At 40.7% G+C, this 144,179-nt stretch overlaps 1 protein-coding gene across 9 annotated transcripts; it reads right to left on the minus strand.

Moving 5' to 3' along the window:
- Nucleotides 1-2,382: 2,382 nt before the first annotated feature.
- On the minus strand, nucleotides 2,383-111,834 carry FBXL4 (F-box and leucine rich repeat protein 4). Of its 9 annotated transcripts, XM_043510683.1 has the most exons (11): nucleotides 111,652-111,793; nucleotides 109,683-109,861; nucleotides 90,765-91,817; nucleotides 75,833-76,178; nucleotides 66,597-66,841; nucleotides 47,987-48,200; nucleotides 18,673-18,720; nucleotides 14,925-14,996; nucleotides 13,149-13,461; nucleotides 4,517-4,527; nucleotides 2,383-3,846 (listed from the first exon to the last, which is right to left on the minus strand). In XM_043510683.1, the coding sequence occupies exons 3-11, from the start codon at nucleotides 91,274-91,276 to the stop codon at nucleotides 3,844-3,846; spliced, it is 1,764 nt and encodes a 587-aa protein (XP_043366618.1). In that variant the 5' UTR covers nucleotides 91,277-91,817; nucleotides 109,683-109,861; nucleotides 111,652-111,793; the 3' UTR covers nucleotides 2,383-3,843. The 9 variants fall into 9 exon arrangements, with proteins under 9 accessions (XP_043366618.1, XP_043366612.1, XP_043366611.1 ...); XM_043510677.1 differs by having other exon boundaries at nucleotides 2,383-4,527; nucleotides 109,754-109,861; XM_043510676.1 differs by having other exon boundaries at nucleotides 2,383-4,527.
- Nucleotides 111,835-144,179: the final 32,345 nt, after the last annotated feature.

Here is a 144,179-nt window from a genome sequence, read left to right on the forward strand (position 1 = left end):
TAACCACAAAATTTCTTCCCATTTGGTCTTCCACAGCCTTTTCCATGATCAGACCCCACGGTAACAATTATTACAATTTAATAAGATCATACAGCTAACAACTGTGGCTAGCTTTAGAAGTAATTACTGAAATCGTTAAGCTCTTAGGATTCTGATTAAAAAAACACAATGAGGCAAGATTTTATGTAGCTGTTCTCCCTCTCTACACTCCATCTATAAAGAGAAATATCAATTCTGGCAAATAGAAATTTAGACACAAACAAAGATGGGCAAATTAATAGGCTCCCTCTTCACCCTTAGTGACACAATCAATGGGATTTAAATTATTTAAATACAAATTAAAAGCTTAAATTTTATATTTTTCACAGTAGAACAAGATGTCAGCATTTCAGATAAGATATATATTTAAAGAAAAACTAAGTAGCTCAAAACCCTAAGTGTGTTTCAATTAACTTAAGAACCTTAAAAAGGTCAAATGGGTATAACATTTCTTAAAAATTGTAAAATGTATGGCAGAGTTGAGGTGTATCTTTAATGATTTCCACCTCATAAAAGAACATATGATGCACATGCTCTCATGACAACTACCGCAAGTACATAGATGGCTTCAACATATTCAACTCAGTGGTAAAGTTACTGAGGTCCTAAAATCAATCACCTTCCTTATGAAAATGTTTAAAGTATTTAATATGGTATTTGCATGTGCATTAAAATATGAACACTTTTGCATGCTAATATGGAGCTGGATTATATCTGAAACCAAAATTCTCTTAATATCTGGAAAAGAGTAGCAATGAATACACATACCAAAACGACAAACCTTATGTATTAGCAGCAAGCGCTACATTTTATCTTACTTTAGTAGATTTAATATCCTGCAGAAGTGATCAGAATGGTTACCCTTTAAGAGGTGTATACACAGAGTTATTTATGTACTAAAACCCAATAGTCCTGGGGGTCATGGGATCACACATTGTTTTATGCAACTTTACAACTGTTAATGTTTGATTGTAGGGACACACAATTTAAATATTACATCTCTGCTATTGTTATAGTAATCATACGTGTCAAACTGACAGACTAGAAGACAAATATAGTCTTTTCTATGTTTTCCAGTTTGTTTATTTTGAGTATTTTACAGAAGTTTACATCATCACTTGATTGCATGGGTCTTTAACACAGCTGTAAGGTTGGAAATACGTTCTGGAATAGCTATTCATCTTTAAATTAAAACCCTAATTCATTCCAGAGTAGCAGTCATGTAGACAGGCCCTGAAGCACATTGGCACCGTAGCATGGGAAAGTCTGCAAAACTGTTGCCCAGGTTGATCCCGAATTGTGGATAAAGGGGAATTCCAGGTGTTTTCCAGGCCCCAGGTGCAGTGAAATAATGTTTTACAATGGAAATGCTGACAGTGTTAACTATTATGATGCAAGTGTGACAATATAATAGCAATTCCTAGATTGTTCTCAGTAGCTAGCTGGTTGAAAAGCTTTACCAGGCTCTATTCCCAATTTCAATGTTTCAGAAATACTCTAAAATAAAAATCTGCTGAACAACTTTGAATAAGATGATCAGTAATAAAATCCTAAAAGGTAACATCAATTAAAATTGAGATTGTAGCCTATTTTTGCTTCTTTATGGTGTATAAGGAAAGCCTGAAAATGTTTTTTTCACTTTTTACCTTAGAAATATCAGAAATGCCAAGACTGGTATTCCTTCTTTTTGCTGGAAGACTTCTTGGAGATATACAAATTGTGGTTCAGACAGTACCTGAAGAGTAAAGGTATCAAACTGTAAACAAAGATGTCATTTTCCCCAGGTATTTCTCAATTATTTAAGTTAAATACATGTTAGCAAACCCAAAAAGTTTTAAACAAACAGTCTGAAAAAAATCACTTCCCTTTAATTAATTAGGTTCCACTTCATCAGAAAGTATAACATAATCCAATGAGATTGCCAGTCACCGCAGTGTTCCAGACAAACTAAAATTTGAATGTAAGGGACAAGCAGAAATAGGTCCTTTAGACAGAACAGAAACAAAACAAAAATCATACCTTATAGTTCATAATGAAGCAAAAAAGACTGACAACTTCCCCTGAGCCTTTACACGTTATCCTTTAAATGATTCCTATGTGCAGAAGTAAGACTAGACTAATCACCTACTTTAGTACTTTGGAAGGCATAAAATATACTACTACATCTATGCTAAACAAATCTAATTCTATTTACAATTATAAATATAATCCAAGAAGCATTTTTTTTAAATAAAGATAAAAATTCGTATGCACCCTGAGGAGTGAAATTTCACAACAAAAACAATACTTATTTTAAAACATCAATACCTGTCAACACCCATAATTTGAACTTGAGTTCTCCTGTAAATGGGACATAAATGTTTAATTCTCATTTACAATGAATACACTGTAAATACATTACATTAAAATAGGTTTACATTATACATTGGACATTATTCAATACATTGTAAATACATTATATTAAAATAAGTTTAAAGTAAAAAATTTGTTTAAAGAAGGAAGCACTCCCAAAATAAAATGAGATCTTGCACAGAGTGACTCTAGGGCAGACATCTGTCAGTTGAAGAGATGTCTAGACTGAAACATGTCTAAATAGCTTCAGTACCCGAAAGACAAACAGAATGGAGGCACCTAGCTAAAAATCACATGGTGACATCTGTGTGTGAATGACAGACATCTGTGCACTTTTCTTTGGATTTGGGATTTTCTACAAGATTGTGTACAATTTAAATCAGAATGGAGGTTTATAAAAGCAGAAAAATGGTCTTTAGTTGTTTCACGAAATGATTTATAAAACATTGGCATTGGTATGGAGAGTTCAGAAATACTAATTTAGGTCCATAGAGGTCACTGGTTCATTGATGCTTTGAGGCACTTCTCTTCCAGTGGACAGGTATTTACTGCATCAGTTTAAATTTTCTTTGCTGATGATCTTCTGTATAGTGATGGCCTTCTTCCACACAAAATGTTATGCCTATTTTTCCAATGGACAAGAAGAAACATTGTATAGCATCTGCTATAAAGGTGACAATAACGGAGCTGATCCCAAATGAGAGATCATGTCTGGTGGTCTGTGTTCACTAATAGTGTCTAAAGAGACAGGAGTTTTTCATATATGAGTACATAATGTAAATACCAATTCAGAATAGCACTGGTGCCATTATGGAGGAAAGAATGTCTCATTCAGAGAAGTGCAAAAAGTAGAAGAAAACCATTCATCCAATAACATCATCATCTCTCTCCTCTAAAGACTTAACAGCAGCTAAGGGAGTTTAGATTATCAAAGATATTATCTCTTGTGGTGAAAAAAATGCAACCCATCTCAGAATAAATTAGTACATAGCCAAATCACATTGCCTTTGGTTTACAAACTCAACATTTTCATCATGATTTTACTGAACACCAAATATTTGTTTTTAAACCTGATAGTAGGTATGTATCCAACTAAGGAAGAGTTTCTAATACATTATCCTGAGTAACACTATTATTACTTCACATGAAAGGCAGATGTACCACAAGTCAACACACTTTGACATAAAAGAAATTTGAAAAGAAAATTGCTTTTGGGTTTTGTGTGTGTTATCAACTATGACAATAAGTACCTGACACAAATTTTATATCCAGTACAGGAGGAAGCAGGTAATTTTCTTTCTTTTTAGTTTCTGCTATAAACTCATGTGGTCAGTTTTTGTATTTATCTGTTTTGTCATTTAAGCTGGACTGTAAAACATTGCCGCATTTCATCCATTTGAAGGGAAAAAACACCTCTTAGCAGACACATCAGAGTTTTAAAATAGATACCAGTCACTGTCAACAAAAGGAGAGGAAAAAGTGGCTTTTCAGTCTAGTCTGATCTTACACTAGCTTAAACAATTTTCAAACAGCACATTACAGGCCAGATCACAAGGTCTTATGTCACAAACCAAAACTAAAACACTACAACCTATAAGACAGAGACACTCCCATCATTCCTCTATTGCTAAATGTTAAAACTTCACTTTCACCTGGATTTTAATGCATCTTATTGTACACATTTTTTTTAAAAGGGCATCAAGAATATTTTTTTCATCTTCTCTAATTTAGACCACATATGTGGCTATTTAAACACAAAGTGCCATCAGTTAACAAAGGGAAAACAATTACTAGATACAGGAGAATAAGAGCTCCCCACCAAATACATAATATGTACTCATTTCATGAATATAGTTAACATTTTCCCTCTATTTTAAGGACGATTTTTATTTCTTTTTTGAAGAAAAATGTAATCACAAATTCACAGGAAACAACACTATCAAATGAATTCCATACCAGCATACGTAGTGAGTCACTGAGTGAAACTCTTTTTTATGAACACATTAGGAAAGCTGGCATTCAGTTCGAGGACAACTCTATTATCAATTTGTGAACAGAAGGACACATCAAGTAAAGACAGATCCTTACAAGACTCCAGCAATTTTCTTAAAGATGCAGGGCTTACCATCCTTGTCCCTGTTTAAAAACAAAAAAGAAAAGATCACTTAAAAAAGTTAATGCGCATTGAACCTTTGTTAAAACTGCCAGTTTATGTTGTAGCAAGAAATCTTCTACACCTTACTCCTCATTTAAAGTTTATTCACTACATTTATTTTGACTACTTTTCAAATGAAGGGCTCTTTTCAGGGAGTTTTTGCACACTTTTGACCACAGAAAGTCTGTGGGACTGCCATGGCTTAACTTGTGTAGAAAAAAAAATCTACAGTTTTCTTCTTGTTCTGGAAAAACTCCAAGATTTCAATGGCTCTTTTTCTGAGTACTGACGGGAGATTCTGAACCTACATTGCAAAAGCAAGATGGCTTCCCCCCCCCCACAATCTGGATGCCTGGATTCTGTACTCTGACACTACCACTTTCCAATGAGTTCGAAGCAAAAGGTCATGCCAAATCCATGTCTTTACATCATGGCCCCCTTTCACTGACTGTAATATAATGCTGCAACAAATGCATGCTATTAAGAGCCAATCTAATGCTAACTGAAATTAATGGAATTTATTGGCTTTAGTTGGAGCTGGATTCGGATAATAGAGAATATAGATATTAACACACATCAGAATTCTTAAAGAACTGTGAACTTTTCCTACAGACAATGAACTGTAATAGAAATACATTTCTTATGGCTAAAAAAGTAATTTTCGTGAACAAGCTCCAACAGATCACTATTGGATAAAAGATATGACATCTTCTATGTTTTTAACATTACCTGTGCTGTGTACAATTAGGAATGTTTCTCAAAAAATGAAAAATGTTAAAAGGATATGTACAGCACACCTTTTCTCCTCTGTCTCTCATAGAAGGGATATCTTATCATGATATTTACCTTTACAGGTTGGTACAAGATTTTGAGTGGAGGAGGGATTTGAACATGGGATTTTAGTTTGGGCCCTTCTCTATTTACTAGTTTTGTTACTTCGATTAAGTGTCCATTGCTTTGTACAAATGCACAGCAGGTGTCTTAAAAATCTGTCATTTTACTCTGTTGTTCAATTTGTTCCTTGGCAAAATTCTTTGGCACTGGCTCAATAAGATGCCTGAGAGCAATAACTGTTCAGTGGGACAATTTTGTTCCTCAGCTGTAAAATCAGCATTCCCATATATCCGATCCACCTAGCCTGGCACTGTTGGGAAGACCCATGCAGGGTAGTTATCAAGGAGGCAATTCAGGAAAATTCTTGAAGCGCAAAATTCTATGGCAGGGGACACATCAACACACTTCACAAAATGTTTTAAAAGTTTAACTGAAAACATCTGCCTCTATTTAATACATAAAACAACAAAGATACATTAGCAATAATTTTAGAGAGCACATAAGTGAGAAGACAGTTAATGTACAAAGAGCCCTGTGTCCTAAGCAACATATTAGACTTAAGTCATGTAGCAGAGACCCTGGAATTATCTGGCACTGCTCCCACAAATGCTCTCACCTCACTCCCCAGACCACTCCAATTTGCACAGTATTCTGTTATTTATTTTACATTCAATTCAATTTATTCTACACTGCTCTCAAATTTAAATTTGCTGCAAATTTTTGTATTTCAAGTGATCAACTATATGTTGAAGCTGCCTGGGGAAAGCTGAAGCTGAAGAAAGCTGGGTAGGGGACAGTTGGGGCTTCTGGCACACAGGAAGGCATGGGAGGTGTTTTGGTAACTAGGAGGGAGTTGATTATTTTGGCACTAAAGAGGGTATTCAGCTTTTCTTTATCACCCCTTTTTAGTGCAGGGCAAAGTGGCTGTAAATTTTTGGGGAGCAGGGTTTGCCAGGAACCTTTGGTAGTAAATAGTTGCCCCATTGCATCCTGTGTTAGTATCTGACAATACCTACAACAATGAAAAATGAACATACTAATTTGAGGCTTCTGTTAGAACAATTAGCAATGTTGACATTCAAACTGTTGACTGACTTCAGAGTTAACGATGAGATGAAGGAGAGCAGTTCCCATCTCTCAGAGTTATCATTTCAGGTTGCTGGCAGATTCAGGCAGACAACATTGCATTGCTGCGACCGAATGTACCCCTGTATTCACACCCTACACACTACTGTAATAATCTTTATACAAAATTTGCCTTGTGAGGCATCTGAAAACTAATAACTCACTGGTCAAAAATATCATGGTGAAATGTGTGTAGCACCATTTATATGTAAAGTTATGAAATCCTCCCCTATGATGTTCTTATCACGTGTTCAAAACCACACAACCCTGCCAGAGCAGAAGTATCCTGAATAAAGAAATGTGTGTTTACCTAAATTTTCATATAAGTAGTAAACATGGTCCTCGAGATAGCAGGGAGAAGAGATGACAAGAGACAAAGCAAATTTGCATTTCAGCAAACACAGGTGAGAAGAAACAACATGGAGCCTCGGTCTCCACCTCGTTCTCCATGTTGCCTTCTTTACTGTTTGAATAAACTTTGCTTTGACCCTCAGAAGAATCTACTTCAAAGTTAACTGGACTATAAAAGAAAAGGAGAGAAAATCCCTAGCACTCTCTCTCTCTTTCATCTAAGATGACAAAGGAACCAGCCTTTTGACTTTGGGGGAAGATTCTGACCTGAGATTTGGCTAGCCACACACCTGGGAACATGCAGTAAGGATTTTTACCTTGAACCACGTCTAGCTTGTTAAGTTTTAGCTACTAGAAAGCATTTTAACATTTTTTTTGGCAATGATTTATGACCCTATACTTGTGCTCACTTGAAACCTATATCTTTGTAGTTAAATAAACTTGTTTTTTTTAAATCTGAACTAATCCAGTGTTGTGTTTCAGCTGAACTGTTTGGTAACACCAGTGAAAGTAGCAAACTGTTGAATATTGATCCTTTATAGGGGCAACAGACTTTTAATATCTGAACTGCCTAGGAAAGGGCTGGACAGTGCAGAACACACATTTTTGGGAAAATCTGGGACAGGGAGCGTGTTGGGGTCATACTGCAAGTAGTTACCCAAGTCGGTAGAAGCCAGAGCGTGACTGGAGTGTTTCTGATAGGTTACTGGGGTCAGAGTAGCTGGACTAGGGCTGCAGCTATTCACTGACACTCAGGGTGTGACCAGCATGCTGTCTGGCTGTTTGTGAGTGGTCCAGGTTGGGAGCTATAACAGAAAAGCATTGTGATGCACTCAAGGTTGTGGGGCAGGTGCTGCCACAACCCCTCACTGGTCTGCATTGCACGCCAGAATATGACAATTGCTCAGCATATGGTTCACATTCTGGAGGCTATCTTCATAACTAAAAGGCCTAGAGCAGGAATTGGCAACCTTTGGCACGCGGCACACCAGAGACAGCTCCTGGCAGGCCGGGCCGGTTTGTTTACCTGCCGTGTCCGCAGGTTTGGCCCATAGTAGCTCCCTCTGGCTGTGGTTCACCGTCCCAGGCCAATGGGGGTTGCAGGAAGGGCGGCCAGCACATCCCTCAGCCTGTGCCACTTCCCGCAGCCCCCATTGGCCTAGAGCGGCGAACCGCGGCCAGTGGGAGCTGTGATCAGCTGAACATGCGGGCACGGCAGGTAAACAAACCGGTTCGGCCCGCCAGAGGATTTCCCTGACGGACCGCGTGCCAAAGGTTGCTGATCCCTGGACTAGTGGCTTCAGGCTAGAACCTAGCTGCACTAAGACAAGAACATTTTAGCTCAAATGCTTACATAGCCAATCATAGTAGGATCATCCTTGTACAGGGGGATCCTCCAGTGGCGTAAAGCTGGTGCGATGGTTCCTACACCATCTATCCCCTGCAGCTGGTAGGGAAAGGGGATGTGTCTCAGGCTTTCCTGTGTCCCTGTGATCTCTGTCTCCCATAATGGTCCCTTTGTGCTGCTCTTATACTGGGGAAACAGCCCCAGCACACAGCTTGCTGAGGAAGCACAATGGTGGCTAAAACTTAACTTTATACCACCACCTCCTCCCAAGTTGCACTGAGAATTACTAGACCACAGATAAGGATCATGGCCTTAATATTGTTTTTAATGGGAATTTATTTTCTGGAGCACATTATGCACCGATTTAAAACATAATCTGCAGTTAAGCAGCAATTTACATGGTCACATAATTGCATGATACATGTGGCCCTGCATGTAAAGAACAAAACTGCAGGACCCAGCAACTGAAAACAGCATCCAATTTGGACAAGATATTAATTTTATAATACTTAGTAAATGAATGAATCAAACTGGTTGCAGCCAGCAAATCTTCTCAAAAGAGGCTTCATTTTTGTCTGTCCATAAAGCCACCATGGAGTTAATGCTCTAATTGGAACAGGAGGAGTTTTTCCTGCTGAGTTTACAGGCTTTAACAATATCAGAATGAAACCAAGTCAATGCTGCCAACTCTTGTGAACCTATTGAGAAATGTCGTTTTGGTCTCTGCTTAGACAGTCTCACAATAATGTGAAAGCTGCAGCTTCCCACAATTGTGGGGGAGTGAGTGAGATATTTTCCTTACACAATGCCCAGATTTCCACTGCTGTCTCACAAATACCTGTGTAATTCACTGGCAATGTGTGTGCTGTGACTCTTTGTATTAGCTAGTCCACAGAAGACAACCACATGCTTTCTACTATCAGCTACTCTTATAGATGAAATAGAAGAGGTCTGTGGTGTGGATCTGAAGGTTTTGGATACAAAACTTGCAGATGATCCGGATAAGAATGAAAAAAAAACTACACATAGATATATAAAAGTTAGTGTAAAGACCCTGAAGTAATTGTTGGAATGATTTTATATTGCAAAACATTGAATTTAGAAGTTAATTTGGATGTTGTGCTATTATGTGTTTTAATGTTGCATTTTGATTATTTGGTTTTGCTTAATGGGAGGTTTTCCCTTTAAAAATAAGGTCTGTGGTTGAGACTAAGAGCAATGTGTGGGAGATCTTGCTTGTGTGTCAGAGAGGAGGACTCTACTTTAGGTAAGCACCCAAAAGCTCAGAACTGGACTTAAACATATCTTTCCAGAAAACAAGCTTCATTCATGAAGGTGTTAACTTTAGCACTTACGAGCATTGCTAGTGTGCTGTGGAGCCTTCACTTGTAAGTCATCAGCGTGAACCCAACCCAGTTCAGCAGAGAATAAAAATTTTCCCATCTAATGGTAGCCATATATGAGATAAATTTAATGAGTCTCAGTTTTGTTTCCCATGTCACAAATTCACCACTATGGTTTACATTAGAATGTAAACTCTTCAGTGCAGAAACTGTTGTTTACTATGTGTATGTATAGTGTCTAGCACAATGAAGTCCCAATCTCAGTTGGGGGTCTCCAGTGAGATCTCCCGTAGTGAGACAAAAACTACCTTACTATATGTTCATTAGAGTTGGTAACACTGTTAAATTGCCACACACATTGGGAGTGTGCAAGGAAATTTCAGAAATTAGGCCCCAAAACACAGTCTGATCATAAAAAAGAAAACTCATTAAAAAAAAAGTCTGACTCATTATTTTTGAGCTGCCATCGTGTTATATGATTTAAGGTCCTTGCTGCTGCTGGGAGTGGGAGTACTGGACCAAGGAAACAACCAGATTTTCAGTAATGCCTACAACAGAAGGGACTTGTTCACTGGTTTGACACAGAGAGCTGATGCAGTGTACTTGGGAAGTGTTGAGGCATCTCCTGCCAGGTTAGGTAACTAGGCTCCAAGACTCTCCTAGCAAGTTGTCTCCATAACAACTGCCATGAATAGGCTACCATAATAGTTTCAGGATAGGTAGATTGGATATAGTAGTAACTCCACATGTGGTCTCACCATGAAAGGTCTTCTATAATATATGCTATAATATAATCTGATTTGTTAACAGCAGTAAGTGCTCAGGAGCTTAGTTCCTTTCTGTTCACTGTTCAGATATTATTTTGCATGTAAGCGTCAACAAGTGAATTCAAATATTAAGAGAGAATGTGGCAACAAACCTTCATTGCTGGCAAAGAGGAGAAACAGCCTGCAGACATTATACATGGTAAATAACCAAAGTATTCTTTGCTCGGCCTTTCTGTTCTAGTGAAAAGGTCAGATCGATTTGTGGGCAGAAACAATGCCATCATAATAGATAAGCTTGAGAGTGGGTGGCCAAAAGAACGTATATTTTTATAAAATGCTTTATTCAGTAAGCCTCTTGGAAATCTGGTTTGTATGACCAGGAAAAATGCCTTCTTTAATCTAGCTGCAAAACAGATTAATTTAAAACAGACTGACATTTCACTCCATATTCTTTATGGAAATATGCTTATAATATGGATTTGAGATATACTCTATGCAAGGTAGGTTATACTTTATGCAAGGTGGGTTTTGTATGGTATCATTGGAAAGGTTATAATTACTGAATGTGATTATCCAATTTGTATGCCTGTATAATTTCTGTATCTGAAGTTAGGAATATTGACTATGTATCTGTATTTCAGCTATGCTACTTTGGGTAATGCCCACTGCTAACACTTCAGGTACAACAATGGAAAAGCCAGACAGGGCGCATGGCCCATCAGCAAGGACAATGGACTGTGAAAACACTCCTGTGGACACTCCACTGACCTGTCGATGCTGTGATACTACAGAGTCAGGTGGTCTTGTCACCCGATACTAAATATTACCTGGGAATTCTTGCAACTTTCCACTGGAAGGGGAGGGTGTGTGTGTCAAGTTTGGGAAACAAAGGATTCCCGCCTTATGTAAATTCTATTTAAGGATGTGGAGGAAGGCAAAGCGGGTTCCTCTTCTCCATGGTCTGTCTGCCCAAGAAGAAAGACTGCTAAAGCCACCTGAAGGGAAGGTGGGTGTGGAGGGGAGCTGGGGAGTCCAGACTGAGACAGGGGTGCAGTCTGAAAAGAAATATAACTAACTCTGAACCACAGAAACCTTTCAACCTGCCTAAAACAACATTTAGGGTAAGAAATTACATTTTGTTTCTTAAGTATATTGATCTTAGCTTGTGGACTTTGGTTTATTTGCTCAGTGATCTGCTTTGTTCTGTCTGTTATCTCTTATATTCCCTTAAAATTCATCTTTTGTAGTTAAAAAGCTTATTTCTTGTTTATAATGTAATCCAGTTTATGTAATATCTAACTGGGGGGGAGAGGCAAGAAGTTGTGCATATCTCCCTCCACATGAAGGGAGGGGGTGAATTTCATAAAACGTTTGGGTTTGTATCCCTAAAAAGGAGTGGGCACCAGAGTCTTGGAGCAAGCTCCTAAGGCTGAATCTTTTCAGAGCGGATCTCTGTCTCTTTGTGCAGCTGGGTGTGGCCCTGCCTATGTGTTTGGCTGGAAGAGGCTTGTACGCCTAACCCAGCAAGGCCAGGTAAAGAGGATCCAGACTGGCAGAATAAGCTGACTCAGTAGCATCCTAAGGGAAGCAACCCGTCACACAGACTACAAAGCACATACAAGTTTAGGTTTTGATCAATTTGTTCTGGGAAGAGTGAACTTTCACCTGTTTTCCTTTCATCCTAATGCTGGTTGGATGTTGGCCATAGGTCAACAGCATGAAATCATGTTATATGGTATTTATGTATGAGCTATAAAGGGGTGTTTAACAATTAGAAGCCACGTTGTAAATTTTCTTGCACACGCGAAGCCCAATCCTGTGAGATTATGATAGCTCACCATTATGATAGCTAACCACCTACTGAAGGCAATGTGAATGGAGGATTCTCAGCCTCTTGCACAATCAATTTTAAAACTTGTTCTTCTCATGACTCATATTGAATTAATTTAATTGCTTCCTTTTAGGCTTCTATCTTCCTCTTTCAACTAAACCCATGAAAATATTCATCAAATGTACAAGAACCGAAAGAAAATCTTGGCTCATGACCTTGTGTGCAGTCTTTCACCATTTTAAATAATGAAACCACGTGTTGCAGTCTAACAGGATTAATGTAACGTTTTGTAGAGATTGTTTTCCCTTCACAAATTCCTCATTCAAGAGTCTAAAGCATATTTTACTTCAGATTTCAAAAGGTACTACCATCTGTAAGAGCTAGAAAGGGCTAGAAATTTAAGCTTTGCAAAAAGTTCTTTTTTTTTCCTTTCTGCATCAGTGGAAAACACAAGTAAATTACATTGTAAAGTACTTTTTAACTTTAAAAGAGATATTATCTTCTAGTAAAAGTGACAAAATGGAGAATATTATTCTATTCTGCCTGATGTGTATTCTGCAAGAAAAGTCTGCTTATTTGATCAAAAGACTCACACTTTATAAATACAGTATATCATACTCCATACAAATACCATAAAAGGAAAAAAAAGTGTAGGAAAACCAGCAACGGTAACCAAAAGGATTTTTTCAGCCAAACAAGCTTTAAGAATTTGTAACTCTTAAAAGCCCTAATAAAAAAGACCAACTTATTAGAATACTAAATTATTCTATTACTACCTTTATGAAACTGCTTGCCAAACTAAGTTAGACATATGGCTGAGTAAGTCAAAATGGGACCTTAGAGCAATTTAATAATTTTTAATTTTATTGTATTGGGACTTATTTTTTTAAAGAATATCTAAGATCTGGAACTAAGTCTTATTTTATGCAATATCTAGTCCTCGCTTCCTACCAGGATACCACATATGAAAAAACAATAATGCAATTATCATGTGTTTCCTTACCCAGTATGTCCAACTGCCGAAGATGAGTACAGTTAGCAGCAAGTTCTTCAATGTCCGTGTCACACACAGACCTGTTGGCTGTAAGAAAGAGCTTTTGCAAGTTTGGGAGCTTATGCGCAAGGTTTGTGAAGCAGCCAGTACTGCTTTGTAGTGTAGGGCACCAACCAAGATCAAGCTCCTCCAAGAGGGGACATCCCGAAGCCAGTTCTGCTATTCCATTTTCAGTAATGTTTTTACATCTCCACAAATCCAGAGTACGCAGTTTTTTGCACTTTGCTCCCATCATACTTGCTATCAGGTCATAGTCTTCAATCTGTGAAGAAAACAAACACCATTTCTTATATATTGTTATTCCCAGTTATACCCAAGCAGCTTTGTTTGCTAATACATCTATTGATCTATCTTCAGTGTTTTTCATTTCTAAGGAATTTGGAGAGGAATTCATCCCCACATTGGACAGGTCTCATTCTGCTTTTTAAAAAAAGACAATGGCAAGGTAAATTTTCCATCAGTTTTTAAACTTTTTTTGTTTTTAAATTTACACACTGAATAAGAAAGACCAATTAAAATCTATAACTAAAACTGATTTTCTTCCCAACATTTTTTTTTGCATTGCTAGCGCAATTTTTGTAAGAGCTGTTTTTCCCCCTAAAGGGTAATTAAGTTTCATTGACAGTGGTCTGTCCTGCTTATATAAAGGGGCAATTGAAGGAATAACAACAGCGCTATTGGTGGTTTAACAACACTTAATAAAATAAACAGTGCTCATACATCTGCATATGGACAGAAGAATAAGTCTCATCCCTTTTCAAGGTTGAACAAAGGCTGAACCTGGATCTAGCCTTCAGGGAAGCACTGCCAGTCCCCACTATAAGAAAAGCAGTACTTGTGGCACCTTAGAGACTAACAAATTTATTAGAGCATAAGCTTTCGTGAGCTACAGCTCACTTCATCGGATGCACGGCTGCTACTCTGAAACCAGTCCCCACTATGGAAGTTAAGGGGAATGAAGAAGTGAGCCATTGTATGGCCAGTATAACCCACTATCAAAGGAGTGATAGGAAGTCTAGACTGTTGGAAGAGCTAGTTGGTAATGCTCCCTCCAGTTTCTCCTAAGCCAACTGGGGGAAGTCTATCCAGCTCTTCCTTTGTCTTTTGCTTCCTGATTGGGTGGAGAAGCCCATCAAGTCGCATATTAAGTACTCTGCTGTATTTATAGCCACAGAGAGCTGTAAAATAAGGCCCCCTCTATGTCTGCCTCTGGCATTCAGGTACAACATTGTTTAGGAAGGAACTCTCCATCAGCAATTCCTTTTTTTTTTTTTTTTTTTTTAAATAAAGTTACAAAAAACCCATAGCCCTGGGAAGCCTGTGACTAAAAATATCTCCATTCAAACTAACTCATTCTGTATACACAGAGATTTATTACTGTAGGGTTGTTCATGAGTGTCAGGCTTCCAAGAATGTATATTTGTTTTAAATAAAAATGAACATTAAACATTAATTTTGGAAACATACGAAGAACTGCATTCACTTTACAAACAGTCAGGGGTGGGGAGATGGTGAGCTAAATTTTAGGCCTACAAAACTGGCCAGTGTCCCTATAAACACACACACACATTCACTTTTGCCCTATAGGAATAGAGGCTAATGTTAGATAAGCAAATGAAGTAAACTATCTTTTAATACTTTTGTAAACAAAGAAAAGTAAGTTCAGTCTCAGTCATCTCTCTCTCTCTCACACACACACACACACACACGACTTCAATTACTTACCATGACACAGCTACCAAGGCTGAGGTGCTGAAGCTCTGAACAGAAGTTCAGAATGCTGAGCAGTGCTGTTTGCTGCCATTGGGGACAACATCAGTGGCAAATATGGAAAGTGAATCAAAGAGAAGAGGTCAATTAGACATTAAAGGCTGTCACCACTTTCCCTGAAATACAGCTCAAAACCTAGGTTACAGACACTACAAATGCCATTTAATGAGTCCCTAAGCACTCTAACCATTGATTGACTCTAAGCCAAGGTAATCATTACAAACCTTTATGTAAGTCACTTTGGATGAAATTTTGCATGCCCTAAAGATACCTATATTCCCATGACCTATCAGTTCATTTCCCACAGGAGAGCTGTTGGAAAGTGTGCTAAGTTCAAACAACAAGCAAGGCCAAACCAAAAACACTAGGGACAGGTGACATTGTAGAAGAACAGCAGCAGCTCTGACATTCTCTGATCAGCTACAGCCTGATGGACCTGCCAATAGTCACACAAGATCAGGATTGAACTGCGGACTTTAATGTCAAAGGATTCTCTGTGCTGACAAGGGTACTGACAACCATTGAGCACCTGTCACTAGCAACACGCAGACTGAAATGAATATAAGGTTTACTTTACAGTCATGTTTCTGCCATTTTAACATGGCCATTCTGTTCAGAATACTGCCACACAATTAAAAGAATCTGAAATTATATTAGAATCAGGTGCACCTTGTAGAATGTTTATATGCTTAAATATTCAGTTTTATTTCCATAAGACAAGGTGAGGTTACGTGTTTTCATGAAAATCTGTGCTACTAAAAAAATAAAACCACTCTGCTATAATGAAAAGGCAAAAGAAAGCAAAATTATCATCCATTTGTGGATAAACAGAACTACAAATAAATGTGAGCTACATTTAAAACATTTTAATCACCCTTTAAAGATATGATAATTTGTATTCTGTAATCTCTGAAATCTATGAGAGTTCATAAACAGGAATAAATATCACAACATACTGACAACATAATATTTGGAAATCTACAGTATTTGTAATAGTTCTTCACTGAGGAAAATAAAAAGCTGAATATAAAAGACAAAACAACTTGTTAATTAGAAGTGCTAAAGGAGAACTAGTCTACTATCTGTGTATGTATACTAGTAATTTATATAAAATTAGTCTAATTTATTTTCTGCACTAAACTTTTAGAAGAAAAATGTCTGTATTCTTGTCCATCTTTCCTCCCAGTTAAGTGTTAGGGCTTAGGAAGGGACATGTGCATCCTGGAGATGAATGCATGGCTGCACAGATGGTGTTGATGGGAAAGCATTAGAAGCCTCAATTATGAGATACTGTTCTGGGAAGATGGTCTGCTGGGAAGAGATGGGGCCCACCTGACCAAGAAGGGGAAGAGCATCTTCACACACCGACTCACCAACCTAGTGAGGACAGCTTTAAACTAGGTTCAGTGGGGGCAGGTGAGTAAGTAAAAACAAAAGACAACTTTAAAAGAGGGTTAGATGTTGGGGAGGGGCAGGAGGTACAGAAAATTAAAATAGGGTCATAGGAGCAACAAGATGGAAATCAGTGAGGGAATCTGCTCAACATCTTAGATGTCTACACCCAAATGCAAGCAGTATGGGTAATAAACAGGAAGAACTGGAAGTATTTGTCATAATTTAGTTTATGTACTAAGGCATCACTGAGACTTGGTATGTGTATAAACACACACACACACACACTCGTTCTGAGGTCCAGAAGGAGCTGACCAGTTGAGAGTCTCTGGGTAAAGATAAAAGGAATAAAAAAATATGGGTAACCTCATTGTAGGGGTCTACTATTGACTACTAAATCAGATTAATGAAAATAACTATTTAAAAAAGGACCTCTGAGCAGATGTAATAGCATGAAAGCTTATGCTCAAATAAATTTGTTAGTCTCTAAGGTGCCACAAGTACTCTCCTGTTCTTTTTGAGCATCTAAAAGGCAATCTTCGTAGAAAGACTGTATAAAGAACAAGTTGATAGGGGCTCAAAAGGAAGTCCTTTTAACCTAGTTACTACTATGTTGATGTCTCAAGGAGGGAGTTCCCAGAGAGGGGAAAAACACATGAATGAAGCCTTTAAAAGATCTAGCAACTTCAGAAAGGGAAAATATGATATGATTCTGAATAGGAGGAGGATGTACTGATACTGCTGCTAAATATACCCTTAGGGATCTGATGGATAATCCCAAATGTTTTAGTGCTAGCAAATAATCCAAAATAGCAGTAACAGGGGACTCCAAGGTGATGTCATGCTGCACAAGCAGAAAACCTCTTCCATTTTGCTGTATAGATCAGTCTAGTAGAGTTTTTTCTGCTATACTAAGATGTTCTGGACTTTAGCTGAACAATTTCTTTCACTGGCAGTCAGAAAGCCAGCATCCAAGCTGTCAGATGTAAAGATGCAGGATATTGGTTTAAGATCTGATCTTCATTTTGCAAAATCACATAGGGAAGTAGAGGTAATGTAATTGGAGAACCATCTGACCCAAATTGGGGCTTCCATAATCATTAAAGCTGAATCTTGCCTGAGTTCCCTCAGAAACCTTGATATTAATAGAAAGGGTGGGAAGATATATACGATCCCTGGTGTCCATAAGATGAGGAAGGCATCTGACAGACCGCCTAGGCTCAAACCACTTCTAGAACAGAACACTTGGCATTTCTTATTCTGGTTTGTGGCAAATAAGTCTATTTCTACACATCCTTACCTGTGAAGATGTTTTTCAGAATTGAGTCTTTGACAGTCCATTCATGGCTGTCTGGAAATTGTCTGCTGAGGTTATCTGCTAGGGCATTTTGTAAGTCTGGAAGATGCAGAGCCATGGGTGTGATTTGATGATGAATGCACAAGACCCACAGGTGAATGACTTCTTGGCAGAGAGGGGGTAACCCTGCTCCTCTCTGTTTGCTGACCTACTACACTGCAGTTGTATTGTCCATCACCACTGGGATCATGGATCCCTGTAGCAAGGACAGAAATGCCTTACCATGTAGATAGCTCTGAGCTCTAGGGTTTTAGTGGAGATGAACTTCCTGAGAGGACCATAGGCCCTGAGTATGAAGGTGACCTGAATGAGCGCCACATCCCTGAGCGGAGGCATCTATCACCAGTATTTTGTTAGGCGGAGGTGCAGCAAAAGGTATTCTGTTGCACACATAAAATGGGTTCTTCCACTACTGTAATGAAGAGAGGACTTCTTGTTGGACCTTTACCCCCATGTACATCTGGTGCTTGTTTAGTAGGTATACTAATTGCAACCATTCTTGAATCGAGTGTTGCATGCTGTGTGACAGTTGCAGAAGGCCATGTGTCAAGGTTCCTTCCCCACTCTGAACTCTAGGGTACAGATGTGGGGATCTGCATGAAAGACCCCCTAAACTTATTCTTACCAGCTTATTCTTAGGTTAAAAACTTCCCCAAAGTACAAACTTTGCCTTGTCCTTGAACCCTATGCTGCCACCACCAAGCATGTTAAGCAAGGAACAGGGAAAGAGCCCACTTGGAGACGTCTTCCGCCAAAATATCCTCCCAAGCCCTAAATCTCCTTTCCTAGGGAAGGCTTGATAAAAATCCTCACCAATTTGTACAGGTGAACACAGACCCAAACCCTTGGATCTTAAGAACAATGAAAAAGCAATCAGGTTCTTAAAAAAAGAATTTTAATTAAAGAAAAGATAAAAGAATCACCTCTGTAAAATCAGGATGGTAAATATCTTACAGGGTAATCAGATTCAAAACATAGAGAATCAATCCCTCTAGGCAAAACCTTAAATTACAAAAAGACACAAAAACAGGAATATACATTCCATTCAGCCCAGCATATTTTACCAGCCATTAAACAAAAGGAAATCTAACGCATTTCTAGCTAGATTACTTACTAACTTAGACAGGTTTCAGAGTAGCAGCCGTGTTAGTCTGTATTCGCAAAAAGAAAAGGAGGACTTGTGGCACCTTAGAGACTAACAAATTTATTAGAGCATAAGCTTTCGTGAGCTACAGCTCACTTTTTTCCGATGAAGTGAGCTGTAGCTCACGAAAGCTTATGCTCTAATAAATTTGCTAGTCTCTAAGGTGCCACAAGTACTCCTTTTCTTTTTACTAACTTAGAGTTTCTGAGACTGCATTCCTGATCTGTTCCCAGCAAAAGCATCACACAGATAGACAGACCTTTGTTCCCCCGCTCCAGCTTTGAAAGTACCTTGTGTCCTCATTGGTCATTTTGGTCAGGTGCCAGCACGGTTATCTTAGCTTATTAACCCTTTACAGGTGAAAGGGTTTTGCCTCTGGCCAGGAGGGATTTTATAGCACTGTATACAGAAAGGTGGTTACCTTCCCTTTATTTTTATGACACCATGTGACCCAGGAGTCTAAGACATGTTCATATACATAGCTTTGGGTGAGCTTGCAGAAAATCATGGAGGCTCACTATGGAGCAGACCCTCTCCTGTGGTAGGTAAGCTCTTGTTGAGATTGACTAACACAGCTCCTTTGAATTCTATACTTGGAGTCAGCAACAGTTGGATTTTCCTTTGCTGATCTTGAGTCCCAGTGTGGTAAAAAGCTCCCTGATCAAGTTGAAGTTGGTTGCCTGTTTGGGTGATCTTCCTCAGATAAGCCAATTGTTGAGGTATCAGTATACCTGGGCCCCTTGATTCCTAATATGAGCTGCCACAACTGCCAAGCATTTGGGAAATACCCTTGGTGCTGTGGAAAAAACAAAAGGGCAGGACTGGTCATGAGGCATCCCTATTCAGAATGTGAAGCATTTCCTGTGGGCCAGATGAACAAATGTGAAAGTAGACATTTTGCTGGTTAAGAGCTGCAAACCAGTCTTGTGGATCCAGTAAGGGACTTATGGATGACCAGATTTACCATCGGGAATTTGAAGTGACAGTTAGTCTGTTAGGATGTCTCCAATGTATAGATTCTGAAATGGATCTGATTAGCATACAACCTGCTGCCGTGAGATAGCCACAGAATTAGCAACAGAAGAGGCAGAGGACCTTCTGTGCTGGAACCTCTGTTTCTTCCACGGTTCTGATGTTCTCTGAGGGTTGTAATAATAAGAGGTAGAGAGCATCCGTCTGCTGGAGCTTTGAGGGCTGGCCTAAATCCTTGTTGAGGCTGATATGTATATGCTCAGTGATTGGAGGGTGGCTCTCGGGTCCTTGAATGAATTAAAGGCTTTGTCAGTTGGTACATTAAACAGTTTGTAACTTTCAAATGGGAGGTCCTCGATGGTTAGTTGGACTTCCCAAAGTATTCCAGAAGATTGGAGCCATTGCAATGGAAGTGGTCATATCAGAAGATATGATAAATGAAGGGGAGGTAGCTACCTTTTATGGACACCCAGCCAGCCAGTTAGTTATAAACTCCCTGTTAATAGTTGTTCTCTACTTGCTTTACCTGCAAAGGGTTAAAAAGTCCATAGGTAAAAAGAAGGGAGTGGACACCTGACCAAAAGAGCCAGTGGGAAGGCTAGAACTTTTTAAAATTGAAACAAGACTCCCCTTTTGTCTGTCTGTGTTGTTCTCCCGGAGAGCAGGGTGAAGGACATAAATTTACACCGTGTAGACGTTAAGCACAGGAATTTATTACGTACAGCGCTGATGGAGTGTTACTTGCTTATTAGGCTTAGACACACTGTTAATTAATTGATTACAATGGAATATATGGATTTTCCATGGGCGGGGCAAAGTGATGGGGTAGGCAGTTTTACTTTCCTGGATAGGTTTAGCTGCAAGACATGATAGCACAGTAGCCAATGGTCAAAGGTTACATAATGTTTTTGCCCATGGTTTTAAGTTAACAAATTAACATTTAACTAGTACTTTTATAAATGTATTAGTATAAAATATGTTGAATTTTGATTTGGGGTTCATAGGAATGAAGTAGCTTCTTTGATTGTTTAACGGATACATATTTAGGGGTAAAAGCAAAGAATCAGTGTAAGTATATGGCAATAAAAATTGTTTTTTAAGTTATTTGTGTTTTAGGGTAAACATTGGTTTAAAAAAAAAAAGTTAAAAAAAGCCATGTCTTATACTAACATGCTTAAACCTTTTATAAACTCAAAATTAAATGTGCAAAAAACCCACATTTTCCACCCCCCAAAAAAATAAAACCTAACAAAAACAAGGCTTTTTTGTTTTATTTGCAACTTTAAATAAAACACAATTATTGCCCCCAACATTTGGCATTTTGCTAACCTGGCATATTTTAGCAAAAGCAAGGTTATTTTTGGTTATTTTGCTTTCTCTTAGCTAGTTGTTATTTGCTAGGCCTTTAACCTTTTAACCAAACTCTAAACTTTGGGCCTATACACAAATCCATATACCAGGTTATTACATTAACAATAAATTTTAACCCTTCACAGGGACAGGGCTGGAACTATGCTGTAAAAAGCTTTGAGTCAGGTATGAAAAATCATCAGATCATACCTAGAAACTACTTATTTGAAACCCCAGATATGTAAGTAGATCAGGAAATGTCTAGGAAGACATGATTAGGTTTATCTCTTTTTATTTCTTTATGGCTTGTGGACTCCCCTGTGCTAACCCCCAAATGCTTTTGTTTTGCTTGTAACCATTAAGCTGAACCTCAAGAAAACCATTCTTGATGGTTAATAATAAATTTTACTCTTTTTAAATCTAGTAATAGCCTAAGTTCCAATATATTTTCTTTTTGTTTTTAATAAAATTTACCTTTTTTAAGAACAAGATTGGATTTTTGTGTCCTCAGAGGTTTGTGCACATGTTGTTTAATTAGCTGGTGGCAACAGCTGATTTCCTTTGCTTTTCTTTCTCAGCTCTTCCCAGGCTAGGGGAGGGGGGAAAGAGGGGTAAGGGTTTGAGGGTACCCCACAGGAAGGAATTCCCAAGTGCCCTTCCTGGATTCCCAAAGGGGTTTTTTACACTTGGGTGGTGGCAGAATCTACCCATCCAAGGTCAGAGAAAAGTTGTAACCTTGGGAGTTTAATACCAGCCTGGAGTGGCCAATATTAATTTTTAGAATCCTTGCAGGCCCCCACATTCTACACTCGGAGTGACAGAGTGGGGAATCAGCCTTGACAGAAGTGTTAAAAGCAACCAGCCAAGATGTTGCCACTAACTGCCCTTCAGACACTAAGGAATCTCAGCTGCTCTCTTTCATTCTGAAGCTTCTCTATGATTTGTGATTCCAGTCACATTTCAACACAAGCGTCTGAAAATTTGAAATGCACATCTGGAGGCAAGCTGAATTGTGGACCTTCCTGACAAATAAAATTTCTTCTCTTTGGTATCAGAATTGGAGGCCCTTGACGTTTAGATGTTTCACGCACTGCTGCAACAACCACCAGGGATCCAGGGACTGGGTGGGTATAAAAATACTCAGAGTGCTTGATAACACTTACTGGCTCAGGTCCTTGGGCAGTTCCATTAACTCATTGTTGATAGGCCAACAACCCTACCAGGCATGCAGAATGTCCTGTCATTTGTGGGACTTTTCTTGTGTCACCTCCACTGGAATTTGTGAGGTGTATGTCATGCATTTTAAATCTTAAAATCACCCAGCTGGCTAGAAGAAGCAGGGATCAGTGCCTCAGCAGGAGAGGAGTAAGATATTGTTGCTGTAATCAACTAATCTCATCTCCTGTTGCTGTTTCTCCTCATTGTTATGTTCCTGTTGGTGCTATCTATGGGACTGGGCTAACAGATCCTCTTGAGTAGATTTACGATGTCTTAAAGAAGAGGGAGATCTAACTTGGGTGGGGTTGCAGGGGAGGAAGTTGTCTTAGATTTTTGCATACCCCAAGGAGCCCAAAATGGACAAGATTATATACTATAAGGGTATAGGACTGGATACAAAGAATATTCTGCATGAGATCCTTCAGGTCTGTGTTTGTATGGGCAATCCCTGGATTTTATCACACCAGTAAGGCTCACAAAAGGGAGAGCAAAGGGTATAAATGGGGGACATATCTCCCCTCTATATCAGGAACAGTAGAATAAAAAATATTCTTCCTCTAAGCTGGAGGAAACTACACTGTCTGGTGTCTGAAGGTGCTTTCAAATGCCGTTCACAACTTGAACAGAAAAAGTCATCCATGACAGGAGAAATGCGTGGGAAAGCGAGCTGCTGTTGAGACCTTGTAGGGAGCAGAATCGGTGATATTTCCTGCTCTGCCTGGTGGCAAACAGGCCCACTTGGGGAATCCCCCACTTCTGGAAGATCATCCTGATGATCTCTGAGTGAAGGGAACACTTCTGATGAGAAAAGCATGACCTCCTGAGGTGATCCACTAGCATGTTTCAGACTCCGGGGAGATGCAGAGCTTCTAGGTGGATGGCATGCTGGATACAGAAGTACCACAGATGGAGGGCTTCCTGACAGAGGGCTGTTGACCTTGTTCCCCCTGTTGACACAGAATACGGAGGTTGTGTTGTCCGTCAACAACTGTACCACTTAACCAAACAGCTGAGGAAGGAACACTTCAAAAGCCAAACTGATGTTCCTGAGTTCCCTGATGTTGAAGTGTAATGATAGTTCCTCCTGGGACCACAAACCCTGAGTTCCTAGTGCTCTGAGGTGGCCTCCCCAACCCAGGTCGGACATATCTGATACTAGTGATATAGCTGTTAGATAAGTAACTCACAATGTACACAATGGGTAGAGAAGAAAAAAAAACACTGGAAGAAACACTTGCCAAGGTAAGAAGACATTCCAGCACCATCACTGGCAGTAAGAAGGAACTGAAGGGGATAGGTGGGGGCGTCGTCGTTCCTTATACCAATGCATAGGCATGCCACTCCAGAGGGCACCAGAGCCAGTCCCCTACAGATACCACTGAGGGGAAAACTTTCAGCACTGGTGCATGTGGCGAGCACACACACCTAACATGGTATGGAGATGAGCAAGCACTCAAAGAAGAACAAATGTTTCTCTAAAAGAGATTAAATCTGTTTCTCCTTTGTTGGCAGAACTCTATTGGAGATTTTTGTATCTAATCAGATGCTTAAGTGTCTATCGTTTATTATATTTAACTGGAGTTCCAGGTAAAGTACTCTGCTTTATGACATGGGCGCCCCTCTGCATGGCCTATATTTATTTATGCCAAACGCAGATTGATATTAATCACATGAACTTTACATTGTTATAAATGGGACATGCAAGTGCCCAGGACCTCTACAAGGTTTGGCCAGTCTGCTCAGTAGAGTACAAAATTATGTTTTTTCTTCAAGCTTGGCCAAGATGGAGACTTCTCTGCACTGGACATGAAACCACTACAGCCTAGAGATAGGCTAAAGAGACCATGGTTTTGCAAAGGCTTGTCATTCAAGTTTTGATTTGGCAATTCTAAAACTAAAGTTAAGGCTGACTCCAATCCAAGCCTTTTTTTAAATTCCAGGTGCAAATGTTTTCAGATTTGTATTTAGCAGTTCTGTTTTTTTGACCGCCAGTAGTGCAGATTTACTGCTTGGAAACACTACCAATCATAATTTCTTGCAAGGATCAGTGAAGGATTCAAGCGATAATAATTAGATCAGGATGACAATATACAGATCCCAACATTCAGGACAACTGAAGGTGGGGATTTGGTTCAGTTTGTTATATAGATACATATATGGGCCATTTGCAAAATTTGGACCCAGATCTGGATTCAGGTTTCAACCATTACCCGAGTTCAGGGGAGTTTGGATCAGGGGCTTAGTTCAGGCTCATAGTTGGTAAGGATATTAAATTACATCACTAGAACAAACTCTTAATAATGGGTCATTGCCCTGTAGGGCTGAGGACTTACCCACCCATAGCAACTGCTGAGAGCTGATTAACCCTTTTCTGGATGTCACAGGTATTATCTAGTACTTTAAAACTTTCTATAGATCCATAGGATTATAGGAAATATATGATTGGTCAACACTTGCAATGAATTAAATTCAACCTGTACACAGGGCCAGCTCATAGCTAGGGCCCTACCAAATTCTCTGTCCATTTTGGTCAATTTCACAGTCATAGGATTATAAAAAATCATAAATGTCATGATTTCATATATATAAAATCTGAAATTTCTCAGTTTGTAATTGTAGGAGCCCTGACCCAAAAAGGAGTTATGGGAGGGCGTTCACAAGGTTTTTGTAGTGGGGGGAGTTGCGGTACTGCTACCCTCACATCTATGCTGCTGTCGCTGGTGGCACTGTCTTCAGAGCTGGGAAGCTAGAGAACAGTGACTGCTGGTCAGAAGCTCAGCTCTGAAGGCAGAGACAGCAGCAGCAGCAGCGCAGAAGTAAGTATGGCATGGTATGGTATTGCCTCCCTTACTTCTGTGCTGCTGCCTGCAGAGCTGGGCCCTCATTCAGCAGCCACCATGCTCCAGCCACCTAGCTCTGAAGGCAGCAGCGCAGAAGTAAGGATGGCATGGTATGGTGTTGTCACCCTTATTTCTATACAGTTGCTAGTGGGGTGCTGCCTTCAGGGCTGGGCATCCGGCCAACAGCCACCGCTCTCAAGCTGCCCAGCACTGAAGGCAGAGCAGAAGTAAGGATGGCAATACCGTGACCACTAAAATAACCTTGTGACCCCCTGCAATTCCCTTTTGTGTCAGGACCCCCAGTTTGAGAAATGCTGGTCTCCGCCGTGAAATCTGTGTCGTATAGGGTAAAAACACACAAAAGACCATATATCATGGCGGGGGAGACCAGATTTCATAGTCCGTGACACATTTTTCATGCCCGTGAATTTGGTAGGGCCCTATATGCACCATTCAGTCCCACTGAAACCCTATTTTGAGAGCTTAAGTAATGCAAGTAGTGCATGAAACTTATACTGCAGCTGTGCACAAGGGTGTATGTCACTTAGTGTACACAGAGACCTGAACAGATAAAGGAAAAATATGAAGTCTTTGTGGAGTAGTGTTAAAAAGCAATCTCTATCTCCCATTGACGAAACAGATTTGGTACTAAGGCTGCGGCCAGTCCACCCAGATTGGCAGACCAACCCTAGCCAATGCAATCCTTGGTTGTGTAAATGGGAATAATAAGGAGGAGAAGGCAAGTGATTTTACTTCTGCATTTGGCATACAGTTCTTGTGTCCACATTTTAAAAAATATGTTGAAAGATTGGAATGGGTGCAGAAAAGAGCCAAAAAATTATTTGAGGGTTGAGGAAAATGCCTCACAGTGAGAGACTTAAAGAGCTCCATCTGTTTCCAAAAGACTGAGGTTACTTGATTAAAGTATATAAATACCTTCACAGTGAGAAATACTAGGTACTAAAGAGCTCTTTTATCTAGTGGAGAAAAGTATAACAAGAACCAATGGCTAGACTCTAAAGCCAGAAAAATTCAAACTGGAAATTAAGCACAGATCTTTAACTGTGAAAATGATTAACCATTGGAACAAACTGCTTAGAGAAGTGATGGATTCTCCATCTCTTGATGTCTTGGGGCAAGTTTTAATTTTCAAGGATTTAGTCTCACCCATCACAGCTAAGGTCCTGGTACTGGGAATCCCCTAAACTGATATAAAAATCTTAATTTATATATACTTGCTAACAGGCATAAAACTAATATTAAATGTGATACTACTATAACTAGCTTGACAAGCAATCGCACAGTGTGCAGAGTAAGCAAATCCTGCTGGGGTTCCATCTCATTGCCACAGGTATCAAGGAGTGATTGGACCCACTCCATCCTCAGTGCCTGTCAAGCTGTCTGGAGTGGCTCAGGAGCATGAGTACCAACCCCAGGGCAGACTGTTAAAAGCCAGGTTGTGAATTCTGTACTTAGATTTCACCAAGTATCAAGTGTGAACTCCTCAGGCAATACAGCAGACTTAACATGGAGTCACAGACAGTCCCCTTGGGTACTCCAATCTATCTTGCCTCCTAGGTGAGCTTGCATTTGAAATAAGGAACCCCTTACACAAAAAATCACAACAATTCAGGACCTGTGACTTACCCCGGTCAATTGTACCTTAGATCTTAAACCAAAGACAACATTTGTAGCCAATCTATAATAAATCAACAGAAGATTTATTAACTAAGAAAAATAAGAGTTCTTTATAAAGTTAAAGTAGGTCAACATATACACACAAATGAATTACAGTCTTAGGTTTCAAAAAGGTAATAGAAGCTTCTACAATAAGCAAACTCTATATGTCCTTTAGAGCAAATCCTGGCCAAATATTGTGTATCTTTTATTTATGCTTAGTAATCCTTGACCCTCAGTCTAAGCAGCATAGAAGTGCAGTTTCTTCCTGTCAGGGATTTTTATTCCCTTCCCCCAGAGTCCAAGCTGAAGGGACAAGTCTCTGTGCACATCTCCTTTTCATGTGTGGTGGAAAGCAATCAACAAAGTCTTTGTTCTTTGATGTTGCACAATGGCTCATTTGGTTTCAGTGGCCCTTCTTGGTGGACAGGGCCTAATGTCTTCCATAGGAAGCCAGCATTTTACATTAATTAATGCTCCTTTCCTGTTTGATGACTTACATAATTACAGAGGATTACAATGTAAACAATTAATATAATGTTATAACATGGTGTACAGATGTTATAAGTGAGATTAATACATGCAGCATCCTATAAGCATTACATGAAGTCTGATCATTAACCACATTCTTAAAAATTTAAGATCTATTTTGACAATACTAATCACAGGTGAGCCAGACAGGTTTCCAGCTATATATTTGTCTGTGTTCAGTTAAGGCCTACAGGATGTATGAGGACATCAGAGACGCAGGTGTGTCCCCAATGGACACTGCTACCAAAAAGATCTGATCTCACGTGCATGGGGCACGTACACCAGAATTCGAATCCGTGAGGACAATAATTCAAAGAACTATACTGCTATAAGGATGCTCCTTTTTGAAATCTTCATGAATTCAGTGTAATAGGCAAGCTTGGTGGTCACTCATGATCCCCCCTCAAAGTCTGAACAAGATGGCCTGGAAGAAATGAAGGTTCTCAAAACTGAATTAACGTGTACTTCCTATATATTTATTCAATCTCAGTGGAACATTTACACTTAAAAACCCATAGATGTGAAAAGATTCATCCTCCCAGTAAAGTACATAGTATTAATCTTCACCATACATTGTTACTAAATAAGGCCCTTAAAAGTGTAAGTTACATCCACCAAAACAAGTATACTCAAAGGATACGTCTGATACAATCAGAGACATAACATACAGCTCACGTAGGTGTACCCACGCTAGTAAAAACGTACAGCCGGCCCTGGGCATGTGCTTCAGCACAGGCTGTACAAACCTACCTAAACTTTGGGTACTTGCATTGCTAGCCCATGCTGAAGCTTGTATGGCTGCATCGTCAATGTTATTTTTAACAAGCTAGCAAGATTAAAGCTAGTGTGAGTATGCCTATACGAGATGCAAATCACCCCTCTGATTACAGTGGAGACATATTCAAGGTTACTACTAAAGTTGTTTCCCTTAATTTTCCTCCACAGTTGCCTATGTATTATACATTTTATATTATTTACTTGTACTGTAATTACTTAATGATATAATGTATGATATATACTTGTCTGTCTTCATCTCATGTGCCTCCAGAAATCACTACCTCCTCCTTCTCTCCCCGACACCAAGGCTGGGTACAACTGAGGTTATAAGCAGATTCCACCCATGTCTGTTTTGAGATTGGGGTTGCCAGGATGGTTTTATAGACTGTGTTATACCACTGTCTCCTTAAACATCCACAGCCCCTCTCACCATGCACTCTTTCATAGAGAACAATTTTAGGCGATCAGTATGGGGATCATTCTAGCAACATGGCCAAACCATTGTAGTTGGTGCCTTTTGATGACTGTAGTCACGCACTGCAGTTTCAGTCTTCTACAGATGTCATAATATCTTAAGCCTACCTAGCCTTGTCTCATCTAGGATCCAATGCCGTTTTCTCATTTTTAGGGCCCTACCAAATTCACGGCCATGAAAACATGTCACGGACCGTGAAATCTGGTCTTTTGTGTACTTTTTACCCTATACTATGCAGATTTCACCGGGGAGACCAGCGTTTCTCAAATTGGGGGTCCTGTCCAAAAGGGAGTTGCAGGGGGATCTAAAGATTATTTTAGAGGAGTCGTGATATTGCCACCCTTACTTCTGTGCTGCCTTCAGAGCCAGGCGGCCAGAGTGCAGCAGCTGTTGGCCAGGCACCCAGCTCTGAAGGCAGTGCCCCTTCAGCTGCAGCGCAGAATTAAGAGTGGCAATACCATACCATGCCACCCTTACTTCTGCACTGCTGCCTTCAGAGCTGGGTGGCGGAGAGTGGTGGCTGCTGACTGATGACACAGCTCTGCAGGCAGCAGCACATAAGTAAAAGTGCCAATACCATATTATGCCATCCTTACTTCTGTGCTGCTGCCGGCAACAGCTCTGAATTCAGAGCTGGGCTCCAGGCCAGCAACCACAGCTTCCCAGTTCTGAAGGCAGCACTGCCAGCAGCATCCGTGCAGAAGTAAGGGTAGCAGTACCACAACCGCCACTACAATAACCTTGCAACCCTACCGCCAACTCCTTTTTGGGTCAGGACCCCTACAATGCAACACCGTAAAATTTCAGATTTAAATAACTGAAATTGTGAAATTTACTATTTTTAAAATCCTATGACCATGAAATTGACCAAAATGGACTGTGAATTTGACAGGGCCCTACTCATTTCAAATGTTGGCAGCTTTTACTCCAGACACTTTATCAGTACCCATATTTCGTAACCATAATATGGATCCAATCAGCATTGTATATAATCTGGTTTAAGATATGATGGACAGTGACTTAAGTTTCCAAACATTTTTAGTCAGGCACGTGAACAACCTGCTAGCAGTAGATATCCACTTCTTGATGTCATCTTCATTGTGGGTATCTTTATAGGGGAACCTAAGTAGAAGAAGCTGTCTACTTGTTCAATGTCTATACTGTTAAATGACTAGATTAGACTATTTCTTGATGTTACCGTTAGTTTGGTCTTTTGTTCATTCAGCCAACCTAAAATACTGATATTTCAAAAACTCAGTGTTCTGTAGATTCTAGACAATAATTGAAGTCAAATGAAGAGTATATAAAATAGATTTTTCTATTTTCTATAAAGCCAAAAGTTATACAAAGGATGTCCATACCTGGTTCATGAAAAAATCAGTTGAAAAACAAAAATATTTGTGAAGTATAAAAGTGATCTGAAGATCTTAAGAGAAAAACACTGAGTTAGTTGTTGTTTTCTTGGGGGGACGGGATTGCTTCTTTACAATTTATGGAAGCGGCCTGTAAGTTGCTTTTTAAACATTTTTTCTGTTACCCTTTTGCCATAGGAATATCAGGAATGATCTGATCTCCTCCTGAAGGTCGAAACAACAGACTGGACTTCTACATAGAGTGCTTCCGCCGACATGCATGGGCTGAAATTGTGGAAAAGCAGCATCATTTGCCCCATAACCTCAACTGTGCAGAACACAACACCATCCACAGCCTCAGAAACAACTCTGACATCATAATCAAAAAGGCTGACAAAGGAGGTGCTGTCATCATCATGAACAGGTCAGAATATGAACGAGAGGCTGCTAGGCAGCTCTCTAACACCACATTCTACAAGCCATTACCCTCTGATCCCACTGAGATTACCAAAAGAAACTACACCATCTGTTCACGAAACTCCCAGAAAAAGCACAAGAACAAATCGGCACAGACACACACCTAGAACCCTGACCAGGGGTATTCTATCTGCTACCCAAGATCCATAAACTGGAAATCCTGGATGCCCTATCATCTCAGGCTTTGGCACCCTGACAGAAAGGATTGTCTGGCTATGTAGACTCCCTCCTCAGGCCCTACGCTACTAGCACTCCTAGCATCTTCGAGACACCACTGACTTCCTGAGGAAACTACAATCCATTGGTGATCTTCCAGAAAACGCCATCCTGGCCACTATGAATGTAGAAGCCCTCTACACCAACATTCCACAAAAAGATGGACTACAAGTTGTCAGGAACAGTATCTCCAATAACATCACAGCAAACGTGGTGGCTGAACTTTGTGACTTTGTCCTCACCCATAACTATTTCACATTTGGGGACAATGTATACCTTCAAGTCAGGCATTGCTATGGGTACTTGCATGGCCCCACAGTATGTCAACATTTTTATGGATGACTTAGAACAACGCTTCCTCAGCTCGTTCCCTAATGCCCCTACTCTACTTGCGCTACATTGATGACATCTTCATCATCCGGACCCATGGAAAAGAAGCCCTTGAGGAATTCCATCATGATTTCAACAATTTCCATCCCATCATCAACCTCAGCTTGGACCAGTCCACACAAGAGATCCACTTCCTGGACACTACAGTGCTAATAAGCGATGGTCACATAAACACCACCCTTTACCAGAAACCTACTGACTGCTATACTTACCTACACGCCTCTAGCTTTCATCCAGATCACACCACACAATCCATTGTCTACAGCCAAGCTCTAGATATAACCGCATTTGCTCCAAGCCCTCAGACAGAGACAAACACCTACAAGATCTCTATCATGCATTCTTACAACTACAAGGCCACCTGCTGAAGTGAAGAAACAGATTGACAGAGCCAGAAGAGTACCTAGAAGCCACCTACTACAGGACAGGCCCAACAAAGAAAATAACAGAATGCCACTAGCCACCACCTTCAGCTCCCAACTAAAACCTCTCCAATGCATCATCAAGGATCTACAACCTATCCTGAAGGATGACCCATCACTCTCACAGATCTTGGGAGACAGGCCAGTCCTTGCTTACAGACAGCCCCCCAACCTGAAGCAAATACTCACCAGCAACCACACCCCACACAACAGAACCACTAACCCAGGAACCTATCCTTGCAACAAAGCCCATTGTCAACTCTGTCCACATATCTATTCAGGGGACACCATCATAGGGCCTAATCACATCAGCCATACTATCAGAGGCTCGTTCACCTGCGCATCTACCAATGTGATATATGCCATCATGTGCCAGCAATGCCCCTCTGCCATGTACATTGGTCAAACTGGACAGTCTCTACATAAAAGAATGAATGGACACAAATCAGATGTCAAGAATTATAACATTCAAAAACCAGTCGGAGAACACTTCAATCTCTCCGGTCACTCCATTACAGACCTGAGAGTGGCTATCCTTCAACAAAAAAACTTCAAAAACAGACTCCAACGAGAGATTGCTGAATTGGAATTAATTTGCAAACTGGATACAATTAACTTAGGCTTGAATAGAGACTGGGAGTGGATGGGTCATTACATAAAGTAAAACTATTTCCCCATGTTATTTCTCCCCCCACTCCATCCCCACTGTTCCTCAGACGTTCTTGTTAACTGCTGGAAATGGCCCACCTTGATTATCACCACAAAAGGTTTTCCTCCTCCCCCCCTCCCTTCGTGCTGGTAATAGCTCATCTTAAGTGATCACTCTCCTTACAGTGTGCATGATAAAACCCATTGTTTCATGTTCTCAGTGTGTGTATATAAGTCTCCCCACTGTATTTTCCACCAAATGCAACCAATGAAGTGAGCTGTAGCTCACAAAAGCTTATGCTCAAATAAATTTGTTAGTCTCTAAGGTGCCACAAGTACTCCTTTTCTTTTTGCGAATACAGACTAACACGGCTGCTACTCTGAAACCTGTCATTATGCAAGCCGAAAAAAACTTACAGACTAACGAGAAACTGCTGAATTGGAATTAATTTGCAAACTGGACACCATTAAATTAGGCTTGAATAAAGACTGGGAGTGGATGGGTCATTACAAAAAGTAAAACTATTTCCCCATGATTATTTTTCTCCCAACTGTTACTCACACCTTCTTGTCAACTGTTGGAAATGGGCCACCCTGATTATCACTACAAAAGATTTCTTTTTTTCTCCTGCTGATAATGGCTCACCTTAAATGATCACTCTCGTTATCGTGGGTGTGGTAACACCATTTTTTCATGTTCTCTGTGTGTGTATATATATATATATATCTATATATCTCTATACATCTATATCTCTATATAGCTATCTTCCTACTGTATTTTCCACTGCATGCATCCAATGAAGTGGGTTTTAGCCCACGAAACCTTATGCTCAAATAAATTTCTTAGTCTCTAAGAAATCTCCTAGGAAAATCTAGTGTAAGGTAGGTTTGATGTAGTAGGGTTTTTGTGGGTGGTTTTGTTTTTTTTGGTGTGTATGCGTGAACTTGTATGCTCACAATGGCCTCCCAGTTGAGCATAGATATGCACAGAGAGTGCAGCCAATAGTCTCAGGGCTAAAGATGGTTTCAGAGTAGCAGCCGTGTTAGTCTGTATTCGCAAAAAGAAAAGGAGTACTTGTGGCACCTTAGAGACTAACAAATTTATTAGAGCATAAGCTTTCGTGAGCTACAGCTCAGCTCAGCTGTAGCTCACGAAAGCTTATGCTCTAATAAATTTGTTAGTCTCTAGGGCTAAAGATGCTGAATCCAAATTCAGTCTTAGTGAAAATCTTATTCTCCTGTATGGGAATCAGGCAGGAAATCCTCCCTCAACTGGTACGACTATGCCCTCTACTAAGGAGGCTGCAGCAGGCTTAGCCTTATGCAGATTAATGACGGCCTTTTAGTCCTACCTTAAGTATAAGTAAACCTTGATAGAAAATTCCCACTCCACCTTAATCACACTGTCATTAACTACCTGAGGAATTACTCAGCATTTTTTCAACTCTTTAGGTAGGGAAGGGGTTTGTGTTTTGTTTTTTAGCGATTCATTTTGTAAAATCATAAGCACCTGTGAAGTAAGACCCTCCCCCATTAAGTTTACATCTGGAAAGCTTGGTTTAACAGTGTCAGAAGTCCAGCTTTAGAGACGACTTCTTTTTAGATTCTCATGAGGGATTTTAAAATTTGCACTGTCTCTTTAAGAGCTCATTGTGAGCAACAGCCCTCACAGGTATCTGGGCCAAACCCTGAGAGAAGTGGGGAGGGGACCTGTGTGAGGGAGAGTTGAAAGGACAATCTGCAGACACATTTCCTGAATGTCTTCCTGAGGAAAACAGTAACCACTCTATGAGCTGCTGTGGAGACCACTGGAAACTGGAAAGGGAGAGGAGGCAGAGGTTTAGGTTGCACATTAGGAAAAACTGCTTAACTGTCAGAGTGGTTAAACACTGGAATAAACTGCCTAGGGAGGTTGTGGGGTCTGCATCATTGGAGATTTTAAAGAGCAGGTTAGACAAACACAGGCCAGAAATGGTCTAGATAACACTTAGTTCTGCCACAAGTGCAGGGGACTGGACTAGATGACCTTTCAAGGTTCCTTCCAGTCCTATGATTCTCCCAGGGAAGGTGATCCCTGCTGCTCGGTCTGAGCTGCATAGGGACTGACTACTGAGAACAAGGACAGAGCTGGAGCAACTGAAGACAAAATAACTCACTAGTATAAGAAAGGTCATAAGTGCTGGCACCTTTCATGGCATCTGAAATATTTCAGGTAAAATAGCTTGTGGGAGGAGGGATGCCTCTTAGCCATCTCAGCATGTACCATGCCTGTGTGCTGGCTGGGAGCAGGAATTTCATCCTCTGGGTTGCTATGGGGCTCTGTGACAATCTGCACCCCATATTCACCACAGTAATATGATTATGATATAATTATATTACATCTTGATTATGTGTCATCTTGTACAAGATGTGTCACATGAGGTGTCTATGGAAAAGTTATGATTTGCCGAATATGAATATGCTATTTGTATGCATGAATCATTTTGTATCTGAAGTTATGAATATTGACTATTTATCTGTATTTCAAATGTGCTTGCTCTGAGTAACACCCACAACTAGCGTTTCAGGTACAACAAAGCTAGACAGTGCTAAAGGCTCATCATCACAAACAATGGGCCATGAAAAAGGCTTGTTCTCACTTGGAAATGCTTCAGACCGCCTATGGATAATGGCTGCTATGATTCAGTGAGGCATGCAAGGGCATGTGACCAGACCACATGGTACTGAACTCCATTTTGGCAACTGTATTTTTCCCACAAACTGGGCTGGGAACTTGGCTTGGAACAAAGGGATTCCCGCCTTATGGAAGTAACTATAAAAGGGGAAAGTAGCATCACCAAGGTACCTCACTCCCTCTATAAGAATACCTGGAAACACCTTAGGAACAAAGACTGACCTGGGGAAAGTGCTGGAAGTGCTGGTCCCAGGCTGGAAGAGAGAATTCCTGCCTGTGTATAAAACATCTATAAACTGCTCGTACTATCTAATGGGGTGAGACACTGTTTAATTCAAAATAATCCTGTGTAGTGTATTTAGATTGGATTTTGTTTATTTCTTAAGTAATCTTCTTTGATCTGTTTGCTATCTCTTATAATCGCTTAAAATCTATCATTCTGTAGTTAATAAACCTGTTTTATGTTTTCTCTTAACCAATGTGTTTTTGAGTAAAGCGTTTGGGGAAAAATCTCAGCTCAGTTAAAGGTTTTGTGCATATTTCTCTCCACGTCGCGCAGGGGGTGGGGGTGGAGGCGGAGACTGGGTGACTAATAATCTTTACTGGTCAGGCTTTTGACCAGGGCAGGATGGTACAGCTCCGGGGTCCATAGCTAGGGGGTATTTTGGTTGAAGTCTCTCTATTGTTGGTTCATGCAGTGGCTGGCCAGAGCATTCATAAAACACAGCTGGGTGTGGTCCCTTCCCGTGCGTGTTGGTTAAGTGTAAGCTTGCAGGACTTTGCAGCTTGTCACAATATCACAGTGTGAGGGGGAACTCAGATCGTTAAGACAGAGGGCTCAACTGTACCCTAGTTCCAGGTTGCACCCTATGCGGGGGAGGGAAGAGGACAGTCACAGGCTCTTTCCCCGAGATTCTCTCCCAAGATTCAGGAGACTCCAGTGAAATTTTCCTTCCTGGTTTTACAAGCAGTGAGAATAGGAGTCCCATAACTATGGGGTGGGAGTTTAAAAAAAAAAAAACAACCCTTACCTTCAGTTGAATGCCCCTGATTCTGGCCTGATCTCAGTGAAGGGAGCTTCTATGCAAGCTGCTCAACTAGCTCAGCATGCATCTCACCCACACACCAGCACAAGCCAGGCTTTCCTGTAGCCTGCTCCAGTTTCTCAACATTGACTCTGCCCATATGCGGGTTGGCAGCTGGCTTGCTGTCTGTCTACCATTTCTGAAGGTGGTGAGGAAAAGAGGTGCCTTCCTTCAGATCCTCCTCAGAAAGCCAAAAGATGATTTTTTTTTTTTAGTTTATCAGTTTTGAGGAGATAAACTTCAACGGCAATGAAGAAACGAAGACATTTAGTTGAGCATTTTGTGAAAGCTCTGCTACAAGGGAAGACTTGGAGTTTGCCATGCATGGTGCTTAAAGGCACAGAATACTGAAGTATTCTTTCTGAGTGGTGATCCTAAACCGAGGCTCAGAGCAAAGATCTTATCTGCCCCATTTGCTATAGAGATAGGGAATGCCCCTACTGTGAAACTGTGACATGGAGGGGACTGAGAAAATTCTGTTCAAGAGAGAAGCAGTGGCCTGTCTTATAAGGCATTCTAACCTCTACTCCTAATTTCAAATTTATGCAACTTCTGCCATACTACTGCAGAGAAGCAATAAATCAAATTCCAGCAAGGCTCACCAAATCACACTGTTAAGAGCATTAATTCAGCTTTTTAGACATTTAGAAGTATCTTGCTGAATAGCGAAAGCTTTCCTTTTCTTATGTCAAGTTCAGCTCTCAGATGAGCAGTCTGTGATGGCAGCAAGCTTCTGGCTTCATTTTTAAAAAATATAATTCCACACTAAATCAATATAAATCTGAAACAGCTCATTTCAATAGGTAAGACTGGACATAAGGAGTTTTCAATAAAATCTCATGCAAATACCCCTTTCATACACTATCCCACAATATTTTAAAAAAAATTCTCTTATTCTCCTACTTTGGATCTCAGTTGCAAAAATATTAAAACAAGTATTTCTGGGGAAAGCAGCTAGCAAAATACAATCTGAAAGCAGACAATCATAATCTGTGATGCTTTTACTGGGCTTTATCTAAGGTAAGTGAATCTTTATTTCCTAGATTTAGCAAAGAATGTATTCAACCACACTGCAAATGCCAATGTGCAGGAAATCAGGTCAGACAGCAGACAATTCTACTACAAGATGAAAGGTGCTATTACCACCATCATGAAGACACAATTATACCGCCTATGATTTTAAACATGCAAACAGTTTTAGACAAAAAGAACCTAGACAATTATTCTAAAAAATAATCTTGTTGGGATTATCTGAAGCCATCCAGAATCTATTAATTTAAATAATTTTAGTAATTCGGAACTAAATTTCTTCCCACTCTTTGGCATTGTGTAGCAATAAGTAGACAGCCAAAATTGGGACAGGGGAAGGGAGTTGGCAGAATTTATTAAACAACTTGTATGTTGAGAGATGATTTAGAAAGAATTATGGTTTTTGTCTGTATTTTTTTAGTTACTAAACCAGAGTAGCAGATGCTGTGTAGTTTCTCTTAAATGCCTCTTTTATTTTAAAGTCACAATGGATAAATCTATATAGTTATATCACATTATATCACTTTTGTTATATACCATAGGTATTTCTAAGCAACTATCACCATTGTATCTTAGCTTCTAAAAGAACAATTTTGGTAGCACTAACAATATTCTCAAAAGTAAATTCCACTCTTATTGAAAGAAGAATACAATATATTAACAACAGACATACAAAGGTGAAATAAGGGTCTAGTTTAAAACCACTCAAGCAAGGAAATTAGGATTTCCAGTCTAATCTTAATTTATCGTACTGAGTTCAAGATACTGTAGAAGGCAAAGATCAGTTTGAAGTTACATATTTGTATGTATTACAATACTCAGAAACAAGTAGGCTAGTTAAAGATTGAATGGTAGTGTTTTATAAAGGAAACATTCAGAATCTTAATGATACTAGAATCACTAGGTTCCATTTTTGTTTTTAAAGCAAGCTAGTAATTCAGCATGTTTTTTGAATTTCGGATAAATTTACATAGTGTTTGGCTGCCTAATAAATAGTAGAGCATCATTCCATTATAAACTATTTTCAATACCATGTGTCCCCTGGGTAGAACACTTGAGTAATTCTGACAGAAAAAGCAGGTCTTAGGTACTACAGGAATATTCAAGGATGAAAACTAGATAGGTTTACAGGAACAAGGCCATAAGGCTAATTTGGATCTAGATTGCTGCATGACTATCAATGTTGCCGTCCCTTTTTCAGCACTATACTTTGGTGAGGAATACATGTACTAGAAAGGATTAATTTGAAATATATTTTAGTCTGTTTTTACTTTTCTGTGTGCTGTTTCAGTACCCATGTTGTAAGCAGTGAACCACATGGAACTGCATGCCAACTAAGAACTAAGAGGGGGCCAGGCCAGCTTTACATTTAAGCTATTATATTCTCTGATCTAATGTGAAGGGGGCTTTAGTTGGGTGGGGGGAGGGAGGGTGGAAATCAAAGCTATATATATAGTGCATATAGCAAAAATGCTTTAGACACATGCTACAGAGCTACCTGGTATTGTGACACCACACTTTTTTTTGTTCTTTGTTAAAAAATCCTCATTTTTACATTCTGACATCCTTGTGGTTAACTTCACTTCAGTGGGAAGTAAAGCATTCACAACTATGGATGGCACTACTGATCTACTTTTAGATCTCAACAAGACAGCTGCCTATATCAATAAGTGTATTAAAGCACCAGCTAGGATAACACTTCTCTTGGGATTGACTTGTTATGCATATATTGTGCAGCATTTCTTCTACAAAATGATTATTCTTGCCTTGCTGTGACTTGTGATATGGTGCTCCATATATCTTAATTACACTCCTTAATCACCCCTATTTGCTGCTGCTTGATGAGGGAGGAGGTTGTCCTCTTGGAGACTGATTGGCCTTCTGGCAACCCAGAAGCGCTTGCATCAAGAGGGTAGCAGAAGTTCCAAGTACGTATCCATGCATTTATCTATCTATGGTACTTATGTGTCTCCATTATTATAGCATCTAAGTGCACCAGTCTTCAATGTTTTTATCTTCACAACACTGCTGTGAGGCAGGGAAGTGCTATTATCCCCATTTTACAGATGGAGAAATGAGGCTCAGAAAGACTAAGGGACCTGCTCAAGGCCACAAAGGAAGTCTGTGGTAGAGCAGGTAATAGAACACGTCTTGTAAGCCCCAAGCTAGCGCCTTCGCCACTGGATCATCCTTCTTCCCAGACGCAGGAGGCCTCTCCCAATGCAGGTGGAACTACTCTTATTCCCTTGCTATACACCCTAGAGTTTGTGAAGGGTTACTTTCCCTGGGCTAACATATACAAAATTATACTTTAGGTTGCGTGTTGTTAGTTTCTGGACCTAGAGATCATTATGGACAATTCTCAATCATTTGCTCAGGCTGAATACAGTAGCCATACTTTTTCCTTTACAGAAAATTGATTAAGTTAGTATTGGGAAGGGAGGTTTGCCTTTCCCTGGAGCATCCCTTTGGGACCATACTGGTGTGCCTAGGATTAAAGGGAAGATGTTTGAGACACGATAGTGGGGAGACACTGGTGAAAGATGGGCTTGTGGCAGCCCTAGTTAAAAGTTGCATGTGGGCAATCTCCCATTTTAAGTAACTTGCCTTTTATGGTGCACTTTGGCTATGACATTATTTGTTATTAATGTTATATTTTTGACAGAAAGGAGTATCTTTTGGTAGAAGTTAGTTTTGTGGCCTTCCTTCCCATATCTTTGGTCACAGATTTAGGAACAGATCAGCGAAGGACATTACTGGGGAGGACAGAGAACATGGAAGAGGGTCTTATCACTGTACACAGTTTCAGGGCCCTAAAACCAAACATGTGCCTGCCTGCTATTGGTATGATCTGAATCTTAATATTTGGGATATGTAATAGGTGCCTTTGTGCTCTGTAATTACTTAGCACCACAAGTGCCAGGTAACACTTGAGTTATTTCAACAGCCGTTGTAACCTCTCTATATAATCCAGGTATCAATGTTTTGGTTTTTTTCTGCTGGTCAAATTATATCTTTATTTACACCTGTGTAACCCCCATCCATCCTCTTCAGGAGTAGGGAATCAGTGACATTAGCTGTCAGTAGGGTCATATGGGTGGCACCAAGGGCATGATTCAGGCCCTATGAATTCCATGATTGATTTATTTGCCATGGAATCCACCTCGTTATGAAACTGTGCTGCAGCTTTCATTAATTTTTGTTTGTCTACAATCCTTTTGACTGTAAAGATAACCTTGAAAACATGAATATAAACTATTTAATTAGGTCTGACTGAATCTGAAGACAGCCTGAAACAATAACTAAGAGGTATTAATTGATCCATTCAGGTAAACGGGTTAACTCTGAAATACAAGTAGAAAAACTTTAATGTCAATATTACCTATTTAACTGCTCACCATTTAAGAAAAAAACAAGAGAAAACATGTTTCTCATGTCTTATGCCAGTGGCGTAAGCCCAAACTGCCCCCTCCACAAGCTACTGAAACTTCCAAGTTGCACCAGACCTTTCTACCAACTGAGAACCATTCATAAGTATTATACTCATATTAAATGTAAAACAAAAAAAAGTTTGTGTGTGTTGTACAGGCATTTTAATTTAGCGAATTCATATATTTCAACTATTATAAAATTGCATTTTTAGTAAAAATGAAAACTTTTGTTGTCTCACCACTCATAAGTTAGGAATGTTTAGAGTATCCTGTAACATGAAATATATACTCTCATATTACACCCTAGAAATATTTAATTAACAAGGATGCTGTCACAATTTTTTTCTAATTTGTAATTGTGGATTTTGTATCTAACTAAAATATAATTTTGGCTACAGTATATATGCACAAAGAATACTTCCAGATATGCACTAGATCAATATAATGTCCATGCCCAAATCATAATGATGTGCATTGTCAAATTATTGTACACAATACTACTTTCATTGTTCATTGTGCACTTGAAATGCATCAGTGCCAGCAAGCGCTGAAATTATGCTGTGAATGAGTATTCAATGAACAAACATTAAAGAGACACGTATTAGCAAATATCAAGACCACCAGCACAAAAATCCCAGAATCATAACTGTGGTCTTAAGTTAGCAGAATAGAATTTTTTTTAAATGTGACTGTTAGCCTTCTTTGGGCAAAATTACGAATTGACTCAAGCACTTTCAGAATTTAACAGGCTTTAGAACAAATAACTTACAATAAGTTTAAAGGGCATTTTGGAAATATATTTTTCATTAGATGGGAAGAATGATAGTCTTGTACTCAAGGCACAGGATGGAGAATATCTTCCTGTATGATCTTGGGCAAAAATCACTGAACCTCACTGTGCAGTACTTTCCCTAGTGTAATGTGGAGAATAGGAATGCCTACACACACACAAGGGTGTTGTGAACTTCACGTTGTAAGCTTTGAGACTACTTATGTAATGAGACTACTTATGTTTAAGTATTTGCAGGATCAAGGCCATAGATTATAAACTTCTCTGGACCTGAACCTTTTTTTCTAATATGTTTGCATAGCAACTGATCAAATACAAATAATGAGAAACAAATAATAAACTCCGAATGCTAACCATTTCTCCACTACACTGAAATTGATGAGATATCCTTAGAAACAAAATCTTTAATTCAGAAACAGTGGGAAAAGATTTTAAACACAAAGACACATTATCCATTCAAGGAAAAACATGAACACTGAGAACAACAAGTAACTGTAAGAAACATTTTGAGATTCATGTTCATACTGTATAATATATTGTTAGTCTTATTACAGGTTATCCCCAAACTCTATACTTTTACATTAGGAACAAATCATGAACCATCACCCATAGCTTCGCACAAAAATTATTCACTATTATGATAACCATTATTATAAATGTGTAATATTGACTAAAACCTAGAATAGCAAACAGAGTACAAATATTCTAATTGTAAAGGAACAGAAATTAAATAAATAAATAAATAAATAAATAAAAGCTATAAAAGACAACCCAAGAAAGGTACCACTAGAGAACTAGTTGCACTGCATTTATGCCCAGACAGAGCTAAATGACCATGTCCAGACCCATGAAATGACATGCAAAATCCATAAACTTAAGTATAGTGCGGACAATGAATCCTTTGGTATATTGTGCTATTTACGCATATTTACAAGTTCTCCGTTACTAACACAGAAATTGTCATTCTGCACCTTTCGATTGATCTCTCTAGTATAGTATTCTGCTTTCAACAGTGGCAAATACCTGACGCTTCAGTGGAAAATGACCACTCTTCTCATTATGCACTATGTTCTTAGCCACTTACACAAAGCCATATGTAAGAAGAGATTTCTTTCTGATTCCAGCAGATTAATTTACGGCTTGAATTCTGAAATATTTTTATTCATTGTTGCTTGCATAGTCAAAGTGTTATTCATATAATATTCAATGCTCACTACATTTAAAACATCCAGCCACAGTATTTACCTTGCTGATTTTCTGTGACAGTAAATTATGTAGGTTGCCTATATATATGACAGGATATTTCCTTTCATTTGATTTAATGTTACTGCTCTTTAATTTTACAGACTGTCCCACAGTATACAATGAGGTAAGAGAGGGAATGATCATCTCTCATTACCTCTTCCTGATTTTGAATAATTCAGTCAAGTTCCTTTTTTTTAAACATGTTCTAATAATTTATTCTAGTTTTTACAATCTTGTCATATTGTTTCACTCGTTCCATTAACCATTTTAGTCACCATTCTCTGACATACATTTCCTAGGCAAAGAGGGTCTCAGGAAGCTGGCTGGGGCTTGGATAAGAGAGTCTCCAATGAAAACATTGGGTGTTTTAGTTAACATTTAGATATACAAATATCTACTCTTCCTTAACAAGTCTCTCTGAACAGTTCTTTGCCCACTCAGCATTTTGGATTTTTTCACATTTTTAGTTGCAGTTCTTTATCATTTCTAGGGATGCTGCTTCTTAAGTCACTGGTTTAGGGGTTCCATGCCAGACATCAAAACTTATTTTTTCCCTTCTCTAGGTAAAGTGGGGCTTCCTGCTGGAGGGTGAGAAGTTGGAAGGGGTTAATCCAGATGCTGGTAGGACAAATATCTAGTTTAACAACTTCCTTTTCTGTTACATGGATATAAAGCGGGACTTTTGGTAACATCGTCATTGTTATCTCAACATCAAGCTTCCTGACAAACTACGAGCAACATACTACTGATATCTTCCTGTCTGCCTCAGTCTCAACAGTTATCTCAGAGTAAGTCTAGATGACTCAGTGGTAAAAATGCCAGCATTCAATCACGCCTAGGACTAGTGGAGCTGCACCACTGCTAGGGTGTCAGTAAGAGAATTGCAGAAAACCTTGAATGTAAATACCTTACCCTTTTGTTCACTAAGCTTTTCAGAGCAGAAACCATGTCTTCTTGTGTATTTGTACAGCAGTTGGTATAATGAGACACCAATTCAAACTGGAGAAATACTGAAGGAAAATTTACTTATGGTAAATGCAGTGGAAGATTTGTTTAAAAGGAGGCCATTTTTGTAAAAAGACAGCACTGTACTTCTGCCACACTCAGAAGCATTTTTATTTTTATTGGACACACAAGTGCTAGTCATAAAAGGTTCCTGAAGATTAATACGTAAATTGATATTCTCTGCACACTGGTGCCAGTGCTATATCTTCATCCTCATTGTCTTTACCCCTTGAAAGTATTTTTTGTGCAAGCTAAGAAATTTGAGTTGATAAATGACTTCCTATACCACAAGCAACACACATGTTTCCTGCCTGATTAGTTCATGTAATTTATTAGAAAATTTACCTTGTGTGATGTAAATAATTTGTGACCAGCGTCTACATACAACTCACAATAGGACAGTCTACATAAGTAGGTTTGCCTCTAAATTAAATTGCTTTTCAACTACATATACAGTCTATAGAAAAAGACAGTCATGAAAATTAATCTTAACAATTCTAGTGATCTTTTAGCATATACTTGTTCAGACAATTCTACACTTAATCTTAACAATTTATCTGGAATTACATTCCACAAAACTGTAGCCAGGAACAATACAATTCCCTGTTGTTTTCAGATCATACCGTAGCTTTTTACAATTCCTTGTTAGGTAACTTTTAAAATCTGAGATCAGTTGCTGTGGAACAAGAGAGTCAGTAAGACTATATAAAGCAGTAATTAACCACTTCAACACAGCTCTCATTCCATAAATTAACAAAGATCTACTTAAGTATCTAAGATTTGATTACTGTACCACCTGATGTTGACTGATAACAGGGATGTAACAATATTCAGATGGACCTCCAAAACACAAATTATGGCTCCCTCCCTACGCAACTTCAATTGTATGCCCCTTTCTGGCGCCAAACCAAAACGTTAATTTTAAACTACAACACTTTTTGTCATACCCTGACAAAATTTCTTATCTACACTTATTCACCATTTATTAAAGAGCACCTATCCAAAACTTAATGCACCTTGCTAACTGTTAAGAATGCAAGTACACTAATCTAAACAAAAGCAAAGCCATCAGCTTACCAAAATTAAGAAAAGAACAAACCCACCCCAGCCCAAAATATTAGCTTCCAGGCACACAGATCCCAGTCCCCAGATCACCACTTTCTTCCCAAAAGCCTGTGAGAAAAAAAAGACCTTTGAAGTATGCCCCAAAGATCAACAGCTTTGGGCTATTTTGGAATGGAAGATGAGAGAGTGGTGCATGAATTCCAAAGCTAAGGGCTTCTTACAGAGAACTCTCTAACAGTAGCGGCTCCATCTCTTCTAAATAAAAGAGATTCTGGCTTATGCACATCCACTAATCATAATTGTGGCAATATGGTCTGGAGAGAGAGAGATGGTGTCTCAGACAGACAGTCCCAAGCCCGTTAGAACTTTATAAATCAAAAATACCACTTTAAACTCCACCCATAAACCAGCAGGCAGCCAGTGTAGATCATGAGCTCAGAGCAAGAAATTTCACATAACAAGTGAGCAACCGCTTTCTGCGCTACCTTCAGTTCCTGAGTTGATATATGGTGTAGTCCCACATACAGTAAAATTATATTACTTCAGTACATTGTAACAAAGGTATGGATCATGCAAGTGGTCAGCATTCAAAATAAATTATTGCAATCTCAGAGAGGCAGTGAGGCCTAGCGGACAGAGCACTGAACTGGGATTCAGAAGACCTGGATTCTATTCTCAGCTCTGCCACTGGCCTCCTGGTGACCAAGAAGCAAGTCAATTTACTTCCGTGCCTCTGTTTCCACCTATGTAAAATGGGGATTTAAAGCACTGAGATCTCTATGGCTGAAAAGTGCTATATATGAGTTAGGTATTAGTATCTCCTCATCAGACATACAAGAGTCTTAAATGATCATCTAACAGCAGCTAGGGGTCCAACACTACTCTCAGACTGTAGTAATAAATAGTGGGAACACACCTTTCTTTAAAGTGGCAGATATAACCCCTGCCATATCTTGTAAGTCCTTCTCCCAATTTACCAACATCTCTCATTTTATCTAGACGGAATTTAAGCCACTGAACCCTCATCCATGTTCCAATCTCCACTGAAAATACTAGGTAGAACATTTGAAAACACTGGCTGGGTCAGATGAAAGATCTATAGAACTAGATGTTGTCAGTATTCTGTAGACATCCCAATCCATAACTCTTCCTGGGTACATTAAATAAGGGAGTGGGGTGGGGACAAATCTTAGAGGGTGACAGTGTTTAAGGGGCATTTCATCAATGGTTGAGGACAAAAGATCAATATATTGTCCAAGTAAGCCATCAAAAGATTGAGTTTGCTGGTAAAATATCTCCCCTCACAGCCATCCAGAAACACTCAGAGTTCAACTAACCTCCAAGAATGGACCATCAAAATAAGTCCTAAATGAAGAGGAGGACTGCAACCTGAAACTGCAGAATACCACACCTGGCCAAAATTTTCACTTGTCCCACTTCCACTGCCAAACGCATACACCAGTCAAGAATGTGACCAGATAAATGAGTTGAGCCAGAAACTACCTGGGATAGTGGCTACGAAATCCTGAACTATCTCAGAAGAGATGTCCTCAATGAAGATATTAGAGTCACTGAGTATTATTAGCCTCAGTGTCTCCAACACCACCTTAATGGAAAATTAATAGCTCATGCAGAGACTTTGCAGTGGACACTAACACAAGCCGCATGGTTCCTGGGACACACACGCAAGATAAATATGCTGTATTTAGGCTTGGCAAAATTTGGGGTTTTTTAATATAATTTTGAAGGATAACATCGATGTTTATTCTTAAGCATTTTTCTTATTTTTATCTATTTAAATTCACAGTTGCATAAAATTATGCATTTAAAGCATTTTTTATTTGTATTAATTCATATTTTTACAGTTGTGGGAAATTATGGGGATGTCAGGCAACAAGGGGTGTCAGTCAATTATTCATTGACAATAAATGCTGAGATTCAAAAAATTAAAGCCTTATAACCATTAAAACTCAAATTGCCAATATCATGTCAAAATATACAAAGTAAATATCCTTAAATCCAGCTCTAATAAATTCTCAAACAGCATTTTTCTTTCTTTGCCTATCTGCAATTTTTGATTATCATCAATATAAATATTTTTGTCAGTTTGTGTTTATGGTGAAATCAACGTTTAACAACATTTACCAATGAAAATCTAATCCTTCCCAGCCTAGCTGTATTTGATACAGTTTAGAGGTGAGAAACTTGCACTTCTGGCTGGATGCAAATAGCACAGCCACAATAGTACCTCACCCTTTGCTAGCTCATTCCCTTCTTCTCCTCCGTTTTGGTGGCCCTTTCCTTATCACCTCTCCTCAAACTGAGTAATGCAAGTGCAATATTTAAAAAACAATTGAAGCTACAAACTTCAAGCATGGCTTGCTTTATAGTTCTCGTAGAAGAAAATCAAGTTTGAACAAATTCAAATGGTGTCAAATGTAGTTCTGCCATAAACTGGTACCACTACTACTGACTTCAGGGGGAGTTCCACTGTCTAATGCCAAGGATGAATTTGATCAAGTTGGAACAAATACATGTGTGTTCAAATTCTCTCCCCCGCACACCTTCCTTCTCTCTCATTTGTTCATTACAATGCTCAAAACATAGCGCAACTTGGAATGCTGTGCATGCTTAGCTGCTTAAACTGGTCTCTTGGGTTAAGGTCACACTGTTTTAAGGGGTATTGCTAAAGAGCTAGATTATAACCTTACAATGTGGTGTGAATAAGAAGCAGCACAGCGTCACAGTGTCAGAATCAGACTAGAAAATGAGTTCTGACTTAGAGAATCTCAAACATAAAAAGACAGTGATATAGGCCCTAAAAAATGTGACACTACCTTTGTTTTGGGAAATAACACAAATTAGGCGATGTTGGTACTGCACTGTTTACTTTACAGAACTACTCAACTGCAATAGGAATAATTATATGTGAAAACTCTGTCTAAAAATATTTCAGGTCCAATACCTAAAATAAATACCTGACAATAAAAAAAATACCGTAGAACTTTACTAATTAGTAACTCATTCTAGATAAGTGATTTTTGATAATTAGCAAATTAGTTACTAAACAAGATTGGTACATCGCAAAATGTGATTTGCTCATTTATTTTGTCAATTGCAGTTTGTAATTAATGGTCTGAATATTTTGAAATGTAGTAGTAGCACTCCCGTATATTTTGTTACTATAAGGAGTTGTTACTAAGACTTCAATAGGACACTTTTTTTTTTTAAAGGTCAGGAAAGACCACCAGTTTTGTATATGGATTATAAAGTGATCAAAAAAGTAAATTTCTACCATTTTTTAAAAATCCAGAAACTACCTTGGTAAATACAAAATATATCAGTTTTTATTTGCATTATTCGTATGATTTTAATTTGTTAACTTAATTAAAACATTTACAATTTTAGCAGGAATCAAAATAATTATTGTAAAAGTTAAAAATAGTTGTTCCTACCTCTACTTTTGTTCGATAAAGGATGAGACGCTTAAGACTGCATGCTTTGGCAATGTGGATGAAAGCCTGAGGTGGTAGTTTATCACAGGAGGAGAGATTTAATTCCTGAAGGTTTGGACACATCTCAGCAATGACCTCTAAGCAAGTCTCATTGAGGAAATGGCCACAAGCCAATTCAAGGCGCACTAGTTCAGAGCCACAAACTTTCAGGAACCTGTAAAAAGCACATATTATATGAATTAAAAATATAGGTTTCTGTGGAAATTTTAGAACACTGTCAAAAACAACAGGTTTCAGAGTAGCAGCCGTGTTAGTCTGTATTCGCAAAAAGAAAAGGAGTACTTGTGGCACCTTAGAGACTAACAAATTTATTTGAGCATAAGCTTTTGTGAGCTACAGCTCACTTCATCGGATATATTCATTCAGTGGAAAATACAGTGGGGAGTCCAGGCTGAGGTTGATGGTGGGATGGAAATTGTTGAAATCATGGTGGAATTCCTCAAGGGCTTCTTTTCCATGGGTCCAGATGATGAAGATGTCATCAATGTAGCGCAAGTAGAGTAGGGGCATTAGGGGACGAGAGCTGAGGAAGCGTTGTTCTAAGTCAGCCATAAAAATATTGGCATACTGTGGGGCCATGCGGGTACCCATCACAGTGCCACTGATTCGAAGGTACACATTGTCCCCAAATGTGAAACAGTTATGGGTGAGGACAAAGTCACAATGCTCAGCCACCAGGTTTGCTGTGATGTTATCGGGGATACTGTTCCTGACGACTTGTAGTCCATCTTTGTGTGGAATGTTGGTGTAGAGGTCTTCTACATGCATAGTGGCCAGGATGGTGTTTTCAGGAAGATCACCAATGGATTGTAGTTTCCTCAGGAAGTCAGTGGTGTCTCGAAGATAGCTGGGAGTGCTAGTAGCGTAGGGCCTGAAGAGGGAGTCTACATAGCCAGACAATCCTGCTGTCAGGGTGCGAATGCCTGAGATGATGGGGCATCCAGGATTTCCAGTTTATGGATCTTGGGTAGCAGATAGAATACCCCAGGTCAGGGTTCCAGGGCTACCATAGCTTCAGACATTTTTAGCACCAAGCCAATTAAAGTCTCCTGAACGTGTTTACTTGATATAGTGGAAAAATGCTTTAAGTTATCAGAGCCTTTTCAACAACAAGGCTCATACTGTTGCCACTGAACAGGTGTTGGCTTAAGTAGGATTTATTTTTATTTTTTGCTAAAACTGCCTATGGTACTTAAGAAGCTGGACACTTAAGAGAAGCAGGATCCGGGGGACATGCCCCAAGCATACTAAACAACAGGACACTTGAACTCCCTGGCTTCCTTCACAGTTGTGATGAGAAACAACCACCTAGCATATTCAACACTGATGACTGAAAAATAAGAATAGCTAGTAGGCTTTTCTAGGACTATGTCATAGATTCATAGAGTTTAAAGCCAAAAATGGCCATTAGATCATCTCATTCGACTTCCGTGATATATCACAGACTATTTAATTACACCCAGTTATCTCAGTATTGAGACCAATAACCTGTATGACTGAAGCATATATTCTAGAAAGGCATCCATTCTTGATCTGAAGACATCAAAAGATGGAGAATCCACTGCTTCCTTTGGTAGTTTGTTCCAGTTTAACCCTCATGGCTAAAAAATGCTTAATTTTCTATTTGAATTTGTCTAGCTTTAGCTTCCAGCCACTGGTTCTTGTTGTGCCTTCTACTAAAGAGCTCTTTAGTACCCACTATTTTCTCCTTGTGAAGATACTTATACACTGTAATTGTCACCTCTCAGTCTTCTTTCTGATAAACTAAACAGATTGAGTTCTTTGTCTTTCATTGAAAGACATTTTCTCCAACTCTTAAATAATTTTTGTGATTCTTTTCTGAACCCTCTAATTTTTCAACATCCTTTTTAAAATTTGGACACCAAAATTGTATGCACTATTTCAGTATCAGTCTCACCAGTGCCACATACAGAGGTAAAACAACTTCTTTTCTATTCACTATTTCTATTTATACATCCATGGATCACATTAGCCATTTTTGCCAAAGAACTGCACTGGGAGCACATGTTGAGATGTTTGTCCATAATGACCACTAAACCCTTTTCAGAATCAATGCTTTCAGGACACAGTCCCCATTCCATAGGGATTGCCTGCATTCCTTGTACCTAGATGTATAACATTGCATTTAGCTGCATTAAAATACATTTTGTTTGAATAAGTCCAGCTTACCAAGCGATCCAGATTGCTCTGTATGACTGCCTTGTCCTCATTTACCACTCCACCAATCTTTTTCATCCACAAATTTTATCAGCAGTGATTTTATATTTACTTTCCCATCATTTATGATAATGTTGAATAGCATCAGGTTTAGTACCAATCTCTGCAGAACTCCACTGGAAACACTCTCATTTGATGATGACTCCCCACTGACAACTACTCTTTGAGATCTGCCATTAGCCAGATCTTAATCCATTTAATGAGTGCTTTATTGATATTGTATAGTGCTAATTGTTTAATCAGAATGCCATGCAGTACTAAGTCAAATGCCATACAAACGTTTAAATACATCACATCTAAGGAGTTATCTTTATTAATCAAACTTGTAGGGTCAAAGAATGAAACCAGGTTTGACAAGACTTATTTTCCATAAAATCATGTTGACTGATTAATTATATTCCTATCCTGTAATTCTTTATCAATTGAATATTGTATCAGCTTTTCCACTACAGTAGAACCTCAGTGTTACGAACACCTTGGGAATGGAGATTGTTCGCAACTATGAAACGTTCCTAACACTGAACAAAATGTTACGATTATTCTTTCAAAAGTTTACAACTGAACATAGACTTACTACAGCTTTGAAACTTTACTATGCAGGAGAAAAATGCAGCTTTTAACCATCTTAGTTTAAATGAAATGAGTACAGAAACAATTTCCTTACCTTGTCAATTTTTTTTTAATACTTTCCCTTTATTTTTTCAGTAGTTTATGTTTACCACAGTACTGTACTGTATTTTCTTTCTTTGGTTTCTACTGCTGCCTGATTGCATACTTCCAGTTTCAAATGAGTTGTGAGGTTGACTGGTCAGTTCAGAACTTTGGTGTTCATAACTGTATTTTTTCCAGGACTGATTTGAGGCTAACCAGCCTATAGTTACCCGGGTCATCCTGCTAGTCATTCTGAGCACTGGCACAACATTAGCACTCTTCCAATGTCCTGGAATAGCCAAGGTACTCCAAGATCTATTAAAAATTAAGATCAGCAGGCCAGACATCTTATCAACTGTAAGGAGTATCGATAACACGTATGCCTTGAATGATTGATAAATATTACTTCCTTATGTCCCTCAAGAAAAATTATCCACCTCTGTTTATCCCCAAATAGGACCCACCTACTACTGAACTCCACCTAAGTAGTAAAGACAGTGAGAAAACGATTCACATCATGTGAGACACTTTGTCTAAGGACCGACAGATCAGCTAAGGTTATGAGTTTCACTCCCCAGTAAGAGAGACCAAAAAGCGAGCTAAAAGAGAATACTATAGGCATGACTCTCTCATAATTTACATACGGATGAAGTCTCTTTCTCCCACGCAATGTAGCTGAAAAAAAGTCTCAAAAGGATACCAAACAAAGTAATACCTGCTTTCCTGGACAAAGTGGCCCAATGTACAATGCAAGTGGATCGAGAGATGGGTGGGAGAAACTGAGCTGTAAAACCCAGAAAACTGAAGATCACATTGGTCTAACTGCTTGTTACCCCAAGAAATCCAAACCACCTTGCCTTCACCCCAAACTATGCATTTGTTTGCCTTGTCAGTCAGATCTCTCTCTCTCTATGTTGATCTTCTGTTGTGAGACTTAAATAATGTGAAATGTTTAGTACAATCAAAGAACGTATGGACCATGTCCAGTAGGTTTAGTAGGGGTCTTTGTTTTTTTCCTGAATGAGTGTTTCCCTGTAGGAGTGGCATGAGTTGTATGGTGCAAGAAGAAAAGAGAACATTAAGAGAAGTGGACACCTGACTAGGGCAAAACTCTGAATGAAAATAAACGGTTTAAAAAGGGGGAAATTGCAATTAATGCGGGCTAGTGCTGAAATACAATTTTTGAAATGAATCAACCAAACACCCTCCGATAAGAATATGATTGAACAAATTTGTTCCACACCAATGCCATCTACTGGATATTGATGGAAGCAGCAGAGAAACAGAGCAGAAATCTGATCACTCAGTTGATGAGTGTCTAACAGAAATTGGAGGGTTGCATTTTGGAATCAAGGTCTACAAAACGAAGGTCACCATCCATGTGGGACCCCAGAGTTGGCTGAACCTACAAAATCCAGAACTACAATTGATGCCCAGGCAAGCCCTATGGAGAGGACTATTCCCCTATTGCAGGGTTACCAGGATAAGGAGAAGTGGTGAGATTTCATTTTAATGACTGTATTTCTCCTTCTGTCTTCAATATAAATAACTAAAGGTTGTCTTGTTGAATTTACACTCTTTAGTGAGACCTCAAGTAACCATACTTTAGAACTAACTAATTCTGTATGCATGCTCTCCTTTATAAGTCCAGGCAAGCTGGCTTGAGAGAGAGAAATCAATTTTAAGTGATTCCTTTGATAGGAAAGGGACAAATTTAAACTATCAAACTACCAGAAGTCTTCAGACTTACGACCCTTTTCAATTGACTGCCCGTTTTGCCCCTACGATGCTTGTTTCACCCTTATGACACTCAGTTTGCATAAAGTTTGCTTGAAATCACTTCCTGGTTGTGTTATACAATACTGGTATGGAGCTGGAATGGGTCACTTCTGATTAGCTTCGGGTCAGCAGGGTAGCTTGTTGCCACAAAGGGTTGCCACTTGTTTTTGATTGGCTCCCAGCCCCGGGCTCAACCAATCAGAAAGCTTGAACAGTGATTGGCTGAGGCTCAGCATGTGTGCCATTCCCCTGGTTTTCTGAGCCTGTGATGCCAGTGTTCTGAGCAGCATGTGTGAGTTTATATGTTTATTTGAATGCTGTTTACAAAATACAGTGTACAGTAAATACATTGACATTGCAACATTAGTAATCTATAATTCATTTAGTACAAAAATCTGGGTTATTGTGGTGAAAATAGCATATCAAGCCTTGGTTCAGGAACCAATCCCCCTTTCATACAATTGATTCCTATGGGAAAAGCCGTTTCGACTTGCAATACAATTCTGAGAAATGAATTGTGTCGTAAGTCTGAGGACTCCCTGTATTCAAATAGCAGGGACCACACTCTTAAGAGTGCCAGTAGTGATCTGGATTGTTCCTGCTGAGCCTATAATTTATCAGCTCAATCCTAGTCTATAGCAATTGCTTTATGGGACTGTCTTGGCGTACTCAGTACATATCTAGAACATTGGTTGTATCTTGACTGGCGAACTGCTGATTGTAGCTTGACTGGTGAACGGATATGATTCTTGGTAAATTAATAAATTGTTGACTAGTTAAGAATAGCTAAGTGTCCTCATCTGAGAAATACTGTTCAACATGAAAGTTGACCTAAAAAGAACCTAGTGTTAAATTAGTAAACTAATGCTCCTTGGATTCACTAAAGAGGGTTTATCTTATTAGACTACATTCTAATATTGGCGTTAATTCTTATAAAATTGGCAAATGTAGTTTGTTAGATTTCAGCTTTAAAATCTTACTGGCACCAAGGCAAGTTCATAAAACCAACCCCCCTTTCACACTTACAAAGCCAACTCTTTTAGGATGGTGGGTGCAAGCTGTACTGGCCTGATGATTTAGAAATGTTTATCTATAAGGAAATGATATTTAACATTTTCCTTGTTTACTACTGGATTGAAAAATACTTTATTGTCCTCATATGATATGAGTACCTCGTACCTCATCCTACTTTCCAAATACTGAAGAGAACTATTTATTGAACACTCTGCTTCTGCCTTTTCTGCATTATTAACCATTTTACTGTCTGCATGTAATATTGGGTCTATATCATTGCAATCTTACCCGGCTCATATCCGTTTACAATGCTGCTACAAAAATCATTTTCCTGGCCCGTCACTTAGAGCACATTACTTTCTTCTCTGAATGTCCCCAATGGCTCCCTCTTCTCTATAGCATCAACTTGTATTCACTTTCAAGGCCTTCACAGGTTTCAGAGTAGCAGCCGTGTTAGTCTGTATTCGCAAAAAGAAAAGGAGTACTTGTGGCACCTTAGAAACTAACAAATTTATTAGAGCATAAGCTTTCGTGAGCTACAGCTCACTTCATCGGATGCATCCGATGAAGTGAGCTGTAGCTCACGAAAGCTTATGCTCTAATAAATTTGTTAGTCTCTAAGGTGCCACAAGTACTCCTTTTCTTTTTGCGAAGGCCTTCACAGTTAATAAGAACCTTTACCTATTATCTTCCATTCACTGTTGAACTCTCAGTGCTCGCCTGTCTACCCACTTGTTAATTTTTCAAACAAAATCCTTCATGCTTTCTCCTCTGCTATCCCACATGATTGGGAGGTACTCCCCATAAACATCTGCAAAGCCACCACATTATCCACTTTCAAATCCATTCTCAAAACTCTCCTTTGCTGTGATGCCTACTAAAAACTTGATAACAGTTAGGCTGCTAAGTTGATAGATGGGAACCCCCATTGATAGAATATCCATTGCAAGACACTAGGATTCAGTTCCCATTGTGCTCTTGTGAGAATCATCTGCTTAATGTGTCGGCTGTGGTGTTTCGGCATCCTGGTAAGTAAGAAGCTGAGATGTCAATGTGGTGCTGGATACACCAGTTCCATAGTCTCATGGCTTTGGTGCACAGGGAGTGGGATTGGGTCCCTCTTTGTCTGTTGATGTAGAACATTCATGCAACATTGTCATCACACAAATTGCCTTGTGTCGTGTGGTGGTCCAGGTGTGCCCCCCAGCCCAGTAGGGAGGCATCTGTTGTGACTGAAGAAGGTTTGTGGTGAGAGGGAACCCCTATGCAGATGTTCTCTCATCTTGTCCACCATTGCAGGGATGCTAAAACCTTGGTCGGTGGTGTTACCATCATGTTGAGACTGTGTTTGGTTGGTTTGTATACTGAATGCAGCCAGCCCTGGAGACATCGCATGCAGTGTTTTACTGTGAACATGGTGCGGCCATGTGTCCTAGTCATTGTAGGCACGTCTGTGCCTCGATTCATGGACAGATGGATACGGTTCTATGAAATGTTTGATGGCTAAGAATCTGGCATGAGGTAGTGAAGCTGACTTGAGTAGAGTACAGGTGTGCCCCGATGAATTCTAGTTGTGTGTATCAATGTGGACTTCTGAAAGTTAATTTGCAACCCCAGACTCTGGAAGAGATTGATGATCAGTTGTGTGATTGTTTCTGTCTCTGTGTACGAGTGTCCTTTGATAAGGCAATCATCTAGGTATGGGAAAAATATGATCCATTGTTCGCACAGGTGAGCTTCAACTACTGCAAGAGTTTTGGAGAACACCCTCGGTGCAGTGGACAGTCCAAATGGGAGCACTCTGTAGTGGAAGTGGTCATGTCCCACTGTAATTGGAGGAATTGTCTATGAGCCGGATGTATTGAGATGTGAAAATATGCATCTTGCAGGTTGAGGGCTGAAAACCAGTTGCCCTGTTCCAGCGCTGGGATTATTGTACCTAAGGTAACCACCTTCAATTTTTGGGAGTGTGCGAATTTGTTGAGTTTTCATAGGTCTTGTATCAGTCTCCATCCACCACTTTTCTTCTGGGTCAAGAAATAGTGAGAATAAAAACTCTTCCCCCTCTGTATTGCGTTGGTACTGATTTCATGGCCCCTAGCTGTAGTAGACGATCTACTTCCGGTCTTAGAAGATGCTCGCGAGAACGGTCCCTGAAGAGGGATGGCAGGGGGGCAAGAAGTAAAAGGGATGGAATAGCCTGAATGAACTACTTCTAAGACACAACGGTCTTTTGTGTAATATGCTCCCACGCTTGGTAAAAATGCTGTAGGCGGTGACCAAATGGACAGGTAGGTGCTGGTGTTAAGGGGAGGTCATTCAGACCCTCAGACCCTCAACCAAGCCTTCAAAACTGTGGTTTGTTCCCTGATGGTTGGGACACTGCTTGTTGTGGTTGTGTCTGCTGGCACTGAGATGGTCTATTTCTGTGTCTGCCCCTCTCATAAGGCCTGGATTGAGGGCAGGTATATTGAGTATCCCTGTTTTGTTAGTATGGTACCGCTTCCTTTTTAGGGGTGGTGTATATATGCCAAGTGTACGAAGGGTCACTAGAGAGTCCTTCATAGGACTTCATCGGTTTTAACCGAAAACAGTTTGTCCTTATTGAAAAATAGGTCCTTGACCTTTATTTGGAGCTCTTTTGGTATGCCAGATGGTAGCAGCTACAAATCTGCGCATCACTATCGCTGTAGCTGTGGTAAGGGCTGCAGAATTGGTGCTGTCCAGGAAGCCCTGTAAGGCCATCGGTCACCAATTATCCCTCGATCAGGACCGATTTAAATTGTGCTCTCCTGTCTTCTGGTATGTCTGCAGTAAACTCAGAGTTTCCCAAAATTGTCAGAGTCATATTTAGCCAAGAGGGCACTGTAGTTGGCAATGAGGAACTGTAGCATTGAGGAGGTGTAGACCTTGCGACCTAAGAGGTCTAGATGCTTGTGGTCTTTATCCTGTGGCGTCGAGTGGTGTTGGGATTGTTTGGCCTGGTGGTTTGCTGCTTCCATCACTAGAGAATTTGGTTGTGGATGGGCAAACAGGAAGTCTATGCCCTTGGCTGGAACATAATATTTAAGGTCCGCCCTTTTGCTTGTTGGTGGGGTGGTGGCTGGGGTCTGTCATACTGTTTCTGCAGGCTCGGGGATGGTATTGTTTATGGTTAGGGCAATTTTTGATGTAGAAAATGATTGTAGAATTTTTAATAGTTTGTGTTGGTACTCTTGGACTTCTTCTAGAGGGATGTCTTGGCTGACCGCTATGCGTTTGAATAGCTTGTAAAATTGTTTAAAGTTGTCAGCCATGGTAGGTGGAGGTTGCATGATGGCTTCATCTGGAGAAGAGGAAGAGTTATGTTCAGGTGACACTACTTCGGGGGCAGTCTCTTCCTCTGATTCATTGCCCATCTCCTCCGTGGCTACTGATGTTGTCGGCCCTGGGGATACAGAAGGAGACCAGAGCTATACCATAGGCGGTGAGGAGGTTTGAGCATATTGGGCTTTGTATGCTGCCCAGAGGTCCCATGGTGACCACTGGAATGGGAATGCCATATGAGGACCCATCCCTGGGGGTTCGTACCATGGATAGTAAGGTTGTGTCTGGTGGATTTTATGCCGCACTGTGCCTCCAGTAGGTTTTCGTTGAGGTGTGGGTGAGCCCTATGGTGAAAACACTCCCTCCTCTTGGTCCTCATCGTCACTGTCACTAAACATTGATGGTGTCATAGACGAAGTCGGTTGTGTGATAGGTGATTCCTCAGTGCCGAGGAGAGGTGATTCTGGCACCATCGCAACAGTGATGTCCTTCTGAGTCAGGAATTGTTGCAGTGCTGGTGAGTGCAGTACCGATGTCTTAGTAGTAGATGCTGGGTGTCTAGGCATCTTCTCTTTCGCCTTTGTCAGGGCCAGTGGCCCCACTGCGGTGCTGTCTGTGGGTGCTGGGGGAGGCAATGCAGCCGAGGGAGGTGGTGGCGCTGAGACATGCGTCGACACCGGTGGAGGTTGTATGGCCGGCACCATCGCCAACATGGGCGTCAGTACTGTTGATGCCAAGGAGGAGAGACAGCATGTTTGCGGTCTCGACTCCCTGTTCCTATGAGCGGTACGTCCAATGCTGGAGGTCCTGGGAAAGTTGTAGGTACTGACTCTCGGGACCATCAGCACCACTAGCAATGACCTCACAGGGGACTATTTCTTTCTGTGAGGTTCTCTCTGAGGAAAGGTAGAGACTCTCTTCCTCTTTTCTTGAGAGGGTGGAGCTGTGCTCATGGTCGGTTCAGACTGAGTTGGAGAGCACTTAGGAGAAGGCTTCTGGGTGTCCTTCTCAGATCAAGGTTGTAGTGATTTCTCCATTAGGATCATTTTGAAGCATAGATCCCGGTCGCGTCTGGCTCTCGCCTTCAAATTGTTGCAGTGGATGCACTTGGATGATATGTGCGTCTCCGTGAGGCATCTGATGCAGAGGGAGTGCCCAGAGTGTGGCATAGCCTCCTTGAAAGAGCCACATCTTTTGAAGCCAGGGGAGCTTGACGTGGCTAAAGTAAGCTTTGGTCCACTCAGGACCCTTTTTAATGGTTCATGCGGGAGCCATGAACTTGGAAACAAAGAAAAACTAAGATTTTGTTTTCCAACTAACAAACAACTAACTAACTAACTTATCTAAGGAAAAATATTTTTAACGGAGCTATTTTTATCTAATTATCTATTTTTCTATCTCTAGGGGAAGAAGCTGTCGCACTGCCCTGAGCTCTGTCTTCAGCCGAGGACGGTTGAGAAGAACTGAGGGGGTTGGGCCATGCACAGACTGGAGAGACACAAATGGCACCGCGAGACAGCTGCTGCGCACGTGCGGCCCGACCAGGCACTGCTACTGAAAATCTCCAATCAATGGCACCAGGATGCACTGAAGTGGAGCATCCACAGGGACAGCACTTGAAGAAGTGGGGGATCCAGCACCCAAGACTGTTGCGGCTCCATGGTTTCCCCCACCATCATGTTGGTTGGGAGCTGCAGGGGGGACCCCTCCCCCCCACCTATGGTGGCTGGGCACTGCGGGGTGGCCATATTTCCTGAAGAAAAAACTGGACATCCCCAGCTGCTCACCCGAGCGAGGGCTGTCGCCTGTCACTAGAGCCCTGTGGGGGCCTTCTCAGGAGGCTTGTCATCAGTTGCTGGAACCCTGTCATGACCCTCACTGGCTGACAGCTCCAGTCCCTCAGCCTGGGACTGAAGCAGAAAATGTCACAGAGGTCTCTGGAAGCCAAGGATTCCATGACTTCTGTGATCTCCGTGACATAAATGTACCCTTACCAATGACTTCACCCATTTCAACTTCTCTCTTGGCTTCCAGAGTTTTATAATGCTGTTTCGTACTAGGCATGGTAGAACCTTGGTACTCTTATCATTTCTGTTCTGACTGTTAAGAATAAAGTTTTTATTCACAGATTTGTAATTAAAATCCTGAACTTTCTAGAGTCAAAAAACTTTTGCATACCTTATATTCATGCAAATTCTTCAGAGTGTCATTAAGGTTTTAAAACAGGATTAAGCTGAAAAAAGTTCACTGGATCATTTTTTTCCTTAAAAAACAAAAACCCATTTGCACTACACACAATTAAGCTAAATGATACATCATTTCCAATACCAATACCACCTCTAAAATAGCTAGCCTTAGATGTTTCCTCTACTCTCTGAAACAAAAGAAGTTGTCCCTAGAATTCAAGAACACAGACAGTTCTGTGTTTGGCTATGCTAGCTTTACAAGCAAGTAATTACAGGTACTACAACTGTCCCTACGTCTGTCAGCAATTTTGTGGGCTTTTTTTCAGTGCATGAAATGCAAACATGGCAACACTAAGAACTGAAAGTATAAATAATTTAATGATTTTCATTGTACAAGACAAATTTAAAAAGTAAACAGAGCATAAAGGCCAATATGTAAATTAGATATTTCCCTTATTTCACTTTAATAATCTAACACATAAAGATAAAGTAACCTATTTTCAAAATGTAATTTTTAGTTGATAAGGTCCCTTTAATCCAGAGGGATTTTTCCTTTTTCACCTCAGTTCATATGTACAGAGCTTAATATATTTCACAGCATCACTTGATCCCTTGCCTTACTTTCCTGAGCAGGTCATGTCCATCTACACGGACATTCCAGTTGTGTGAATTAATCTACTATGTCTCTAACACCAACTGAATAATAATGTTGTTTATGTTATAAGACTTCTCATAGTCTCTTCCTGCTGACACGCCATACTTGTCATTTTGGCATAGATACATCAAAGATTATTCAAATACTCATCTCGCTTTTTAATACCTGCTGTGTCTCCTTTTTCCATTTCAGTTCCCCTCCCCCCTTTATTTCTACCCAAATTATAGGAGTTTAGTTATTTTCTGTAATACTCTGAAGTGAAACAGTTATGATATTCTTCTGTAACCCTAATGGACATTATCAATAAGTTAAATTACTATCAGCTTTGCCTCAGGATGTTCACGTGCCTGAAGCATTCTATCATCTCATGACAATAAAGTTTGCTTTAGTCAGATTTCTTAAATTATTCCATTTTTTCTAGACCCTTACATTTTAAAATAACGACTTCCAGAATACTTACCTGTTTAACTGATCAAAGTATAAACAAAGAACGTTTCTTAAAAATCATTTATGTATGGTTATTTTAGAGGAACACTGTCAATTTAAATTACATAGGATGAAATCCTGGCCCCACAGAAGTCAGTGCGAGTCACGGTGGATAAAAAGCAATGATTTAAAAACAACAAACAAATAAAAAATCAGATTTTTTTTTATTTGGATTTTTTTTTGATAAAATGCTTTTTGAGGAAAAAACTATCTAAAGATAGCTTTAATTAAAATACATTATAGCTCAAAATATCTCATCATGGAATAGGGATTATAAATTCTAATTCTATAGTATGAGACATTCATGTAATGTTTAAGAAAAGTTTTGTAAATGACTTCCAATAGTTCATGAATTAGGGACCCAATTTTATGGGGTTACAGGGGCTTCTGTATAGATTATTTAGGTTAATCTTTCTATCTACCCAATGGGACTCAGTGCTCAGTCTAGAAGATACCATCAGAGATGCTTAGTTTTGCATTTCTCAAACTGATGATTTGTCTCCCCAGAGGTAACATGCTTGTTAACAGTAAAAAAGTTTTAAACTAAATAAATAAAATATAGAGGTGAGAAATAACAGACTTCAACCCTATTGTCCCTCTGCAAATTTGTGTACAGAGTCAATCCCTTACCTTCTCTAAAAGTGCAAAGTTTCAAAAAGTTGAATGAACAGAAGATTGCTGTAGGCAGAATATACCTGGACAATGAAAAGAAGTTTGGAGATAAATGTGAGGAGGGAGGGACAGGCAGTAGAAACAAAAGTGAAACTGTTTGAGCAGCATATTCCAGAAGTCTTGAGGTCTTTCTGAGTGTAGCCTTCTTTGATTTGCTATCTACCATACCATTCTCTCACTAGAAGGGAAAACCTATAATGGCAGCAAGCTGTAAAAGAGACTCAGTTTGGGAATATTTTAATGAAGTTCCTCTACCTGTGGGTAAGACAGGCATGCGTGCAAAATGCAAACAGTGCAACAAAGAAATGCAAGGCCTGGTTGCCCGAATGAAACAACATCATGAGAAGTGTTCCTTCTCAGGAGGAAACTGCGTTGAAGATGATGAAAGGAACATGTCTGAATATGCAGGATCTTCAGGTTGGTAAACTTTTTTATTTCATATTTCTTTCTTAAGGACTGCCAGTCTTCCTTCTAGACTATTCTTGAATTCTCATGTTTGAGCAAAAAATATAGTTGTTACTCTATGGTTCTATCATTTTAGATGCAGTTGTGATAAAAAAATAAATAGCTGAAATAGGCATATCTTCCTTTTACAATTTTACTTTTAAAGTACTACTGAGTGTCAATGAATGCAATGAGTAATACTAAATGAGCAGTATGGTAATCATAATTAAATAACTGCATTGACTTATTTTGTTTAGGAGAAGCCATCCTCAACATACAGGATTCTGAAGACTATCCACTTTCAAGATCACCATCATTTTCTATAGTTTCAGAGTTATCTGCCAATGATAGTGTTTCAGTTACATCATGTATGTCATATAGCCACAGTATATCAACTGTAGCAAAAAGAAAAAAAAAATCTCCATCATCCAGAAACAACCATAGATAAGTTTGTGGTAAGAACCAGCAGATTACAAAAAGACGTAATTGATAAAAAAATTTCCCAGTTTGTTCATGCAACAAACTCTCCTTTCCGTATGATTGAGAAGTTGAACCTACACTTCATTAACATGGTTCAGTCATTAAGACCAGAATACAGTTCACCCAACAGAGCAGATGTCGCAGGCAAACTGCTGGATAAAGTGTATGAAAGAGGAACTGAGCAGTGTGCAAAAGGTCTAGACGGTAAAATTATTAACCTGAATCTTAATGCATGGAGCAATGTCCACAATGATCCTGTTGTATGTGCTTGTGTGACAATAGAAGAAGGGAATGTCTTCCTTACAGAAACAATTGAGACATCAGGAAATGCACACACATCAGAACACTTACAAGTAGCAGCAGTAAAAGCTATAACAAACTGTGAAAAAAAATTCAAATGTCTAATACGAAGCTTGGTCACAGACAATGCTGCAAATGTATCCCAGATGAGATGAAATTATTTAGAAGAGAGTCCCAAGCTAATAACATACTGTTGCAGTGTACCTCCTAGCCAAACACTTCAGTGTTTCAGAAATAAAGCCTAATGTTGTTGAAGCTGCAAAATACTTCTATAACAACAACTTTGCAGCAGCTGCTCTGAAAAAAGTGGAAGGAAACAAACTAAGTCTCCCACAAGACATGCGATGGAACTCAGCAGTGGACTGTTTTGAGTACTATATCAAGGACTGGCCTAATCTGATGACAGTTTGTGAACAAAATCCTGAAAAAATAGATGGCACTCTCACAGCCAAAGTTCTCAGCATTGGGCTTAAGAGAAATGTTGAACACATGCTGAGTACCCTGAAGCCTATTTCTGTAGCCTTGAACAAAATGCAGGGAAATAGCTGTTTTATTGCTGACGCTGTTGAAATTTGGAAGGATCTGAGTGAGATCTTAAAAAGAGAAATATGTAATAACAGAGTTAAATTACAAGCATTAAAAATAACAAATGGGACAAGCACTATCTTCAGCTCATTTTCTTGCAAATATTCTCAATACTCGGTACCAGGGTCAAACCTTAACTGCTGAAGAAGAGGAGTTGGCTATGACATGGACATCCAGCAATCATCCCTCCATAATGCTAATTATAATAAACTTCAGAGCTAAGGGTGAACCATCAAGAAATAGGTTTGCTGATGATGTTTTAAAGAAAGTCACACCAGTGAACTGGTGGAAGTCACTTTAGCATTTGGATTCAGAGAGTGTTGAAGTGATAATCTCACTTTTAACAGCAGCAGCTTCTTCTGTCGGTGTAGAAAGAATATTTTCTTCCTTTGGACTAATCGTTCCAAATTGAGAAACCGTTTGGGACCAGAAAAAGCAGGAAAGCTTGTTTTTCTTTTCCAGATTATGAAGAAACAGGAAAATGAAGGTGAAGATGAGTGAGTTAGCTGCGGAAGCCAATATTTTAAGTTTCTCATGTTGACCTAGCTGACATGAAGTCGATTTAATTTTTTTTTAATATTTCATTTAACTATTTTAGTTAAGCAATTTTAACAAAAACAAACCTGATTTTAAAAAACTTGAATGTTTAACTAAATTCAAAAATTTATAGGCTTGTTTTGTTAAATTATTATATGTTTGGTGTTGAAGAAAAAAAATCCAGAATACATAACGTAGTTGTTTTAGTTAAATAAAACAATTTAAAATGTCTGGTGGTGATGTTCTCCTAATACAGCACAGCAAGAAAATCCTCCAAATATTAAATGATTAACCTGTTGAATTGGAGATAGTTCACCTTCCAGTGATTTCATAAATATCTGCTTCAATTACCTTTGGTAAATAAAATAACCAATCATTCATTTTCTGATACAGCTGTAAAACTAATCTGAAAAGTTTTCAAAATAAATCACTTTAAAAATGTATAGTGTGTACCTTCTAAAAATGAAACCTACATCTATCTCTGAGTTTAAGACTATGTAATAAAGTTATAACAACCAACAAGAATGCACTTTTATGTAGAAATCCATGATTGAATCAAATCTTCCTGACTAGTGATTTAAATCAATTTGAATTTAAATTTGAATTTTTGGATTTGAATTTAAATCAAATCCACCCTGATGGGAGTTTTGCCACTGGCTGAAATGAGGCCAGAATTTCACCCACACTTAGCAAAATATTTGATTTTTAAAATATATTTCACTTTAAGTTATTTGAGGTAGTATTAGTAAAATTGATAGAGAATGTAATTTGTTTACAATATGATTTTTAAACTGCATCAGAGGAAGGTCCAACATCCAGATAATGGAGGCACGTGAAGCTGTGTGTGGAATGCTAAAAGGCCACTTGATAGATTTCCTCTGTTCAGGAAGGTCTATCTTTACCCAGGAAGTGGCCATATTACAAAAGGAATTCACACTAATGCCTATGAGAAATGAGAGCTCCTCTAACATCTATGCTCCCTTAAAACACTCAAATTCATTTAGCAATAACCAAATGGGAAGCAGACTTCCCTTTCTTGGTGGCAGAAAATGACAAACTGGTCAATGCCCAGCGATGAAACAGAAAACTGTGTCTTTTTAAAATTATTTATAAAAACAGAAAGACATCTCTACAGAGCAAAAGAGATAAAACAGACAGCACTTCAAGATATGTGTCCTCACAGTAAAATCTTTCAAAAAACCGGCCAAAACATATAAAAGATAGTACATTTTTACTCAAGAGTGAAAATCCTGCGTAAATGGTATATTTAAAAAAAAAACAATAATTTAGTTCGCTATTCCTGATTCTTACGGGTATGGTATAGATGCGTGACTAACAAGCCTCGGCCAAAAAACCTCCCAAAAACCCAACTGGCTGCATGCACTTTTTCTGCATGACTCCTAAAAATACAGATCATTTAGCAATCGTCTGAGAGAACACTTTTTTCTTAAAATTGTTCTAAATAAATCTTGTTCACTCATGAACATAAATAGGCTATGCTTATTCAGATTATTCATTAATCAAGTTATGAATATTTAGTGTTTATTCTGGGAAGGCTGACTAGAAATCACTGCAGCTATCACTTCCATAGATAAGTAAAAGGGCCAATCAGTAAATGAACCCAATCCTAGACCAATAATGCCATGTTGTTATTTTGCAGTGTTTGTAATCCTTTGAATTTGGGCAGTTATTCCACTACTAATAACACCAACGTCTAACTAATACAGTTAAATATCATGCATTAGATTTTCAGAGATTAATCTGTACTGTATATGTAAAAAAATGAAAGTTGTACTGTATATCTATATAAGCTTGAACTTGCACACACTTCTAGTTTTCAACAAGAATGACACTATGGAGCATCTATATGACAGCAGAAACCAAACGTATCTAACCGCACATCCATCATTAGGAGATGCTTTTGTATATTAAATTATGTAATGTCTTGTTTCCTATAAATCTACATATAAGGAGAGACGCACCTTGAATGATATTTAGAAAAAAGAGGAATTTTCAGAGTATTTTATACTCCGAAAGGAAAAAGGGTTTGCAGTACTGCAAAAATGTATCAGAAATGAATATATGTGAGTGGAGAGAATATATAGAAAAAGAGTTACATTAGACTAAACATTTCTGTTTTATCAGTGAAGTTCAGCTTTCATCTGCTGATTATCTTTTGTTTAAAGAAATAATTTTCTGTTTACAGTGAAGTGCCCTGATAGATACTGTTTAAGGCAAATGAGCAAAAAAGCAGAGAATTATACATGTTAGCAAGCCAGGAACATAGTGGTTGTACAGAAAAGTGCTCCTGCAATTTAGGTGTTTTTAATGAACTACTGCCGGTACATAGTCATTTTTTCCAGTTTGGCATGAAGGTGCATGTGAAAATATTTTAATTTACATTACACTCCAGTGATTACTTAAGGTCCCACTCCTGCAAGCTGTTCCACATGGGTTGACTCTTTTGCCCACATGGAGACTCATTTACTTCAGTGAGCCTCTTCATAGGCTCAGGGACTCACCCCCAATATGAAGCAGTTTGCTGGATCCTGGCCTAATGAATGATCTGAAAATATAATCCCATACATCACTTACTAGCTCTGTCCATGAGCTAATCACTAGAGTTTAAACTAAATTTATCAATTCACTGAAAGCGGACCTTCAGTAATATATCTGAGTTTGTGCTTTAGTAACTTACAGGACCGCTTTTTGACAGTTCTCTTTCATACAGTACACAGTGAGAAATATAATCAGTTCAATATCACAGCAATTCCAAAATACTGACATTTAATGGCTTCATCTATATCAAGGACAATTTTGAATGTATTATTTGTGAAAGATATTTTATAGCATAATTAAAATAGGAGTCTCAATATTACAGAAAAAGTTAACATGAGGACTTATTAAGAGAAACTTTTTCAGTATGTACCATTTGGCATGCGCAGATGAGATATATTAAATATATCTAATCTATCACATTAAACTGGCTTCTATCGTTGTGTGCACTCTCTTATTGTTTTAACTGGAAAATGTATTGAAGTGAATGATTTCCTACATCAAAAAATCCTGCCCTTAATGGTAAAACACAAAGAAGCTGCATGCCTGCGTTCTGCTACAAGCATGAGGTCTAAAGACTTAAATATTTAACAACAAAACTACTGAACAGCATTTCAGAAAACAGAGCCTGCTGTAATACCTCAGTATTTTGAGCACTGACCTGCTAAATCCAGAAACAGATATGGCTCCTCTGTTTCCTGTCCAAGATAAATTCAGCCACTGGACGAGAGTGCAGCGAGACAGTAGGTATTCCAGAGATGTGTCATTTATCCTTGCCCAGTAGGGTTGTAAACTGAGGTGAATGTATTGTAGAGGATCACAGCAATGCTGATATAGTAGCTTACAAGTCTGTGCTAGTCTACACAGATCTGGTACCGTAAGGTGACTCACTATCAACTGAATGAGCTATATTAAAAACAAAAAACAGATCACAGAATTCAAAATGTGAAGGGAAACTTGCCGAGCAGTAAGAAAATATACTGTAATTACAAAGTTAATATTTTTATTTAAAGTAGTGTCTCGAATAAACCATAGATTAACAATTAAATAAGAAAATCACCATCTTATCAGTTAGATAACATTAAGCAACAGAGGAAAAGCAGCTCAGCATATAAAAGAAACAGAAGCTTTCTGACTATTAAGAAGCTTCTTACCCAAGCTAATTGAAAACAGTTGTATAAACGTAAACCCTATGTTTACATAGCTTCCTTCACAGTCTGCTCTTTGAGTTGATCAGACACTGAATTGACATCCTCTCTCTTGTTCCCTGCATTTGTTTTTCAACTAGTAGCACATTTGCAACAGACAACATTTAGACTCTGCTCCATAGGTGCTGGAACTAAGAGTGCTGCCGCACCTCCGGGGTTGAAGTGGTTCCCATCATATACAGGGTTTACAGTCTGTTTCAATGGCTCTTAGCACCCCCACTATACAAATTGTTCCAGCACCCCTGCTCTGCTCCAATCTCCCCCATTCCCTGATCTTCCTCGGATTTAGCCCTCTGTTCCCTGCTGTAAGATTCAACTATGCTTCAGTCTCAGCCCTACACCTTCCATGGTTCTGGCTGCAGTCCAACTAAGTAAATGTGACCAGTGTACAACTCCCACTTTCCGACTCTTTTTTCCTAGACCTAGACTAATCATGTTCTTGCTTTGTGCTTGGGGTTCATCCCTTCCCTGTGCCAGATGTAACTCTGAACACAAGTTCTTTAGCTAGTACCAAAGCAAACAGCCATGACTCAAAAATACTCCCCAATCTGCCTCCCAGCCCTACTACACACCTTATAATGCCCTATTTCAATTACTCTCGTTTTCCCTACCTTGTTCCACTTGTAAACATGGCTAAATATAAATATGGATACTCATTTAAAAAGGGGGGGAGGGAAGGGAAGGAAAACTACCACACAAAAACTTTGTTAGATTAAAGATAAGACAGAAAATACATTCAATCATTACAATCACTAACAATTAAAAAAAATCTCCAGTTAAGACATTAACACACACAGACACATGAAGGCAAATTATTTAGAGTCAATTTTTTTTTTCCAACAGAATACTTTTTGGGCTCTAAACACAGATTTGTTGAATACGAAACATTTAGAAACAATGTGCCAGTTTTGACAAAAAAAAAAGTTTGTTTAAAAACAAAAATTGAAATAAATGTTTTGCTCCATTTAACCTTTACTGAACATATTTTTTATTTCAATTTTTAAAATTTTATATATTATAAAATCAAATCAAAACAGGAATGAAACATTTCAATTTTGTAAAAACAAAATATTTCTATGAACCCAAAATGAATCCCCCCCCAGATTTTGATTTAACAGGACATTTCAACACTTTTGTGTGTTCTGTTTCAGAATGGAAGAAATTTCTAAGTCACAAAAGTCCCTGCAAAATGAAACATCTGGTTTCCACCCCGCTCTAGATTCAGTACTCAGATATAATAAACACAAACTCAATCTTGGACCCCTTGGCTTCACATGTCCTTTAATTTCTAACATACAAACAATACAATTTGTGCACACATTCAATTCATTCAACCACACAACTTTAACTGCAGTCTTAATGTTCTTCCATGTACAAACAACAGACTTCACTAGTACACATTTACAGAGAAACTCTTTTTAACTAGCTGAAGTTGGAGTTTAGGTTGTGCATTTCAACGAGACTGTGAAGAACTGAACATACATTTTGTGGTCCGTTACATAGTGCAATAGAAAGGAAATGTATTGCACAGCTTAGGAGTTAGTGCTTTTAGGTATTGTAATATACGAATGATAACTTCATGGGAGTCAAGGTAGCATGACATTAATAATGGCTTAACTAAAGTTCCTTGATTTCTGCATTGTTAAGAAATGTACTTAGAGCTACAGTTGCTTAACAAAGTTCTTTGTGTGCTTCTATTATACCTCTACTACATATGATTTCACTAAAATGATAGCAGTGCTTGTAAGCTTTCACCTATTCCATTTTTTATAATCCACCATAAATATATACTTTCTGAATAGTCACTACTCCTGAGAGTTTTTTTCCACTGCAGTAAAATATCCACTGTTCATCTAAGATCTTTAGTGAGTTATAGTGCTCTCCTGTTGAACAGGCAAGCTGACCAACAAAGGGAATGCAAGTCAGCAAAACCTACTTCCAGAATTATGCTGACATAATTTCTGATAAATTAACATTAATTTCAACTGTAATGAAAACTGGAGATGGAGAACTTCAAAGTTTGGCTAAATGGAAAAAAATACTTTGACTTCGGAGCACAACAAACCGTGGCAAGACTATGAAAAGCTCACCAATGTCCCTTTAAACTAATTATTTTAAAAGCATTTCCTAACTGTCAGAACACTAACTCTATACCACCTGAGATGAAATCTCTTACTACATCAGTCTGTTAACCAGAAAAGTTAATCCCAACATTTTATTTTATTTACTAAAATTAGACTATTTTGTAATATCTAAAATGAAAAAAAGGATAATGAAATGTCACTTAGGCTACATCTTCACTACGCGCCGATCGATCTATCAGGGATCGTTTTATCACCTCTCATCTAGATGCGATAAATCGATCCCCGAATCGAGGCCTGTACTCCACCTCGGCAGGAGGAGTAAGCAAAGTCAACAGGGGAGCCGCCGCGCTTGACTCGCTGCCGTGAGGATGGCCAGGTAAGTCGAACTAAGATACTTCGACTTCAGCTACATGAATAGCGTAGCTGAAGTTGCATATCTTAGTTCCAACCTCCCCCCCCCCACCGTGTAGCCCAGGCCTAAGACATGACATTGAGATGTAAATACTTTTTGCTCACTTTTGATTAAACAAACAACAGGTCCTAAGCCTACAGGCTAACCACCATTAACCATTGCTAGTCTAGAGTCTGCTGTCTGTCAAAAACCTGCTGTGTGTGTGTGTCCTAGCATAAAGTACAATTTGATACTATAATGAATATGTGATGTGCTATACTATTCTATGTTCAGGACAACTCCCAGAATGCAGCTGAACTGAATATCTACTTTTGAAAACTAATCTCATGACATGTGGCATTTCCTTCAAACTGTTTTACTATGCATTGATGAAGAATTATGGCAGCTGCCATCTTTGTTACAAAAAACAACAACAGAGGATATTTAAAACCGATATATGATTTCAACAGAAAGGAAACAGAATACAAAGAGAGAGTTGCTTTCTTAGGATAAGACAGAAAAAAATTATAACAAATCGGATATATACTTTTTCTCTTTTCCAAAATGAAAAAGTACAGATTATCCTGCTTTTAAAGAGGATAACCCATTAGATCAATATATGCCGAACAGCAGCATGAACATTCAAATATTGGACCTGCATTCAAAGCACCAGTTTGGAAGTCTCCACTCACAGCTCTAAAGAATTATCAGTGAACAAACTCAAAAAGAAAAAAAGGAAAAGGTTACTCTTTGTACACAGTAAAGATAATTATCTATCCTACATCTCCATTTTGTCATCATATCCCATGTTCTCACATTGCAGCAACTCAGTTGTTTGCGATGAGCTCAAGATGTATATACAAGATTACAGAAATACAGTATATAACATTTCCCTTCCTCCATTAAGGCACAGGGTGTTTATAAAGTTATGAACTGATGGATTCTCACCAACCCCAGGGAGTTCATCAGACAATCACTAACATGACTTGGCCCTCTGGCTAAGCCTCAAATTCTACAGTTACAAATGTCACCAAGGCTGGTAAGCCAGAATGACGTGACCACCCCAGAAAGGATGAGGGGGAAAATGTAAGAATACTTGTAAACTAAAAACCTGATACACTTCTTTTATCATCATCTACACCCAATCTTTAGTCCCATTTCCCAATAACTTCTCTTGCCTCTCAGGCAAGTCCAGTTTCCTAGGAAGGCATGCCTCAAACTCTAGCCAAACTCAGTACCTTTTCCCCAAGGTGATAGTCTCTCCTCCTACCTCTCTCTGGAGCTGTTTTTCCCGTGGCACTGCTTCAGCCTCCCAGTTTCCTTGGGTGTTGACTCTGCTCTCTCCCCCGCCTTGGAATGAGCTAGGTCTGGGCTGATATAAAACCCCAGGCCCCTCCCACTGCCAGCATCCTCTGGGACGACTGGTTAATTGGAGTCAACTAGTTGGATTTTCTTTTCTCCCCCCACCTGAGAGTTCACTTTCACATTTTGGTAGGTAGGACTCGCAAAAAGAAAAGGAGTACTTGTGGCACCTTAAAGACTAACAATTTATTTGAGCAAAAGCTTTTGTGAGCTACAGCTCACTTCATCGGATGCAGGTAGGACTGCTTCCCAAGGAAATTGTGGACCTGCCAGAAAGGTAAGGGAACTTATGGGGAAATGGGACTAAAACTTTGGGTGCAGATCATGATAAACTATCAATATGCCCCTTTATAGGTATCCCTACATTCTTTTTGGTACCCTTTCCCCACCACCATCCTTTTGGTGGTGGTCAGGTCATCCTGGCTCATCAGACTTGGTAACATTCGGAGCTGTGTTTGGGGCTTAGCTGGACGGCCAAGTCACATTAGTGTTTGTCTTCTGAACTCCCTGGAGCTGATGAAAGTCTACTGGTTCATACAGGTAAGAACCAATTTCCCATTAGACTAATGTTTAGCTCTTCAATGCCTGGAATATATCTTTAACAATACTGTAACCACTAAATGTACTGTAAAAGCAGCAGAGTGTCCTGTAGCACCTTATGGACTAACAGATGTATTGGAGCATAAGCTTTCATGGGTGAATACCCACTTCTCAGATATGAAGTGGGTATTCACCCACGAAAGCTTATTTTCCAATACATCTGTTAGTCCATAAGGTGCTACAGGACACTCTGCCACTTTTACAGATCCAGACTAACATGGATACCCCTCTGATACTTAAATGTACTGTGTTTATCTACAGTAAATTTATTCAGCAATAGCATTTTAATTTGAGCAAAAGCAAATTACAACATCATTTAACCAATAATTTCCTTTCCAAAACTAAGTCAAGTTTGCACAGACTCTGGATTCTTCCTTTCTCCTTTGCCAGACAAATGGGTGTGGAGACCAATCAAATCTTACAATTTTTGCATTTTCTAGGAATCTCCACCAAGTTCTCCAATTTGATTCCTTCCAATCGGAAAGAAAATGTGCGTAACCTACATTAGCTCCTTATTCAGAACAAAGTTCCTCTGGGTGAGAGTCTGTGTTGCCAGAAAGAAATTATCAGGTAAATGGCATTATAATTTTCCATCTCCATGACCAGGTCTGCTACAACAGTATGTCAGCAAGCACCTAAGCTGTGAAAAAGGGAGCATGGACAAGCTATCAGGAAAAAAGTGTGTACTAGAAGCACTGATGAAAAAGACAGGAAGGGGTGATGGTATACTCCAGCTCTCTATCCTTGTAGCAAATGGCTCCTTAAGAGGGAACATACAGCCCTAAGTATCATGTGACTAAAGGTTTTATCAACAAATGCACATACATTCAATGCAAAGTAAATGTGTGGAGAGAGTGTCAAGTGACTGCTTTGCAGAATTTGTCCACTGGTGTTTTTCTTTACTCAAGTTGCCAAAGCCACTCAGGTGGAGCGGGCTTCATTCTTACTGAGCAAGCAACTTCCATCACCTACGTGCCTCAGGATGCAGGCTTTGACCGACATGGAAAAGATATACTGCAAAATTTTCAGTGTCTTTTTTAGAGTTAAAGAATGGAGTACACAAAGGGTGGGGGTGGGAGAAAGAGAGACACTGTTCTAAAAGGATCTTCCTGTCAGAGACAGGAATCAAATAATCTAGAGCTTTGAAAGGAAAAAGCCAGGGCCCAGTGGATTCTCTTATGACCCATGGACTTCCTGGTGCCAACTGGCAGAGCCAAATGCACACTGGTGGTCATAATCATTGCGAAATCTGTGTCTGGATAATATTTAAAGAGTTATGTATTTATACTAAAAAATTATGTTCCCAAGGTGTTGGGAGTTAATGCAGACCACCAGGAGGTGAAATAGCTTGGAAATGTTATTTTCAGGCAGGAGGTAACCGATACCTATTTCCCTGTCTGGTCATGTGTGTATTATATGTCTCACAATATAGGTCTATCTGCATATTAAGTCAGGTGAACGGAGAGATTGCAAAATCTGCAAGAGAGGAAGTTTGCAGGAGGAAACAAAGAGCAAGAGGGAGGGTTCCTGTTTATTAATAAAGAAAAAGGACTGTTCTCATATATCTTGGGGTGCAAGGGAACACATGGTACCCTTCACGTAGGAGGCAAATGGACTGTCTTGAAAGGATGGTCACAGACAACCTGGCTGTAAAGTGCTACATGGATTTTGGATGTACAATACTCTACAAGGCATGAGAGTATCTTGTTAATTAAGTCTAGGCTCTAGAATGCATGCTATGATTTTATTTTATATGTAATCATTTGTTTCCAATATTTCTACTTGTTGTTACTGGAATCTCTGTGCTTTGCTAAAATAAACTTAGATATGTATATAGTAAAATCAAAGCAGAGAGATGTGATCTGAGGTGAAACCGGTAAGCTGGGGTGTTCTGTTTGTTTGGTAGCAGCAAATCTGTGAACCCTGCAAGTGTTCGATGGATCAGGGGCTGGACATACACAAACACAAAATGTCCTTGATACCTGAGAGGCCATATAAATGCATTCATGAAACCCAACATATTAAAAAAAAAAGGGGGTAAAAAACAGTTAAAGCAGTACACTGAAAGGAGAGAAAAATGGAGACACACAAATAGGAGACAGGAGTTCATAGGCACAACAGAAATGGATCCAAAACATTTCTTTGCTGACAACTTTAAGGGCCTAGATAAGAATGTGACTACCAAAAGAAGCCTTTTGATAATCCAACAGACTAGTATACTGCAAATCAGTTTGCTCATTCTTTCTAAAACAGACCTATTTTTAAACACATTTTTCCTAGTTTAAGAAGTATTTTCTTTAAATGACGAAAAAAATAATGAACACAGTAATACATGACAAGATTTTCTGGGGCAGTTTGTGTCCCAGAGTACACTCAAAACAATAAAATGTTTTGCCTGGGTTTTGTGCTTTTGAGATATTAGGAGTAACAAAATATTTATATAAAACTAAACTATTCTGTGTGTATTGTGATAGCCTGAAAATGTTTTAGGCTGGAATACAGCTATTTCCCCATTAATTCAGATTGAATACTGAGCTGATTAGAATAAGGAAACAGTGAGGAATGAGGCCCAGAGCTTGAATATCACACAATTATTATGAAGAACCCTCTTTACACTGAATGTTGTATTTTAATACTAAAAACTTTAAATGAAAAGAAAAACTACAAAAACCAAAGTGAGCTGAAAGGAAAACTATTTTCTTTTAAAAGTTCAACCCTTTTGGCCCCTCCTCCTTGCTCCCCTTCCCACAATCTTCACTATTTTCCTCTTACATCCTCTCTTATTTCCTCCGTCCCCACTCATTCCCTTCAGCCAGGTTCTTCCCAGAATAGCTATAATGCACTGGTGCCCAGCTTGGCCCTTTAGATTCTATACATTGGCCCTCAGGGGTGGCTGTGTTAAGAAAAAAAAACTTTGTAATTGATTCTGAGTTGAAAATTTGTTCTCTGAGCCATGTCCTGCAATTTTAAAATGGAAAGTGATTGAACCAGCTCCAAACACCACCTCCCAGCATTTCCCCTTTAACACCAAGAGCAGCTCCGATTCCAGCTAGGAGCACTCTCAGTAGCTACTGTTGCACTGCAGGGGAAGGAGAATGTAACTGCCTGTTCTATTGCCTTCTTCCTTGCCAGGGTCTGGGAAGCCCAAGGAGAGCTTGCCCGAGTCCTGGGGGAATTCCTAGCAAAGGATGGTTCTTTCCCCCCCCCCCACACAACCAGCCAGCACATCCAAAGGAAGGTGAGAAAAAGGAAAAGCTGGAAACCAGTACCAGTTTTGGTTCCCCAATTCTCCCCCTCACTACAGCTAAGGGAAGCCTACAGACGGCTATAATCTGAGTAGAAGGCTACAGTCCCCAACACAGTGTACTAACAGTTGAGCACATTGTATTCCAGCCACTTCCCACGGCCAATATACCCTCTGCATTGGGGACTACAGGGAGGAAGTGAGAGGAGTGTCTTTGCTGGCCCTAAAGCTATTGGTGACTTCCCCATGATGAGTGTATTCTTCCCATTGAACTTACAGGTGGTTCCCGCGTTTTCCATGTTGCAGAGGAGGGGATCTGCAAATGCACTAGAACAGGACAGTGACTCTTATTGTGACCTCTTGACTTTTTCAAAATAATATGCAAAAGGTTGGAGATTGCTGCTTTAGTATATTTTGGGTTGTGTTTCAATACTGAATTGGGTGGAAGATGCCGAGATTTTCCCCAATACATACAATAAATACAAATATGTTGTATAGTAATTATTTTAGCAACAGAGTCCTGATGTCCTATGTAGACAGGGACAACGGGAAAGATGGAGGATTTAAACTATTTTTAAAATGATTTCTATTCAGTAGTTTGATTTTTGGTATTTTTCCTTCCCTTTCCTGTAAAGTTTGGAATTTTTCAAATGAAAGAAATGAAAAACCACAGCAGTGTGCATGTTACTGGGAAACAGATGAAAAATTCCGAGTTCAAGAGGCAGAACTGAGGGATTGTTGTAGCTAAGTTCAAATGTACATGCTCACAGTCTGGTTATCTGAACATTGACTGGCTAATAACCACCAAAAGTATACTGAGTCACTTATTATATGACTATTGAGAAATAACTATACAATGATTATGTAAATCACACACCCACCACTAGAATGCAAGGAACTGCATAACCAGTGAGGAAAAAAATATAGCTTTGGATCAGTAACTATACAGCATTTCTGCCCTCTGGTTGAGACAATTCCATTTTAGTATACGCAGCATTTTTTCCTTACCTCATAAGGCAGTTTATCAAAATACCCATTAGTTGTCCATTCCCTGAGGGCTGCAACGCTGAACTGTTTATTAAGACTATCCATTTCACAGTCATTCTTTTCTTCATCATCATCTTCATCCAAATCATTCATATCTATCATCAAAGTCTTAAGTGAAAGTATAGGTCTCTCTTTCACACCATGTAGTACTACTGCATCTAATTCAGCGTAATAGTCCTGAAGGGAACTATTTACTTCCAATCGAATTAGATTTGTGGGAAAGTCAATCTGTTTAATACAAGGTGTGAACTGGCGAGCCTGAGGAGAATTCACCTTGGTAGGTGCTTCTGACCAAAGGATTTCCCACCTACAAAAGAAAAATTGCACATATAATACAGTGATTAATACAAAAAGATGTGTTACTAATGTAAGTTCAGAACTTACGCACAATGTGCTACTCTGGCAAAAGTACAAGTATTTAGTAAGTTAGGAACATGGCTGAGAGGCCAGTTAAGGTTGCTTTATTTCCCCAGACTTCCATAACTATCTGAAAAAGAAAAAAATTCAACAGGCTCATCACATATAAAGATTTTACAATTATTGTACTTCCTTTGCACTACTGACTGATAGGATGTGTGCTCATGAACATACAAATGTGTTCTTTTACTAACATAAATATACAAATCCTTGTATCACAATTTATGCAAGTGTGGTAAAAATAGAATAACCTTGTATGATAAACTTCATATATTAGTACAAATATACTAAATATAGAACAGAAAGTCACATGAAGAACCATACAAATACTTAGACAAAACTTCTTCCTAATTCCCCTCCCCACAAGCACATTTTTAACAAAAAAACTATATATTAAAGATTATAGCATAAAGTCATTAAAATAGGAGTAGTTAATAATCCATATAATGACAATTTTTAAAGTGCCTAAATTCTAGTTTGTTGACTTTTTAGCAGATAAGCAAGATTTCTCTTCAAAGTCATTCATTGTGAAATGCCTCTTTAGTAGGGACCTAACAAATTCATGGTCCATTTTGGTCAATTTCATGGTCATAGATTTTTTTTTAAAAAGTAAATTTCATGATTTCACATATTGAAATCAGAAATGTCATGGTGGTGTAACTGTAGGGGTTTAGACCCCAAAAGGGGCTGTTGGGGGATCACAAGGTTATTTTAGGGGAGTTGTGGTATTGCCACCCTCACTTTTGCATTGCTGCTGACAACGGTGCTGCCTTCAGAGCTGGGCAGCCAGAGAGTGGTGGCTGCTGGCCAGGCACCCAGCTCTAAAGGCAGCACCCCACCAGCAGCTGCGCAGAAGGGTGGAAATACCAAACCATGCCACCCTTACTTCTGTGCTGCTGCCTTCAGAGCTGAGTCCTCGGCCAGCACCCGCCGCTCTCCAGCCACCCAGCTCTGAAGGCAGCAACCCCCTTCTGGGTCAGGACCCCCAGTCTGAGAAACACTGGACTCCTCCCTCCCATGAAATCTTTACAGTATAGGGTAAAACCACCCAAAAGATCAGATTTCATGGTCCATGACACATTTTTCACATCCATGAATTTGGCAGAGCCCTACTCATTACTGCAATGTTATGGATAAGAATTTAAAAACACAAACTTCAAGTCATCTTTGATCATTTGTAAATGTCTTGATTTTCTTTTTGTAACAAGCATTTTTTGAACATTTTTATCTTCCCCTGCTAGTACCTGGGCCCAATGGCAGGAGTACCAGGAGATGCATGAATTCCCATTCATACATCCGCTCTGATGCATCTCCTTCAGTGAATGGCAGTGTTACCAGCAGCAAACCACACTTGGAGTAGTCTAGAGAAAGAAGAGAAGCCCTATCCCCACCAAGCCTGTAGTGCTCCCCAGCCTTGTAGATAGGCCTGGGAATGGAGAGAGGTCTGCTCTTTAAATGTTTTCTGCATACTCCAAGTCATAGGGAGGGGTTTTACAGGTACTCCAGTCATAGCTGCTACTTCACACCGCTCCCGCTTCTTCTGCTTCCTTGAACAGGTAGATTGATGACAGGGAAACCTACAACAGCTACTGCTGCTGCTTCCTGTGGCATTGTATCTGCAGCATTCTCAGCACCCTACATATAAACCCAGTTAACTTTCACCAATTGTAGCTCCCTCCCATCTTTAACTATCCTTGTCCCGGCTTCAAAGATCTCACCTCAGCTTGGTTATCCTTTGTCACACTAGTCTAAGAGACCTGACATTGATTCTGCAGTAATTGGGCTCCCTTTCTGATAGAAGCTATCAGCACTCTGAATCTGTAACAAGTGTATGCTAATAACTACTTCTGAATATTTAGATAAATCAAAATATTGTGTACTCATACCAATACTGGACAATTAACTTGTCCTGCTAAACAGAAAATAAAATGTGAGCAACGTTTCCACTAAAAAAATTACTCCGTGCAAATAAGGCCTGGAAATTTCACTAGACAAAATTAAAATCCAGAATAGGAACATGTATCCATGCTTACAGGAAAATTTCCTTCCTTCAATAATAAGGTCAACAGATCTGTTACACTGGGTACTTCAACCTGCTTTCAGCTTGGCGACAGAACCAGACCTGGCAGTCACTGGCAGTGGGGGAATGCCCCACCTCCTGACGTTCCCCTGACATTACTACTCCAGCCAGGTTAATTCAAATCTACTTTTTAAAATTACAGATTGTGTTAAATATACAATTTCTTCTCCTACTGCAAAGCATGGTAAATTCTACCTAAGGACAACAAATCCAAATCTTTGGATGTTAATTTCCATCTCTATTCTGAATGATCCATTTGTCTTCAAAGTGGGCTGTGTCTACGGATTTTATTACTCAAAGGGAAATTTTCAGATAAACATGGATAAATTCTTCTATTCTCCTTCACGCTAAGGTCCACAGAGCTGTCACAACAGGATTTTCATAGAAGTGTGCCTCCAGGATGGAAAGCAGCAGCATCCTTTAAATATGGATATCTAAAATATGGTAGATTATTATGATTGAATGCATCCTTGTATTCACACCCTACACACCATTGTAATAATCATTGTACAAAATATCCATTGTAATGTACCATTTGAAAACTAAACTTGCTGGTCAATAAGAAAATTATCTGTTAAGTTATAAAATTCCCCTGTATGATGTTACTAGCTCATGTTCAAAAATCACACAGCCCTGCCCCAGGAAAAGTCCTAATCACAGAAATGTGTGCATCTCAATTTATATAAAAGATGTAAACAGCGTCCTAAGACAGGAGACAAGGAAAATCTGCGTTTCAGCAAACAGCGAGGAGAAGAAACAGCATGCACACTCTTTCACCACCAGACACCATGTTGCCTTCTTTACTGTTCGAATGAACTATAACTAGGAAAGTTAAATGCATTTCCCAAGGTGACTGAACTACAACGGTGAGGGGCAAAAACACCCCAAGTTCTCTCTCCCTCTCCATCTCTCTCCCCTAAAACAATACAAAAAAAAACAAACAGTGTTTGGATTTTGCTAGCAGATTCTGAGTTGAAAATTTGGTCAGAAATGTTTCTGGGAAGATGTGGTAAGAACTTCACCTCCAACCAAGTCTAGCTTGTTAAATTTAGAAAGTGTTTTATTTTTATTTCTCTTGCAACCACTTCTGACTTTAATGTCTTAAACCTGTACTCACTTTAAATATCTCTTTGTAGTTAAATAAAAATGAGTATTTTACTCATTAAGAAAAACTAGGGCAGTCAAGCGATTAAAAAAATGAATTGCGATTAATCACACTGTTAATAATAGAATACTGTTTATTTAAATATTTGTGAATGTTTTCCACATTTTCAAATATATTATTTCAATTACAACAGAATATGAAGTGTACAATGCTCACTTTATATTTACTTTTGATTACAGTATTTGCACTGTAAAAAACAAAATAAATAGTATTTTTCAATTCACCTAATACAAGTTCTGTAGTGCAATCTCTATCATGAAAGTTGAACTTACAAATGTAGAATTATGTACAAAAAACCTGCATTCAAAAATAAAACAATGTAAAATTTTAGAGCCTGAAAGTCCACTCAGACCTACTTCTTGTTCAGCCACTCACTCAAATAAGTTTGTTTACATTTGCAGGAGATAATTCTGCCTGCTTCTTGTTTACAATGTAACCTGAACGTGAGAACAGGCATTTGCATGGCACTGTTGTAGCCAGTAGCACAAGATATTTACGTGCCAGATGCGCTAAAGATTCATATGTCCCTTCATGCTTCAACCACAATTCCAGGGGACATGGGTCCATGCTGATGACTGGGTTCTGCTCAACAACAATCCAAATCAGTGTGGACTGACGCATGTTCATTTTTACCATCTTAATCAGATGCTACCAGCAGAACGTTGATTTTCTTTTTTGGTGGTTCGGGTTCTGTAGTTTCTGCATCAGAGTGTTGCTCATTTAAGACTTCTGAAAGCATGCTCCACTCCTCATACCTCTCAGATTTTGGAAGGCACCTCAGATTCTTAAACCTTGGGTCAAGTGCTGTAGCTATCTTTAGCAATCTCACATTGGTATCTTCTTTGCATTTTGTGAAATCTGCAGTGAAAGTGTTCTTAAAATGAACAACATGTCATCATTTATTCTAGCTACTACTTGCAAAGAGGTATTTTCTCCTGTTGTACTTCATGGACTGCTTCAATTCCCATACGACCTGGATTCCTGTCTATAGTGTCTGGCAGATGTTAGGATTATGAATTTAATTTTTGTGCCTCAACTCTCCATAGTTTCCCACTGTATCACTAAGATAGCTAGGAACTGATATGTCTGACTTCTGATCCAAAGGACCAAACCTCATATACTTGTATGAAACAAATTTGAATCCCACTCTTTCCCTCATAGGAGAAGTTCTTAGGCCATATAATTTTTAAGTTGAGAAGCACAATATTTGCATTACTGTCCACCCATGTCAGCATTGTTTGTGAAAGCATGCAGAGGCACTTAGAGGGTCAGACGACAATTCATATATTTATTTTTGTTGGCCTGATGCCATCTGAGGGTTTTTATGCCCAAAGGAGGAGGCTGGCATGATGCCTGCCTGTGAAGAGCCTTTATAGTGAGGAGCCCACAGTTTTCAGATAAAATCTTCCCTCATTAGAAGGGCCAAGTCCCTGAACACCAGGGAAAATAGTCACATTTATCTTCGGTAGTGATACTAGATTAGATTTTACTGAGAATACTGAGAAGCCTTCTGGCCTTATGAAATGGAGTCCAGGATAGAAAGAAATAGTGGGCTAAGGGGTCCTGTACTGCCTAGCAGTTAGTCAGCACCTGGGCTGCCCTCCCTCTTATCACTCCATAGCCATGTGCTTGGGGCAGGAGGTGGAATAGTGGCAAGGCATGGCAACCTACAACTGAGGCTGGGAACAATTCAGTTTTTTCCAGTCCTGCCTGCCTGCCTCTTCTCCTGCTTGGGGGAAGGGCAGTTTCAAGTCCTACTGGAATGCTCCAGAAACAGTTCTGGCACTTTTTTGGAAGCCGGAATGGCCTCTTACTGCATTTCCAGCACTTCTCGAGCACAGCACTCACTTACCGGGGAGGGGGTAAAAGTGTCCTTGCCCAGCCTAGATTGCAACTTGCCCAGCACAACTGACCTCTCCAATATTGCTTGGCTCCTGTCCTACTCAGGGAGGATGGACCCTGTCCTGGCTTAGCTGTGAGAGAAACTGCACTCTACCCACATTGTCACACAGCTCTCCTAATGAGACAGTAGATAAGGGGGTGAAGCAGGAGACTCACACCCTTCCTTTTGCCTCTGGCATTCTCAGTCTAGCTCTCTCCCTGAAACCTCCAGGAATACCAGTTGCGGCAAACACCTCAGAAGGGGAAACAGAGATGAGAGGGCAGTCTCCCCCAAAATCAAATGCAGCCTTGGGACACAGCTGAGAATTAAAGACACATTATTGAGCCAAACTGCTAATCTAACAATTTGAAAAAATATTTGGAATTTCCCTCAGGAAAGCTCTGCATCCGGGAGGCCTGGCTGAGTTGCCAGCCACTGAGGAGGCAGGAAAAAAAAAAAGGAGGGAACATTAGGAGACATGATATGCCCCTGCTGCCAGTGACCTAGAGGTCTGATTCTGCTCAAGCTGCAAATGGATCTGTGGACCTTAGCATGAAGAAGAAATGCATAACAAACTAAGTTACTAAATGAGAAATAATTGCATAGCAGCTACCAAATATACTGTGAAGTAGTAGCAGCACCTTCCTTGTTACACTCTGTCAGACTGATTGGGAAATAGCATGAGCTCCAAGAGCAGTAACTGAAGTGGGATGTCACCATACTAGTGGCATGGAAAGTGAAATTGTCAACCACAAAATCGAAAAATGGAGGATTTTTTTACCCTTTCAGATTTAGTAATCAAAGTTGCTACTGTAACAGGAGTTAAGTTAAAAAACTTTAGATAGAAAAGTGATTTCTGAGATGACAGCTCCCCTTTAAGTACAAAGACAATGTTCCAGTCTGACAGCAACAAAACGCAAATAACCGGAAAGTTTTAAGAGACTGATTCAAATGGAGAAACTAGTGGCATCTCTAGAGCACAGTTACTGGGAGGGGAGAATAAAAGGTAGAATTATTTTCCTCAGCTACAAATGTTTCTCCCAGTTTCCTTCAATTGAACTGGGAGGCAATAAAGGAGATCCTTATTGTGTGAAATGTTTTTTGTTTGGTTTTGGTGAGGAGAAAGTAGGTAGAGAGGGCCAAGTTGCCCTATTGGTACATTTGAATTATTACACCCATTTTGAGAACCTAGACAGAGCGTTGATTAAGGAGATAAAGGCAGAGTCTTGCACTGAGCTCTGCTTGGGTGTACCTCTGCGTCTTTGGGGAGCCCCACCTGGGGATGAGTAAATCTCAGTGCAGGATTAGCACACTAAAGACTAAGAACTAAGAGTACAAAAATAATTTTAAAAACCCACAACTGTCCAAGCAAGAAAGCAGAGGGAAAATCCTCCATTATTTAATAAGAAATTAACTGAAAAGTTTTGCTACAATGTTTTCTCATTCTCCAGACCTCTTAATAAACAAATGAAGACTGTACCAGTTCCCAGAAAACGAAAAAAAGGCAAAACTAGGTATTAAATAAGCACATGGTGAGTTCTGACAAAGTAGTGGGTACCTACTAGGAAAAGACACAGGTAAGATACCTAATTTCACCTAAATGGTGCATGCTGCTCTGTCACACTAATACTGATGGAGAGTAGCGAGCAGCAAGAAATAACAGTCTTTAGGGGAAAACAGCTCACCCACAGAGGATGAAAAATGTTTAAACTTCTTATATTTTAAAAGGCACCTTTAATGTAGAACACCTGGTCTGATCCACGAGGAGAAAAATTTCTTCAGTCTTCCTCCTAAGCCAGCAGGGCTTCACTGTCCAAGAATAAACTGCCCAACCCTCTGACAAGTGTTTAGGGAGTATTTTCTGGATCTAGTAGAGTAGAAGAGATGCAGGATTCTGGAATTGCTGGAAGTTGCAGTTATGATAAAATTATGAAATTTGCTCGAGTTCCAGGCTGAGGAATGGTTAGGTATGATCATGTTCAAATCTGAAGAGCTGTTTAGTGCCTTTCCAAGTGACTCCCTGAAAAGCTTGTTCCTATCAAAGGGAGCTTGAAGCAGACAGCGCCAGCAGCAGTGTCTGGGCCTAAAAGGTATAAGCCTCAATTTACTGCCATGGGCAGCAGCGTAGCAGCAGCAGAACCTGGATGAGAACCTCTCTCTAGACAACTACAGGACTTCTTAGCAGTGCATGAAGCACAAAGTTGGTTACAGAGCCACATGAGGGGAAATTACTCCGGGCATAGATGATCCTATGTTCACAAAGCCTCTCTTGAGCAAACAGTTAATCTTTTGGTCCACAAAATCCTTAAGAACCCTTGGACTTATAAATTTCCAGTGCAGAGAGTGGTCCTGGAGAAACTGAAGGAAGGTGGTGTTAAAAATGAAGAGGCGGAAAAATTTACTCATTTGGCCTAGCTACACTTAGTATAGCATTTTTGAGCGGTTCTCCGAGTAGATCTTTTTTACTCTGGATTTGGCCATTTAGAGTGCACAATCTTCTCCATAGACTCTAGTATAAGAAAAAGTCAAAAGAAACTCTCTTCCATCTTTACATCTTGGAAGGGTTCTAACCAACTAGGATCTGGGGAAAAGTATAGGGAAGGGAAAATTAGATCTATCAGCCCATCCATCTTATTCTGAACAAAAAGGCAATCTTCATCACCTGGATAGGTCCAAGTATGACATGGACAGGATAGTTCATTCTTCTCCACTAATAACTTGGGAAAATGCTGGTGATAGTTGGACAACTGCTCAGATAAGAGGCTGGTTGGAACTTCTGTAATGCCTCTCTTCTTATGATGGTACTTGGAAAGGAGATGACCCAGGGTAACTAATGAAAAATAAAGCAGCCAGGAACACGTGCAAGTCACAAGATCTGGATGCCTAAGAAGTTCCACAGGGCAGGGAGAGGGAGAAGCAGGGCCTTCTTTTTTCCTATGAGGAACTGAGACAAACTGTTTTGTCTAAGAGCATGGGATGGGGCTCAAAAGGTTCAATAATAGAATAATCTGAGGCTTTAGGGATGGATGCCTAACAGCACTGTTCCTAGAAAGAGAATCCTTGGATGACATCTTTGAAAACTTATAAAGAGAGACAGCATGGGTCTGAGATTCTGAGCAGAAGACAGACCAAACTACAGAGATTTTCATACTCCCTTGTACAGTTTGGGCAAAAAAATTCAACATAAGTAGCAGTTGGGTGGGACCCCACACCTTGAGCATTACTTCTCCTCACACAGATCTGTTCTTTGAATCTTGCAGTCATGCTTAGTCTCATTTAAAAGAAAGCAGATGATAAACTGGCTGTGTATGTCTGAAAAGCCAGGCGCTACAACTAATATAAATCTATTATTATTTATATTAGTTGTAATGCCTAGCAGTCCTAGGCATGAACCACTGTATTAGGCACTATATGTTACTGTTAAGTACCAAAACATTGTAATTTTGCAGATTAAAATTTAAGGATCTATTATTTATCTGCAAATGGACAATGGATGTCTTTCAAAATCAGTTTTTCTATTGAATAGTCCTAATTTCAAGGGCTCTATTTTTTTATTAAGTATAAGCAAAGATAATTTATTAGTTGGACAAACTGTTAGATACTTTTTTTTTTTTTGGTAAATAAAGTAGGATGACAAATGCTCAGTCCTTATCCCAACGTGGTTTCATCACTGAGGGGTGCAGGCTACTACAGACAGCAGGCCAAAATGGAAGGAAGGAAGGAAGGAAGGAAGACAGAAAGACAGAAAGAAAGAAAGACAGAAAGAAAGAAAGACAGAAAGAAAGAAAGAAAAAGATTATTTTCAATGGACCATCAGAAACACAACCATTTAAAAGCTTACGTAGCTGTCAAACTGCGGGGGAAGTAAGTAGTGGGGTTCCAGGGATCTGTCCTGGTTCCGCTACTATTCAATATTTTCATTAACTGTCTTGAATAATAAAGTGCAGAGTATGCTTATAAAATCTGCAGATGTCACCAAACTGGGAAAGGCCGGAGGACAGGATTAGAATCAAAACTACCGTGACAAATTGAAGACTTGGTCATGCAGTTGGGAAAAGGGCTAATATAATTCTGGCGTATATTAACAAGAGTGTTGTATATATGACACAGGAGGTTATTTCCTCTCTTTTCTTGACATTGATGAGACCTCAGCTAGAATAATGTGTCCATTTCTGGGTGCCACATTTTAACAAAGATGTGGACAAATTGGAGAGAATCCAGAGGAGAGCAATAAAAATGATTAAAGGTTTAAAAATCCTGACCTATGAGGGAAGGTTAAAGAAACTGAGCATCTTTAGTCTTAAGAAAGGAAGACTGAGGGGGGACCTGATAAGAGTCTTCAAATGTGTTAAGGGCTGCTATAGAGAGGCTGCTGATCAAATATTCTCCATGTCCACTGAACATAGGACAAGAAGTAGCAGGCTTAATCTACAGCAAGGGAGATTTAGGTTAGATATTAGAAAAACATTTTAACTATAAAGATAGTTAAGCTCTGGAATAGGCTTCCAAAGGAGGTTGTGGAATCCCTATTACTGGAGGTTTTCAAGACCATCTTAAACAAACACTTGTCAGTGATGGTCTAAGTATACCTGATCTTGCCTCAGTGCAAGAGGCTAGATTAAATGACCTTGAGGTCCAGCCCCACATATTTGTGATTTTAGTGCCCTGCCTCCTTCCTTCTGCTGCTGCTAGCTGTAAGGAATTCTAAAACAAGGAAATTCTCTAGTTCCTATGATATCCTAAAGAAGGACTTGCCCTCTACTTACCAAACTGCTGCTAGGTTGGAGGAAGCCAAAACTCGGGAGATTCCTGTAAAAAAAAAAAAGAGGGCCACAAAGTCCTGAGGAATTGTCATCAGCTTTGCACAGAGGCAAAAGATTAGGTTGTCAATGTGACTGCAATATATCAAATATGCAAGAAGTGAAGCCAAAAAGCAGCTTGATTTAAAATATGTATCAGAAGAGGGAACTTCTATTTACTGCCAAGAAGGGAATTTCCAATAGAAATAATATTTAACTCTTGTTCAGAGCTTTTCATCCAGAGATCTCAAAGTCCATTACCAAGGAGGTATATATTATTATCTCCTTTCAGATGGGGAAACTGGTCCAAAGATAATAGTCAGAGAACAATGGATACCCACACAGGACAAAATACATTTTATGTAAATCTGGGGAAGAAAAATCATATAAAACAGACCAAAACTTAAGGTACAATCCTGCCAACACTTTGCTACTCTTGGAGTTGGCTTTGCACAAATGAATGCTTACCAATTAAATTCTAAAAAAAAAATTGAGCTTAGTACTTGGAAGTTCTTTTACTATAATTTCCTCAATTAGCAGTACTTGAGGCATTTCATCAGCGTGTGAGTATGTCTGTATCTTAAAAAAAAATTCAGGTTATTTGCTTTAGTCTCCCTGAAACCAGGCACTACACTTGATAGCAAGCGCTTGCAGGATCAGGCTCTTATTTTTCTACCTCAGTGAACAATGTTTCAACTTTATAAACTTTTATATTTGTCCAATAATCTATAGTTAATGAAGTAACTAAGCACAATCCATAATCCATTCTGCCTTTTTATACAAACACATTTCATTATGATTTACAATAAAAATAAATTAGTCCAATATTTTAATTCTGATTCCTCTGAAGTAAACAGGCCTGGATTGGTTGGTCTCAGAGAAAACTAGAAGAATTATTTTTGTGGAGATCACATCTGAAAGGCTTTTCGGGGGGTTGGGGGGGGAGAAGAAAATCGCTCCTCGGTCACACTAATTCACCAACCTGAAGTAACTGCTGAATATGCCATAAACTCAAGAGGAAAGTGGTAAATGTTTGCTATGCTTGAGTAAATTATTTTCACTATTTTTTTCTCCTTTTATAACTTCCTTTAGTTTAGTAGGCAACTTTCATTCCTTTTATGTCAGTCTACCTCAGTAACTAGCTTATTCAGCCAAGATCAATCTGATCAAGTAATAGGCTTTCAAGAGAGAACTTTTAAAAAGATTTTTTTAAAATTAAAAGGCATATTATTTCTTATGAGCAAAGGAATTAAATGGATTCAAAGTTTTGATGTTATTATATAAACTAATGGTATTTTACATCAATAAAAACACTCAATATCATTATTTCCTTTCAGTCCTTTCATTACTATCCTAGATATTATTATTATAGCACAATATTACCAAAAATTAGTAAACCAATTTTGGGGTGTGACATATATGAGTAGTTAAAACAGAGAGATCAAGAAAAATCTATTTTTGTAAACATCAGCAGTGCATAGGCAGACAATTGAAAATATTTTAAACACAAACTGATAGACCATGAATGGCTTCTAGTTTGGATCCCAAATTCATGAAGACTGAAAGCTGATTTTTCAGTGTACCTGCCCACAAATGGTTTGCATGTTACAATGCTTTGAGTTTTCTCATTTCACGGTTAGAAACGTAGTGAATTAAATGTTAACTGTTTGGCCTACTGCTGTTCTTTGAACTCAAATTTCTTACTTTTCAAGTATACAGGTATTTATTCAATAAATGGGGAAAACAAACAAACTACACCCAATTGCATTAACACACTGATATAACAACACAAAATAAATTGTGACAGTTGAACACATCATGATGAGACACACACATCTACCTTTTACGGTTTATGCACCCACATAAGAAGTCTTAATTAGGGAGGATGGGGAACCAATTAGCCCCCAAAATGTTCTGGTTAACTGAATCACTTAAGTAGCCAGGACATAAAAACCTACTAACCCAAGTACTACCTGCACGAACAGACCCTCCAAAGTCCTCAATTAAGAGGTACAGTGTATAAAATATTGTGTACTATTTACTGTGTACTATATCAGACTGTAATGTATTATTTTAAATTTAATGCATTTTAAAAATGAACTTACTACAGTAACTCTGTTGCTTTTGTTAAACCTTCTTTCCAGTCCTGGCCCAACTCCACTTTTTCTCTTTCCTATACTGATCATTATATAGCTTTGCCCCATGTTGTTTTCAGTGTTTTCTTCCTCTTATCTTTTTTGCCTTCTCTAGCCCTTTACACCTTTTCTATTTTCCCCTAAAGTGTGTGCTTTACTTCCTCCCCTATATTTTTTTGTTTCTCTTACTGTTCCCCTGTAACCTCTCACTCCACCTTAGGTCTTGTAATTGAGAACTCTGAGTGCAGCAGTGAATCTGCAAAAATAGGTCCGTTTTATTCTGTTTCTTCAGTTTTTAAAAACTATGAACGACTGCAGAATCAGGCATTGTATCTCTTCACTGGGGAGTGAACCCAAAAATAGAGACGAGTTGTGACCCCCCACAAACACACACCTAATCCATCCCATCCTACTCTCTATTTTTGGGTCCACTCCCCCATCAAAGGCCATGATGCCGATTCCACTATCACACATAGCTTTTAAAAGTTCCAGAAGCAGACTGTAAATTTCATTGTTGCCCAGAGTTCCTAATAGTGGGAGTGAAAACTGACAAGATTCCAGTTAGTTTCACTCTGTGTTTAACAAAGCTATAAACAACAGCAGAGACACAAACTATCTGTCTGAACATTTAGGAACAACAGACTGCATCAGTTTGCACTAGGTTCTCATTTGGAAAGTTATCTTTGCAATCACAGAGTATTAGAGGTTAAGGGTTCCCCTCCCCCCCCCCCAAAATTAAAGTTTCAGTTCTATAGAAGCTGATGGTACTTGCCCAGGAAAGCTTCCGGCTCTATTCACGACAGGGAGTGGATTTTTCCAAGATTTGTAAATGGCTAATATTTTTCTAACATGGTTGCTTTTAGAGATGGTTGGAGGCTAGATTCTCTACTGCAACCCCGGTGGCTCAAAGATGCTAGAATCTGGTCATAATTGACTCTCTGAAAACTACTTCAGAAAAGGGGAGAGACTCTTAGCTAGCATAAAGCCAGTTGAGCTGGCTCCTGTGCCAAGCATCTCCCAATCAGATTATGCTCATCGGCATAGCTGTGCTCCACTAGGCTGCTCTAATTTATGCCAGAGCTGAAGAAGTTACGGTTTCAAAATTAGGGAAATATAACTGACCATCCGGTGGCCCACTCCCACCCTTGTGCCAAATGGTTCTTGACACTTGAGAAAATCTAGCCCTACATCTTCATACGGCTGATATGTTCTTTTTTGAGCTTGCACGTGAAACACTTAGGATAGAATTTCTTCCTTTTCATTCTTGCTATATAATATTACCACTCTCAGCTTTTAGATAGCACTTTTCATCCATGTCAAAATGCTTTACAAAGGAGCTATGTATCATCCCCACTTTATAGATGGGGAAACAGAAGGCACAGCAACTAAGTGATTTAATCAAGATCATCAAACAGACCAGTCAAATGGCCAGGAAAAGAACCCAAGTTTCCCAACTCCCAGTCCAATGCCCCATCTAGTAAGCCACACTGAATGGTAAGGAACAAACATCTGTAACAACATTAATGCAAAAGACTTACTGGAAATGCTTAACAAGTTTGTAACGCCACAGAATCTGAAGTCAATACCTTGAAAGTGCTGCCCTCACTTAGAATCATGCAGTTTCCACTTATTTAATGAGCTCAAGATCTTAAAATATAAGGAAGTACATACACATCTATGAAAGTTTTTAATATCATAAGATACGAAAGTGTTGGAGGAACTGGCTAGTGTTAATACTCAGTAGTTGGACATATTTATTCCTGCATTTCCATTATAAGCTATTTTCAGGAACATATTACTTTAGCCTAGTCACTCTACGATAAAACAGCATACAAAGGTTCACCTCACAAGCAAACTTTTATTTTGTTTGTACTCAAATTTAGTTTAGGTTGTTTTGGCAAATAATGATTACATTCAAAACTTAAAAATAAATTTTGAGCAACAGGCACATTTTGCCTTACAACACAGTAACTCCAAAAATCTTCACCAAAATGGAACACTGTATAAACAATTCACTATTTGGGGGAAAGTAAAAATTCCAGAGAAGCGTCATTTAATTAACAAGTTACTGTAAATGCATAGTAGCTATTTTTACCAAAAGTTCCATATAGATTATTTGTAGGTTTGGCCTGTTAGAGGAACGATTATTATACAAATGAAACCTGAATGAGCTTTGACCCTAAATGGTCTCAATAAATAACCTAACATTACAATATTGATATTAAACTATATTGGAAACCAAAATACATGGACCCTAAATAAAATTGCTTTAAACATATACTGAAGTAAACAACGTATTTGTGGTCTGATATAAAGTACTCAGACATTGAAAGTAGAGACTGAAACCCAACTTAAAAGTTCTTTTGTGGTTGTACTATTTAGTAAGTTAGAGAGAGATACTCAGTAAAAGTTTACCTTACTTCAGCTGGTGTATTTTGGGAATAGGGATTTGCAGAACAAGCCAAAATCCTAATTACAGCCCCAGGGTGATATGTTTCCAGAACATGAACTGCTGTGGGATAAACTGGCTCCTCAAAAGCAAGCTCTACGTAGTCCTGGCTATAGAAGTTAGGTGGAGTCCTCTTGAATGGCAACTGGGCACTAGGACACTGATTCCACCAAGTTCCATAAGTTCGAAACACAGCAGTCTGAGTGAAGTCACCAGAACTGGGGTACACATTTGGAATACCTGCCAAATTCCACATGGTGTAGGACATGCTGTTTTCACTACCGTAATGAGAACTGAAATCCAACACTTCTTTGGCATATTGGACTACTTCCACATTGATAGGTAAGGCTCGGCTGTTTGATTCAATAGCTCTCCGGCTGTTCATCATTTCTCCCCTTGTAGCTGTCCTGGCTCGGCGCCGAAGACAGATATAGTAAAACATGCTGAGAACTGTTAACATGGGGAACACCGGTGACATCTAGATATGAATTATGAAGCTGCAAAAGGTCAGGTAGCCTATATAAGGTGCATTAACTCTTTGGGGGATATTTCAAAAAAAATAGCTGAATAAAACAGAATGGCTAAACATGGTCAACACAGACAATTTTTCCAGTAGGAAACCTATTTGCTTTTACTCATTCTAATTTGTCATCTTAAGACAACGCTGTCATTAAAAATCTAAAATCAAGTGGTTTCTATAGGGCCACTGAATTAAAAAAAAAAAAAAAAAAGGCTGTTTTCTGGAAGTTAAATTGAGCCAAAAACTAAACTGTTTTTCCTGTTAGATAACCAGCCTGCAGTAGTAACAAAAATTTTGTTTTCAATGTAAAACTTTCAGCACTACCCTTCATGAGAGCATGCACCCCTGATATAAAAGTCAGTGGACTCCAAAATGATGTTCATTGGAGTCCATTAATAATATCAGATGAATGTCTTCTATACAGCCATGACACAAGGTAGGTGTTCAGGGTTCTGTGACGGTGTCAGAAGCAGAAGTCTGTATGCACGGTGTTTTACATCTGAAAAAAGAAGACGACATTTTGGTTCATATATTTACTATATTAGATTCAAAATTTGCTAAACCGATACTGTGGCCATGAAAACTATTTCTAACTAGAACTGACAAAAAACAAGTATAATACCTACAGCAATAGTCTAATCTATCAAACAAACCACATTTCAGCAGTTATACTATAGCATACTTTATGTAAACTGTATGCTTACTCTGAATTACTTCCTAATCAAATAAGATATATCCTAGAAAAGTAAGCTTTAACAAGAGAGCATGAGATGGAGAACACACTAAACTAGCACACAAGAACCATAAAGTTAGGGTGACTAAAATCTGACAATAACTAAAAAAGTGGAGTATGTTTTCACTGTCTAGACTGAGTGGCATGCAAAAAGTGAACAATTAGTACAATTGGTAGAAGAGTTAGGTTTTAAAAGAAAGAAATTTGTTTGAAAACATGTAATTTTTAATTTGTCACTTTAAGGAAATGGGCATGTCCATATTAGATTTCCTACAAATAAAGATTATTTTACAAACCCCACAGCATAGTTAGCAGGCACAAAACAACTATAAGGCAAAAACTGTTATATTTACCAATATAATCAGTCTTCTATTAGTAACAAAATATTTCCTTACAGCTTATCAAGAAGGAAGACATACCAAAATTAATCTCCCCACCATGATAAAAAAAATACAACTAACTTTGAAATCTTGTTTAACTGTTGCTCACTGGCTTCAGTGGTAAAGAGAGGAGAGCAGTGTTAGAGTCTAGAGCAAGGATGACTAAGCATCTCCTAAAATAGATGATGTGTTTCTACAGCAGACATTTACTGGGCGTGTACTGTATTAATCACTGGGGCATACAGTGGCTGCACTTCTACTTCAGGACAAACACTAACAAATCATTAACCTAATGCCTCTGCTGTTCTAGCAGGCCAACTGCACATTTACCATTTGAAATAGGTCGCAGTTGGGACAATACTTTATTTAGTCATAGAATCTTTGTTTTTCTGGGGTAACTCACTTCACCCCAACCTCAAAAACAAATCACCAAAACAACCCAAAAAATCAACACCCATACATATATGGGTAGCATCTACTGAGCCCCCTTTTTGTCAGAATACTATTAGCAATTGACAGTGCAGGTTTTGTAAGATAAAGGCAGGCTGCAGCCTCCGCTCCTATATTTGGCAGTGAGAAAACATGTGTTGATGAACTGTTCATCTTTCTTTCTTCTTCTTCCTCCTACAATTTTTGTTGGTCTAGTTTCTGTTCTTAAAATCAGATTTTATACCAGCTTTCGCTATCGCAACTTGAACTATATTTGGCACCTACCACAGCGGGGAACACATAAGAAGTTGTCTTGGCTCAGCCCTGAGCTCTGCAGGGAAGCCAAAGCCAAACAAAAAGGTGTTCTAAAGGCCCTGGCCTTTGGAAGAGACATGGGAAGGAAGCAACAAGTTGCTGTTCTCTTTTTCAACTGGGGCGAATTAAAGTTTAACTGAAGACTAGGACTACGTAAAACACACACTTTTCTTTTGGATTCTTTTCTTCTGATCTAACGTGCCTTATTTAAAGATTAAAAAAGGAAATAAGTGCTATAATAGATCATCAGATCTGCATCCTTCATTCCTCCACAAGCTCACCTGTGTGGCGCAGAACCCAAAGGGAAAGGAAAGCACTTTACAAGATGCCTCCGATGAGGAAAGGTCATTTAAAAAATGCAGGTTTTTTATTTTTAAAATTAGTATTCAGGTGCAAATTCCAAAATTTGATTCTAACTAGTGTTTTGTGTGTTAATTCTGACAAATTCCACACACACACTCACACTCCTCCCCCGAAATTTTGTTTCTAGTTTTAAAGCGGAAGCAGGAAGTTGCAATGAGATTCAGCTAGCTGTGAGTGTAATACCACTCCGTAGGATCCTATACCATACTCAATTTCCCCAGCAGTTTGCAAATCATCATCCCAGTTCTATATTCACTGCTCCTAGGAAAACTGTAGATTGGGAGTGGAGAAGACTATGAACCAGTGCCCATAAATTATTTGAAAAATCAGTGAACATAATGGATAATGACACACTAGTTCTAGGCACTGGCATGAAAAAAATCAGCTGTTTGTTTTATATGTTAAGTGCATATTCCCCAAAAAAATCAAGTATATTTTAAAAGTGTCTTTGTACATCTATTATTATTTATAGCGCCTAGCAGCCCTAGTCATGGACCACCGTGTTAGGCACTATGTGTTACTGTTATGTACCAAAACATTTTGTAACTTTGCAGATTAAAGTTTAAGGATTTATTATTTGTCCACAAAATGGACAATTGATGTCTTTAAAAATCAGTTTTTCTATTTGATAGTCCTAATTTCAAGGGCTCTGTTTTTTATTAAGTATAAGCAAAGGTAATTTATTAATTGGACAAACTGTTAGACGCTTTTTTTTTTTTTGGTAAATAAAGTAGGATGACAAATGCTCAGTCCTTATCCCAACGTGGTTTCATCACTGAGGGGTAAAGGCTACTAGAGACAGCACACAGACGGAAGGCCAAAATAGATGAAAGAAAGACAAAGATTATTTTCAATGGACCATCAGAGAAACAACCATTTAAAAGCTTTCAAAAGACTTAGAGTATATCTAAATTGCAACTAGATGTGTGACTGCAGCATGTGCAGACATATGGCAGCTAGCTTTAACAGAGATAGTGCAAGTACCAATAGCAGTGAAACTGCCACAGCATGAGCTTCAGTGAAAACTGTACGGTAACTTCTCACTTAACTTTGTAGTTATGTTTTTGAAAAATTAGACTAAGCAAAACAATATTAAGCAAATCTAATTTCCCCATAAGAATTAATGTAAACAGGGTGGGTTAGGTTCCAGGCAAATTTTTTTCACCAGACAAAAGACATTATATACATATACAGTACAACTTTTAAACAATTTTAAACAAATAATATCATAGTGTATTCAGCAATGATGATTGTGAAGCTTGGTTGAGGAGGTGGAGTCAGAGGGTGGATCGTCCGGCTGCTCCTCTTGCTGAACTTTCCCAACTCAAAAAAAAAAAAACACATCTAGAGATTGTTGTTTTACTTTCCTTTTTTTCTTGGTAAATGTCTTTATAGCAATTCATTATATAACCAACTCTCCTAACCACTTTGGAAATGCTAATCATCACTAAGGATTTATAAACCAGCTTCAATCATTTGGAAAGCTTCAGAAAGACGCTTAGTAGTCAAATTTCGATGGGTTGGTTCTTCTTTTACTTCTTGGCCGTCTTCTTCCATTGCTCTCACCACTTCAGGTTGCATCAGATCTTCATTGGTTAGCTCTTCTCCATGTGATTGCAGAAGTTGTGTAACATGGGCTTTTTCCACCTCATCAAAACCTGTTTTCTTGGCCAAGCTGAGGATTTCTTTCTTCATAGCAGGGACAACATCTTTAAATCCTTTTAAGTCATTGACACAGTCAGGCCACAACTTCCCCCACACACCATTCACGCATGCTTCAGTGACTTCAGCCCAGGACTCACCGATGTTATCGATGTTATCGAATTATTGAGACCATTTAGGGTCTCAATACCTCAAAAATTGTTATCGAATGTTGTAGTCACACCAAAATTGCTGAATCATAGGCTTGCCTTCCCCATCAGTGCCTCTGATGAGCTGGTCAGAATACGGCATAAGTAATACGCCTTAAATGCAGCAATGGCTCCTTCGTCCATGGGTTGGATGAGTGATGTTAGGTTGCAGAAAGACAACTTTGATGTTTTCACACTGGTTGTCCAGGTTGATTGGATGAGCCGGTGCGTTATCAATAAGTAAGAAAATCTTGAAATCAAGATTTTCCTTGGCACAGTATTCCTTTCATGTATACCTTCTAGGTGGTAATGCTGCTGGAGACATGAAGATGAAATCGCTGGCAGGGTACCAATCTGAAACACCACAAGCTCTTAAGGGATTTTCAAAGGAACACTTTCCAGTCATTTGGAGATCCAATAAGAAGGCATGGATAACTGGAGCTATTTTTTTCAAAATGGCTGACTCTCTCTGCTGTTCCAAAGTGTTGGCAGGTGCTCAACCCCTGGCTTTGCCCCAGGTCCACCCGCCCCCACTCCACTCCCTCCCCCGAGCACTTCCTCACTCCTCCCCCAACCTCCTGAATGCCGCAAAACAGCTGATTGCTCCAGGTGGGAGGCGCAGGGAGGGAGGAGGCTGCAAGTCTCATCCTTGCTTCTCCCCCCATAGCCTCCTGAACACCCACGAAACAGCTGATTGATGCGGGTGGGAGGCACAGGGAGGGAGGGGAAAGGCTGCGCATCGAGTCCTCGCTCCTCGCCGCAGAGCCTCCTGAACAATTGCAAAACAGCTAATTGCTGCGAGAGGGAGGAATTGCTGATCCGTGGGGCTGCAGGCGGGTGGGAGGCACTGAAGGGTGGAGGGAGCTGATGGGGGGCTACCGGCCCACCCTGATTCCAAGCTCTCATGGCCAAACAACGTTATAAGGAAACATTACACAATTTTTAATGAGCATGTTCTCCAATAGATCAGTGATGTAACAATGAAACAATGTTAACTGAGACGAAGTTAAGTGAGGAGTTACTGTACAAGCCTGTCCTGGACTCTGGGTACTTACTCGGTGCCTAGCAGACACTAAAGTCCATGCTGTGGCTTCCCTGCTACTGGTACTTGCACTAGCTATATAAAAGCTAGCTCGGATATGTTTACACATGCTGCAATTGCACCTCAGATTGCAGTGTAAACATACCCTCCGTAAAGTGAAAGCCAGCCAAGTTATTAACCTACATAGGGAACAAATACTTAACAACAGACTTTTCAATCTAGCAAGAAAAGGTGCAATACAATCCAAGGGCTGGAAGTTGAAGCTAGACAAATTCAGACTGGAAATAAGGTGTACATTTTTAAGAGAAATTAACCATTGGAACAACTTACTAAAGGTCATGGTGGATTCTCCATCACAGGCAATTTTAAAATCAAGATTGGTTATTTTTCTAAAAGATATGCTCTATGAATTAACTTGAGGAAGTTCTGTGGCCTATGTGTGCAGACTAGATGATCACAATGGTCCCTTCTGGCCTTAGAATTGATGAAAAAAGGCTCAAGCCTTGGTTTTTGCATTGATTTAGTGGATTTTAGATTAGGCCCAAAGTGCTTTTCCTGGCTTTAATCATAATGTGATTTTTGTCTAAAATAGTTCCATAAAACCGAATCTTGGTGTTCCATCATCATTCTTAAATCATTTACTTCTATTTCAAAAGTCTGTTAAGCACAAGTTGAAGATTTAAAAAAAAAACAAAAAAACCCCTCTAGAACTGCAGTTCTTCCTGCCATCTTAAAAAGTTTCCAGATATATTATTACCTCTATGACTAATATCATAGAATAATTTTTAATATATCTAAAACAAGCATCATTTTCACCTGTTATGTTGTTTACTTTTGCATTTTACACAACTTGGACAAAAAATTAGGGCTGTCAAGCAATTAAAAAAGTAAATTGTGATTAATCGAGCTGTTAAACAATAACAGAATACCATTTATTTAAATATTTGTGGATGTTTTCTACATTTTCAAATATATTGAATTACAACAGAACACAGTGTACAGTGCTAACTTTATATTCATTTTTTATTATAAATATTTGTATGTAAAAAACAAAACAAACAGTATTTTTCAATTCACCTAATACAAGTATTGTAGTGTAATCTCTTTATCATGAAAGCTGCACTAACAAATGTAGAATTATGTACAAAAAAACCAATTGCACTCAAAAATAAAAAACATTAAACTTTAGAGCCTACAAGTCCATTCAGACCTACTTCTTGTTCAGCCAATCGTAAACAAACTGTCTGTCTGAGCATTTGCAGGAGCTAATGCTGCCTGCTTCTTGTTTACGGTGTCACCTGAAAGTGAGAAGAGGTGTTTGCATGGCACTGTTGTACCCAGCATTGCAAGATATTTACATGCCAGATGTGCTGAAGATTCATATGTCCCTTCAAGCTTCAACCACCATTCCAGAGGACATGTGTCCATGCTGATGACAGGCTCTGCTCAATAATGATCCAAAGCAGTGCACACTGATGCATGTTCATTTTCATCATCTGAGTTAGATGCCACCAGCACAAGGTTGATTTTCTTTTTTGATGGTTTGGGTTCTGTAGTTTCCACATCTGAGTGTTGCTTTTTTAAGACATCTGAAAGCAAGCTCCGTACTTGACCCTTTTAGATTTTGAAAGGCGCTTCAGATTCTTAAATCCTGGATCGAGTCCTGTAGCTATCCTTAGAAATCTCACATTGTTACCTCCTCTGTGTTTTGTGAAATCTGCAGTGAAAGTGTTCTTAAAACGAACATGTGCTAGGTCATCATTCAAGTCTGCGATAACATGAAATATATGACAGAATGTAGGTAAAACAGAGCAGAGGACATACAATTCTCCCCCAAGGAGTTCAGTCACAAATTGAATTAACACATTTTTTTAATGAGCATCATCAGGATGCAAGCATGTCCTCTGGAATGGTGGAAAGAAGCATGAAGGGGCATACGCATATTTAGCATATCTGGCATGTAAATACTTTGCAATGCCAGCTACAAAAGTGCCATGCGAATGCCTGTTCTCACTTTCAGGGGATGAAAATAAGAAGCGGGCAGCATTATCTCGTGTAAATGTAAACGAACTTGTGTGTCTTAGCGATTGGCTGAACAAAAAATAGGACTGAGTGGACTTGTAGGCGCTAAAGTTTTAGGATTGTTTTGTTTGAGTACCGTTATGTAACAAAAAAAAAAATCTACATTTGTAATTTGCACATTCATGATAAAGAGATTGCACTACAATACTTGTATGAGGCGAACGGAAAAATACTACTTGTTTTATCTTTCTTTACAGTGCAAATATCTGTAATAAAAATAATATAAAGTGAGCACTGTACACTTTGTATTCTGTGTTGTAACTGAAATCAATATATTTGCAAATGTTGAAAAACATCCAAAAATATTTAATAAATTTCAATTGGTATTCTATTCTATGAATTGCACAGTGCAATTACAACTGTGATTAATCGAGATTAATTTTTTTTTACTGCAATTCATTTTTTTTTTAGTTAATTGTGTAAGTTAACTACAATTAATCAACAGCCCTAATTAAAATACATAAATCAGTTTCATTTTTAGGTATAGCTAGTTTAATTTTCTGGTACTCATGCTAGGACAATGCAGCAAAATTCACATTACAAACTGTCCACATGCCTTCCAGATCAGTTGGTTTTCTGACAACCCCCTCATCAGTCATATGGCATTGTTTGGAGAGGGAAGCTGCAGTCACACCACATCCCCCATGCCCAAGACTTTGGACAAAAGTCAGTATCGCCAACTGTCTTTGCCTTTTAAAGAGTGCAGTTTTTCTTGTGCGCCAGTCAGTAACACCTCAGATAAAAGATAATGTCTTCAGTTTGGATTCAATTAAACATTATATTTTTATATATTTTCTTTTTTAGACAAATACAAAAATAAAATCAGCATACCAGAATTACAAAAAAAAAAAAATAGTAATAATCTTTGCTTCGCCCAACAAATTTAGGTTGCTAAGCACCAATGTACTTTACTATTTACGTAATTTACAAAACCCCAAGCAAATTAACAGTTAACATAAGTTTTTACAATGCCAATAGTAAACAAACATCCTCATCAATTATAAAAAAACTGGTATTTCATCATATCAACTTTTCAATAGACTGCTGGGTTTTTATATGCATTTGTTACCTCAATTTCTCTACCTGGATTTTTTTTTAAAGAATTCTTAAATGTACTTATTGGTAATAATTCCCATTTATCAAACAAAATGTTTTAAGTATTTATAATTACTTAGTGATAATGTTGTATATACAATTTTCCTATTAAATTACATAACACTAGCAATTCATAACATATGTATGCGGACTTGCATTTGAGGCTGATCAATGGGTCACTCATATGAATATATATAAAGTTTTCTTTTTCAACAGTTTTCTTTTTCAAACAGTTTTGTAATCATGGCTGTGCAACTAACTTCATAGATTCCAAGGCCAGAAGGCACCATTATGATCATCTAGATCAATAGTTTTCAAACTTTTTTTCTGGCAACCCAGTTGAAGAAAATTGTTGATGCCCATGACCCAACGAAACTGGGGATGAGGAGTTTGGGATGTGGGAGGGGCTCAGGGCTAGGGCAGAGGGTTAGGGTGCGGGGGTGAGGGCTGCGGGGATAGGAATGAAGGTTCAGGGTGTGGGAGGGGGCTCTAGGGTGGGGCCAGGGATGATGGGTTTGGGGTGTAGGAGGGGGTTCTGGGTTTGGCGGGGCTCAGGCTTACCTCCAACAGCTCCCAGTCAGCGGCGCAGAAGCAGGCTTCCAGCCTGTCTGGGCACTGCGGACCGCGCTGGGCCCTGGAAGGTCCAGCTCCTAGGCAGAGACGCACAAGCGGCTCCATGCAACTCTCGCCCTCAGGCATTGCCCCCCCCAGCTCCCAATGGCTGGTTCCCGGCCAATGCGAGTGCGGAGCCGGTGCTCAGGGAGGGGGCAGCATGCGGAGGCCCGTGGCCCCTCCACCTAGGATCCAGACCTGCTGCTGGCTGCTTCTGGGGCGCAGCATGGTTGTGGAACAGGTAGGGACTATCCTGCCTTAACTGGGCAGCACCGCCGACGGGACTTTTAACAGCCCGGTCAGCAGTGCTGACCAGAGCCGTCACGACCCAGTGCCTTACATTCCATGATGCAGTACTGGGTCACGACCTGCAGTTTGAAAACCACCGATCTAGATCACCTCTACAATGGGCCATAGAACTTGTCCCTGATAACCCTAGAGCAGTGTTTCTCAAAGCCAGTCCGCCGCTTGTTCAGGGAAAGCCCCTGGCAGTCCGGGCCGGTTTGTTTACCTGCGGCGTCCGCAGGTTCGGCCGATCGCAGCTCCCACTGGCTGCGGTTCGCCGTTCCAGGGCAATGGGGGCTGCAGAAAGCGGCGCGGGCCGAGGGACATGCTGCCTGCCGTTCCCGCAGCCCCCATTGGCCTGGAGTGGCGAACCGCAGCCAGTGGGAGCAGCAAACCGCGGCCAGTGGGAGCAGCGATCGGCCGAACCTGTGAACGCGGCAGGTAAACAAATCGGCCCAGCCTGCCAGGGGCTTTCCCTGAACAAATGGCAGACTGGCTTTGAGAACCACTGCCCTAGAGCATATCTCCTAGAAAATCATATACAAAAATATTTGACTGCTCCTCTTTCTGTCCTACTCTCTGTGCAGTAGGACATCCAAGAGTGAATTTACCAAATGCTGCTGGATCCATGCTGATCCATGTGTGCGCTATCTGGTCACTTGACGGTATGAAATAACTGTCCAGATTTTCCCAGAATTAACTGATATAAACAAAATTAGGTAGCATGGCGGGAGTAAGCATGCAAACAGTTCAGCCACAGAAAGACTGCAGAGTGGACGTACCGTATATACTCATTCATTAGCCCGTTCGTTTATAAGCCGACTCCCCCAAGATGGATAGGTAAAAATGTCTGACCCTTTCATAAGTCGACCCTATATTTCAGGGGTTGGCAAACTTTGGCTCCTGGCTGATCAGAATAAGCTGCTGGCAAGTTGGAATGTTTTGTTTACCTGGAACATCCGCAGGCACAGAGCCCCTCAGCTCCCAGTGGCCATGGTTTGCTGTTCCCAGCCAACGGGAGCTGCGGGAAGCGTGCGGGCCAATAAAGATGCTTGTCGCCATTTCCCGCAGCTCTCATTGGCTGGGAATGGTGAACCGCGACCACTGGGAGCCAAGGGGCTCCCTGCCTGCGAACGCTCCCGGTGAACAAAATGACAACGTATTAGATATCTATTTCAATAATTCAATAGAGCTTAAAATCATCAAATTTTGGTGTAGATCCATTGATAAGCTGACCCCTGCTATTTAATTCTTCACTTTTTTACCAAAAAAATTCAGCTTATGAATGAGTATATACGGTACCAAAAAAAAATACGGCTTTCATTCCTCTATTCCTCTATCAAAAAATCAGTTGAATAATTTAAATTTTTAAAGAAGATATTAGTATGGTATAAGGACCTGAATAGAATGCTTTTGGAAGCACGGTAAGTCAGAGTTTATTCTAAAATGCGCTTAAAATAAATTCCTCTAAAGCATTCCTCTAAATTTTTCTCTAAAACTTGGTGGCCAAATTTCACACAGGTTTAGCTTTTATGTCCTTTGAATTTTCAATGTAGTTTTTGCTTTGTTTCTATTAATAAACTAAATTTTTGAATAAAAGCCTTTGAATCTGGGGTCTGGCCAAAAAGTTTCCTTATCAGTCCTACTTTTCATTGCAGACCAATATCTTTTAAAAGAGACACATCAGACTTCATAAGAGACAAAACGCAAGAGATCTGGGGCAAATGTTGGATATAGGGTCAACTGTAGACGTTATTTATATTATAATGGAGAGCCTGTGTATGACTGATGGAGGCTAGAGGCAAACTAATCAGAACATGGGGGGCCAGGTGCACAGAAGCCTGATTGATTAACTGGGGGCCACAAGCACTAGAGCCTGATTGGTTGATTATCAGGCAATAAACCCTTAAAATGAAAAATTATTTTTAAAATGGTATATTAGGGTACCTTATATTAGGGTATAGTAGGGTACCCCCCCACACGCAATTATGCCCACTTCAGTTTAAGTACAAAGACGCTGCCCTTTTTTTTTTTTTTTTTTTTTTTTTTTTTTTTTTTTTTTAACTGCCAACTCTGCAAATTGAGTCCATGATCTGAATGTTACCCCCTGTTCTTTCTGGCTAGTCCCCAAGAAAGATTCTGCAAGTGGAACTTAATTAACAATTCTGTTAATGTGTAAGCTAGAAACAATCTAGCCATTCAGCCATTACTTTATTAGCTCTGGAAAACTAACAGGAGTAAAAAGCAGTAAGTATTATCAACAAAAGAAACTGTGATTCAGAATATACAATGAGAACAGATCTGTTGAGTAAAAGTTAACTTCTTAAAATAAACTTTTCTGACTACTTATCTTTATTTATAAAATGTCAGTTTAATCTGCATAAGTTTTCAGTTTGTCATGCATGTACAACATCACATCTTTCTACTGAAGTAGTCTGAGTGGCTGCTGACAGATTTATTCATTTGGACCATCAAAAAACAACCAAAAACAAGGCTGTCAGGCAATCATTCAAGGGTGCTATCAATCCCATGAAATAGGATGATTTAACAAAAGTGATCACTGATGGGAAAGACCACTCCCCAGAGAAAATGTGCCATGTGCAACAGCAGTTCTCAACAGGGGGACCGGGGCCCCCTGAGGGGCCGTGAGCAGGTTTCAGGGGGGCCACGAAGCAGGGTCAGTGTTAGACTTGCTGGGGCCCAGGCCAGAAAGCTGAAGCCCTGCTATGTTGGACTGAAGCTCAGGGCTCCCAGCCCTGCCACCTGGAGCTGAAGCCTGAGCAACTTAGCTTTGCAGGGACCCCTGGGCAATTGTCCTGCTTGATACGCCTTAACTGGTTTTATATGCAGAAAAGCAGTTCTTGTGGCACTAGTGGGCCGTAGAGTTTTTATAGCCTCTTGGAGGAGGTGGGGAGGCTCAGAAAGAAAAAGATTGAAAATCCCTGATGTACAAAATATGCCAATCTTCCATCCAGTCTCTAAACCAGTGGTCCCCAAACTGTGGGGCACGCCCCCCCAGTGAGGCATGGAGGAACGTTCAGGGGAGGGAGGTGGAATGCAGCGGGGCTCGAGTCAGCCCCTATGGGCGATGGAGAGGGAGCACCACCCAGCCCCACTCTGCTTCCAGCTCCGCTCGGTCCCCGCCCCCAGACCCAGCCGTGACTTCGCTCCTGTCCATGGCCTCAGCCGCAACTCTGGCCTCGATCCCAGCCTAACTATGGCTCCTAGCTCACGCTCCCGGCTCTGGTCCCACTCCCAGCCCCACTCCCAGCGCTGGCTGCGACTCCCAGGGGGATGCAGATTGGGTAAGGGAGGGGCGCAACAGAAAAATTTGGGGACAACTGCTCTAAACGAAGGGAGAAGATCCAAGCCACAGGTATCTCTGAAAAGCAGGATTACAATGTGAATGGACTCTAGGGAATTAGAAAGTAAATATACAAACATAAGGAATGGGGAAAAAATGGGAAAAGGAGAGGCGACAGGACAGGAAGGATGGTTTAGTTGTTAGGCACTAGCCTAGAACTTGGGTTCGTGTCCCTGCTCCACCAGACACCCTTCTATGATCTCGGACAACTCAGTCTCTTTGTGCCTTAACTCCCCATCTGTAAAAAGGGGATAATAGCATTTTCTACCTCAGTGGGATATTGAGGTAAATATATTAAAGTTTGTGACAACACTGAGATACTACAGTAATACTACAGAGGGCCACAGAATCGATAAATTTCATAAAAATGTGTTAGTCTAGACATTAGAGAAGGAAAAGAATTCCAAAAGAGTTAAATAAGAGATTTCATAATTAATCTTCATTAAGAAAAAAGGGAGAAGGGATCACTATTATAGAGTAGGATTAATCAAGTATTAGGACTATGAGACAGCTGTAGTAACTATTCTGCTTCACTTTTAAAAGACTGAGAATCGTACAGCATTAAACGCTAATGAAAATTTGATCATGGTGGTGTGAAGGATTGATAAGCAGCTAACAAATGAATTACACTAATCGTATGTAAATCAGCAGGGACAGATGATATGCAGTTATCAGTCTAGGAATAACCCAGGATATGGTTTATTTCCAATTAAAGGGAATCATGTCTAAGGGCTTGTCCACACTGGGAAGTTAATTTGGATTAACGTAGGGTGTGAATTTAAAGCAGAACAGGTATTCCTGAATTAACTCCTTCTGTGGAGACTTATTCCAGAATAACGGCATGGCTACATTGAAAACTTAAAAGCGCTGTCGTGGCAGCGCTTTGAAGTGCGAGCATGGTCACGCGCAAGCGCTGGGAAAGAGCTCTCCCAGCGCTCCTGGTAATCCACCTCCACGAGGGGATTAGCTCCGAGCGCTGGGAGCTGCGCTGTTTACACTAGTGCTTTAAAGCAGTCTGACTTGCTGCACTCAGAGGGGTGATTTTTCTGGACTGGAGAGAATGGCAGAATCCTAAACAGCAGAGGCAGGCTTCCAAGCAGGGTAAAAAAACTTCAACGGGAGGTACAGTATCTCCTCGCTTAATGTTGTAGTTATGTTCCTGAAAAATGCAACTTTAAGCGAAACGATGTTAAGCGAATCCAATTTCCCCATAAGAATGAATGTAAACGTGGGGGTTAGGTTCCAGGGAAATTTTTTTCACTAGACGAAAGACTATATTTTTATATATATATATATATAACACACACACACACAGTACAAGTTTTAAACAAACAATTTAATACTGGTACACAGTGATGATTGTGAAGCCTGGTTGAGGTGGTGAAGTCAGAGGTTGGGGTATTTCCCAGGGAATGTCTTACTGCTAAATCATGAACTAACAATCAGCTGAGCCCTCAAGAGTTAACCCATTGTTGTTAATGTAGCCTCACACTCTATAAGGCAGCAGGAATGGAGGGAGGCAAGACAGCAGAGCAAACAGAGACACACACCGTGTGTGTGTGTGTGTGTGTGTGTGTGTGTGTGTGTGTGTGTGTGTGTGTGTGTGTGTGAGTGTGTGTGTGAGAGAGAGAGAGAGAGAGAGAGAGAGAGAGAGAGAGAGAGAGAGATGCACAAGGCCCTTTTAAGTACACTGCCTTTTTAAGTAGATCAGCAAGTTGAGACAGATGCTGCTGCCAGGAAGCTCCTTCTGTCCTGAGCCCTGTGGTGCCCCATCCCTACACCACTCTATGGAAATGAGGTAAGCCGGGTGAAGGAGCAGGGGGGAGGGGGACATCCTGATTAGCCCCCCTTTTTGCCCCCCACCATGCACAGCAAGCAGGAGAGGCCGGGGAGCAGCTCCAAGGCAGAGGGCAGGAGTAGCACATGGCAGTGGGGGGAGGGACAGCTGAACTGCTGGCAATTGATAGCCTGCTGGGCGGCTGCCACACAGGGAACTTGGGGGGGTGGGGAGCTGATAGGGAGGCTGCCGGTTCACCCTGGTTCCAAGCCCCCACCAGCTAGCTCCAGTGAGCTGCTCTTCCCGCAAGCAGTTGACAAAGCAGCGGCTGCCAAACCACGTTATAAAGGAGCATTTTGCAACTTTAAACGAGCATGTTCTCTAATTGATCAGCAACGTAACCACGTTAACCGGGAGGACTTTAAGTGAGGAGTTTCTGTATATAGATCAATTATGTGTCCTAAAGGTCTTTAACCTCACCCACTCTCAGACCTTCAATTACCATCTATACAAATGATTGCTAGATCCCTAATCTTTCCCTTCCTCTTTTCAATCTAAAACCTTTTCCTATTTTTTGCATACCTAACCTTGGATACCACCACCCCCTTCCCCCATCAACCAAAAATTACCAAAAAGTGAATTCCACATGTTGCTCCTAAACCATCCCTTCTCCCTCCTTTCTCCAAAATTCTTTCACCATCCTTCACATCATCCACTGCTTTGAAACACCACTCTTCTCTTCAGTTCCTACAATTAGCTTCCTCTTGCTTTCAACAGCAAGTTTCATTCCCACCTTTAAGATTCTGTGTAAATCCATTCCTGCCTATGTCAGTTTATACTTTGTCCTACTGTCTAACTGCCTTTGTCCAAACTAGTTGTTGCCTACCTGGAACCGATTTTGTAGCCCTCTCCTATAATATCAGATTAGAAAGACACTGGAAACATTGTACAGAATACAGCAAAAATACAGAATTTAGTAATACTAGCGATTTAGAGCATGTGCCCTTTAAAGCCTAGGGCAACCCTGAAAACACTAGTGAAATACGTGTTTTAAAATTTTGGAATAGAACCTTAAGAGAAAGACTCTGTTAATGGGGAGGGTCTATGCTTCTGTGGAGATAAAGCGTTATTTAGTAGTTAGAGCAAGAAACTGACATCAAGACTCCTGGATTAGAATACAGCAGAACCTCAGAGTTACGAACACCAAAGTTACAAACTGATCGGTCAACCACATACCTCATTTGGAACCAGAAGTATGCAATCAGGCAGCAGCAGAAACAAAAAAAGGCAAATACAGTACAGTACTGTGTTAAATGTAAATTACTTTTTTTTTTTAAAAAAAAAAAGGAAGTTTAAAAAAAATTTCACAAGATAAGGAAACTGTTTCTGTTCTTGTTTCACTTGGATTAAGATAGTTAAAAGCTGCATTTTTCTTCTGCATAGTAATGTTTCAAAGCTGTATTAAGTCAATGTTCAGTTGTAAACTTTTGAAAGAACAACCATAATATTTTGTTCAGAATTACGAACAACTTCCATTCCTGAGGTGTTTGTAATTGAGATTCTACTGAAGATGCTTGAGAGTCAATTCCCCTTGTAAAGTATTCTGAAATCCCCAAATGAGAGATGCTGTATTACTGCAAAATATTGTTATGGGTTAGGCATAATCATCGCCCTTCATTGAAAGACAGTCCTAAGCAGCCATTAAGCATCTTTATGGAACAACATAACAAACAATAGCAGCCTCCACCAAAAACACAGGTACATGTCACCACCCAAAATAAAGGCACAGGCAAGTTGTGTGTGCACTGAGGGGTTTTGCTAGTTATTGTTTTGTGAGGATTTGAATGTCTGTGAAAGACAGACAAACACCAGAGAAGAACTCAGAGAAGGAGCAGAAATCCAAGGACACTGCAAAAGCACTGGGAGCCTGGCCCTTAGAAAAAAAACAAGAGAGAAAGCTTTTTCAGTTCAGTGCTGGCTGAAAGAGGCTTAGAACCATAAGCAAAACACAAGACAAACTTTTGATTCCTACTGTACTCAGAAAAACAAGCTCTTCGCACATTCTTTATAAGTAGACAGAGTTGCATCGAAAAAATACTTCATTTCATCACACATTTCTCCTCATAACTGGAACAACTCTCAAGACCCCAAATTTTGGTTAACCACTCAGGTTGATGGAGGAAATAACATGTTACAATCTATTGATTTTATTGGTTCTCCTAATCTTTACTATTCAAACAGTATGTGAAATGCAATTTCTATGCAAAATCTTTTATTTTCTAAATGTTTATGTTAATATTAAGTAATTTGAACAATTACATTTGTTAATATAAAATCATTCTGTATAAGCGAGTTAGTAAAGTCAGAATTCTCTGCAGGGAATGCCATTTCAGTGTGGAATTTATTGTTTCCCTTAGACAGAATAGATGTACTCCAGAAACTTTATAGAGAAAGTATGAAACACAAACAGGTTAAAACAGAGCATTCAAGAGAAAATAAGTCACTGCTGCACAATAATAATTTTCATCCAGTCTTCACGCCAGGCAAGATTATTATGTTTAGTTACACTCCTTTGGACTATTTTAGCCCCTTCTTTGGGGTTTACATAAACACAATCATTTTCTGGCCTCCCATATCAGTGACCAATTTATCTATTTAATTCACTTAATCTTTCAAAGTCAGTTTACCAGTCCTTCAAATCATTTTTATTGTACAAGGAGAAAATAGGTCATACGAGTGCAACATGAGTCACTGACCCATCAGAACAACACGCAAAAGAAAAAAAATTGAATATTGTTGTTTTGAGAGCAGCGAAGTGAAGGGTCTGGAGTGACAGCACACAACAAATCACAGAAATTAGAGTCTGAAAAGATACGAGGTCATCTAGTTCATCCCAATGACAGGGCAGGATTGCTCCCTACAGTATATTTCCTAGACATGAGCTTGAGGAGTGATACCATTGCAAGAAAAGTGAATACTATATATACACTAGTATGTACATATGAGGGGGAAAAACAATTTTTTTAAGGCCAGAGAAGTAATAACTCCTCTTTACACCAGCCTTGCTAATACCACACCAGGGAGTACTATGCAGGGTTTTGTTCTGCTTGTTATAAAAAAAAAAAACCCTACCAACACTGATAAATTACAAGGAATATACAGATGACAAAAGGAATGGAGGGCATGACCTATGAAGAAAGATTAATGGACCTTAATATGTACAGCTTAGATAAAAGATGGCAAAGGGGAAATCTGTTAATTATCGTTACACATGGATGCACAGAGGGGACACGAAATCCTTCCATACTAAACTCCTACCACAGATTAGCATCACCTAATGTTAATTACATAGATTCCAGGAACATCTAAACGTAACATACTGAAATCAAAAACTTTGTATAACAGATTCATACTAAATACTTCAAACTCAGACAGCATTTGTGTAATTTCATATACTGTGTTCTGGCATAAAAAAAAAGCTGTTTCACACATCCTAAAAACTATTTTAACCTTCAATATTATGACAATCTTAACTATTTAAAATCCTAAATGTCACACAACAAGAACTATTCAGAAGTGTGTGGGTTACTATTTGTAGTGTCAAACTGTTCAGAATGTATAACTTCTATCACATCCCTCTTTTCAAACCTCTGTATTGGTTGACTCTCTCCTCCCATTAAGGCGAGAGTGGATATTAAATATGTTTTGACACTCAAGTATTGATAGGACAAGTTGTATTTTAACATGTGTTATCTGGTCAAGGTAAACCCGAGCCTGTTTCCTAATGTTTACCTCAACCGCCTAATGTGTTAAAATACAACTTGCTCTGTCTACACTAGGATAAACAATTTTTATTCTATCCACAACAAGACCTAAAAATCTACCTATACACCAACACGCTTCATTTTTGAATATCCTCCCAGTCACTGCAAAACAAAATATCCCTCTCCTTCACTAAAACAAACAAAAAAAAATCTCACCAAATCTGGTTCAGTACTTCTTTTAACAAGTAACGCCTAGCACAATTATGTCCTCACCTTTTCTTCCAGTTACTGAATTGCTTTTCCTTTGTAGTTAGTTTGTGAATTAATGTTTTGGATATCTTTACCTGTTGCTCAGTAGCACTGTATTTGTACAGTTCATGGATTGTTAGCTTTCTGGGGTAGACTCACTGCTCTTGGGAACTATTCATTCAGCAACATGTAGACCAACAGACCTTTAAATAAGAAATAATAATTCACATACAGTGAAGTACACAAATATATAAAGGTGACTTGGCTATTTTAAAAAATATATATATATAATCAAATAACCACCTACACTGGATAAATCCTTTTTTATATTAATTACATTAGCAAAAAGCAAATACTTTAAAATCTACAGCAGTGGCCCCCAAACTGTGGGACGTGCCCCCTAGGGAGACACGGAGGAAAGTTTCGAGGGGCATGGCAGGGCCAGGGCTACAGGGAGAGAGTGCCACCCAGCCCCATCCCCAGCTCTGATCTCAGCCCCAACACAGCTCCACTCGCAGCCCTGACTCTGGACGTGGCCCCAGCTGTAGCTCCAGCCTCGACCACAGCCCAATTCCTGGCCATAGCCCTGGCCCCTGAGCAGGGGGCAGGGATGCAGAGAGATTCCATTACAGGTAAGGGGGGCCATGACATTAAAAGTTTGGGGACCACTGATCTATAGTCTTTTTACAGCAATTAAAAATGTGAAGCTTCCAAGTTCTACACATTGCTAAGAATATGTACAATCTTGTATCCCTATTACTGTCAAACTCATCTTCCTCCTAACTTCCCCTCTTTCTGTTGTGTTCCATACTCCTGGTCCCATCTTAGCTTACAAGCTCTTTGGAGCACGGACTGTCTTTCACTGGCTGTTTGTACCCCTGAATGATGTGCGTCCAGCTTGGGCCTCTGGGCATCAATATACTATAAAAAAAAAAAAAATCAAACTCTGAGCAATCAGGTTCACCATTTTGCTACTGCCCACGGCTGTTGTGTGAAGATCTATGAAATTCTAGCATTCACTGGAACACTAGTAACACAATGTGCATTTTGCCATATCTTAGTTCTCCATGGAATCTGTTATGGAAGGGTGATCTACTTTCATTAACAGTATGGAACATACACATGCCTGCTAAAGTGATGCATCACTTCAGGAGAAGAAAGCACATTAGGTTTGACTATGTCCTATATTGGTAATGCAAGGATTAGCTTTCCCTGAAGAAAAGATGGGGTTACTGAGATGAGCACTGGTACGTGTGGATAAATACAGCAGGCAGATAGCGCTTCGGTAGGTAGGGGTTCAGCAATGTAGGTACAGATGGAAAGAACTTGGGTGGGTAGGTACGTGTTCAGCACTGGGAAGTGCAGATGTGTTTGGTGACTGGAAGGAGCCATGGTGAGGGAGATGTTCAGCAGTAGGGTGGTGGGCAGCTGGAAAGAGCCTAAGGGAGCAGGTGTTCAGTACTGGAAGGAGCAGATGGTTTTGGCGGCGAGAAGGGGCGGCGGGAGGCGGCAGGAAAGGGCAGGGGGAGAGCTGGGCGGGGGGAAGAGGGAGGGGAGCTGGGCGGGCTGGGTAGGAGGTCGGCACTGGGAGGAGTACGAGGGTTGGGCCGCTGAGGCAGCCGGGGCATGGTGTTTGGGCGGCGAGTGGACCCATCACTGATGGGTCAGCGTGGCAGGGCCTGTTCCGGAGCAGGGGGCACAGCCAGGCTGAAGACACAGGCCTCATCGCTGGCGAAGCGCCGGGCCAGGACGGAGACATGGTGGCAGTGGCCGGGCAGGGCTAAGCCAAGGGGCGCGGGGTCCCGGCTGGCAGAGCGAGGCAGGGAAGGGCTGGCGGAGGCCGAGCGCGGCACTGACCACGGGGCCGGGCCCCGCCCAGTCCAGTCCAGGCAAGAGAGGGGAAGGGCCCGAACAGACACAACGGCCAGGACCGGCAGCCGACCAGGCCGCGCTCGAGCCCTCAGCCGCTGCCTGAGAAGAGAAGTCACCGTACCCGTCCGCAGGGCGGAGCGGCCCGCGCCGCGCGCTGACACCAGCCGCACGAGAGTCCCGGCGCGCGCCGGCCCGCTGGGCGCACAATCGTGGCGGGGGGGGGGGGGCTCCCAACGGAAAGAAGCCGCCGCGGGAGCTGAGCGATCACGCTCGGTAGCAGGGTGGGAGGGGCGAGCGTGGTGGGCGGGGCCATGAAATGATACCCGTACGTTCAGCCTGCGTGTGGCCAGAGCGCGCAGGAGCGGGGGGGGGGGAAGCCCTCGACTGTTGGTTAGGTGGCGTGGGCGGAGAGTAATGGTCACGCGGGCTGGGCGGGGTCTACCGCGGGCGCTCCTGATGGGCGGGGCCCGCCGCCCGCTCTCAAGGAGAACCCTGCTGCCGATGCCAGGGCCGGATTAACTTCTTGTGGGCCCCCCTGGGGAATGATTAAAAGGGGCTGAGGGCAAAAGCACAAGGGGGCGGGAGCTGGGTTGGTCCCTGGAGTAAGGGAGGGGCCAGCCAGGGGTAAACTGCAGGGGCAGCAGGGCTGGGGATGGGGGTAAACAGGCTTTCCCCCACTCCTGCCCACATAGAGCGGGTCCCTATCTTCTCCCTGGTTCTAGCCTATTCTCTTCGTCCCTCCGCAGCACTGAGCGGCCCCTCCTGCCGTGTGACAAAGTGGGACTGTTCTTAATGTTTTCTCTGAATACTGGGTGGGTGCCTCAGTTTCCCCTATGCATGTCTGAAGTATCTAGGTCAGGGGCGGGTGAACTTTTTGGCCTGAGTGCCACGTCGGGTTTCCAAAGCTATATGGAGGGCTGTTAGGGGAGGCTGAGCCTCCCCAAACAGCCAGGCATGGCCCTGCCCCCACCCCTATCCAACCCCCCTCCCGCTTCTCACCCCCTGACGGTCCCCCCCCCCCCGGAGTCCTGTTCCATCCAAACCCCCTGTTGCCCCCACCCCGACCCCTGCCCCTTCAACCAACCCTTCTCCCTGACTGCCCCCCACCACCCAATCCAACCCCTGCTCTCCTTCCTGACTACCCCCCGGGACCCTTGCCCCCATTCAAGCCCCCTGTTCCCCGCCCTCTAACCACCCCTGACCCCTATCCTCCCCTCCATCCCCTGACCGCCACCCCAAACTCCCCCGCCCTCTATCTAATGCTTCCTGCCCTCTTACCGCACTGCCTGGAGCACCGGTGACTGGTGGCGCTACGGCCACGCCGCCCAGAGCACCAGGACAGGCAGCTGTGCTGCTGGCTGGAGCCAGCCACGCCACCGCACAGCAGAGAGCACCGGGTTAGGCCGCGGCTCTGCAGCTGTGCTGCCCGGAAAGAGCTCACCACCCCACCACCCAGAGCATTGCATGGGCGGCACAGTGAGCTGAGGTTGCAGGGGAGGGGAGACAGCAGGGGAGGGGCCTGGGACTAGCCTCCTGGGCTAGGAGCTCAGGGGCCGGGCAGGAGGGTCCTACGGACCATAGTTTGCCTACCTCTGATGTAGGTGGTGGGATAAGGGTGTGTAATTATTACAGAGCCCTAGGCAGGTGGGATGCTGTCTGCACAGAGAATGGTTGACACCCTGTCTCCTAGCAACTGATGGCCTGGACCCCTCACCTGCAAGGTGCCAACTGAAGGTGTTGGAGAACAAAGAGATCAGGTGGCCTCCTGGCCCCGGAAAGAGACAAAGGACAGAGGAGGAGCTGGAGGGGGTTGCAGTTTGGAGCTGGCTGGGGAAACGGAGGAAGGTCCAGCACTGGTGTCTAGGCTCCCTACCCCACAAGACGGACCTGACTGAGGGATCCCGTTTTCCATACTACAAGCTCTCCTTTGACTGTGTTCCTGTCATCTAATAAACCTTCTGTTTTACTGGCTGGCTGAGAGTCATGGTGAATCACAGGAAGTGGGGCATGCAGGACACTGACTCCCCCACACTCCATGACATCCAGCAACAGCAGGACAGGTTCTCTTCCAGCCCTCTGGGGTGGGTGTTGGAAGTGGGAGGAGCAGAAGCGAATGTAGTTACTCCTATAACTGGACTTTTATTTTCCAGTCAGCACTGCTAACTGGACACCCAGGTCCAATTTTCTACTGGAGTTTCCAGTCTAAAACTGGATACCTGGTGAGAGGGCTGCCAGAAAAGCCTGAGGAGGGGCAAGCAATCATTTTTAAAAGTGAGAGGGCCAGTGGTTCTCAAACTTCTATACTGGTGACCCCTTTCACACTCAGAGGGTTGCTATGTGAAAGGGGAGGTGTGAGGGGTGTTGGGGGTATGTGGAGGGGTGCAGGAGTCAGGGCAGGGGGCTGAGGAGGTGTGAGGGGGTGCAAGAGTCAGGGTGGGCTGGGGGATGTGTGAGGGGGTGCAGGTGTCAGGGTGGGCAGGGGGCTGAGGGTGTGGGCTGGGGTCGTGGGGGTGCTCACGGCAGAGAGCTGGATGGTGTATGCAGTGATTCCAGCCCCTTCCCCAAGACCCCACCCCCACCTCTTCTCTGCCTCCTCCCCGGAGCAGTGAATGTGCTGAGGCTCGGCTCTTCCCCCTCCCTCCTGCCGGCAAACAGTTGATCCGCAGCAGGGAGAGGTGGGGGAACAGAACGTAGCACGCTGGGGGAAAGAGGCAGGGGAGGAGCTTGGCTGCCGGCAGAGCCTGCCCTGCTGCAGAAGGATCTGGCTGCACCAAGCTTCTGCCCCCACACGGCGGGGGGAGCGGAGAAGAGCGGACCACTCACCCTTTGGACTGTGGGCCTGGTGCCATGGTAAATCCAGTACTGGCCGCTGCAGATTGAAAGAGGAGTATGTGGGTTACAGTGGATGGAAGCCGACGAGGAACAACCCTGGTCCACCCCAGGTGGAGATGTAGGAGCTCTACTCGAGGGGCAGCCGTGTTCACCTCGTTCTTCCATGGCTTTGGGGGCATTGGGCCTGTATGGCAGGGTAGCTCATTGATTGGTTGTTCCCGCCCATGCAAGTGATGATGTGGGGGTCACTCAAGCTGTTCTATGTTTTCATCCTGAGCTGGAGCAGCGGGTGGGGCATATGAGGCTCTTGCCCCCACCCCTCGGAGCGCTTAGCGACCTTCTTCCGGCCCCAACATGTCCTGACCGTCCCATCCAAGGTCCCGTTATTTGCTGTTGGGGCTGGGTCACGTGCTCCTGGTTTTCTCTGCCCTGCGGTGAGGTGGAAGCTCTTGGGAGTCTGGTGGGGTGGCCTGACGCTCCAGGGAAGCCCCAAACGCTGCAAGACCAGTGACAACATTAGGGAGGTTTGCAACAGGGCAAACTGTGGGGACCCTGTGTATCTCTAGCAGCCCTGGCGTGGTTTCCCAAATCCTGCCAAATTCACTGGGCGTGAGCTGCTCACAGGCCCTCCTGGGCCTGTTTTATCTTGCTGCTTAGTGACCCCGGACATAGGCACCAACTTCTACTTCTACTGGGTGCTCTATCCCTCTCTGTCTCTGGCCCTGCCCTGTCTCCAACCTTGCCCCACCCCCTCCTGCCCCCATTCCAACCCCTTCCCCAAAGTCCCCATCCCAACTCCTCCCCTTCCCTGCCACTATTCAGACTTCTTCTCCAAATCCCGGGCCTGGCCCGCCTCTTCCCCTGAGCATTCCCGCTCCTCCCCCTCTCTCACGGAGCTCTCTACAGCTGTTTGGCGGCAGCACGCGCTGGGAGGTAGGCGGAGGAGCGGGGCTGCGGCGCGCTCAGGGGAGGAGGTGGGGTACGGTGGGGAGCTTGGCTGCCAGTGGGTGCAGAACACTAATTTTTCCCTGTGGGTGCTCCAGCCCTGGAGCACCCACGGAGTCAGCGCCTATGGCCCCAGGGGTCATAAGGCCAGCCCTGATTTGAACTCATTAAGATACACCAATGACTGGATGTGCCTCTCTTGGGATCTCAGTGTGGCAGATTGTACACTAAATGTCATGCTTTGCTTCCCCTATGCTTGAATTTGGTACCATGCCAAGCATGTGTCTCTTTTCCTTCCGAACTGCTGTTGCTAATTCTAAGTTGCAAAGGAGAGATCATAGAAATTGTGGGATCAGGCCAGTGACTATCTAGACCATGGATTGGCAATCTTTGGCACGGGGCCTTTCAGGGAAATCTGCTGGCGGGCTGGGACGGTTTGTTTACCTGCAGCATCCGCAGGTTTGGCCAATCACAGCTCCCACTGGCTTGGATTTGCCGTTCCAGGCCAATGGGGCCTGTGGGAAGCGGCGCAGGCTAAGGGATGTGCTGGCTGTCGCTTCCCACAGCCCCCATTGGCCTGGAACATTGGTCCCCATTGGCCAGTGGGAGCTGCGATTGGCCGAATCTGTGGACACTACAGGTAAGCAAACTGTCCTGACCTGCCAGCAGATTTCCCTGTCAGGCCGCATGCCAAAGGTTGCCAATCCCTGATCTAGACCAATATCTAGTTTCCAACAGTGGCCACTTGATGCTTGAGAAGAAGGTACATGAAACCCTGCAGTTATGGGACAACTTGCCCGCAGGGAAGTTCCTGACCCCTATTGCAGATTGGCTTATAGAGCGAAGCTTGGGAGTTTACGTTCTACAAAAAAAAAAAAAAATAGCTTTACTATTATAATTGGCTATACTTTTTATCCATTTAACAGATCAGTCCTTTTTTTAACGTGAACAAGTATGTTCATTTCATATGCAAGCGACTAGAACAAATGGACAACTGAAAAACCATGTGAAGAAATGTAATAGAAATAAGTGGCTCTAGAAACAAGTGGTTGCACAATAGCTTTGAGGTCAGACATGTTAGAAAAGAGACAGATAACCTATTCTGTTTTGAACAGGTGATCAAAAGAGAGCTTTAATAAGCGAGGAAGCAAGTTTTTATTCTTAATTTTATTTATTGCTTGTCTGCAAAAGCACCAGCAAATGTATTACAGATGTATTACAAATCTGCAAAAGCACCAGATGTATTACAAATCTTAAACAACTAAATAAAAGCAATATACAATCATATTTATATAACAGCACCATGTAAAATATTTTAAAACATAAGATTTTAAAATCTGAATTAAAAGGAGCTGCTACAGCTGCAGTCCTGCCTGTTTAGGTGGAACATGAAGATATCCTATAATCTTGGGATTGCAGCAGCAAAAATACAATATGTCCTCTTGCTTGGCCAAAAAACGCATCCATCAGCCCCACCCCTGTGCAGTTTAGCTGTTGAAATGATATGCTGGGAGCCAGAAGCTCTGTGAGACAGCTGGGTCCCAATCCATTTTTAAAATTTAAAGCCAACATTTGAACACATTCTGGGTCCAAATAGGCAAGTGATGTGAATACAGAAACTTCTTGGCAGACTCTCCTCTCACATCTTCCTGTTCCTCCAGATAATCAAGTTGCCATATTCTGCTGTAGCATCTAATCAACCTACTTTTGTAGCCTACAGTATACTGCAGTAGTCCAACACAAATGTTACAAAGGCATACACCACAGTCATTGTATTAGCATGCAAGAGAAACAGATAGTTTAATATTCTGAAGATGATCATAAGCAGCTGTGACTACCTGAAAATCCTGTGTAATATTAGCTCTGATCAGTGTCTAGACTGTGACCTGCATGAGTCACCTGAAGTGAGAGATACTATGAGAGGCTAGTGAAATATTGCTCTCATATTTTCTATACAAACCAATCAACATAATTTTCATCTTGCTGAGATTCAGTCTTAGTTAATTCCTAGCTAGCTCTGGACTTCTGTGAGGCATATTTTGAGACCCCCTAAAATCATCCTCAGAGGGAGGGTATAGCACTGACTGCACTGGGCTCTCTGTGGCCATAGCAGGTTACAGGATTGGGGCCTAAGAAATTATGGTAGAGTATAGTATATGAAGTTGGGTGTCATTGCTCTAAAACTGATTTCTGAGCCAATATCTATTACCATGCTTTTGACTGGTAACATAAAAACTGAAAATATTTGGAGCAATCACTAATTAGTGGGACCTAGCAAGAAGCAAGCAGCCACCTATCAGCACGTGCTGGAACATCTGCACACACTATGATCAAGACAGTTCCATTTATACATATATAGGGCCCAGCCCATATGGTTTTCTACTTGAGGAAATCTGAATATAAATAGTTGCCATAAACAATTATAGGAAATGTGTAATTCATGACATTTTCAAAAGTACATATTCATTTTACTTAATGTATATTTAAAATATGAAAAGATTTGGGGGCAAGGGAAAAGAAAGTGATTGGTTTGAGAGTTGCAGAAAGGAAAATATGAGGTTATTCCATAGCAGTCTGGGGGCTGGGGCGAGGGGGGGAAGGTTGAGATCCCCCTATTCTGAACTATTTGTGCCCTTTCCCCAACAATTCCCCAGCATACTTATGGATATACACTCTGCCTTTGTCACACCTATGATGACTCCACCTATGGGACAGTATGCCATCCTGTCCACCATAAAAAGGATAACTTTTTGAGGAAGCTATAAGGTGATTTTTGCAAAGGTAACATAACCTGAAGATTAAAGGTTGGGAGGACACGGACAGAGACACCCTTAGGGAAAATTTGTTCAGGATGAAATTTATTAATCACCTGCATGTTAATCTTCCACTGTGTTCCTTTAAATGCAGGAGAGCATATTTCAACTTCAGTAGTCTCAGAAAAGCAAGAATAATATCTTTTATATAACATAGTATATTCAAAGTTCTGTATAGGAATTAACTACTGTGGTATGTAATCTATCATTTAAATCAGCTTCTGTAGTAGATGACTGGAAGATAGCTAATGTGATACCATTTTTAAAAAGGGCTCCAGAGGGGATCCCGGTAATTACAGGTTGGTAAGCCTAACTTCAATTGGTTAAAACTATAGTAAAGAACAGAATTATCAGACACATAGATGAACATAATTTGTTGGGGAAAGAGTCAACATGGTTTTTGTAAAGGGAAATCATGCTTCACCAATCTACTAGAATTCTTTGAGGGGGTCAACAAGCATGTTGACAAGGGTGATCCAGTGGATATAGTGTATTTAGATTTTCAGAAAACCTTTGACAAGGTCCCTCACCAAAGACACTTAAGCAAAGTAAGCTGTCATCGGATAAGAAGGAAGGTCCTCTCATGGATTAGTAACTGGATAAAAGATAGGAAACAATGGCTAGGAATAAATGGTCAGTTTTCAGAATGGAGAGGGATAAATACTGGTTTCCACCAGGGATCTGTACGGGAACCAGTACTGTTGACATATTAATAAATGATCTGGAAAAAGGGGTAAACAGTGAAGTGGCAAAATTTTCAGATGATACAAAACTACTCCAGATAGTTACGTCCAAAGCAGACTGTGAAGAGTTACAAAGGGATCTCACAAAACTGGGTGACTGGGCAACAAAATGGCAGATGAAATTCAGTGTTGCTAAGTGCAAAGTAATGCATATTGGAAAACTTAATCCCAACTATACATATAAAATAAATTAACTGTAATCACTAAAAAAAAGATCTTGGAGTCATTGTGGATAGTTCTCTGAAAACTTCCACTCAATATCCAGCGGTAGTCAAAAAAGCTAACAATGTTGGGAATTATTAGGAAAGGAATACATAATAAAACAGAGAATATCATATTGCCTTTATATAAATCCATGGTACTCCCACATCTTGAATACTGCATGCAGATGTGGTCGCCCCATCTCAAAAAAGATGCATTGGAATTGGAAAAGATACAGAAAAGGGCAACAAAAATGATTAGGAGTTTGGAATAGCTTCCATATGAGGAGAGATTAATAAGACTGGGAGTATTTAGCTTGGAAAAAAGACAACAAAGGGCTGATATGTTAGAGGTCTATAAAATCATGACTGATGTGGAGAAAGTAAAACAAGTATTTATTCCTCATAACACAAGACTGGAGTCATCAAATGAAATTAATTGGCAGCTGGTTTAAAACAAACAAAAGGAAGTATTGCTTCACACAACACACAGTAAATCTGTGGAACTCTTTGCCAGAGGATGTTGTGAAGGCCAAGATTATAGCAAGGTTCAAAAAAGAACTAGATAAGTTTATGGAGGATAGGTCCATCAATGGCTATTAGCCATGATGGGCAGAGATGCAAAGCCATGCTCTGAAGCGTCCCTAGGCTCTGTTTGCCAGAATCTGGGAATGTGCGACATGGGATGGATCACTTGATGATTACCTGTTCTGTTCGTTCCCTCTGAAGCACTGTCAGAAGACAGGATACTGAGCTAGATGGACCATTGGTGTGACCCGTATAGCCATTCTTATGTTTCTTAATTACTTAATCCCCATAACATCTACTGCAACTCTGAGGTAGGGGGATATGTACCGTTATCCTCATTTTACAGATGGGAAAGAAGACCAAAAGATGAAGGAACTTGCCCAGGGCCAAGATCTTCTTAGTCTCTACTTTGTGATCATTCCTCCAGATCACACTACCAGGCACGGGCTGCTTTCCTGAGGCTGTTCCAACTTTCATGAAGAGGTCAGAGAAGAGTGGTGGAAGGCCACACATGTCTCCCTCCTGTTTCCAGATGTGCTGAGTGCTGCTTTGGTACACTAGGGAATCTGGCTCTTAGTATTCTAGCAGTCAGAATTTAGGGCACTTTTGGACTTAGAGATCTATTATCCAGTGTACACCTCTGAAAGTTCTGACCATTGACTAATGAGTCTATGGGAGTAACTTGTTTCTTGTCGTACTTCTAAATAAACAGATTTATTTTTGTAATAATTTAGTTAGAGAATGTTTTTTAATTTTTTTTTACAAGAGCTCTCGAACAAACTCACAGAATCACGTTTAGATCCATGCTAGAGCCATTTTGAAGATTTTTTAAAAATTGAAATAGCTTGAGTAAGCTGTTTTCAGTTTTAGTTTGCAGCAGTGTTGTAAGGGATCAGGGTGCAGGCAGTCAGGCCAAGCAGTGACAGCTGGCCTGCTGTCTTCCCACAAGGGACAGGAGTCACCAGCTAGGAGTTGGAGGAATAGCAAGGACAGGTCCTGTAAACAAGAATATGGTTACTATACGTCCTGATTTTCCAAGACATTGCCCTTTTTTTGAGAGAGAGAGAGCCTTCGTCCTCTATCCTGGCGGATTTTTCAAATAACAGGAAATGTCCTGGATTCTTGCAGAGCAGTTGCTGTAGCTCAGAAAGAACCCTGACTGGTCCTCCCCTGTATCTGCAGCTGATTGGTCCATTCCCCTGTGGACTCAGCTACCGGATCCTGCCCATCCAGGGCCCAGCTGCCAGCCCTGGGAGGGAGTCCCGCGGGGAGGCACTGACTGACAGCTATTGCTGTGTCCTGGGTTTGCTCCAGCTGCTCTGCCACCATGAGAGAAAGTGACACTGCCCCCCACCTCACAAGTGAAGCCACAGGTACCCTCTTCAGCACCTCCCAGGTACCCCTCTCAGTACACCACACCCCTCCAGTACCCCAAATACCCACTCCAGCTCCCAGTCCTCCCCAACCTCGTAGTGTCCTCTTTCTGGGAACCTGAAATATGGTGACCCTAAACAACAGTCAGGTCGGGGACCAGAGACCACACTAGGTTACAATCAAAAGGCAAGGATCAGGATCAGAGTCAGGTTCGAATCAGAGATCAGGAGACAAAGCGAAATCTGGTGTTGCAGTAGGTAGAAATCTGTGTGGTTGGCCAACTTCCTGAGCTAAGCAAGGGCACTTGGCCAATCAGAGGGCTGCAGGATACTGACACTCTGGGTCTCTTGGGCAGTACTTCTTGCAGCACATACTCTCCACAGTGTTTCTGGTTGTGCCTCTGCATAGCCTCCCCATGAGAATATCAGTTGCCCCAGATGTGGGTTCTAGTCCCCAGATCCTTACAAGTATTGGTCTAGAACATTGCTAAAAGTGCCTAGAAGTAAATCAATGCCAACAACATCCTCACATTTTCCTAACAGGTGCTGAATCTTCATGTCTCCTTTTATATGTTACTTTCATTGTGCATTTCAAGTAACCCAGCAACTCCAGAAATTTCATGCAAGTGTTGTAAAGGGTGAAAATATAAGGGATCTGATTCTTTTATGCCTTGCAGTTTGTGTAGTTACTTGCACCTGTGCAAAGCGGGCATAAAACACTACCATTAGTGTGAATGGAAAATTCTTATTTAATGACATTTTAGACCCATTTCACATACAAGATAGTGGAAAATTAGATCTAAGATTTAAAATAATGTTAACAGAACTACTCCATTTGATCTCTAGGGACAACTTCTGAGTCAGGAGATGTAAGGTATTCAAACCTATATCTAATAAAAGGCAGGTAAAAAGAACAAAGGTGCAGTTCTCCTTTTCCCTTACATAATTGTACATAAATCTAGCATGAACTGTCTGGCTCTTAACCTAATAAGAGTGGTTTCTTCAATCAAAGGTTAAAATGGCAAATGTATGTTAATGTATTATTTTACCTGTGAAATTGGAATATGTCCATAAAGAACACTGCCAAGTATCTTTATAAGTCCCGATCCTGAAATTCATTGTGTATGGGCAGACTGCTTCTTTAGCAGAGAACCCAATGATGTAACAAATTGCAGGATCAGGGCCATACTTTGTACTTTTGGGGAGGTAGTTATTATATTGTTTGTAATACCTTCTTGGAAGCTTTAAAAATATTTCTTTCCCGACTGATGTTATCTTTTTCCATTCAGCAAAAGTACTCGTCTAATTCTTATGGGGAAACAAGCCAACATGAATCACAGTTAATTGTAGTTTCCCTAGTCTGAAAAAAAAAAAAAAGATCAGCGAAGCCTTCATAATTCTAAGAATAAGTTTTATTGGTTAACTTTGTGCTTCATCTGTTGTGGCAGCACGAACATACTAGAAAAGAGATATAGAGAACCCCATAAGGAATGAAGTTCATCTTTATAGTTTGGCAGCTTATTAACTTACTACTAGTGATTCCACAGAACCTATAATGAGGAATTGATTTCCCCTTGATGAGGTTTTGAGGTTACTGGGGATAGCAATGTTTCTTCTCTTATTTAAAAAAGCATCTACATATTAAGATCTAGGTGAGCTGTAGCTCACGAAAGCTTATGCTCTAATAAATTTGTTAGTCTCTAAGGTGCCACCAGTACTCCTTTTCTTTATATTAAGATCTAGTTTGTGCCGAGCCCTGTGTGGATTGATGCACGAGAGAGGAGGCTGTAAGGAGCCTTTCCCCTGATCTTTTCATCCCCTGTACAGGTGGCTCATAAGGAGTGGGGCTGTTTAGTGCAGATAGTTTTGTTAGATGTCCACAGAAGGTTGGGTGGGGAGAGGACAAAGCCACAGCCCAGCATCCCCTGCATTGTCCAGCAAAGCTATACTTTATTTGTAGTTGATTACATGACCACTCATAGAGGGAGGGGAGGTTGCACACTCAGTATTTGAAATAGGCTGGTTGGTGGCAGAGCAGAGCTAAGATCCCATTGAAGTCAATTATAGAACTCCCAAATGTGCACAAGGAACTAAGAGAGATAGAGGACATATATTTGAGGTTGAAATAAGATTGAGCATATAATTTGGAAGCAGAAATGAAACCCTAAACTTATATTTTTGTAACCCTTCTTCCCGTCAGAGTTGGCAGCAACAAGGGCCGGGTATCTAGGGGTTCCGGTTCAGTATCTAGGGGTTCCGTTTTAATAACACAATGCAAAACCGGCTCGAGCCCACACCCATTGACCTGGTACAATTACATACCACCCCTCTGGACACCTCTAAGAGGCAATACTTCCCCTCTTGCAAGCACAGAGTCTGAGTGTAGCAAAAGCCTTTTAATAAAGGAGGGAAATAATGCTGCATTATGTTGGGGAAACACCACAAACAAGATTCATAACACCAACCATGAGCAAAAGACCCCCCCCCAGGTAAGTCTGGCAGTGTCCTTTTCCCCTCAGGGTCTTAAGTTCAGCAACCCAATAGCTACCCCCCCCCAACATACAGTTTCTGTCCTTGGTCAGTGCAGCCCCCCAGACTTCAGAAGTCCATCTGCAGAGGTTACCTCCCAGCCTGGGTGGAAGTGGAGGGAGATATGGGGGGCATCTTACATGCTTCACTGCTCAGGTCGATGGCTGAGTGCCATGCCTCTCCATGGGGTTCTGCTACAGTCCTCACCAACAGCCGCACCTCTCTGCCAGCCGCCCTGCTGTCCGCTCCACGCCGCTCTGCTCGCCACTCTCGGTGCCTCTCCATTAGCTGTCCTGCTGTCTGCTCCTCTCCGCCAGCCACCCACCTATCCGCTCCGCTCTCTATGCCTCTCCAGCAGCTGCCCTGCTATCCGCCCCACTCTGATCGCCACTCTCTGTGCCTCTCCACTAGCTGTCCCGCTAGCCACTCACCAACTTGTCTTCAGGCCCCCCTCACTTAACACAGCTCTCAGCAATTTCAGCTCTTTAGTGATTTCAGCTCTCAGTGATTTTTTAGCTGGTAGTAGGGGAACCTCAGTGCTAGTGCACCACTAGCCCAAAGTAGATCTAATGCTTAGACCTAGGTATCAGTGATTTCAGGTCTGGAGCATGTAACAAGACTCCTAATGGAGCCAAAATTTAGCTCTGTTATACCATGGAGAGAGAAGGTGTCCTTGATTCACATAACCAGGATAACAACACTTTATTACTCCTGCCCCAATAACAGAGAGACTGGGGATCCCAAAGTAACCATTTGGGCAAGCAGTCCATCATGCTAGGCAGGGTGGGTGTGCCCATGCAAACGAGAGTGCTCATGCAAACGAGATCAGCCCCTGAAGTCCTTTTCCACAGCTCACTACCAAATGTCAGGGTAGAGCTCATTCTGACCCTGCTTACATTTTAAAATTATTTTTTGCATAATTTAATTTGATATTTGTATTGTCTGGCTAACTAATGAAACAAGAATCTCATAATATTGAGAAAACATTAGTGACCTACATTTTGAAACAGTTCTCAATACTATACTTATGTAGAAAGATAAAGATTGTACCAAAGGGTTTTGAAATGTATTTAAAGCATCCTAGAATTTCAGTTGCCAGTAAACTAGGACACTTACTATATATAAACAGTATACAAAATTTGGGTTCACTTTCATAACATATAATCACTTTATATTTGTTATACTGTTATAGCATAACTTGGCACAACATAATATTTATATGATATCTTGCAAAACAAGTTAAACTCTTGATAGAAACGACAAAATATTTACCATCTCTTTAATCTTCTCCTACAGATGCTGTTATTGAATTGAATCTGAGTGATGCCACTGGTTCTCAGGACCCTGCTTTTCTTCTTTCTCTGTTTGGACAGAAGAAAGCCTGTTAGCAGTGGTGTTGAACATTAGATTACTTTGGGAGAATGTCAGAATATTTGGACCAAATCAGAGATGAGTCTAAGGGAGTAAGAGTCTAAACTGATGTAAGCTACATGCTGGAAGGAAGTGTAAGTTATTGGGTCCTTTGTCTTTAATAGCCTGAAGAAAAAGGAAGCCTAGAGGTAGGGGGAGAAAAGAGCATGGCCTGCAAGAATCAGAGTAACTCACTGCAATGCTTGAATAATCTGTGAAGCAACAAAGTTATTTCCATTGATAACTATGATTTCTGTAATATGTGGATTTGTTCAAACACCAGTTTCTGAATAAAAGACTGAAAGATGCATTTCCTCAATACCTTCATATAAATAGTGTATCATAGCCAAACATCTAGATTACTAGTATTTCACATACACAAATACTTACCATGCTATACCAGCTACAGAACTCACTTTACCAGTATTCATGATGGTTGTCAATCTATAGGTATGATTTTAAAACTAAGATGTAAATAGTATTTTATAAAAGAAGTTGTCATAAATATAAAGGGAAGGGTAAACACCTTTAAATCCCTCCTGGCTAGAGGAAAAACCCTTTCACCTGTAAAGGGTTAAGAAGCTAGGATAACCTCGCTGGCACCTGACCAAAATGACCAATGAGGAGACAAGATACTTTCAAAGCTGGAGGGGGGGAGAAACAAAGGTTCTTTCTGTCTGTGTGTTGCCTTTGCCGGGACCAGAGCAGGAATGCAGGTCAGAACTCCTGTAAAGGGTTAATAAGCAATCTAGTTAGCTATGCGTTAGATTTTGTTTTGTTTAAATGTCTGATAAAATAAGTTGTGCTGAATGGAATGTATATTCCTGTTTTTGTGTCTTTTTGTAACTTAAGGTTTTGCCTAGAGGGATTCTCTATGTTTTGAATCTGATTACCCTGTAAGGTATTTACCATCCTGATTTTACAGAGGTGATTCTTTTACTTTTTTTTCAATTAAAATTCTTCTTTTAAGAACCTGATTGATTTTTCCTTGTTCTTAAGATCCAAGGGTTTGGGTCTGTGTTCACCTATGCAAATTGGTGAGGATTTTTATCAAGCCTTCCCCATGAAAGGGGGCGTAGGGTTTGGGAGGATTGGGGGGGGGGAAGACGTTTCCAAGTGGGTTCTTTCCCCGTTATATATTTGTTAGACGCTTGATGGTGGCAGCAATAAAGTCCAGGGCAAAAGGTAAAATAGTTTGTACTTTGGGGAAGTTTTAACCTAAGCTGTAAAAATAAGCTTAGGGGGTTTTTCATGCAGGTCCCCACATCTGTACCCTAGAGTTCAGAGTGGGGAAGGAACCTTAACAGAAGTACTGGAGGGATCACGGGATTGCTAATGGGTTACAGAACTTTCATATCCAAGTTGCTGTCTCAGATTCAACTAATGATAATAAAAGAACAAAATTTCCTTTCTTCCTCATCAGATGGCTGTTCTGTGGTGTGTATAAAATCAGTTGATGTAAAATTCAGGGATGGAGGCAGAAAGAGAAAACTGCTTGTGAAGCAGTGAGACTTGTGTGAGGCCTAGATGAAAGAGAAGTACACAAGACAGCTGTTTCTGGAGACAGGGCAGAGTTGCCTTACCTAAGGTTTGTGTAAAAGGGAGTCACCTAAGTTGTCATTTGTTACCACCCTGTTCAATGAAACAGAATTTATGTACAGTAAAAGCTGTTTTATCTGGCACTTCACCAACTGGAAAGCTCTATAAACCAGCATTTCTGATCTTCATCGAAAGCCCAAGTTATTGTCCAGTTGGCTTGGAGCCAGAAGGGGATTGGGGCGCTGGAGGGGGTTTGGTGTGCGGGCTCTGGGAGGGAATTTGGGTGCAGGATGGGGCTCAGGGCAGCAGGTTCAGGCATGGGAGGGGGTGCAGGATCTGGGGACTTCTCACCTTGGGCAGCTCCCCATAAGCAGCGACCTGTCCCAGCTGCTCAGAGGTGCGGCAGGTAACTCTTCATGCTGCCTCCACCCACAGGTGCCACCCCTGCAGTTCCTATTGGCTACAGTTCCTGGCCAATGATAGCTGTGGAGCCAGCGCTCATGGTGGGGCAGGGGCAGTGCGCAGAGCCTCCTTCTACATCTCCTTCTTGGAGCAGCCAGGACAGGTTGCCACTTGTGGGGAGCTGCCCAAGGTGAGCGCCTCCCCAGATCCGGCACCCCAAGCCCCCTCCCAGAGTCCACGTGCCATACCCCGTCCTGCGCCCCAACCCTGCAGCTCCACACGCACACCCAAACCCCCTCCATCTGAGTTAACCAGCATTTTTAACTTACCGGCACCACCCACTCCTCCAACATGCTGAATAAAACAGCTTTTACTGTTCATGGTGTAAATACATAAATATTATTAGGCACAACAATGGAGGCACAAACATTAATTCTCCAGGAGCAAATTATCACAATGCAGAGGAATCAGGAAGAATAGTAAGAGACCAACATAGCTCATCAGGAGCTCTTTAATGACCTGAAACTGAAAAATGAATCCTACAAAAAATGGAGACTTGAACAAATTGCTGAAGAGGAGTATAAAAGAATAATGCAAGCATATAGGGACAAAAACAGAAAGATTGAGGCACAAAATGAGTTATGCTTAGCAGGGGACATAAAAGGCATTAAGAAGAGGTTCTATAAATACATTAGAAGTAAGAGAAAGATAAGGGAAGTATATGTCTATTACTTAATGGAAAGGAGAGCAAGTAACAGATGACACAGAGAAGGGTGAAGTGTTGAATGCCTTTTTTCCCCTTCAGTCTTCATTTAAAAGGTTAATTGTCAGCAGATGCTTAACACAATATTAACAAGGGTGGAGATCTCAGGTCAGAATAGGGAAAGAATAGGTTAAAGTATATTTTGATAAGAGATGTATTGAAATTGGCAGAGCCTGGTGAAATTCACCCTAGAATACTTACAGAATTAGCTGAAGCAGTCTGAACCTTAGTGATTGCCTTTAGAACTCATGAAGGACAGGAGAGGTCCCAGAGAACTCAAAAAGGGCAAATAAAGTACCTAGCTTCAAAATGTGGGAAAAAGAAGTACCTGGGGAAATACAGACCAGTCTGTATAATGATCTATTACAGTTTTCTTCCAGGTACTGAAATTAAACTATCATTTTGTTCAAATCTAGAGGACTGTGTGGGCTAAGTAATAGCAAAAATGGATTTGTCAAGAACAAATAATTCCAAATCAACCAAATTTCCTTCTGTGACAGTGTAACCAGCCTAGTGGATAGGAGAGAAGCTGTAGACATTATATATCTGGAGTTTAGTAAGGCTTTTGACATAATCTCCCATGACATTCTCATAAGCAAAGTATGGAAATTGGGGCGAGATGAAATTACTATAGGGTGGGCGCAAAACTGGTTAAACTACTCTTTGAGTTTGGTTTTTATCAATGATTTGCTGTCAAACTGGGGGTAAGGGGAGTATCTCTGGGGTTCCACAGGGGTCTATCGTGGGTCCAGTACTATTCAATATTTTATTAATGATTTGGACAATGGAATGGACAGTGCATTTATAAAACTTGTAGATAACACTGAACTCGGAGAGTGTTTGCAAGCACTTTGGAGGACAGGATTAAAACTCAAAATGATTTTGATTAAATTGAATAATTATTCTGAATTCAATAAGATGAAAATCAATAAAGACAGGTACTGCACTTAGGAAGGAAAATCAAATGTACAACTACAAAATGGGGAAAATAACTACCTAGGCAGTAGTATTGCAGAAAGGGATCTGAGGGATAGCATAGACGACTGGTACCTCCCCATACTTGAGGGCGGGGCAGTGACCACCCCATGTATCTCCCCTGCCCAGTGACTCCTCCTGCCCTGCGCCCAGCCCTGGGCTGCAGCACTCTCCCCACCCCACATTACCTGCGGGGGCAAGGAGGGAGGGCTCTCTGTCCTTCTCTCCCTGCGCTTCCCACCCCCACACATCTGGCCGCTCTGCCAGGAGGAGGGCAGGACAGAGCCACTTCTGCCTGAGAAAGCCTGGCTGGGAGGTTCACTCTCACATACACACACACTCACCTCCCAGCCAGGCTCTCTCAGGCAGAAGTGACTCTGTCCTATTCCCCACCCGGCTCCCAGGGAGAGCAGCCAAACGTGTTGAGGGAGCAGTGTAGGGAGAGAAGGACAGAACCCCTTCTCTTCCCCACCCCTGGCCGGCCAATCTGGATGGGCACTTGACCCCATGTCCCCCAACGCATCGCCTCTGGGATAGTGGATCACAAATTGAATATGAGTCAACAATGAGATGCAGTTGTGAAAAAGGCAAATGTCATTGTGGGGTGTATTAATAGGTGTACCATATGAAAAGCACAGAAGTCAATTGTCCCGCTCTGCTAAGCACTGGTGAGGCCTCATTTGGAGTACTATGCCCAGTTTTAGGAACCACCCTTTAATAAAGTATAAAGATGTGGACAAATTGGAGAGAATCCAGAGAAGAGCAATAAAAATTAAAAGAGGTTTAGAAAACATAGCTTAGGAGGAAAAGTTGAAAGAAAGAGCACATTTACAGAAGAGAAGACTAAGAAGGGACATAAGTTTTCAAATATGTAACACGCTGTTATAAAGAGGGTGGTGATCATGTCAACCAAGGCTAGGATGAGAAATAATCCGCTAAGTTTGCAGCATGGGAGATTTAAATTCCATATCAGGAAAAACTTTCTAATTATAAGAATAGTTAAGTACTGAAATAGATAATCTGGGAATTTCACAATCTCTCTATTATTGGAGGTTTTTAAGAATGGGTTAGACAAACATTTGTCAGGGGGGGTCTAGTACACTTAATCCTGCCTCAGCACAGAGGGGTGGACTAGACTTCCTGAGGTCCCTTCCAGCCCTTTAGTTTCTATGATCTCTGCATCTTCTGTGAAATTACACTAAAACAATACCCAATTCCAAGTCACTGATTTCTGCTCCAAACAGGACCTGCAAAGCCTGAAATTGTGCTATTGCTCAGCAAAGCACTATATTTTAAAATGAAATCCTACATTTTCAGTGTTTTTTTTAAATACAGTCAACACAGTGAGGTGTTTTGATATAACACTAATGCAGTAATGTGTGTGTTTTCAGAATCGTTGACATCAGTGGGAGTTGTTTTCAGCTTCCTTCACAGCCATGTTTTTCTCCCCCCACTGACAACTGAATACGAATACTTAATCCAGCATCTCACTACTTCTTGCACCAACATGTCCAGATTAAATTAGGCCTCATATGTGAAATCAGGTTTATTCTTTCAGGCTAGTTCAAAAAAGAACTAGATAAGCTCATTGAGGATAGGTCCATGAATGGATATTAGCCAGGATGGGCAGGGATGGTGTCTCTAGCTTCTGTTTGCCAGAAGCTGGGAATGGACGACAGGGGATGGATCACTTGATGATTATCTGTTCTGTTCATTCCCTCTGGGGCACCTGGCATAGGCCACTGTCAGAAAACAGAATAATGGGCAAGATGAACCTTTGATCTGACCCAGTATGGCCGTTCTTATGAGAGATAATATGCTAAATCTATGGGACTACTCACTGAGTGAAGTTAAGCGTATCAGTAAGTATTAATGATCAGGGCCTAAAAAGTCACTGGTTTTCTATGACAATCTGCAGCCAGAGAAAGAGAAGTATTCATCTCCATTCATCTGTTTTTCCAGAGATGTGTCTGTTTTTTCTTTCTACCCCTTTTGCATGGAGTTCTCTTGCTACTCTCATGGTCAAGCTGCTACTCTCCTATGAAAACTCAATTATTTTACATTGTGCTATCAGTAATATTCACTATATTATTTTTTACTTTGTATTTTTATTTTAAAAATAAAGAAAACAGAACCACCAAGATGGGCATGTGCCTAAACTGAGTGTGTGTCTGATCGTATTGCTGAACACTAGTGCTTCCTACCACTTCCTCACTGCTTGTCTCCCTTGCTTATTCTGTCACATATAAAATTGAGATTATAAACTCTTTGGGGCAGGGCCCACATCTTGCTCTGACTTCTGTAGGCTTGTCTATACAAAAAGTTCATAGCAAATAAGAGGGTAAATCTAACACACACTAGCCTGCTGTGCACTAAATGTCAGTGTGGACCCTGCTACTGTGCACTGAAAGTTTGATCAACTCCTATTTCAAAGCAGTGTAGATCAAAGTGCACTCAGGAACTTTTAGTGTGCAGCCCCAGGAACACAGTCAGTTAGAGCATGACAGGCTAGTGTGCACTAACTGTTCATATAGATAAGCCCTGTAATTTGTTTAGGAAGTATTTGGACATCTATATAATAAGATTCCACGTTTGTCACTATGTGTCACACGGGAGCCTATTATGGCTGTAAAGTCAGTGTAAAGTGATGGAAAGAGCTACAAGCATGGCTGAGGGTTCTTTTTCTTCAGAATATCACCAGGTTGAATCATCACTGGGTTTCACAGTCTGTAACATCCTGTTTTTAAGTTCTCAGCCTCTTTGACTTTACAAAATTACATCTGTAAGGCATGTATCTATGGCATGCCAAGCCTCCTCAACTACTGTGATATCAGAGGTAACTCAACCAATCACCACCCTTGCTCTACAGCTAATTTGCATGCCCTAATTTCATTCTTTGTATGAGGGAGACTGCACGTATGATAACTTGCCTGGCCCAACAGCTACCTGCCCAAATCAACACAAATCTCCCAGCACAGCCCCCTAGACAAAAATCAACACAGCCACCCACACAACAGCACAATCAGTATATATAATAACCCCAAACACACACAGCTGCTCACTGCAGCACACATCCCTCGGGGATGAAATGAGGGATATTTTAGAGAGGGGGATCAAGTTCCACACTATATGACCAACCACAGCAAAATGGTGATTGCCTGTGACCTCAGAGACAATCATGGAAATCCTACCCCTCCAGAGGCATCTAAGAACCAAAAACATGACTTATTTCCTCTGAACAAAGCTCTTTAACAAGCAGAGACTCAAGCGAGATAAGCTCTATCCAACAGCAAGAGTTTGGCCTTTCCAGTTATCTGTGATATCTTTGAACCTGTCAAGGGCAGTTACTTGTTTTGTACAGACCTATGTAACATGTATGGGTGTAACTTAGCACACACATTTAAAAAATTGAACCATAAATGCCAAGGAACCATGCCATCTTAAAAACTGTAGAGTATCTTGTTTTGTTACGCTGTCGCTTTTAAGTACACTGGAGTTTTCTACTTTGATTATAAAATCTGAATATCATATTTCCATCCAATCTTAGAATATATCATCATCATTTTGGAAGGGGGACTTGGTGTATTGTGTGGCAGTAGTGTCCTATCTATAAAACTGCCATTCTTGTGAAACTTTAAAGGTATTGATGTATTCAGAATGAGTTAAGTAGGACAGAGTCATGCACCTATAAATCTGTGTATTCTATGATTTCATTTTCTGTGGATTCATTCTTGGTATGTTCGGGAAGACCTATGTATTAACTCATGGCTGGGACATATTACTTTGATAAAACACCTCAAAAAACTAAATCTTAGTGCTCAAAGTAACAAGTCCTAAACCATTAGTTATCAGCTTTTCAACACTTTTGCCAAGGATTTCACATAATCATGACTAGTTTTAACATTTTACTTGGTTTCCCAACACAAAGAGAAAATACTGGAACTGATTTTGATCTCATTTATACCCATCTAAATTAGAAGTAACCCCTCTGAAGCGATGGGCATTACACCAGAGTAAAATTTGTGTAAGCAAGATCATAGTCAAGTCAGTTCTTCCTGTAATTTTCCCCATCTTGCCCAACATGTTACATGCCTGAGACTCAAAAGTCAGGTACTGACATTTTCTTTCTTTTCCTTAAGAGGACATACTTAGGAGAGACTTCAGAGTAGCAGCCGTGTTAGTCTGTATTCGCAAAAAGAAAAGGAGTACTTGTGGCACCTTAGAGACTAACAAATTTATTTGAGCATAAGCTTTCGTGAGCTACCAAATGCATCTGATGAAGTGAGCTGTAGCTCACGAAAGCTTATGCTCAAATAAATTTTAGTCTCTAAGGTGCCACAAGTATTCCTTTTCTTTTTTAGGAGAGACTGCAGCCCTAGAGATGCAATAGCTTCTGCAGTCCCTGCATGAGCAGAGCTGAATCAGGATCCAAAATGGACTGCTTGCCTACCTGTATCTGAACTCAGGTTTCCTCCTTCATAAAGGGGCCACCAAGACATTCCACTTAACCAACAAAGGCCCTGATTCTTTACCGTCTGCAGTTACCTGCAAAATGCATTTTTAAAAGGTATTCATCACTGGCCTGCTAGCTGAGTTCCCCCACCCCCATATCATAATCCTGTATAAGAGTGGCTGTTCTGTCCCTGACTTCTTGATTATCACTTATTCAGGGCACACAGTTAGTCTTGAAGGTGGCATTGTTATTGACTGAACATACTAACTGCTTGAGAAAATGTTGATTACTTCACATCCCTGAAAATTAATCCTGAAACCTTCCTGAACTATAATAATCAGCTCCTTTAACTTTCTTTCCAGTGAAGAAGGTGGAGGCCAGCAGTGTCACTGAAGAGCAGGTGGTTCTTGCAGGCTCATTAGTACCTTTCCTTTTCCTTTTAAAATCCTTGATGCTAAGAATGCTATTTATAGTTTTTACAGGGCTTGGTTGCCTTGTCCTACCTCTGCTGCTAACCACCATTTGTCTGCCTTTCCCACTCTATTAAATCAGCAACCTATGACAGCACCTCAAGACTTGTAGAAGCTGCAGCTCTAGAATGATGTGGTAGGTCTGAAGCAGACTGATAGCATCCAGCAGGGATGGACAGATGAAGATATTTAAACACTGCCTGTTTTTTGAAAGATAGAGGAAAATGGAGCACAGGGTGATGGCAAGAGGGGAATAAGGAGTGGGGTGAAGGAACTCCTGTAAATAAATGGCTTGTTGACAATTTAAAGGGATACACTAGGTACACCAATGAACAAGAGATGATGATAAGAGATCATGGGATCCCATAGCACAACAAGAAAATCACTTGAAGTAAATGGGAGCAACATTAAAAACCAATGCAGGGAAATACTTTTTCACACTGGTAGTAGTCAGCCTCCGAAATTCACCACTACAGGAGGTTAGAAAGCAAAATACTTCAGCTGTGGGGTTTTTTTTATGACCAGTGAGAACATTTGTAGTTCTATATACTAAGATGGGTATAATCAGATATCATGCTTCAGAATGTGTGTTGATTGCTGCAGAATTCAGGAAGGAATTGTTTCCTCCCACGTACAATGCAGTATTGCTTGACTGGCCAAGTAGGTTACTAGGGTTGTCCTCTGAAGAATCAGGACTAGCCATCTCTGGAAAGAGAATACTAGATTTGATGAAAAACTGGTTCAGCCTGGAATAGCAAATCCTATATTCCAAACAATAATGATGTTAGCTAACATGGCAAAAAAAAATCCTTTCTGTTATGGTAACAGGAGCCTTCAAATTATGGCAGCATAGAATCATAGAAATGAGGACTGGAAGGGATCATCTAGTCCAACCTCCCATGCTGAGGCAGGACCAAGTATACCTAGACCATCCCCGACAGATGTTTTTCTAACCTTCTTAAAAACGTCCAGTGACAGAGATTCCTTAGTAACCTATTCCAGTAGTTAACTAAAATAGATAAATATTTTTCCTTCCCCCCCATAACTGGAGGGGTGTTAACAGACCACTTCACTTTGAATGGTCCCTTGAAATATGTTAACTATTTATGCTAAACAAACAATCTGTTCCACCTTGTATTTCGCTGTGACACTCTGGATATCTCTACACTGCACTTAGACACCTGCAGATGGCCCAGTGCCAGCTGACTTGGGCTTACGGCGGGGCTTGAACTAAGGGGCTGTTTAATTGAAGTGTAGACATTCAGGCTTGGACTGTAGCATGAGCTCTGGGATCCTCTCACCTTGCAGGGTCCTTCAGTGCAGGCTCCAGCATGAGTCTAAATGTATACATTGCAATTAAACAGCACCTCGATCCAAGTCAGGCCAGCCAAGGGTTTTTAATTGCAGTGTTGACATCCTCTCTGAGTGCATCCCAGGCCTGAGGAAGAGTTCAGTGTAAGCGCAAACGCTAGTTTCTCTCACCAACAGAAGTAGATAAATAGTAACAACTAGATGCTATGATGAGCCATTTTCAGTATGTAACAAATTCTCTGTAAGTAGAAGACAGAATGGTCCTAGCATGCTCTAGTGAACAGAGCATGTATCTGGGAATCAGAAGATCTGGGTGCTAATTCCTGGCTCTGCCAGTTTTCCTGTTTGACTTTGGGCAGGTATATCACTTGAACGGGCTCTCTTTGGAGTCTGTCATACCACTTCTGAATTGATGAAAGATTTCTTTCCTCTCAGGGATGTAGTATGCAGACTTTTCCACACCCTCAGCATGGGAAATAAGCACCAGCCTGCTAAAAGGCAGTGCAGAGGTACAGAGTGTTCCCCACATGAGCATTGTGCCATATACAATGTGTGAATATAACATAACTGAATGATATGCTCTGCATCATTTAGTTACATGTCATTTCATTCCCATTTAATAACATGGGACGTATCAGTTTGGAAACATGTAAAAGGGTCTTAGAAGCATAAAAATGATCTTCAAACCACTCATGTAATAAAGGGGCCAAAATATAATAATGACAAATCACCAACACAGTAGCATGTAGTGTGTTGGCTTGTGCACTGCTATTACAATGTGATGCTATCATTGCAGTGACTTGAGTACACAACATATAGTAATCAAATGAGTCTAATATTGAAAATTCAAGACCTCTTGTATTTAGTGATTTCTATACTCCTTGACTTCTATTTTTCCATTCATTATTTTTAATTTTTTCACAGTAACACTTATAAGTAGTCACTGAAGAAACACAAATTTCCTACACACATTGGGCCATATACTGCTCTTGGTAAATGCATACAATTCCCAATGGTATTAACAGAGTTTCTTATGCAGTTTGAGGACAGAATAGGGCCTATTTAGAACACTCTAGACCTCTTTGAATTTAACTATGGAAAGTATTTGTTTGTTAGGAGAGTAAATTATAGATATTTGTTCAGTGGTATATAGTTAGAAGATGAATAAATTAACGCTTTTATATCTTTTTTTTTTAGGAAAAAAGATCAGCTGTTTTACATTTCACTATGTCATATGATATTTAGCTTTTCTGGCATTAACACCAGTAGTATACTTACTAAAGTAGGTCAACTGTTTATTTGATGCCTCTGTTAAGAACAACTTTTTACAGTACCGTATATGTGTTGTGATAAAACATTGAGTCATTCCTGTCACCAGCTGAAGAGTATTTTTAGTTGCTTTCACATTAGGTGCAGAATTATTTAATTTTACTTGTACTTTAACTTTTTATCTGGATTTCAGTTTTGGAGCATCATGAGAAGTCAGTTGTCACTCCTCAAAGGGTTAAGATTTTGCTAACAAATATGGACTATTAGATATGAAAACCATCATTGTTTGATATGTCAAATAAAACATTTGTCAATCAAAAGTCTTTAAGCACTGGGCTATGTGACATTTACTCTTTTATAAACCGACAAAGTCCCTGGTGGCATGCCTTTTTTCTCTCATTTAAATAGTGGTAGGAGAACAAATCATACTTCAGGGCAAGTTGATAACTGCCAGTCATGATTCCTGCCTTGTTTACTATAATGAGCAGGGTAATAAATGCATCTGACCATTTCAGCTGGCATTTGCATAGATGAATGATTTGTCCAGTCAGTTGCTCTCCAGTGATTTGGGCCTTTTTGTCAGCACAAAGAGCATTCAGTCTCCCTGGAATTTGCAGCAGCCAAGCTCTCATTAGAAAACATCCTTTACCATGAATGATTCGAATAATTACCACTGAAATAATAAACTGTTTCACAAAAACATTTTATTTGATGGCTCCAAACATCAACTTTTCTGAATTGTTGACATTCAAATAAGCTAGAGAGCTTTTTTGTTAAGCAACAATGATTCTCTTGTAAAAGGCTGGGCATTGTTTTACCTCCAATAGACCTTTAAACTTGGCCAGTTATCAAATGTGCCCCTCAAACTACCAGCCAATGTTCTGGGTAATCAGAGGGCATGGACCAGATGGAGCTAGAGTAAAACTACATACTCAAACTCCAAATAAATTTTTGTCAGATCTACTTCTGATATCACAAGCATAAAACTCCGAACTAATTAACAGCAGCAACTTATCTGTTTGCACCTACAGCTTTAGTATAATTATTAAAGTCCTTGTTTACACTGAGCTGTTCAAGTGTGAGTTCTCTTCTGTCATGGTATTTATCTATATAATTAAGTGCTATTTGATATAGTTTTGGAGTTCAGTAAAATGAGCAAGCAACAATTATACCCTATCATCTTCTATAGTGCATGGCAATAGGCATGATGTCAGTGCATTGCCAAATGCATAGTACTAAGCAAGCAGGAGTTCCTGTTATCATCTTTTTACACCCATTCCATCATGCATAATTTAGAAAGTTTTAAAAACTTGCGTTGGTGCAATGTATGCACATATACTATGGATATCATACTATGTATGGATGTGTTTCCTTTTCACTGTGGTGTTGTTTGTGCACGTGTCTGAAAATATTATCTTAAAGGTAACAAATATCTCAATTGTAACAATGATTGATTAAACAGGATTAAATTGCACATTGTACACATCTCTTAGCTGCAAAGAAATAGTAAACAGAAAGGGAGATATTTTTCTCCCAGCTTAAGAAATTTCTTCTTTGAGTGATTGCAGTTGTCCATGCCACTCTAGGAGTGTGCACACCTAGTGCACAGTTGTTGGTTTTTCCACCAGTAGTAACCGTTGAGGCAGCATGAGCACCCTCTGCTGCCTTGTGCCACTTTGCACAGCTATTCAGGGCTTAGTGACCCCCACTCCACTCAATTCCTTCTTATCACCTGTGACAGTTGTTGGAGCATGTGTTCTTGCCTTGGAAAGACTTTCCCTCTCTGTTTGGATATATAGTACCCATTTGTTCTTTTGTCTCTTTTAGATTAGTGTAATAAATTAGATTGGTTAGCTTTTAAGATTGTGACTTCTCTGGTTCCTGCATGGATACCAGTGCCAGTACTGTGATCATGCATAGATCCTTGGGTTTCAAGTCTTGCCACTCTTGTACTAAGCCTATGCCTGTGAGTGACCCACACCCCAGCTTTCTCAAATGCCTGGGGAAATCTCATATGAGTGACAGATGTCACATCTGTAGGGATGTTAAACCCTGTTCTAAAAAAGACAGAGCAACTAGGCTCAAACATTTTTTCATGTTAGTGGCTCTTCATCCACCTCCAGAGCCTTCTTGCAGACAGCATCAAGCGTGTCCAAGTTGGTGAGGAGTGCTTCCCCTGTTTTGACAGAGCCAAGAAGCCATTCTGTGTCCCTGGTGATGCTGAAGTGACACTACATGACTTTCAGGGACTAGGTACCAGAATCTTCAAAATTTTCAGCACCAAGATCTAGTAGAGACAAGGGCACTGGAGTGCACTCAAAGGAGAAGCACTCCTTGAGGCAGGTCTTGGATCAAGAGAGGGTCATTGACTCCAGAGCCTAAGCTGGGACCATCAAGACTGAACCCTGAAGGGAAGGCAGCAATGTTAAATGTACAACCACTGGTGCAGGACTTGATCCTAGTACCATCAACGCTGGAGCCATATGCAGTGACATTAGAACTTCTAAACCTTTTGGTACTGGTTTCCCCAGCCATTCAAAAATGCTTCATGCCTGGTACTGGTATCTACTTTTCTGATGCCTAATATTCCGGCTCTGATACACCATGAGGTACTGACAGTGCCTTCAGGCCAGGTGCCTATGTACCCACTGGAGCCACAAATTGGCAATTGCACAAAGACCAGTGGCCTAAGCATAATTGGATCCCAGTATCATACCAGTGGCCTTCTGAATTAGGGATTCCCACTGGCATGCAGTTCATCCCCCAAATTCCTGTCATCTGCCTCTTGGGATAGGCATCAGAAGCATCCAAGCCAGAGTCAGCAGCTGCTTTCTCTGAGTACCAAGACCAATACCAGTCCAGAGGAAGTTCCCCCAGGAGGTCCACCCATTGAGGAATTAGGGGAGGCTACTTCTTAACAGCCTTTGGCTTCCTCTTCCTCCTTACCTGATGAGAGAGTGATAGTGAACAGTACTTCTCCCCCACCCAGTGACTATAAGACTAATCAGGAGTTGTTGAAAGGGATGACTGTGGTGCTCGATATTCAAGTGGAAGAGGTCTGTGAAAAATCACATAGGCTGGTAGATATATTAGCCACAGCAGGACCCTCCAGAATAGCTCTCCCGATCAATGAGGCTATCTTTGAACCTGTCAAGGTGTTGTGGCAGACCCTGTTTTCCCTTCTGCCTACCGCAAAGACAGTAAAACAGAAGTTCTACATCTCCTCTCAGGGATTTGAACACCTATATAGTTATCTCTCTCAGGGATCCTTAGTGGTCTCAATGGCTAACAAGAGAGAGAGACAGGATCACCAGATCTCAATGACAAGGTGGAAGGAATCAACAAAGCTGGACTTATTTTGAAGGAAGCATTATTCCACAGGAGGGTTACTACTTAGAATTGCAAACTAGCAGGCTCTGCTGGGTTGGTACAACTTTACCCTGTCTGTGAGATAATGTTTTTAAATTCAAGGACAGACTAACAGATGAGGTGAGGCTGGAATTTGCTGCTGTGATATAGGACAGCAGACTAGTGGCCAGAACAGCTCTCCAGGACAGTTTGGATGCAGTTGTCTCTGCAGCCTATGATATGGCATTGGCCATTACTATGTAGCAGTGTTTCTGACTGCAGTCATACAGTCTCCCTACAGAGCTTACTCTGGGGGGCATTATGCACCAAAAACTTAAAAATTCTGCATATTTTATTTTTCAAAATAATGCAATATAATCACACTAGTTTCAATTGTTTTGGTAATTTATTGAAACTACAATACAGAAAAAAGTCACAATAACTATTCAGCATTTCTGAAACATATGAAAGTTAAGTTACAAACACTTGGCAACTAATACCCTGCATTTCAGTTATAATCCTGGATTTTCATTTAAATTACATTACAGAACACCAAACAGCAAAACTAAAAAAAAATTAGAATGTTATTTTAAATTGCTCAGACTTTCACACATGAAAGTCATACAGTTTTGCTAATCATTGTCCTGGACCTGGCTGGGTACTTTGGGAAGTGCTTGCTTCTGATTGTCACCTTCAGCCCCCAACTAAAACCTCTCCAACGCATCATCAAGGATCTACAACCTATCCTGAATAATGACCCATCACTCTCACAGATCTTGGGAGACAGGCCAGTCCTTGCTTACAGACAGCCCCCCAACCTGAAGCAAATACTCACCAGCAACCACACACCACACAACAGAACCACTAACCCAGGAACCTATCCTTGCAACAAAGCCCGTTGCCAACTCTGTCCACATATCTATTCAAGAGACATCATCATAGGGCCTAATCACATCAGCCACACTATCAGAGGGTGGCTATCCTTCAACAAAAAAACTTCAAAAACAGACTCCAACAAGAGACTGCTGAATTGGAATTAATTTGCAAACTGGATACAATTAACTTAGGCTTGAATAGAGACTGGGAATGGATGAGTCATTACACAAAGTAAAACTTTCCCCATGTTATTTCTCCCCCCCATCCCACCCCCCACTGTTCCTCAATTGTTCTTGTTAACTGCTGGAAATAGCCTACCTTGCTTGTCACCATGAAAGGTTTTCCTCCTCTTCTCCCCCCCCCCCCCGCTGATGGTGATGGCTCATCTTATGTGATCACTCTCCTTAGTGTGTGTATGATAAAATCCATTGTTTCATGTTCTCTGTGTGTGTATATAAATCTCCCCTCTGTATTTTCCACCAAATGCATCCGATGAAGTGAGCTGTAGCTCACGAAAGCTTATGCTCAAATAAATTTGTTAGTCTCTAAGGTGCCACAAGTACTCCTTTTCCTTTTGATTGTCCTGACATTTTATTGATAGCTTGGTAAATGTTTTATTTGCCCTCAAAGTCTTTTTTTAAAAAATGGGTAAATAAAATAAATCCTGAACTGTAATCTAACTCCATTGTGCCACTTTGGCATAGGGAAAAAGTGAGAAAGCACATAGAGCTTCCTAACTGATTCCCTTACTGTCTTGTATGTATAAGGCTTTGCATCACTGTGGCAATGTAGGGGCCTTAAAACTTTTACAGGTTTTATGCTCCTGGGGGAATTCACTGAGAATGGAAACAGTTAACTAACAATAGCAACATTAACAATGTTACTATGCAGGCAGGCTGCTACATTTATGCTTCGGGGACAGAGCCTGCCTCGGGCATAATAAAAAACCCTATCCCTCCATCGGCCCCTGAGAGCCACAGTAGCAAGCGAGAGGGACAGTCTCTCACTTTATGGCAGGCACACATGTCCTGCCCTTCCCCATGATGGTGATCAACATCTCCCCTGCAGGCACACACGCCCAGCCCCCCTCCCCCTACAGTGATTTGCATCTCTGGGCTGCTCCAGGCATGCTGGAACAGATGCGCTGCAGGGGAAGAGGTGCATGTCCCCCTGTAGATTTTTTTTTGCATTCTTCTGTGGAGGGAAGGGGGAGGGGGCACAGAAATATGCAGACCATTTGAATTCTGCATTCCCACAGGGGTGCAGAATCCTGTCAGGAGTAAGAGGTCAAGCAGACCATCCAAGACCTCTCATTTGAGGGTCCATTATTGTTTACAGAGAAGATGGATAATAGGCTGCATAGCCTTAAAGACTCAAGGGAGATGCTTAAGTCGCTGGGTATCTATACGCTAGAGACAAAAAGAAAGCAGTGTTGACTGCAACAGTCGCAATGGTACCCATGGTTTATTCTTCATTCCCAAGACCTATCCAAGGAAAAAAAGCAGAGGTTACAGGAGGCAACAACCACCACCTTCCTTTTCTGTAGCTACCAGTTCAGCTAGACAAGCTAGCATGTCTAAGCAAACATTTTGATGTGTTGATTGAGGACAGACTATCAGTACTGAGAGTACCGTCTTCTCCTTCCCTTTTATTTGCTAACCGTTTATCCCACTTCCTAAGTGCTTGGTGTGATGGTGCCCCCCATTAGGCTTTATGGAAATATGCTTATGAATGTATATATGATATAACTGGAATATGTTTTATGCTACTGTCAAGGGGTGGGACTCACCCTTGCAGCACCTCCTGCTGGTCTCTCAGGGAATTAGCTCTTCCAGCTTCTGGACCACCCTCTGCAGGCCAGTGTCCCACTTGCCACTGTGTCCCTCCCGGACCCCGGTGCCCCTTTTACCCAGGGTGTTTCCCCCTGGTGGTACCCCCACAGTCTCTGGGTCTCCCCTCCCTGGGGAATCCCCACCCACTACCCCCACCTCGCCTCAGTCTTTGGCTACTGCCAGTCACCATTGAGCCCCCACACACTGGGGCAGACTGCAGTGTATAAGCCAATTATCACAGGCAAGGGCAGTTTGGACCTGCTGCCTCTGCCTACCCGTGGGCTGTCCCCTGCAACCTCAGTACTCTTTTTTAGGCCATCTGCCAAGCCTGCAGCCTGGGGGTTTTCCAGTCTGGAGCCGCCCAGGGCCTCTGGCCTTCCTCAGCCCTGCTCCACTCCAGGTACCTTCTCAAGATCCCCAGCAACCAGGCCCGTCTTCCTCCACAGCTAGAGGAGACTCTGTCTGCTCCTGGCCCACTGCCCTCTTATAAGGGCCAGCTAAGCCCAGATTGGGGCATGGCCACAGCTAAGCCTGCTTTCCCCAATCAGCCTGGGAACTGCTTGCTCCCAGTCACAGCCCTCTCCCAGGGCTGATTTCAAGCCCTTTAGGGCAGGAGTGGGTGACCACCCCGCTACAGCTACATATGCCATGTAACCTATCTCTGTAAAGATTATGATCTACTGAATCTATTCATCCTATTTGTATGCATGTATCATCTTTGTATTCAAAGTTATGAATATTGGCTGTGTACTTGCTTGATTTTTAAGTAGCCTTTGTAAAGCATCTGGTCAGCTTCTTGAGAAAGGAATGTGCAATTTAAGTGCCCAATCAAGAAGCACTTAAGGGACAATGGATTGGAAGGCTCCAATCCACATAAGAAGTCTACATGAGGACGTTCAAGGTAACATGTGAATAAGCCTGTAAAAACTGAATCATGCATGGACATGTGACTTGCCCATGTAACTCTAAAATTCCATCTTGGAGCTGGACTTTGCATAGGAGAGAGGAGGGGGTCTCAAGGAAAAGTCTATTTAAACCCCTGGGAAACCCCTCCATTTTGTCTTCAGCTGGCTAAAGAGAGAGCCTCTCCACCCCCAAGGATACCTGGAAGAAACTGGAACAAAGGACAGTAACTACAAGGTGTGTGAGTGATTGCTGGACCCAGACTAGAAGGAGACTAGTCTGTAAAAGGAAGCTTACTGGAATTCCTCTAAGGGTGAGGTTTTTATCTGTATTCAGTTTTCTAAGACATAGATTTGTGGGTTCTATTTTATTTTGCTTGGTAATTCACTTTGTTCTGACTGTCACTACTTGAAACCACTTGAATCCTACTTTCTGTATTAAATAAAATAACTTTTTACTTATTAATTAACCCAGAGTATGTATTAATACCTGGCAGGGTGTATAAGCTTTATACAGGGTAAAACTGCTTTATTTGGTGTTTGGACCCCATTGGGAGTTGGGGCTCTGAGTGTCGAGGATAGGAACACTTCTTAAGTTGCTTTTAGTTAGTCTGCAGCTTTGGGGCATGTAGTTCAGACCCTGGGTCTGGGTTGGAACAGACTGGCATCTCTGGCTCAACAAGACAGGGTGCTGGAGTCCCAAATTGGCAGGGAAAGCAGGGACAGAAGTAGTCTTGGCACATCAGTTGGCAGCCCCAAGGGAGTTTCTGTGATCCAACCCATCACACTTGGTCCCACATCACCTTGGATCAGTGGGTTTTAAGCACAGTGGAACTGGGATACCCCCTTCAGTTTGTGTCTGTTCCCCATTCCTATCCTGGTTCCCCATTCTTTTTCAATGACCACTCTCACAAGTTAGTGCTAATGCAATAGGTCCAATCTCTCAAGTGGGGGCCATAGAGGAAGTTCCCCGATATCTAAGGGGAAAGGTTTTTATTTATGCTACTTCCTCATCCCAAAAGCAAAAGAGGGCCTGATCTAAAAGAGTTAAACAAATTACTGAAAAAAATAAAATTTCAGATTGTAACTCTAGCTTCCATTAATCCTACTCTGGACTCAGGGGACTGGTATGCTGC

This window comes from Dermochelys coriacea, chromosome 3 (genome assembly GCF_009764565.3).
Source record: "Dermochelys coriacea isolate rDerCor1 chromosome 3, rDerCor1.pri.v4, whole genome shotgun sequence".
NCBI classification, from domain to species: domain Eukaryota; kingdom Metazoa; phylum Chordata; order Testudines; family Dermochelyidae; genus Dermochelys; species Dermochelys coriacea.

Coding starts and splice junctions, on each gene's coding strand:
- FBXL4 (XM_043510677.1), bottom strand. CDS start 91,276: ATGTCACCGGTGTTCCCCATGTTAACAGTTCTCAGCATGTTTTACTAT. Junction 48,201..66,596: donor TCTGTTTCTGGATTTAGCAG/GTCAGTGCTCAA, acceptor TGCTTTTTACAG/GTTCCTGAAAGTTTGTGGCT. Junction 4,528..13,148: donor TCGGCAGTTGGACATACTGG/GTAAGGAAACAC, acceptor GTTTTTAAACAG/GGACAAGGATGGTAAGCCCT.